This window comes from Rhynchophorus ferrugineus, unplaced genomic scaffold (assembly GCF_030347505.1).
Source record: "Rhynchophorus ferrugineus isolate W39M unplaced genomic scaffold, kcgeb_rfMv2 rfM8, whole genome shotgun sequence".
Taxonomy (NCBI): domain Eukaryota; kingdom Metazoa; phylum Arthropoda; class Insecta; order Coleoptera; family Curculionidae; genus Rhynchophorus; species Rhynchophorus ferrugineus.
Genome location: NW_027472587.1, coordinates 22469936 through 22614114, shown reverse-complemented (window position 1 = coordinate 22614114; position 144179 = coordinate 22469936).

Sequence of the window (144179 nt, the reverse complement as noted above, 5' to 3'; positions counted from 1 at the left end):
TCTCGGAAACTATAAGAGATAATGCAATTTGGCAATCGGCAACGTAATTAGCATGCCGAATATTACTTGGAATGTGAATTGGAGCGAAATCGCTAATTCATAAGACCATTTTACATTTTCGACCCCAGTTAGAAACAGACTCTAAGGTGTAAAATTTCGATTGCCCATATCTCGGAAAAAATAAGAGATAATGCAATTTGGCAATCGGCAACGTGATTAGCATGCCGAATATTACTTGGAATGTGAATTGGAGCGAAATCGCTAATTCATAAGACCATTTTACAATTTTGACCCCAGTTAGGAACAGACTCTAAGGTGTAAAATTTCGATTGCCCATATCTCGGAAACTATAAGAGATAATGCAATTTGGCAACCGGCAACGTAATTAGCATGGCGAATATAGCTTGGAATGTTGGAATGTGAATTGGAACGAAATCGCTAATTCATAAGACCATTTTACAATTCTGGCCCAAGTTAGAAGCAGAGCCAATATTGTCAGATGTCGATAGTCCATATCTCGGAAACTATAAGAGATAATGCAATTTGGCAATCGGCAACGTAATTAGCATGCCGAATATTACTTGGAATGAGAATTGGAGCGAAATCGCTAATTCATAAGACCATTTTACAAATCTGGCCCAAGTTAGAAGCAGAGCCAATATTGTAAGATGTCGATAGTCCATATCTCGGAAACTATAAGAGATAATGCAATTTGGCAATGGGCAACGTAATTAGCATGCCGAATATTACTTGGAATGAGAATTGGAGCGAAATCGCTAATTCATAAGACCATTTTACAATTCTGGCCCAAATTAGAAGCAGAGCCAATATTGTAAGATGTCGATAGTCCATATCTCGGAAACTATAAGAGATAATGCAATTTGGCAATCGGCAACGTAATTAGCATGCCGAATATTACTTGGAATGTGAATTGGAGCGAAATCGCTAATTCATAAGACCATTTTACAATTTCGACCCCAGTTAGAAACAGACTCTAAGGTGTAAAATTTCGATTGCCCATATCTCGGAAAAAATAAGAGATAATGCAATTTGGCAATCGGCAACGTAATTAGCATGCCGAATATTACTTGGAATGTGAATTGGAGCGAAATCGCTAATTCATAAGACCATTTTACAATTTTGACCCCAGTTAGAAACAGACTCTAAGGTGTAAAATTTCGATTGCCCATCTCTCGGAAACTATAAGAGATAATGCAATTTGGCAACCGGCAGCGTAATTAGCATGCCGAATATTACTTGGAATGAGAATTGGAGCGAAATCGCTAATTCATAAGACCATTTTACAATTCTGGCCCAAGTTAGAAGCAGAGCCAATATTGTAAGATGTCGATAGTCCATATCTCGGAAACTATAAGAGATAATGCAATTTGGCAATCGGCAACGTAATTAGCATGCCGAATATTACTTGGAATGAGAATTGGAGCGAAATCGCTAATTCATAAGACCATTTTACAATTCTGGCCCAAGTTAGAAGCAGAGCCAATATTGTAAGATGTCGATAGTCCATATCTCGGAAACTATAAGAGATAATGCAATTTGGCAATCGGCAACGTAATTAGCATGCCGAATATTACTTGGAATGTGAATTGGAGCGAAATCGCTAATTCATAAGACCATTTTACAATTCTGGCCCAAGTTAGAAGCAGAGCCAATATTGTAAGATGTCGATAGTCCATATCTCGGAAACTATAAGAGATAATGCAATTTGGCAATCGGTAACGTAATTAGCATGCCGAATATTACTTGGAATGTGAATTGGAGCGAAATCGCTAATTCATAAGACCATTTTACAATTTCGACCCCAGTTAGAAACAGACTCTAAGGTGTAAAATTTCGATTGCCCATATCTCGGAAAAAATAAGAGATAATGCAATTTGGCAATCGGCAACGTGATTAGCATGCCGAATATTACTTGGAATGTGAATTGGAGCGAAATCGCTAATTCATAAGACCATTTTACAATTTCGACCCCAGTTAGAAACAGACTCTAAGGTGTAAAATTTCGATTGCCCATATCTCGGAAAAAATAAGAGATAATGCAATTTGGCAATCGGCAACGTGATTAGCATGCCGAATATTACTTGGAATGTGAAATGGAGCGAAATCGCTAATTCATAAGACCATTTTACAATTCTGGCCCAAGTTAGAAGCAGAGCCAATATTGTCAGATGTCGATAGTCCATATCTCGGAAACTATAAGAGATAATGCAATTTGGCAATCGGCAACGTAATTAGCATGCCGAATATTGCTTGGAATGTGAATTGGAGCGAAATCGCTAATTCATAAGACCATTTTACAATTCTGGCCCAAGTTAGAAGCAGAGCCAATATTGTCAGATGTCGATAGTCCATATCTCGGAAACTATAAGAGATAATGCAATTTGGCAATCGGCAACGTAATTAGCATGCCGAATATTGCTTGGAATGTGAATTGGAGCGAAATCGCTAATTCACATAAGACCATTTTACAATTCTGGCCCAAGTTAGAAGCAGAGCCAATATTGTCAGATGTCGATAGTCCATATCTCGGAAACTATAAGAGATGATGCAATTTGGCAATCGGCAACGTAATTAGCATGCCGAATATTGCTCGGAATGTGAATTGGAGCGAAATCGCTAATTCATAAGACCATTTTACAATTCTGGCCCAAGTTAGAAGCAGAGCCAATATTGTAAGATGTCGATAGTCCATATCTCGGAAGCTATAAGAGATAATGCAATTTGGCAATCGGCAACGTAATTAGCATGCTGAATATTACTTGGAATGTGAATTGGAGCGAAATCGCTAATTCATAAGACCATTTTACAATTCTGGCCCAAATTAGAAGCGGAGACAATATTGTAAGATGTCGATAGTCCATATCTCGGAAACTATAAGAGATAATGCAATTCGGCAATCGGCATCGTAATTAGCATGCCGAATATTACTTGGAATGTGAATTGGAGCGAAATCGCTAATTCATAAGACCATTTTACAATTCTGGCCCAAGTTAGAAGCAGAGCCAATATTGTCAGATGTCGATAGTCCATATCTCGGAAACTATAAGAGATAATGCAATTTGGCAATCGGCAACGTAATTAGCATGCCGAATATTGCTTGGAATGTGAATTGGAGCGAAATCGCTAATTCATAAGACCATTTTACAATTCTGGCCCAAATTAGAAGCGGAGACAATATTGTAAGATGTCGATAGTCCATATCTCGGAAACTATAAGAGATAATGCAATTTGGCAATCGGCAACGTAATTAGCATGCCGAATATTACTTGGAATGTGAATTGGAGCGAAATCGCTAATTCATAAGACCATTTTACAATTTTGACCCCAGTTAGAAACAGACTCTATGGTGTAAAATTTCGATTGCCCATATCTCGGAAACTATAAGAGATAATGCAATTTGGCAACCGGCAACGTAATTAGCATGGCGAATATAGCTTGGAATGTTGGAATGTGAATTGGAACGAAATCGCTAATTCATAAGACCATTTTACAATTCTGGCCCAAGTTAGAAGCAGAGCCAATATTGTCAGATGTCGATAGTCCATATCTCGGAAACTATAAGAGATAATGCAATTTGGCAATCGGCAACGTAATTAGCATGCCGAATATTACTTGGAATGAGAATTGGAGCGAAATCGCTAATTCATAAGACCATTTTACAATTCTGGCCCAAGTTAGAAGCAGAGCCAATATTGTAAGATGTCGATAGTCCATATCTCGGAAACTATAAGAGATAATGCAATTTGGCAATCGGCAACGTAATTAGCATGCCGAATATTACTTGGAATGAGAATTGGAGCGAAATCGCTAATTCATAAGACCATTTTACAATTCTGGCCCAAGTTAGAAGCAGAGCCAATATTGTAAGATGTCGATAGTCCATATCTCGGAAACTATAAGAGATAATGCAATTTGGCAATCGGCAACGTAATTAGCATGCCGAATATTACTTGGAATGTGAATTGGAGCGAAATCGCTAATTCATAAGACCATTTTACAATTTCGACCCCAGTTAGAAACAGACTCTAAGGTGTAAAATTTCGATTGCCCATATCTCGGAAAAAATAAGAGATAATGCAATTTGGCAATCGGCAACGTGATTAGCATGCCGAATATTACTTGGAATGTGAATTGGAGCGAAATCGCTAATTCATAAGACCATTTTACAATTCTGGCACAAGTTAGAAGCAGAGCCAATAATGTAAGATGTCGATAGTCCATATCTCGGAAACTATAAGAGATAACGCAGTTTGGCAATCGGCAACGTAATTAGCATGCCGAATATTACTTGGAATGTGAATTGGAGCGAAATCGCTAATTCATAAGACCATTTTACAATTTTGACCCCAGTTAGAAACAGACTCTAAGGTGTAAAATTTCGATTGCCCATATCTCGGAAACTATAAGAGATAATGCAATTTGGCAATCGGCAACGTAATTAGCATGGCGAATGTAGCTTGGAATGTGAATTGAAACGAAATCGCTAATTCATAAGACCATTTTACAATTCTGGCCCAAGTTAGAAGCAGAGCCAATATTGTCAGATGTCGATAGTCCATATCTCGGAAACTATAAGAGATAATGCAATTTGGCAATCGGCAACGTAATTAGCATGCCGAATATTACTTGTAATGAGAATTGGAGCGAAATCGCTAATTCATAAGACCATTTTACAATTCTGGCCCAAGTTAGAAGCAGAGCCAATATTGTAAGATGTCGATAGTCCATATCTCGGAAACTATAAGAGATAATGCAATTTGGCAATCGGCAACGTAATTAGCATGCCGAATATTACTTGGAATGTGAATTGGAGCGAAATCGCTAATTCATAAGACCATTTTACATTTTCGACCCCAGTTAGAAACAGACTCTAAGGTGTAAAATTTCGATTGCCCATATCTCGGAAAAAATAAGAGATAATGCAATTTGGCAATCGGCAACGTGATTAGCATGCCGAATATTACTTGGAATGTGAATTGGAGCGAAATCGCTAATTCATAAGACCATTTTACAATTTTGACCCCAGTTAGGAACAGACTCTAAGGTGTAAAATTTCGATTGCCCATATCTCGGAAACTATAAGAGATAATGCAATTTGGCAACCGGCAACGTAATTAGCATGGCGAATATAGCTTGGAATGTTGGAATGTGAATTGGAACGAAATCGCTAATTCATAAGACCATTTTACAATTCTGGCCCAAGTTAGAAGCAGAGCCAATATTGTCAGATGTCGATAGTCCATATCTCGGAAACTATAAGAGATAATGCAATTTGGCAATCGGCAACGTAATTAGCATGCCGAATATTACTTGGAATGAGAATTGGAGCGAAATCGCTAATTCATAAGACCATTTTACAAATCTGGCCCAAGTTAGAAGCAGAGCCAATATTGTAAGATGTCGATAGTCCATATCTCGGAAACTATAAGAGATAATGCAATTTGGCAATGGGCAACGTAATTAGCATGCCGAATATTACTTGGAATGAGAATTGGAGCGAAATCGCTAATTCATAAGACCATTTTACAATTCTGGCCCAAATTAGAAGCAGAGCCAATATTGTAAGATGTCGATAGTCCATATCTCGGAAACTATAAGAGATAATGCAATTTGGCAATCGGCAACGTAATTAGCATGCCGAATATTACTTGGAATGTGAATTGGAGCGAAATCGCTAATTCATAAGACAATTTTACAATTTCGACCCCAGTTAGAAACAGACTCTAAGGTGTAAAATTTCGATTGCCCATATCTCGGAAAAAATAAGAGATAATGCAATTTGGCAATCGGCAACGTAATTAGCATGCCGAATATTACTTGGAATGTGAATTGGAGCGAAATCGCTAATTCATAAGACCATTTTACAATTTTGACCCCAGTTAGAAACAGACTCTAAGGTGTAAAATTTCGATTGCCCATCTCTCGGAAACTATAAGAGATAATGCAATTTGGCAACCGGCAGCGTAATTAGCATGCCGAATATTACTTGGAATGAGAATTGGAGCGAAATCGCTAATTCATAAGACCATTTTACAATTCTGGCCCAAGTTAGAAGCAGAGCCAATATTGTAAGATGTCGATAGTCCATATCTCGGAAACTATAAGAGATAATGCAATTTGGCAATCGGCAACGTAATTAGCATGCCGAATATTACTTGGAATGAGAATTGGAGCGAAATCGCTAATTCATAAGACCATTTTACAATTCTGGCCCAAGTTAGAAGCAGAGCCAATATTGTAAGATGTCGATAGTCCATATCTCGGAAACTATAAGAGATAATGCAATTTGGCAATCGGCAACGTAATTAGCATGCCGAATATTACTTGGAATGTGAATTGGAGCGAAATCGCTAATTCATAAGACCATTTTACAATTCTGGCCCAAGTTAGAAGCAGAGCCAATATTGTAAGATGTCGATAGTCCATATCTCGGAAACTATAAGAGATAATGCAATTTGGCAATCGGTAACGTAATTAGCATGCCGAATATTACTTGGAATGTGAATTGGAGCGAAATCGCTAATTCATAAGACCATTTTACAATTTCGACCCCAGTTAGAAACAGACTCTAAGGTGTAAAATTTCGATTGCCCATATCTCGGAAAAAATAAGAGATAATGCAATTTGGCAATCGGCAACGTGATTAGCATGCCGAATATTACTTGGAATGTGAATTGGAGCGAAATCGCTAATTCATAAGACCATTTTACAATTTCGACCCCAGTTAGAAACAGACTCTAAGGTGTAAAATTTCGATTGCCCATATCTCGGAAAAAATAAGAGATAATGCAATTTGGCAATCGGCAACGTGATTAGCATGCCGAATATTACTTGGAATGTGAATTGGAGCGAAATCGCTAATTCATAAGACCATTTTACAATTCTGGCCCAAGTTAGAAGCAGAGCCAATATTGTCAGATGTCGATAGTCCATATCTCGGAAACTATAAGAGATAATGCAATTTGGCAATCGGCAACGTAATTAGCATGCCGAATATTGCTTGGAATGTGAATTGGAGCGAAATCGCTAATTCATAAGACCATTTTACAATTCTGGCCCAAGTTAGAAGCAGAGCCAATATTGTCAGATGTCGATAGTCCATATCTCGGAAACTATAAGAGATAATGCAATTTGGCAATCGGCAACGTAATTAGCATGCCGAATATTGCTTGGAATGTGAATTGGAGCGAAATCGCTAATTCATAAGACCATTTTACAATTCTGGCCCAAGTTAGAAGCAGAGCCAATATTGTCAGATGTCGATAGTCCATATCTCGGAAACTATAAGAGATGATGCAATTTGGCAATCGGCAACGTAATTAGCATGCCGAATATTGCTCGGAATGTGAATTGGAGCGAAATCGCTAATTCATAAGACCATTTTACAATTCTGGCCCAAGTTAGAAGCAGAGCCAATATTGTAAGATGTCGATAGTCCATATCTCGGAAGCTATAAGAGATAATGCAATTTGGCAATCGGCAACGTAATTAGCATGCCGAATATTACTTGGAATGTGAATTGGAGCGAAATCGCTAATTCATAAGACCATTTTACAATTCTGGCCCAAATTAGAAGCGGAGACAATATTGTAAGATGTCGATAGTCCATATCTCGGAAACTATAAGAGATAATGCAATTCGGCAATCGGCATCGTAATTAGCATGCCGAATATTACTTGGAATGTGAATTGGAGCGAAATCGCTAATTCATAAGACCATTTTACAATTCTGGCCCAAGTTAGAAGCAGAGCCAATATTGTCAGATGTCGATAGTCCATATCTCGGAAACTATAAGAGATAATGCAATTTGGCAATCGGCAACGTAATTAGCATGCCGAATATTGCTTGGAATGTGAATTGGAGCGAAATCGCTAATTCATAAGACCATTTTACAATTCTGGCCCAAATTAGAAGCGGAGACAATATTGTAAGATGTCGATAGTCCATATCTCGGAAACTATAAGAGATAATGCAATTTGGCAATCGGCAACGTAATTAGCATGCCGAATATTACTTGGAATGTGAATTGGAGCGAAATCGCTAATTCATAAGACCATTTTACAATTTTGACCCCAGTTAGAAACAGACTCTATGGTGTAAAATTTCGATTGCCCATATCTCGGAAACTATAAGAGATAATGCAATTTGGCAACCGGCAACGTAATTAGCATGGCGAATATAGCTTGGAATGTTGGAATGTGAATTGGAACGAAATCGCTAATTCATAAGACCATTTTACAATTCTGGCCCAAGTTAGAAGCAGAGCCAATATTGTCAGATGTCGATAGTCCATATCTCGGAAACTATAAGAGATAATGCAATTTGGCAATCGGCAAGGTAATTAGCATGCCGAATATTACTTGGAATGAGAATTGGAGCGAAATCGCTAATTCATAAGACCATTTTACAATTCTGGCCCAAGTTAGAAGCAGAGCCAATATTGTAAGATGTCGATAGTCCATATCTCGGAAACTATAAGAGATAATGCAATTTGGCAATCGGCAACGTAATTAGCATGCCGAATATTACTTGGAATGAGAATTGGAGCGAAATCGCTAATTCATAAGACCATTTTACAATTCTGGCCCAAGTTAGAAGCAGAGCCAATATTGTAAGATGTCGATAGTCCATATCTCGGAAACTATAAGAGATAATGCAATTTGGCAATCGGCAACGTAATTAGCATGCCGAATATTACTTGGAATGTGAATTGGAGCGAAATCGCTAATTCATAAGACCATTTTACAATTTCGACCCCAGTTAGAAACAGACTCTAAGGTGTAAAATTTCGATTGCCCATATCTCGGAAAAAATAAGAGATAATGCAATTTGGCAATCGGCAACGTGATTAGCATGCCGAATATTACTTGGAATGTGAATTGGAGCGAAATCGCTAATTCATAAGACCATTTTACAATTCTGGCACAAGTTAGAAGCAGAGCCAATAATGTAAGATGTCGATAGTCCATATCTCGGAAACTATAAGAGATAACGCAGTTTGGCAATCGGCAACGTAATTAGCATGCCGAATATTACTTGGAATGTGAATTGGAGCGAAATCGCTAATTCATAAGACCATTTTACAATTCTGGCCCAAGTTAGAAGCAGAGCCAATATTGTAAGATGTCGATAGTCCATATCTCGGAAACTATAAGAGATAATGCAATTTGGCAATGGGCAACGTAATTAGCATGCCGAATATTACTTGGAATGAGAATTGGAGCGAAATCGCTAATTCATAAGACCATTTTACAATTCTGGCCCAAATTAGAAGCAGAGCCAATATTGTAAGATGTCGATAGTCCATATCTCGGAAACTATAAGAGATAATGCAATTTGGCAATCGGCAACGTAATTAGCATGCCGAATATTACTTGGAATGTGAATTGGAGCGAAATCGCTAATTCATAAGACAATTTTACAATTTCGACCCCAGTTAGAAACAGACTCTAAGGTGTAAAATTTCGATTGCCCATATCTCGGAAAAAATAAGAGATAATGCAATTTGGCAATCGGCAACGTAATTAGCATGCCGAATATTACTTGGAATGTGAATTGGAGCGAAATCGCTAATTCATAAGACCATTTTATAATTTTGACCCCAGTTAGAAACAGACTCTAAGGTGTAAAATTTCGATTGCCCATCTCTCGGAAACTATAAGAGATAATGCAATTTGGCAACCGGCAGCGTAATTAGCATGCCGAATATTACTTGGAATGAGAATTGGAGCGAAATCGCTAATTCATAAGACCATTTTACAATTCTGGCCCAAGTTAGAAGCAGAGCCAATATTGTAAGATGTCGATAGTCCATATCTCGGAAACTATAAGAGATAATGCAATTTGGCAATCGGCAACGTAATTAGCATGCCGAATATTACTTGGAATGTGAATTGGAGCGAAATCGCTAATTCATAAGACCATTTTACAATTCTGGCCCAAGTTAGAAGCAGAGCCAATATTGTAAGATGTCGATAGTCCATATCTCGGAAACTATAAGAGATAATGCAATTTGGCAATCGGTAACGTAATTAGCATGCCGAATATTACTTGGAATGTGAATTGGAGCGAAATCGCTAATTCATAAGGCCATTTTACAATTTCGACCCCAGTTAGAAACAGACTCTAAGGTGTAAAATTTCGATTGCCCATATCTCGGAAAAAATAAGAGATAATGCAATTTGGCAATCGGCAACGTGATTAGCATGCCGAATATTACTTGGAATGTGAATTGGAGCGAAATCGCTAATTCATAAGACCATTTTACAATTTCGACCCCAGTTAGAAACAGACTCTAAGGTGTAAAATTTCGATTGCCCATATCTCGGAAAAAATAAGAGATAATGCAATTTGGCAATCGGCAACGTGATTAGCATGCCGAATATTACTTGGAATGTGAATTGGAGCGAAATCGCTAATTCATAAGACCATTTTACAATTCTGGCCCAAGTTAGAAGCAGAGCCAATATTGTCAGATGTCGATAGTCCATATCTCGGAAACTATAAGAGATAATGCAATTTGGCAATCGGCAACGTAATTAGCATGCCGAATATTGCTTGGAATGTGAATTGGAGCGAAATCGCTAATTCATAAGACCATTTTACAATTCTGGCCCAAGTTAGAAGCAGAGCCAATATTGTCAGATGTCGATAGTCCATATCTCGGAAACTATAAGAGATAATGCAATTTGGCAATCGGCAACGTAATTAGCATGCCGAATATTGCTGGGAATGTGAATTGGAGCGAAATCGCTAATTCATAAGACCATTTTACAATTCTGGCCCAAGTTAGAAGCAGAGCCAATATTGTCAGATGTCGATAGTCCATATCTCGGAAACTATAAGAGATGATGCAATTTGGCAATCGGCAACGTAATTAGCATGCCGAATATTGCTCGGAATGTGAATTGGAGCGAAATCGCTAATTCATAAGACCATTTTACAATTCTGGCCCAAGTTAGAAGCAGAGCCAATATTGTAAGATGTCGATAGTCCATATCTCGGAAGCTATAAGAGATAATGCAATTTGGCAATCGGCAACGTAATTAGCATGCCGAATATTACTTGGAATGTGAATTGGAGCGAAATCGCTAATTCATAAGACCATTTTACAATTCTGGCCCAAATTAGAAGCGGAGACAATATTGTAAGATGTCGATAGTCCATATCTCGGAAACTATAAGAGATAATGCAATTCGGCAATCGGCATCGTAATTAGCATGCCGAATATTACTTGGAATGTGAATTGGAGCGAAATCGCTAATTCATAAGACCATTTTACAATTCTGGCCCAAGTTAGAAGCAGAGCCAATATTGTCAGATGTCGATAGTCCATATCTCGGAAACTATAAGAGATAATGCAATTTGGCAATCGGCAACGTAATTAGCATGCCGAATATTGCTTGGAATGTGAATTGGAGCGAAATCGCTAATTCATAAGACCATTTTACAATTCTGGCCCAAATTAGAAGCGGAGACAATATTGTAAGATGTCGATAGTCCATATCTCGGAAACTATAAGAGATAATGCAATTTGGCAATCGGCAACGTAATTAGCATGCCGAATATTACTTGGAATGTGAATTGGAGCGAAATCGCTAATTCATAAGACCATTTTACAATTTTGACCCCAGTTAGAAACAGACTCTATGGTGTAAAATTTCGATTGCCCATATCTCGGAAACTATAAGAGATAATGCAATTTGGCAACCGGCAACGTAATTAGCATGGCGAATATAGCTTGGAATGTTGGAATGTGAATTGGAACGAAATCGCTAATTCATAAGACCAATTTACAATTCTGGCCCAAGTTAGAAGCAGAGCCAATATTGTCAGATGTCGATAGTCCATATCTCGGAAACTATAAGAAATAATGCAATTTGGCAATCGGCAAGGTAATTAGCATGCCGAATATTACTTGGAATGAGAATTGGAGCGAAATCGCTAATTCATAAGACCATTTTACAATTCTGGCCCAAGTTAGAAGCAGAGCCAATATTGTAAGATGTCGATAGTCCATATCTCGGAAACTATAAGAGATAATGCAATTTGGCAATCGGCAACGTAATTAGCATGCCGAATATTACTTGGAATGAGAATTGGAGCGAAATCGCTAATTCATAAGACCATTTTACAATTCTGGCCCAAGTTAGAAGCAGAGCCAATATTGTAAGATGTCGATAGTCCATATCTCGGAAACTATAAGAGATAACGCAGTTTGGCAATCGGCAACGTAATTAGCATGCCGAATATTACTTGGAATGTGAATTGGAGCGAAATCGCTAATTCATAAGACCATTTTACAATTTTGACCCCAGTTAGAAACAGACTCTAAGGTGTAAAATTTCGATTGCCCATATCTCGGAAACTATAAGAGATAATGCAATTTGGCAATCGGCAACGTAATTAGCATGGCGAATATAGCTTGGAATGTGAATTGGAACGAAATCGCTAATTCATAAGACCATTTTACAATTCTGGCCCAAGTTAGAAGCAGAGCCAATATTGTCAGATGTCGATAGTCCATATCTCGGAAACTATAAGAGATAATGCAATTTGGCAATCGGCAACGTAATTAGCATGCCGAATATTGCTTGGTATGTGAATTGGAGCGAAATCGCTAATTCATAAGACCATTTTACAATTCTGGCCCAAGTTAGAAGCAGAGCCAATATTGTCAGATGTCGATAGTCCGTATCTCGGAAACTATAAGAGATAATGCAATTCGGCAATCGGCAACGTAATTAGCATGGCGAATATAGCTTGGAATGTTGGAATGTGAATTGGAACGAAATCGCTAATTCATAAGACCATTTTACAATTCTGGCCCAAGTTAGAAGCAGAGCCAATATTGTCAGATGTCGATAGTCCATATCTCGGAAACTATAAGAGATAATGCAATTTGGCAATCGGCAACGTAATTAGCATGGCGAATATAGCTTGGAATGTTGGAATGTGAATTGGAACGAAATCGCTAATTCATAAGACCATTTTACAATTCTGGCCCAAGTTAGAAGCAGAGCCAATATTGTCAGATGTCGATAGTCCATATCTCGGAAACTATAAGAGATAATGCAATTTGGCAATCGGCAACGTAATTAGCATGGCGAATATAGCTTGGAATGTTGGAATGTGAATTGGAACGAAATCGCTAATTCATAAGACCATTTTACAATTCTGGCCCAAGTTAGAAGCAGAGCCAATATTGTCAGATGTCGATAGTCCATATCTCGGAAACTATAAGAGATAATGCAATTTGGCAATCGGCAACGTAATTAGCATGGCGAATATAGCTTGGAATGTTGGAATGTGAATTGGAACGAAATCGCTAATTCATAAGACCATTTTACAATTCTGGCCCAAGTTAGAAGCAGAGCCAATATTGTCAGATGTCGATAGTCCATATCTCGGAAACTATAAGAGATAATGCAATTTGGCAATCGGCAACGTAATTAGCATGCCGAATATTGCTTGGTATGTGAATTGGAGCGAAATCGCTAATTCATAAGACCATTTTACAATTCTGGCCCAAGTTAGAAGCAGAGCCAATATTGTCAGATGTCGATAGTCCGTATCTCGGAAACTATAAGAGATAATGCAATTCGGCAATCGGCAACGTAATTAGCATGGCGAATATAGCTTGGAATGTTGGAATGTGAATTGGAACGAAATCGCTAATTCATAAGACCATTTTACAATTCTGGCCCAAGTTAGAAGCAGAGCCAATATTGTCAGATGTCGATAGTCCATATCTCGGAAACTATAAGAGATAATGCAATTTGGCAATCGGCAACGTAATTAGCATGGCGAATATAGCTTGGAATGTTGGAATGTGAATTGGAACGAAATCGCTAATTCATAAGACCATTTTACAATTCTGGCCCAAGTTAGAAGCAGAGCCAATATTGTCAGATGTCGATAGTCCATATCTCGGAAACTATAAGAGATAATGCAATTTGGCAATCGGCAACGTAATTAGCATGCCGAATATTGCTTGGTATGTGAATTGGAGCGAAATCGCTAATTCATAAGACCATTTTACAATTCTGGCCCAAGTTAGAAGCAGAGCCAATATTGTCAGATGTCGATAGTCCGTATCTCGGAAACTATAAGAGATAATGCAATTCGGCAATCGGCAACGTAATTAGCATGGCGAATATAGCTTGGAATGTTGGAATGTGAATTGGAACGAAATCGCTAATTCATAAGACCATTTTACAATTCTGGCCCAAGTTAGAAGCAGAGCCAATATTGTCAGATGTCGATAGTCCATATCTCGGAAACTATAAGAGATAATGCAATTTGGCAATCGGCAACGTAATTAGCATGGCGAATATAGCTTGGAATGTTGGAATGTGAATTGGAACGAAATCGCTAATTCATAAGACCATTTTACAATTCTGGCCCAAGTTAGAAGCAGAGCCAATATTGTCAGATGTCGATAGTCCATATCTCGGAAACTATAAGAGATAATGCAATTTGGCAATCGGCAACGTAATTAGCATGGCGAATATAGCTTGGAATGTTGGAATGTGAATTGGAACGAAATCGCTAATTCATAAGACCATTTTACAATTCTGGCCCAAGTTAGAAGCAGAGCCAATATTGTCAGATGTCGATAGTCCATATCTCGGAAACTATAAGAGATAATGCAATTTGGCAATCGGCAACGTAATTAGCATGGCGAATATAGCTTGGAATGTTGGAATGTGAATTGGAACGAAATCGCTAATTCATAAGACCATTTTACAATTCTGGCCCAAGTTAGAAGCAGAGCCAATATTGTCAGATGTCGATAGTCCATATCTCGGAAACTATAAGAGATAATGCAATTTGGCAATCGGCAACGTAATTAGCATGCCGAATATTGCTTGGTATGTGAATTGGAGCGAAATCGCTAATTCATAAGACCATTTTACAATTCTGGCCCAAGTTAGAAGCAGAGCCAATATTGTCAGATGTCGATAGTCCGTATCTCGGAAACTATAAGAGATAATGCAATTCGGCAATCGGCAACGTAATTAGCATGGCGAATATAGCTTGGAATGTTGGAATGTGAATTGGAACGAAATCGCTAATTCATAAGACCATTTTACAATTCTGGCCCAAGTTAGAAGCAGAGCCAATATTGTCAGATGTCGATAGTCCATATCTCGGAAACTATAAGAGATAATGCAATTTGGCAATCGGCAACGTAATTAGCATGGCGAATATAGCTTGGAATGTTGGAATGTGAATTGGAACGAAATCGCTAATTCATAAGACCATTTTACAATTCTGGCCCAAGTTAGAAGCAGAGCCAATATTGTCAGATGTCGATAGTCCATATCTCGGAAACTATAAGAGATAATGCAATTTGGCAATCGGCAACGTGATTAGCATGCCGAATATTACTTGGAATGTGAATTGGAGCGAAATCGCTAATTCATAAGACCATTTTACAATTTTGACCCCAGTTAGAAACAGACTCTAAGGTGTAAAATTTCGATTGCCCATATCTCGGAAACTATAAGAGATAATGCAATTTGGCAACCGGCAACGTAATTAGCATGGCGAATATAGCTTGGAATGTTGGAATGTGAATTGGAACGAAATCGCTAATTCATAAGACCATTTTACAATTCTGGCCCAAGTTAGAAGCAGAGCCAATATTGTCAGATGTCGATAGTCCATATCTCGGAAACTATAAGAGATAATGCAATTTGGCAATCGGCAACGTAATTAGCATGCCGAATATTACTTGGAATGAGAATTGGAGCGAAATCGCTAATTCATAAGACCATTTTACAATTCTGGCCCAAGTTAGAAGCAGAGCCAATATTGTAAGATGTCGATAGTCCATATCTCGGAAACTATAAGAGATAATGCAATTTGGCAATGGGCAACGTAATTTGCATGCCGAATATTACTTGGAATGAGAATTGGAGCGAAATCGCTAATTCATAAGACCATTTTACAATTATGGCCCAAATTAGAAGCAGAGCCAATATTGTAAGATGTCGATAGTCCATATCTCGGAAACTATAAGAGATAATGCAATTTGGCAATCGGCAACGTAATTAGCATGCCGAATATTACTTGGAATGTGAATTGGAGCGAAATCGCTAATTCATAAGACCATTTTACAATTTCGACCCCAGTTAGAAACAGACTCTAAGGTGTAAAATTTCGATTGCCCATCTCTCGGAAACTATAAGAGATAATGCAATTTGGCAACCGGCAATGTAATTAGCATGCCGAATATTACTTGGAATGAGAATTGGAGCGAAATCGCTAATTCATAAGACCATTTTACAATTCTGGCCCAAGTTAGAAGCAGAGCCAATATTGTAAGATGTCGATAGTCCATATCTCGGAAACTATAAGAGATAATGCAATTTGTCAATCGGCAACGTAATTAGCATGCCGAATATTACTTGGAATGAGAATTGGAGCGAAATCGCTAATTCATAAGACCATTTTACAATTCTGGCCCAAGTTAGAAGCAGAGCCAATATTGTAAGATGTCGATAGTCCATATCTCGGAAACTATAAGAGATAATGCAATTTGGCAATCGGCAACGTAATTAGCATGCCGAATATTACTTGGAATGTGAATTGGAGCGAAATCGCTAATTCATAAGACCATTTTACAATTCTGGCCCAAGTTAGAAGCAGAGCCAATATTGTAAGATGTCGATAGTCCATATCTCGGAAACTATAAGAGATAATGCAATTTGGCAATCGGCAACGTAATTAGCATGCCGAATATTACTTGGAATGTGAATTGGAGCGAAATCGCTAATTCATAAGACCATTTTACAATTTCGAACCCAGTTAGAAACAGACTCTAAGGTGTAAAATTTCGATTGCCCATATCTCGGAAAAAATAAGAGATAATGCCATTTGGCAATCGGCAACGTGATTAGCATGCCGAATATTACTTGGAATGTGAATTGGAGCGAAATCGCTAATTCATAAGACCATTTTACAATTTCGACCCCAGTTAGAAACAGACTCTAAGGTGTAAAATTTCGATTGCCCATATCTCGGAAAAAATAAGAGATAATGCAATTTGGCAATCGGCAACGTAATTAGCATGCCGAATATTACTTGGAATGTGAATTGGAGCGAAATCGCTAATTCATAAGACCATTTTACAATTTTGACCCCAGTTAGAAACAGAGCCAATATTGTAAGATGTCGATAGTCCATATCTCGGAAACTATAAGAGATAATGCAATTTGGCAATCGGCAACGTAATTAGCATGCCGAATATTACTTGGAATGAGAATTGGAGCGAAATCGCTAATTCATAAGACCATTTTACAATTCTGGCACAAGTTAGAAGCAGAGCCAATAATGTAAGATGTCGATAGTCCATATCTCGGAAAAAATAAGAGATAATGCAATTTGGCAATCGGCAACGTGATTAGCATGCCGAATATTACTTGGAATGTGAATTGGAGCGAAATCGCTAATTCATTAGACCATTTTACAATTCTGGCCCAAGTTAGAAGCAGAGCCAATATTGTCAGATGTCGATAGTCCATATCTCGGAAACTATAAGAGATAATGCAATTTGGCAATCGGCAACGTAATTAGCATGCCGAATATTGCTTGGAATGTGAATTGGAGCGAAATCGCTAATTCATAAGACCATTTTACAATTCTGGCCCAAGTTAGAAGCAGAGCCAATATTGACAGATGTCGATAGTCCATATCTCGGAAACTATAAGAGATAATGCAATTTGGCAATCGGCAACGTAATTAGCATGCCGAATATTGCTTGGAATGTGAATTGGAGCGAAATCGCTAATTCATAAGACCATTTTACAATTCTGGCCCAAGTTAGAAGCAGAGCCAATATTGTCAGATGTCGATAGTCCATATCTCGGAAACTATAAGAGATAATGCAATTTGGCAATCGGCAACGTAATTAGCATGCCGAATATTGCTTGGAATGTGAATTGGAGCGAAATCGCTAATTCATAAGACCATTTTACAATTCTGGCCCAAGTTAGAAGCAGAGCCAATATTGTAAGATGTCGATAGTCCATATCTCGGAAGCTATAAGAGAAAATGCAATTTGGCAATCGGCAACGTAATTAGCATGCCGAATATTACTTGGAATGTGAATTGGAGCGAAATCGCTAATTCATAAGACCATTTTACAATTCTGGCCCAAATTAGAAGCGGAGACAATATTGTAAGATGTCGATAGTCCATATCTCGGAAACTATAAGAGATAATGCAATTCGGCAATCGGCAACGTAATTAGCATGCCGAATATTACTTGGAATGTGAATTGGAGCGAGATCGCTAATTCATAAGACTATTTTACAATTCTGGCCCAAGTTAGAAGCAGAGCCAATATTGTCAGATGTCGATAGTCCATATCTCGGAAACTATAAGAGATAATGCAATTTGGCAATCGGCAACGTAATTAGCATGCCGAATATTGCTTGGAATGTGAATTGGAGCGAAATCGCTAATTCATAAGACCATTTTACAATTCTGGCCCAAATTAGAAGCGGAGACAATATTGTAAGATGTCGATAGTCCATATCTCAGAAACTATAAGAGATAATGCAATTTGGCAATCGGCAACGTAATTAGCATGCCGAATATTACTTGGAATGTGAATTGGAGCGAAATCGCTAATTCATAAGACCATTTTACAATTTAGACCCTAGTTAGAAACAGACTCTAAGGTGTAAAATTTCGATTGCCCATCTCTCGGAAACTATAAGAGATAATGCAATTTGGCAACCGGCAACGTAATTAGCATGCCGAATATTACTTGGAATGAGAATTGGAGCGAAATCGCTAATTCATAAGACCATTTTACAATTCTGGCCCAAGTTAGAAGCAGAGCCAATATTGTAAGATGTCGATAGTCCATATCTCGGAAACTATAAGAGATAATGCAATTTGGCAATCGGCAACGTAATTAGCATGCCGAATATTACTTGGAATGAGAATTGGAGCGAAATCGCTAATTCATAAGACCATTTTACAATTCTGGCCCAAGTTAGAAGCAGAGCCAATATTGTAAGATGTCGATAGTCCATATCTCGGAAACTATAAGAGATAATGCAATTTGGCAATCGGCAACGTAATTAGCATGCCGAATATTACTTGGAATGTGAATTGGAGCGAAATCGCTAATTCATAAGACCATTTTACAATTCTGGCCCAAGTTAGAAGCAGAGCCAATATTGTAAGATGTCGATAGTCCATATCTCGGAAACTATAAGAGATAATGCAATTTGGCCATCGGCAACGTAATTAGCATGCCGAATATTACTTGGAATGTGAATTGGAGCGAAATCGCTAATTCATAAGACCATTTTACAATTTCGACCCCAGTTAGAAACAGACTCTAAGGTGTAAAATTTCGATTGCCCATATCTCGGAAAAAATAAGAGATAATGCAATTTGGCAATCGGCAACGTGATTAGCATGCCGAATATTACTTGGAATGTGAATTGGAGCGAAATCTCTAATTCATAAAACCATTTTACAATTTCGACCCCAGTTAGAAACAGACTCTAAGGTGTAAAATTTCGATTGCCCATATCTCGGAAAAAATAAGAGATAATGCAATTTGGCAATCGGCAACGTGATTAGCATGCCGAATATTACTTGGAATGTGAATTGGAGCGAAATCGCTAATTCATAAGACCATTTTACAATTCTGGCCCAAGTTAGAAGCAGAGCCAATATTGTCAGATGTCGATAGTCCATATCTCGGAAACTATAAGAGATAATGCAATTTGGCAATCGGCGACGTAATTAGCATGCCGAATATTGCTTGGAATGTGAATTGGAGCGAAATCGCTAATTCATAAGACCATTTTACAATTCTGGCCCAAGTTAGAAGCAGAGCCAATATTGTCAGATGTCGATAGTCCATATCTCGGAAACTATAAGAGATGATGCAATTTGGCAGTCGGCAACGTAATTAGCATGCCGAATATTGCTCGGAATGTGAATTGGAGCGAAATCGCTAATTCATAAGACCATTTTACAATTCTGGCCCAAGTTAGAAGCAGAGCCAATATTGTAAGATGTCGATAGTCCATATCTCGGAAGCTATAAGAGATAATGCAATTTGGCAATCGGCAACGTAATTTGCATGCCGAATATTACTTGGAATGTGAATTGGAGCGAAATCGCTAATTCATAAGACCATTTTACAATTCTGGCCAAAATTAGAAGCGGAGACAATATTGTAAGATGTCGATAGTCCATATCTCGGAAACTATAAGAGATAATGCAATTCGGCAATCGGCAACGTAATTAGCATGCCGAATATTACTTGTAATGTGAATTGGAGCGAAATCGCTAATTCATAAGACCATTTTACAATTCTGGCCCAAATTAGAAGCGGAGACAATATTGTAAGATGTCGATAGTCCATATCTCGGAAACTATAAGAGATAATGCAATTTGGCAATCGGCAACGTAATTAGCATGCCGAATATTACTTGGAATGAGAATTGGAGCGAAATCGCTAATTCATAAGACCATTTTACAATTCTGGCCCAAGTTAGAAGCAGAGCCAATATTGTAAGATGTCGATAGTCCATATCTCGGAAACTATAAGAGATAATGCAATTTGGCAATCGGCAACGTAATTAGCATGCCGAATATTACTTGGAATGTGAATTGGAGCGAAATCGCTAATTCATAAGACCATTTTACAATTTCGACCCCAGTTAGAAACAGACTCTAAGGTGTAAAATTTCGATTGCCCATATCTCGGAAAAAATAAGAGATAATGCAATTTGGCAATCGGCAACGTGATTAGCATGCCGAATATTACTTGGAATGTGAATTGGAGCGAAATCGCTAATTCATAAGACCATTTTACAATTCTGGCACAAGTTAGAAGCAGAGCCAATAATGTAAGATGTCGATAGTCCATATCTCGGAAACTATAAGAGATAACGCAGTTTGGCAATCGGCAACGTAATTAGCATGCCGAATATTACTTGGAATGTGAATTGGAGCGAAATCGCTAATTCATAAGACCATTTTACAATTTTGACCCCAGTTAGAAACAGACTCTAAGGTGTAAAATTTCGATTGTCCATATCTCGGAAACTATAAGAGATAATGCAATTTGGCAACCGGCAACGTAATTAGCATGGCGAATATGGCTTGGAATGTTGGAATGTGAATTGGAACGAAATCGCTAATTCATAAGACCATTTTACAATTCTGGCCCAAGTTAGAAGCAGAACCAATATTGTCAGATGTCGATAGTCCATATCTCGGAAACTATAAGAGATAATGCAATTTGGCAATCGGCAACGTAATTAGCATGCCGAATATTGCTTGGAATGTGAATTGGAGCGAAATCGCTAATTCATAAGACCATTTTACAATTCTGGCCCAAGTTAGAAGCAGAGCCAATATTGTAAGATGTCGATAGTCCATATCTCGGAAGCTATAAGAGATAATGCAATTTGGCAATCGGCAACGTAATTAGCATGCCGAATATTACTTGGAATGTGAATTGGAGCGAAATCGCTAATTCATAAGACCATTTTACAATTCTGGCCCAAATTAGAAGCGGAGACAATATTGTAAGATGTCGATAGCCCATATCCCGGAAACTATAAGAGATAATGCAATTTGGCAATCGGCAACGTAATTAGCATGCCGAATATTACTCGGAATGTGAATTGGAGCGAAATCGCTAATTCATAAGACCATTTTACAATTTTGAACACAGATAGAAACAGACTCTAAGGTGTAAAATTTCGATTGCCCATCTCTCGGAAACTATAAGAGATAATGCAATTTGGCAATCGGCAACGTGATTAACATGCCGAATATTACTTGGAATGCGAATTGGAGCGAAATCGCTAATTCATAAGACCATTTTACAATTTTGACCCCAGTTAGAAACAGACTCTAAGGTGTAAAATTTCGATTGCACATATCTCGGAAACTATAAGAGATAATGCAATTTGGCAACCGGCAACGTAATTAGCATGCCGAATATTGCTTGGAATGTGAATTGGAACGAAATCGCTAATTCATAAGACCATTTTACAATTCTGGCCCAAGTTAGAAGCAGAGCCAATATTGTCAGATGTCGATAGTCCATATCTCGGAAACTATAAGAGATAATGCAATTTGGCAATCGGCAACGTAATTAGCATGCCGAATATTGCTTGGAATGTGAATTGGAGCGAAATCGCTAATTCATAAGACCATTTTACAATTCTGGCCCAAGTTAGAAGCAGAGCCAATATTGTCAGATGTCGATAGTCCATATCTCGGAAACTATAAGAGATGATGCAATTTGGCAATCGGCAACGTAATTAGGATGCCGAATATTGCTCGGAATGTGATTTGGAGCGAAATCGCTAATTCATAAGACCATTTTACAATTCTGGCCCAAGTTAGAAGCAGAGCCAATATTGTAAGATGTCGATAGTCCATATCTCGGAAGCTATAAGAGATAATGCAATTTGGCAATCGGCAACGTAATTAGCATGCCGAATATTACTTGGAATGTGAATTGGAGCGAAATCGCTAATTCATAAGACCATTTTACAATTCTGGCCAAAATTAGAAGCGGAGACAATATTGTAAGATGTCGATAGTCCATATCTCGGAAACTATAAGAGATAATGCAATTCGGCAATCGGCAACGTAATTAGCATGCCGAATATTACTTGGAATGTGAATTGGAGCGAAATCGCTAATTCATAAGACCATTTTACAATTCTGGCCCAAATTAGAAGCGGAGACAATATTGTAAGATGTCGATAGTCCATATCTCGGAAACTATAAGAGATAATGCAATTTGGCAATCGGCAACGTAATTAGCATGCCGAATATTACTTGGAATGAGAATTGGAGCGAAATCGCTAATTCATAAGACCATTTTACAATTCTGGCCCAAGTTAGAAGCAGAGCCAATATTGTAAGATGTCGATAGTCCATATCTCGGAAACTATAAGAGATAATGCAATTTGGCAATCGGCAACGTAATTAGCATGCTGAATATTACTTGGAATGTGAATTGGAGCGAAATCGCTAATTCATAAGACCATTTTACAATTTCGACCCCAGTTAGAAACAGACTCTAAGGTGTAAAATTTCGATTGCCCATATCTCGGAAAAAATAAGAGATAATGCAATTTGGCAATCGGCAACGTGATTAGCATGCCGAATATTACTTGGAATGTGAATTGGAGCGAAATCGCTAATTCATAAGACCATTTTACAATTCTGGCACAAGTTAGAAGCAGAGCCAATAATGTAAGATGTCGATAGTCCATATCTCGGAAACTATAAGAGATAACGCAGTTTGGCAATCGGCAATGTAATTAGCATGCCGAATATTACTTGGAATGTGAATTGGAGCGAAATCGCTAATTCATAAGACCATTTTACAATTTTGACCCCAGTTAGAAACAGACTCTAAGGTGTAAAATTTCGATTGCCCATATCTCGGAAACTATAAGAGATAATGCAATTTGGCAATCGGCAACGTAATTAGCATGGCGAATATAGCTTGGAATGTGAATTGGAACGAAATCGCTAATTCATAAGACCATTTTACAATTCTGGCCCAAGTTAGAAGCAGAGCCAATATTGTCAGATGTCGATAGTCCATATCTCGGAAACTATAAGAGATAATGCAATTTGGCAATCGGCAACGTAATTAGCATGCCGAATATTGCTTGGAATGTGAATTGGAGCGAAATCGCTAATTCATAAGACCATTTTACAATTCTGGCCCAAGTTAGAAGCAGAGCCAATATTGTCAGATGTCGATAGTCCATATCTCGGAAACTATAAGAGATAATGCAATTTGGCAATCGGCAACGTAATTAGCATGCCGAATATTACTTGGAATGTGAATTGGAGCGAAATCGCTAATTCATAAGACCATTTTACAACTCTATCCCAAATTAGAAGCGGAGACAATATTGTAAGATGTCGATAGTCCATATCTCGGAAACTATAAGAGATAATGCAATTCGGCAATCGGCAACGTAATTAGCATGGCGAATTATAGCTTGGAATGTTGGAATGTGAATAGGAACGAAATCGCTAATTCATAAGACCATTTTTACAATTCTGGCCCAAGTTAGAAGCAGAGCCAATATTGTCAGATGTCGATAGTCCATATCTCGGAAACTATAAGAGATAATGCAATTTGGCAATCGGCAACGTAATTAGCATGCCGAATATTACTTGGAATGAGAATTGGAGCGAAATCTCTAATTCATAAGACCATTTTACAATTCTGGCCCAAGTTAGAAGCAGAGCCAATATTGTAAGATGTCGATAGTCCATATCTCGGAAACTATAAGAGATAATGCAATTTGGCAATCGGCAACGTAATTAGCATGCCGAATATTACTTGGAATGAGAATTGGAGCGAAATCGCTAATTCATAAGACCATTTTACAATTTTGACCCCAGTTAGAAACAGACTCTAAGGTGTAAAATTTCGATTGCCCATATCTCGGAAACTATAAGAGATAATGCAATTTGGCAACCGGCAACGTAATTAGCATGGCGAATATAGCTTGGAATGTTGGAATGTGAATTGGAGCGAAATCGCTAATTCATAAGACCATTTTACAATTCTGGCCCAAGTTAGAAGCAGAGCCAATATTGTAAGATGTCGATAGTCCATATCTCGGAAGCTATAAGAGATAATGCAATTTGGCAATCGGCAACGTAATTAGCATGCCGAATATTACTTGGAATGTGAATTGGAGCGAAATCGCTAATTCATAAGACCATTTTTCAATTCTGGCCCAAATTAGAAGCGGAGACAATATTGTAAGATGTCGATAGTCCATATCTCGGAAACTATAAGAGATAATGCAATTTGGCAATCGGCAACGTAATTAGCATGCCGAATATTACTTGGAATGTGAATTGGAGCGAAATCGCTATTCATAAGACCATTTTACAATTTTGACCCCAGATAGAAACAGACTCTAAGGTGTAAAATTTCGATTGCCCATCTCTCGGAAACTATAAGAGATAATGCAATTTGGCAATCGGCAACGTGATTAACATGCCGAATATTACCTGGAATGTGAATTGGAGCGAATCGCTAATTCATAAGACCATTTTACAATTTTGACCCCAGTTAGAAACAGACTCTAAGGTGTAAAATTTCGATTGCACATATCTCGGAAACTATAAGAGATAATGCAATTTGGCAACCGGCAACGTAATTAGCATGCCGAATATTACTTGGAATGTGAATTGGAACGAAATCGCCTAATTCATAAGGCCATTTTACAATTCTGGCCCAAGCTAAAAGCAGAGCCAATATTGTAAAATGTCGATAGTCCATATCTCCGAAACTATAAGAGATAATGCATTTTGGCAATCGGCAACGTAATTAGCATGCCGAATATTACTTGGAATGTGAATTGAAGCGAAATCGTCTAATTCATAAGACCATTTTACAATTCTGGCCCAAGTTAGAAGCAGAGCCAATATTGTAAGATGTCGATAGTCCATATCTCGGAAACTATAAGAGATAATGCAATTTGGCAATCGGCAACGTAATTAGCATGCCGAATATTACTTGGAATGTGAATTGGAGCGAAATCGCTAATTCATAAGACCATTTTACAATTTCGACCCCAGTTAGAAACAGACTCTAAGGTGTAAAATTTCGAATTGCCCATATCTCGGAAAAAATAAGAGATAATGCAATTTGGCAATCGGCAACGTGATTGCCATGCCGAATATTACTTGGAATGAGAATTGGAGCGAAATCGCTAATTCATAAGACCATTTTACAATTCTGGCCCAAGTTAGAAGCAGAGCCAATATTGTAAGATGTCGATAATCCATATCTCGGAAACTATAAGAGATAATGCAATTTTGGCCAATCGGCAACGTAATTAGCATGCGAATATTACTTGGAATGTGAATTGGGAGCGAAATCGCTAATTCATAAGACCATTTTACAATTTCGACCCCCAGTTAGAAACAGACTCTAAGGTGTTAAAATTTCGATTGCCCATATCTCGGAAAAAAATAAGAGATAATGCAATTTGGCAATCGGCAACGTGATTAGCATGCCGAATATTACTTGGAATGTGAATTGGAGCGAAATCGCTAATTCATAAGACCATTTTACAATTCTGGCACAAGTTAGAAGCAGAGCCAATAATGTAAGATGTCGATAGTCCATATCTTGGAAACTATAAGAGATAATGCTATTTTCAATCGGCAACGTGATTAGCATGCCGAATATTACTTGGAATGTGAATTGGAGCGAAATCGCTAATTCATAAGACCATTTTACAATTTTGACCCCAGTTAGAAACAGACTCTAAGGTGTAAAATTTCGATTGCCCATATCTCGGAAACTATAAGAGATAATGCAATTTGGCAACCGGCAACGTAATTAGCATGGCGAATATAGCTTGGAATGTTGGAATGTGAATTGGAACGAAATCGCTAATTCATAAGACCATTTTTACAATTCTGGCCCAAGTTAGAAGCAGAGCCAATATTGTCAGATGTCGATAGTCCATATCTCGGAAACTATAAGAGATAATGCAATTTGGCAATCGGCAACGTAATTAGCATGCCGAATATTACTTGGAATGAGAATTGGAGCGAAATCGCTATTTCATAAGACCATTTTACAATTCTGGCCCAAGTTAGAAGCAGAGGCCAATATTGTAAGATGTCGATAGTCCATATCTCGGAAACTATAAGAGATAATGCAATTTGGCAATCGGCAACGTAATTAGCATGCCGAATATTACTTGGAATGTTGAATTGGAGCGAAATCGCTAATTCATAAGACCATTTTACAATTTCGACCCCACGTTAGAAACAGACTCTAAGGTGTAAAATTTCGATTGCCCATATCTCGGAAAAAATAAGAGATAATGCAATTTGGCAATCGGCAACGTGATTAGCATGCCGAATATTACTTGGAATGTGAATTGGAGCGAAATCGCTAATTCATAAGACCATTTTACAATTTTGACCCCAGTTAGAAACAGACTCTAAGGTGTAAAATTTCGATTGCCCATATCTCGGAAACTATAAGAGATAATGCAATTTGGCAACCGGCAACGTAATTAGCATGGCGAATATAGCTTGGAATGTTGGAATGTGAATTGGAACGAAATCGCTAATTCATAAGACCATTTTACAATTCCTGGCCCAAGTTAGAAGCAGAGCCATATTGTCAGATGTCGATAGTCCATATCTCGGAAACTATAAGAGATAATGCAATTTGGCAATCGGCAACGTAATTAGCATGCCGAATATTACTTGGAATGAGAATTGGAGCGAAATCGCTAATTCATAAGACCATTTTACAATTCTGGCCCAAGTTAGAAGCAGAGCCAATATTGTAAGATGTCGATAGTCCATATCTCGGAAACTATAAGAGATAATGCAATTTGGCAATGGGCAACGTAATTTGCATGCCGAATTATTACTTGGAATGAGAATTGGAGCGAAATCGCTAATTCATAAGACCATTTTACAATTCTGGCCCAAATTAGAAGCAGAGCCAATATTGTAAGATGTCGATAGTCCATATCTCGGAAACTATAAGAGATAATGCAATTTGGCAATCGGCAACGTAATTAGCATGCCGAATATTACTTGGAATGTGAATTGGAGCGAAATCGCTAATTCATAAGACCATTTTACAATTTCGACCCCAGTTAGAAACAGACTCTAAGGTGTAAAATTTCGATTGCCCATCTCTCGGAAACTATAAGAGATAATGCAATTTGGGCAACCGGCAACGTAATTAGCATGCGAATATTACTTGGAACGAGAATTGGAGCGAAATCGCTAATTCATAAGACCATTTTACAATTCTGGCCCAAGTTAGAAGCAGAGCCAATATTGTAAGATGTCGATAGTCCATATCTCGGAAACTATAAGAAGATAATGCAATTTGTCAATCGGCAACGTAATTAGTAAGCCGAATATTACTTGGAATGAGAATTGGAGCGAAATCGCTAATTCATAAGACCATTTTACAATTCTGGCCCAAGTTAGAAGCAGAGCCAATATTGTAAGATGTCGATAGTCCATATCTCGGAAACTATAAGAGATAATGCAATTTGGCAATCGGCAACGTAATTAGCATGCCGAATATTACTTGGAATGTGAATTGGAGCGAAATCGCTAATTCATAAGACCATTTTACAATTCTGGCCCAAGTTAGAAGCAGAGCCAATATTGTAAGATGTCGATAGTCCATATCTCGGAAACTATAAGAGATAATGCAATTTGGCAATCGGCAACGTAATTAGCATGCCGAATATTACTTGGAATGTGAATTGGAGCGAAATCGCTAATTCATAAGACCATTTTACAATTTCGAACCCAGTTAGAAACAGACTCTAAGGTGTAAAATTTCGATTGCCCATATCTCGGAAAAAATAAGAGATAATGCAATTTGGCAATCGGCAACGTGATTAGCATGCCGAATATTACTTGGAATGTGAATTGGAGCGAAATCGCTAATTCATAAGACCATTTTACAATTTCGACCCCAGTTAGAAACAGACTCTAAGGTGTAAAATTTCGATTGCCCATATCTCGGAAAAAATAAGAGATAATGCAATTTGGCAATCGGCAACGTAATTAGCATGCCGAATATTACTTGGAATGTGAATTGGAGCGAAATCGCTAATTCATAAGACCATTTTACAATTTTGACCCCAGTTAGAAACAGACTCTAAGGTGTAAAATTTCGATTGCCCATATCTCGGAAAAAATAAGAGATAATGCAATTTGGCAATCGGCAACGTGATTAGCATGCCGAATATTACTTGGAATGTGAATTGGAGCGAAATCGCTAATTCATAAGACCATTTTACAATTCTGGCCCAAGTTAGAAGCAGAGCCAATATTGTCAGATGTCGATAGTCCATATCTCGGAAACTATAAGAGATAATGCAATTTGGCAATCGGCAACGTAATTAGCATGCCGAATATTGCTTGGAATGTGAATTGGAGCGAAATCGCTAATTCATAAGACCATTTTACAATTCTGGCCCAAGTTAGAAGCAGAGCCAATATTGTCAGATGTCGATAGTCCATATCTCGGAAACTATAAGAGATAATGCAATTTGGCAATCGGCAACGTAATTAGCATGCCGAATATTGCTTGGAATGTGAATTGGAGCGAAATCGCTAATTCATAAGACCATTTTACATTTCTGGCCCAAGTTAGAAGCAGAGCCAATATTGTCAGATGTCGATAGTCCATATCTCGGAAACTATAAGAGATGATGCAATTTGGCAATCGGCAACGTAATTAGCATGCCGAATATTGCTCGGAATGTGAATTGGAGCGAAATCGCTAATTCATAAGACCATTTTACAATTCTGGCCCAAGTTAGAAGCAGAGCCAATATTGTAAGATGTCGATAGTCCATATCTCGGAAGCTATAAGAGATAATGCAATTTGGCAATCGGCAACGTAATTAGCATGCCGAATATTACTTGGAATGTGAATTGGAGCGAAATCGCTAATTCATAAGACCATTTTACAATTCTGGCCCAAATTAGAAGCGGAGACAATATTGTAAGATGTCGATAGTCCATATCTCGGAAACTATAAGAGATAATGCAATTCGGCAATCGGCAACGTAATTAGCATGCCGAATATTACTTGGAATGTGAATTGGAGCGAAATCGCTAATTCATAAGACCATTTTACAATTCTGGCCCAAGTTAGAAGCAGAGCCAATATTGTCAGATGTCGATAGTCCATATCTCGAAAACTATAAGAGATAATGCAATTTGGCAATCGGCAACGTAATTAGCATGCCGAATATTGCTTGGAATGTGAATTGGAGCGAAATCGCTAATTCATAAGACCATTTTACAATTCTGGCCCAAGTTAGAAGCAGAGCCAATATTGTAAGATGTCGATAGTCCATATCTCGGAAGCTATAAGAGATAATGCAATTTGGCAATCGGCAACGTAATTAGCATGCCGAATATTACTTGGAATGTGAATTGGAGCGAAATCGCTAATTCATAAGACCATTTTACAATTCTGGCCCAAATTAGAAGCGGAGACAATATTGTAAGATGTCGATAGTCCATATCTCGGAAACTATAAGAGATAATGCAATTTGGCAATCGGCAACGTAATTAGCATGGCGAATATTACTTGGAATGTGAATTGGAGCGAAATCGCTAATTCATAAGACCATTTTACAATTTTGACCCCAGTTAGAAACAGACTCTATGGTGTAAAATTTCGATTGCCCATATCTCGGAAACTATAAGAGATAATGCAATTTGGCAACCGGCAACGTAATTAGCATGGCGAATATAGCTTGGAATGTTGGAATGTGAATTGGAACGAAATCGCTAATTCATAAGACCATTTTACAATTCTGGCCCAAGTTAGAAGCAGAGCCAATATTGTAAGATGTCGATAGTCCATATCTCGGAAGCTATAAGAGATAATGCAATTTGGCAATCGGCAACGTAATTAGCATGCCGAATATTGCTTGGAATGTGAATTGGAGCGAAATCGCTAATTCATAAGACCATTTTACAATTCTGGCCCAAGTTAGAAGCAGAGCCAATATTGTAAGATGTCGATAGTCCATATCTCGGAAGCTATAAGAGATAATGCAATTTGGCAATCGGCAACGTAATTAGCATGCCGAATATTACTTGGAATGTGAATTGGAGCGAAATCGCTAATTCATAAGACCATTTTACAATTCTGGCCCAAATTAGAAGCGGAGACAATATTGTAAGATGTCGATAGTCCATATCTCGGAAACTATAAGAGATAATGCAATTTGGCAATCGGCAACGTAATTAGCATGCCGAATATTACTCGGAATGTGAATTGGAGCGAAATCGCTAATTCATAAGACCATTTTACAATTTTGACCCCAGATAGAAACAGACTCTAAGGTGTAAAATTTCGATTGCCCATCTCTCGGAAACTATAAGAGATAATGCAATTTGGCAATCGGCAACGTGATTAACATGCCGAATATTACTTGGAATGTGAATTGGAGCGAAATCGCTAATTCATAAGACCATTTTACAATTTTGACCCCAGTTAGAAACAGACTCTAAGGTGTAAAATTTCGATTGCACATATCTCGGAAACTATAAGAGATAATGCAATTTGGCAACCGGCAACGTAATTAGCATGCCGAATATTGCTTGGAATGTGAATTGGAACGAAATCGCTAATTCATAAGACCATTTTACAATTCTGGCCCAAGTTAGAAGCAGAGCCAATATTGTCAGATGTCGATAGTCCATATCTCGGAAACTATAAGAGATAATGCAATTTGGCAATCGGCGACGTAATTAGCATGCCGAATATTGCTTGGAATGTGAATTGGAGCGAAATCGCTAATTCATAAGACCATTTTACAATTCTGGCCCAAGTTAGAAGCAGAGCCAATATTGTCAGATGTCGATAGTCCATATCTCGGAAACTATAAGAGATGATGCAATTTGGCAATCGGCAACGTAATTAGCATTCCGAATATTGCTCGGAATGTGAATTGGAGCGAAATCGCTAATTCATAAGACCATTTTACAATTCTGGCCCAAGTTAGAAGCAGAGCCAATATTGTAAGATGTCGATAGTCCATATCTCGGAAGCTATAAGAGATAATGCAATTTGGCAATCGGCAACGTAATTAGCATGCCGAATATTACTTGGAATGTGAATTGGAGCGAAATCGCTAATTCATAAGACCATTTTACAATTCTGGCCAAAATTAGAAGCGGAGACAATATTGTAAGATGTCGATAGTCCATATCTCGGAAACTATAAGAGATAATGCAATTCGGCAATCGGCAACGTAATTAGCATGCCGAATATTACTTGGAATGTGAATTGGAGCGAAATCGCTAATTCATAAGACCATTTTACAATTCTGGCCCAAATTAGAAGCGGAGACAATATTGTAAGTTGTCGATAGTCCATATCTCGGAAACTATAAGAGATAATGCAATTTGGCAATCGGCAACGTAATTAGCATGCCGAATATTACTTGGAATGAGAATTGGAGCGAAATCGCTAATTCATAAGACCATTTTACAATTCTGGCCCAAGTTAGAAGCAGAGCCAATATTGTAAGATGTCGATAGTCCATATCTCGGAAACTATAAGAGATAATGCAATTTGGCAATCGGCAACGTAATTAGCATGCTGAATATTACTTGGAATGTGAATTGGAGCGAAATCGCTAATTCATAAGACCATTTTACAATTTCGACCCCAGTTAGAAACAGACTCTAAGGTGTAAAATTTCGATTGCCCATATCTCGGAAAAAATAAGAGATAATGCAATTTGGCAATCGGCAACGTGATTAGCATGCCGAATATTACTTGGAATGTGAATTGGAGCGAAATCGCTAATTCATAAGACCATTTTACAATTCTGGCACAAGTTAGAAGCAGAGCCAATAATGTAAGATGTCGATAGTCCATATCTCGGAAACTATAAGAGATAACGCAGTTTGGCAATCGGCAACGTAATTAGCATGCCGAATATTACTTGGAATGTGAATTGGAGCGAAATCGCTAATTCATAAGACCATTTTACAATTTTGACCCCAGTTAGAAACAGACTCTAAGGTGTAAAATTTCGATTGCCCATATCTCGGAAACTATAAGAGATAATGCAATTTGGCAATCGGCAACGTAATTAGCATGGCGAATATAGCTTGGAATGTGAATTGGAACGAAATCGCTAATTCATAAGACCATTTTACAATTCTGGCCCAAGTTAGAAGCAGAGCCAATATTGTCAGATGTCGATAGTCCATATCTCGGAAACTATAAGAGATAATGCAATTTGGCAATCGGCAACGTAATTAGCATGCCGAATATTGCTTGGAATGTGAATTGGAGCGAAATCGCTAATTCATAAGACCATTTTACAATTCTGGCCCAAGTTAGAAGCAGAGCCAATATTGTCAGATGTCGATAGTCCATATCTCGGAAACTATAAGAGATAATGCAATTTGGCAATCGGCAACGTAATTAGCATGCCGAATATTACTTGGAATGTGAATTGGAGCGAAATCGCTAATTCATAAGACCATTTTACAACTCTGGCCCAAATTAGAAGCGGAGACAATATTGTAAGATGTCGATAGTCCATATCTCGGAAACTATAAGAGATAATGCAATTCGGCAATCGGCAACGTAATTAGCATGGCGAATATAGCTTGGAATGTTGGAATGTGAATTGGAACGAAATCGCTAATTCATAAGACCATTTTACAATTCTGACCCAAGTTAGAAGCAGAGCCAATATTGTCAGATGTCGATAGTCCATATCTCGGAAACTATAAGAGATAATGCAATTTGGCAATCGGCAACGTAATTAGCATGCCGAATATTACTTGGAATGAGAATTGGAGCGAAATCTCTAATTCATAAGACCATTTTACAATTCTGGCCCAAGTTAGAAGCAGAGCCAATATTGTAAGATGTCGATAGTCCATATCTCGGAAACTATAAGAGATAATGCAATTTGGCAATCGGCAACGTAATTAGCATGCCGAATATTACTTGGAATGAGAATTGGAGCGAAATCGCTAATTCATAAGACCATTTTACAATTTTGACCCCAGTTAGAAACAGACTCTAAGGTGTAAAATTTCGATTGCCCATATCTCGGAAACTATAAGAGATAATGCAATTTGGCAACTGGCAACGTAATTAGCATGGCGAATATAGCTTGGAATGTTGGAATGTGAATTGGAACGAAATCGCTAATTCATAAGACCATTTTACAATTCTGGCCCAAGTTAGAAGCAGAACCAATATTGTCAGATGTCGATAGTCCATATCTCGGAAACTATAAGAGATAATGCAATTTGGCAATCGGCAACGTAATTAGCATGCCGAATATTGCTTGGAATGTGAATTGGAGCGATATCGCTAATTCATAAGACCATTTTACAATTCTGGCCCAAGTTAGAAGCAGAGCCAATATTGTAAGATGTCGATAGTCCATATCTTGGAAACTATAAGAGATAATGCAATTTGGCAATCGGCAACGTAATTAGCATGCCGAATATTACTTGGAATGTGAATTGGAGCGAAATCGCTAATTCATAAGACCATTTTACAATTTTGACCCCAGTTAGAAACAGAGCCAATAATGTAAGATGTCGATAGTCCATATCTCGGAAACTATAAGAGATAACGCAGTTTGGCAATCGGCAACGTAATTAGCATGCCGAATATTACTTGGAATGTGAATTGGAGCGAAATCGCTAATTCATAAGACCATTTTACAATTTTGACCCCAGTTAGAAACAGACTCTAAGGTGTAAAATTTCGATTGCCCATATCTCGGAAACTATAAGAGATAATGCAATTTGGCAATCGGCAACGTAATTAGCATGGCGAATATAGCTTGGAATGTGAATTGGAACGAAATCGCTAATTCATAAGACCATTTTACAATTCTGGCCCAAGTTAGAAGCAGAGCCAATATTGTCAGATGTCGATAGTCCATATCTCGGAAACTATAAGAGATAATGCAATTTGGCAATCGGCAACGTAATTAGCATGCCGAATATTGCTTGGAATGTGAATTGGAGCGAAATCGCTAATTCATAAGACCATTTTACAATTCTGGCCCAAGTTAGAAGCAGAGCCAATATTGTCAGATGTCGATAGTCCATATCTCGGAAACTATAAGAAATAATGCAATTTGGCAATCGGCAACGTAATTAGTATGCCGAATATTACTTGGAATGTGAATTGGAGCGAAATCGCTAATTCATAAGACCATTTTACAACTCTGGCCCAAATTAGAAGCGGAGACAATATTGTAAGATGTCGATAGTCCATATCTCGGAAACTATAAGAGATAATGCAATTCGGCAATCGGCAACGTAATTAGCATGGCGAATATAGCTTGGAATGTTGGAATGTGAATTGGAACGAAATCGCTAATTCATAAGACCATTTTACAATTCTGGCCCAAGTTAGAAGCAGAGCCAATATTGTCAGATGTCGATAGTCCATATCTCGGAAACTATAAGAGATAATGCAATTTGGCAATCGGCAACGTAATTAGCATGCCGAATATTACTTGGAATGAGAATTGGAGCGAAATCTCTAATTCATAAGACCATTTTACAATTCTGGCCCAAGTTAGAAGCAGAGCCAATATTGTAAGATGTCGATAGTCCATATCTCGGAAACTATAAGAGATAATGCAATTTGGCAATCGGCAACGTAATTAGCATGCCGAATATTACTTGGAATGAGAATTGGAGCGAAATCGCTAATTCATAAGACCATTTTACAATTTTGACCCCAGTTAGAAACAGACTCTAAGGTGTAAAATTTCGATTGCCCATATCTCGGAAACTATAAGAGATAATGCAATTTGGCAACTGGCAACGTAATTAGCATGGCGAATATAGCTTGGAATGTTGGAATGTGAATTGGAACGAAATCGCTAATTCATAAGACCATTTTACAATTCTGGCCCAAGTTAGAAGCAGAACCAATATTGTCAGATGTCGATAGTCCATATCTCGGAAACTATAAGAGATAATGCAATTTGGCAATCGGCAACGTAATTAGCATGCCGAATATTGCTTGGAATGTGAATTGGAGCGAAATCGCTAATTCATAAGACCATTTTACAATTCTGGCCCAAGTTAGAAGCAGAGCCAATATTGTAAGATGTCGATAGTCCATATCTCGGAAGCTATAAGAGATAATGCAATTTGGCAATCGGCAACGTAATTAGCATGCCGAATATTACTTGGAATGTGAATTGGAGCGAAATCGCTAATTCATAAGACCATTTTACAATTCTGGCCCAAATTAGAAGCGGAGACAATATTGTAAGATGTCGATAGTCCATATCTCGGAAACTATAAGAGATAATGCAATTTGGCAATCGGCAACGTAATTAGCATGCCGAATATTACTTGGAATGTGAATTGGAGCGAAATCGCTAATTCATAAGACCATTTTACAATTTTGACCCCAGATAGAAACAGACCCTAAGGTGTAAAATTTCGATTGCCCATCTCTCGGAAACTATAAGAGATAATGCAATTTGGCAATCGGCAACGTGATTAACATGCCGAATATTACTTGGAATGTGAATTGGAGCGAAATCGCTAATTCATAAGACCATTTTACAATTTTGACCCCAGTTAGAAACAGACTCTAAGGTGTAAAATTTCGATTGCACATATCTCGGAAACTATAAGAGATAATGCAATTTGGCAACCGGCAACCTAATTAGCATGCCGAATATTGCTTGGAATGTGAATTGGAACGAAATCGCTAATTCATAAGACCATTTTACAATTCTGGCCCAAGCTAAAAGCAGAGCCAATATTGTAAAATGTCGATCGTCCATATCTCCGAAACTATAAGAGATAATGCATTTTGGCAATCGGCAACGTAATTAGCATGCCGAATATTACTTGGAATGTGAATTGAAGCGAAATCGCTAATTCATAAGACCATTTTACAATTCTGGCCCAAGTTAGAAGCAGAGCCAATATTGTAAGATGTCGATAGTCCATATCTTGGAAACTATAAGAGATAATGCAATTTGGCAATCGGCAACGTAATTAGCATGCCGAATATTACTTGGAATGTGAATTGGAGCGAAATCGCTAATTCATAAGACCATTTTACAATTTCGACCCCAGTTAGAAACAGACTCTAAGGTGTAAAATTTCGATTGCCCATATCTCGGAAAAAATAAGAGATAATGCAATTTGGCAATCGGCAACGTGATTACCATGCCGAATATTACTTGGAATGAGAATTGGAGCGAAATCGCTAATTCATAAGACCATTTTACAATTCTGGCCCAAGTTAGAAGCAGAGCCAATATTGTAAGATGTCGATAATCCATATCTCGGAAACTATAAGAGATAATGCAATTTGGCAATCGGCAACGTAATTAGCATGCCGAATATTACTTGGAATGTGAATTGGAGCGAAATCGCTAATTCATAAGACCATTTTACAATTTCGACCCCAGTTAGAAACAGACTCTAAGGTGTAAAATTTCGATTGCCCATATCTCGGAAAAAATAAGAGATAATGCAATTTGGCAATCGGCAACGTGATTAGCATGCCGAATATTACTTGGAATGTGAATTGGAGCGAAATCGCTAATTCATAAGACCATTTTACAATTCTGGCACAAGTTAGAAGCAGAGCCAATAATGTAAGATGTCGATAGTCCATATCTTGGAAACTATAAGAGATAATGCAATTTGGCAATCGGCAACGTGATTAGCATGCCGAATATTACTTGGAATGTGAATTGGAGCGAAATCGCTAATTCATAAGACCATTTTACAATTTTGACCCCAGTTAGAAACAGACTCTAAGGTGTAAAATTTCGATTGCCCATATCTCGGAAACTATAAGAGATAATGCAATTTGGCAACCGGCAACGTAATTAGCATGGCGAATATAGCTTGGAATGTTGGAATGTGAATTGGAACGAAATCGCTAATTCATAAGACCATTTTACAATTCTGGCCCAAGTTAGAAGCAGAGCCAATATTGTCAGATGTCGATAGTCCATATCTCGGAAACTATAAGAGATAATGCAATTTGGCAATCGGCAACGTAATTAGCATGCCGAATATTACTTGTAATGAGAATTGGAGCGAAATCGCTAATTCATAAGACCATTTTACAATTCTGGCCCAAGTTAGAAGCAGAGCCAATATTGTAAGATGTCGATAGTCCATATCTCGGAAACTATAAGAGATAATGCAATTTGGCAATCGGCAACGTAATTAGCATGCCGAATATTACTTGGAATGTGAATTGGAGCGAAATCGCTAATTCATAAGACCATTTTACATTTTCGACCCCAGTTAGAAACAGACTCTAAGGTGTAAAATTTCGATTGCCCATATCTCGGAAAAAATAAGAGATAATGCAATTTGGCAATCGGCAACGTGATTAGCATGCCGAATATTACTTGGAATGTGAATTGGAGCGAAATCGCTAATTCATAAGACCATTTTACAATTTTGACCCCAGTTAGGAACAGACTCTAAGGTGTAAAATTTCGATTGCCCATATCTCGGAAACTATAAGAGATAATGCAATTTGGCAACCGGCAACGTAATTAGCATGGCGAATATAGCTTGGAATGTTGGAATGTGAATTGGAACGAAATCGCTAATTCATAAGACCATTTTACAATTCTGGCCCAAGTTAGAAGCAGAGCCAATATTGTCAGATGTCGATAGTCCATATCTCGGAAACTATAAGAGATAATGCAATTTGGCAATCGGCAACGTAATTAGCATGCCGAATATTACTTGGAATGAGAATTGGAGCGAAATCGCTAATTCATAAGACCATTTTACAAATCTGGCCCAAGTTAGAAGCAGAGCCAATATTGTAAGATGTCGATAGTCCATATCTCGGAAACTATAAGAGATAATGCAATTTGGCAATGGGCAACGTAATTAGCATGCCGAATATTACTTGGAATGAGAATTGGAGCGAAATCGCTAATTCATAAGACCATTTTACAATTCTGGCCCAAATTAGAAGCAGAGCCAATATTGTAAGATGTCGATAGTCCATATCTCGGAAACTATAAGAGATAATGCAATTTGGCAAACGGCAACGTAATTAGCATGCCGAATATTACTTGGAATGTGAATTGGAGCGAAATCGCTAATTCATAAGACCATTTTACAATTTCGACCCCAGTTAGAAACAGACTCTAAGGTGTAAAATTTCGATTGCCCATATCTCGGAAAAAATAAGAGATAATGCAATTTGGCAATCGGCAACGTAATTAGCATGCCGAATATTGCTTGGAATGTGAATTGGAGCGAAATCGCTAATTCATAAGACCATTTTACAATTTTGACCCCAGTTAGAAACAGACTCTAAGGTGTAAAATTTCGATTGCCCATCTCTCGGAAACTATAAGAGATAATGCAATTTGGCAACCGGCAGCGTAATTAGCATGCCGAATATTACTTGGAATGAGAATTGGAGCGAAATCGCTAATTCATAAGACCATTTTACAATTCTGGCCCAAGTTAGAAGCAGAGCCAATATTGTAAGATGTCGATAGTCCATATCTCGGAAACTATAAGAGATAATGCAATTTGGCAATCGGCAACGTAATTAGCATGCCGAATATTACTTGGAATGAGAATTGGAGCGAAATCGCTAATTCATAAGACCATTTTACAATTCTGGCCCAAGTTAGAAGCAGAGCCAATATTGTAAGATGTCGATAGTCCATATCTCGGAAACTATAAGAGATAATGCAATTTGGCAATCGGCAACGTAATTAGCATGCCGAATATTACTTGGAATGTGAATTGGAGCGAAATCGCTAATTCATAAGACCATTTTACAATTCTGGCCCAAGTTAGAAGCAGAGCCAATATTGTAAGATGTCGATAGTCCATATCTCGGAAACTATAAGAGATAATGCAATTTGGCAATCGGTAACGTAATTAGCATGCCGAATATTACTTGGAATGTGAATTGGAGCGAAATCGCTAATTCATAAGACCATTTTACAATTTCGACCCCAGTTAGAAACAGACTCTAAGGTGTAAAATTTCGATTGCCCATATCTCGGAAAAAATAAGAGATAATGCAATTTGGCAATCGGCAACGTGATTAGCATGCCGAATATTACTTGGAATGTGAATTGGAGCGAAATCGCTAATTCATAAGACCATTTTACAATTTCGACCCCAGTTAGAAACAGACTCTAAGGTGTAAAATTTCGATTGCCCATATCTCGGAAAAAATAAGAGATAATGCAATTTGGCAATCCGCAACGTGATTAGCATGCCGAATATTACTTGGAATGTGAAATGGAGCGAAATCGCTAATTCATAAGACCATTTTACAATTCTGGCCCAAGTTAGAAGCAGAGCCAATATTGTCAGATGTCGATAGTCCATATCTCGGAAACTATAAGAGATAATGCAATTTGGCAATCGGCAACGTAATTAGCATGCCGAATATTGCTTGGAATGTGAATTGGAGCGAAATCGCTAATTCATAAGACCATTTTACAATTCTGGCCCAAGTTAGAAGCAGAGCCAATATTGTCAGATGTCGATAGTCCATATCTCAGAAACTATAAGAGATAATGCAATTTGGCAATCGGCAACGTAATTAGCATGCCGAATATTGCTTGGAATGTGAATTGGAGCGAAATCGCTAATTCATAAGACCATTTTACAATTCTGGCCCAAGTTAGAAGCAGAGCCAATATTGTCAGATGTCGATAGTCCATATCTCGGAAACTATAAGAGATGATGCAATTTGGCAATCGGCAACGTAATTAGCATGCCGAATATTGCTCGGAATGTGAATTGGAGCGAAATCGCTAATTCATAAGACCATTTTACAATTCTGGCCCAAGTTAGAAGCAGAGCCAATATTGTAAGATGTCGATAGTCCATATCTCGGAAGCTATAAGAGATAATGCAATTTGGCAATCGGCAACGTAATTAGCATGCCGAATATTACTTGGAATGTGAATTGGAGCGAAATCGCTAATTCATAAGACCATTTTACAATTCTGGCCCAAATTAGAAGCGGAGACAATATTGTAAGATGTCGATAGTCCATATCTCGGAAACTATAAGAGATAATGCAATTCGGCAATCGGCATCGTAATTAGCATGCCGAATATTACTTGGAATGTGAATTGGAGCGAAATCGCTAATTCATAAGACCATTTTACAATTCTGGCCCAAGTTAGAAGCAGAGCCAATATTGTCAGATGTCGATAGTCCATATCTCGGAAACTATAAGAGATAATGCAATTTGGCAATCGGCAACGTAATTAGCATGCCGAATATTGCTTGGAATGTGAATTGGAGCGAAATCGCTAATTCATAAGACCATTTTACAATTCTGGCCCAAATTAGAAGCGGAGACAATATTGTAAGATGTCGATAGTCCATATCTCGGAAACTATAAGAGATAATGCAATTTGGCAATCGGCAACGTAATTAGCATGCCGAATATTACTTGGAATGTGAATTGGAGCGAAATCGCTAATTCATAAGACCATTTTACAATTTTGACCCCAGTTAGAAACAGACTCTATGGTGTAAAATTTCGATTGCCCATATCTCGGAAACTATAAGAGATAATGCAATTTGGCAACCGGCAACGTAATTAGCATGGCGAATATAGCTTGGAATGTTGGAATGTGAATTGGAACGAAATCGCTAATTCATAAGACCATTTTACAATTCTGGCCCAAGTTAGAAGCAGAGCCAATATTGTCAGATGTCGATAGTCCATATCTCGGAAACTATAAGAGATAATGCAATTTGGCAATCGGCAACGTAATTAGCATGCCGAATATTACTTGGAATGAGAATTGGAGCGAAATCGCTAATTCATAAGACCATTTTACAATTCTGGCCCAAGTTAGAAGCAGAGCCAATATTGTAAGATGTCGATAGTCCATATCTCGGAAACTATAAGAGATAATGCAATTTGGCAATCGGCAACGTAATTAGCATGCCGAATATTACTTGGAATGAGAATTGGAGCGAAATCGCTAATTCATAAGACCATTTTACAATTCTGGCCCAAGTTAGAAGCAGAGCCAATATTGTAAGATGTCGATAGTCCATATCTCGGAAACTATAAGAGATAATGCAATTTGGCAATCGGCAACGTAATTAGCATGCCGAATATTACTTGGAATGTGAATTGGAGCGAAATCGCTAATTCATAAGACCATTTTACAATTTCGACCCCAGTTAGAAACAGACTCTAAGGTGTAAAATTTCGATTGCCCATATCTCGGAAAAAATAAGAGATAATGCAATTTGGCAATCGGCAACGTGATTAGCATGCCGAATATTACTTGGAATGTGAATTGGAGCGAAATCGCTAATTCATAAGACCATTTTACAATTCTGGCACAAGTTAGAAGCAGAGCCAATAATGTAAGATGTCGATAGTCCATATCTCGGAAACTATAAGAGATAACGCAGTTTGGCAATCGGCAACGTAATTAGCATGCCGAATATTACTTGGAATGTGAATTGGAGCGAAATCGCTAATTCATAAGACCATTTTACAATTTTGACCCCAGTTAGAAACAGACTCTAAGGTGTAAAATTTCGATTGCCCATATCTCGGAAACTATAAGAGATAATGCAATTTGGCAATCGGCAACGTAATTAGCATGGCGAATGTAGCTTGGAATGTGAATTGGAACGAAATCGCTAATTCATAAGACCATTTTACAATTCTGGCCCAAGTTAGAAGCAGAGCCAATATTGTCAGATGTCGATAGTCCATATCTCGGAAACTATAAGAGATAATGCAATTTGGCAATCGGCAACGTAATTAGCATGCCGAATATTACTTGTAATGAGAATTGGAGCGAAATCGCTAATTCATAAGACCATTTTACAATTCTGGCCCAAGTTAGAAGCAGAGCCAATATTGTAAGATGTCGATAGTCCATATCTCGGAAACTATAAGAGATAATGCAATTTGGCAATCGGCAACGTAATTAGCATGCCGAATATTACTTGGAATGTGAATTGGAGCGAAATCGCTAATTCATAAGACCATTTTACATTTTCGACCCCAGTTAGAAACAGACTCTAAGGTGTAAAATTTCGATTGCCCATATCTCGGAAAAAATAAGAGATAATGCAATTTGGCAATCGGCAACGTGATTAGCATGCCGAATATTACTTGGAATGTGAATTGGAGCGAAATCGCTAATTCATAAGACCATTTTACAATTTTGACCCCAGTTAGGAACAGACTCTAAGGTGTAAAATTTCGATTGCCCATATCTCGGAAACTATAAGAGATAATGCAATTTGGCAACCGGCAACGTAATTAGCATGGCGAATATAGCTTGGAATGTTGGAATGTGAATTGGAACGAAATCGCTAATTCATAAGACCATTTTACAATTCTGGCCCAAGTTAGAAGCAGAGCCAATATTGTCAGATGTCGATAGTCCATATCTCGGAAACTATAAGAGATAATGCAATTTGGCAATCGGCAACGTAATTAGCATGCCGAATATTACTTGGAATGAGAATTGGAGCGAAATCGCTAATTCATAAGACCATTTTACAAATCTGGCCCAAGTTAGAAGCAGAGCCAATATTGTAAGATGTCGATAGTCCATATCTCGGAAACTATAAGAGATAATGCAATTTGGCAATGGGCAACGTAATTAGCATGCCGAATATTACTTGGAATGAGAATTGGAGCGAAATCGCTAATTCATAAGACCATTTTACAATTCTGGCCCAAATTAGAAGCAGAGCCAATATTGTAAGATGTCGATAGTCCATATCTCGGAAACTATAAGAGATAATGCAATTTGGCAATCGGCAACGTAATTAGCATGCCGAATATTACTTGGAATGTGAATTGGAGCGAAATCGCTAATTCATAAGACAATTTTACAATTTCGACCCCAGTTAGAAACAGACTCTAAGGTGTAAAATTTCGATTGCCCATATCTCGGAAAAAATAAGAGATAATGCAATTTGGCAATCGGCAACGTAATTAGCATGCCGAATATTACTTGGAATGTGAATTGGAGCGAAATCGCTAATTCATAAGACCATTTTACAATTTTGACCCCAGTTAGAAACAGACTCTAAGGTGTAAAATTTCGATTGCCCATCTCTCGGAAACTATAAGAGATAATGCAATTTGGCAACCGGCAGCGTAATTAGCATGCCGAATATTACTTGGAATGAGAATTGGAGCGAAATCGCTAATTCATAAGACCATTTTACAATTCTGGCCCAAGTTAGAAGCAGAGCCAATATTGTAAGATGTCGATAGTCCATATCTCGGAAACTATAAGAGATAATGCAATTTGGCAATCGGCAACGTAATTAGCATGCCGAATATTACTTGGAATGAGAATTGGAGCGAAATCGCTAATTCATAAGACCATTTTACAATTCTGGCCCAAGTTAGAAGCAGAGCCAATATTGTAAGATGTCGATAGTCCATATCTCGGAAACTATAAGAGATAATGCAATTTGGCAATTGGCAACGTAATTAGCATGCCGAATATTACTTGGAATGTGAATTGGAGCGAAATCGCTAATTCATAAGACCATTTTACAATTCTGGCCCAAGTTAGAAGCAGAGCCAATATTGTAAGATGTCGATAGTCCATATCTCGGAAACTATAAGAGATAATGCAATTTGGCAATCGGTAACGTAATTAGCATGCCGAATATTACTTGGAATGTGAATTGGAGCGAAATCGCTAATTCATAAGACCATTTTACAATTTCGACCCCAGTTAGAAACAGACTCTAAGGTGTAAAATTTCGATTGCCCATATCTCGGAAAAAATAAGAGATAATGCAATTTGGCAATCGGCAACGTGATTAGCATGCCGAATATTACTTGGAATGTGAATTGGAGCGAAATCGCTAATTCATAAGACCATTTTACAATTTCGACCCCAGTTAGAAACAGACTCTAAGGTGTAAAATTTCGATTGCCCATATCTCGGAAAAAATAAGAGATAATGCAATTTGGCAATCGGCAACGTGATTAGCATGCCGAATATTACTTGGAATGTGAATTGGAGCGAAATCGCTAATTCATAAGACCATTTTACAATTCTGGCCCAAGTTAGAAGCAGAGCCAATATTGTCAGATGTCGATAGTCCATATCTCGGAAACTATAAGAGATAATGCAATTTGGCAATCGGCAACGTAATTAGCATGCCGAATATTGCTTGGAATGTGAATTGGAGCGAAATCGCTAATTCATAAGACCATTTTACAATTCTGGCCCAAGTTAGAAGCAGAGCCAATATTGTCAGATGTCGATAGTCCATATCTCGGAAACTATAAGAGATAATGCAATTTGGCAATCGGCAACGTAATTAGCATGCCGAATATTGCTTGGAATGTGAATTGGAGCGAAATCGCTAATTCATAAGACCATTTTACAATTCTGGCCCAAGTTAGAAGCAGAGCCAATATTGTCAGATGTCGATAGTCCATATCTCGGAAACTATAAGAGATGATGCAATTTGGCAATCGGCAACGTAATTAGCATGCCGAATATTGCTCGGAATGTGAATTGGAGCGAAATCGCTAATTCATAAGACCATTTTACAATTCTGGCCCAAGTTAGAAGCAGAGCCAATATTGTAAGATGTCGATAGTCCATATCTCGGAAGCTATAAGAGATAATGCAATTTGGCAATCGGCAACGTAATTAGCATGCCGAATATTACTTGGAATGTGAATTGGAGCGAAATCGCTAATTCATAAGACCATTTTACAATTCTGGCCCAAATTAGAAGCGGAGACAATATTGTAAGATGTCGATAGTCCATATCTCGGAAACTATAAGAGATAATGCAATTCGGCAATCGGCATCGTAATTAGCATGCCGAATATTACTTGGAATGTGAATTGGAGCGAAATCGCTAATTCATAAGACCATTTTACAATTCTGGCCCAAGTTAGAAGCAGAGCCAATATTGTCAGATGTCGATAGTCCATATCTCGGAAACTATAAGAGATAATGCAATTTGGCAATCGGCAACGTAATTAGCATGCCGAATATTGCTTGGAATGTGAATTGGAGCGAAATCGCTAATTCATAAGACCATTTTACAATTCTGGCCCAAATTAGAAGCGGAGACAATATTGTAAGATGTCGATAGTCCATATCTCGGAAACTATAAGAGATAATGCAATTTGGCAATCGGCAACGTAATTAGCATGCCGAATATTACTTGGAATGTGAATTGGAGCGAAATCGCTAATTCATAAGACCATTTTACAATTTTGACCCCAGTTAGAAACAGACTCTATGGTGTAAAATTTCGATTGCCCATATCTCGGAAACTATAAGAGATAATGCAATTTGGCAACCGGCAACGTAATTAGCATGGCGAATATAGCTTGGAATGTTGGAATGTGAATTGGAACGAAATCGCTAATTCATAAGACCATTTTACAATTCTGGCCCAAGTTAGAAGCAGAGCCAATATTGTCAGATGTCGATAGTCCATATCTCGGAAACTATAAGAGATAATGCAATTTGGCAATCGGCAAGGTAATTAGCATGCCGAATATTACTTGGAATGAGAATTGGAGCGAAATCGCTAATTCATAAGACCATTTTACAATTCTGGCCCAAGTTAGAAGCAGAGCCAATATTGTAAGATGTCGATAGTCCATATCTCGGAAACTATAAGAGATAATGCAATTTGGCAATCGGCAACGTAATTAGCATGCCGAATATTACTTGGAATGAGAATTGGAGCGAAATCGCTAATTCATAAGACCATTTTACAATTCTGGCCCAAGTTAGAAGCAGAGCCAATATTGTAAGATGTCGATAGTCCATATCTCGGAAACTATAAGAGATAATGCAATTTGGCAATCGGCAACGTAATTAGCATGCCGAATATTACTTGGAATGTGAATTGGAGCGAAATCGCTAATTCATAAGACCATTTTACAATTTCGACCCCAGTTAGAAACAGACTCTAAGGTGTAAAATTTCGATTGCCCATATCTCGGAAAAAATAAGAGATAATGCAATTTGGCAATCGGCAACGTGATTAGCATGCCGAATATTACTTGGAATGTGAATTGGAGCGAAATCGCTAATTCATAAGACCATTTTACAATTCTGGCACAAGTTAGAAGCAGAGCCAATAATGTAAGATGTCGATAGTCCATATCTCGGAAACTATAAGAGATAACGCAGTTTGGCAATCGGCAACGTAATTAGCATGCCGAATATTACTTGGAATGTGAATTGGAGCGAAATCGCTAATTCATAAGACCATTTTACAATTCTGGCCCAAGTTAGAAGCAGAGCCAATATTGTAAGATGTCGATAGTCCATATCTCGGAAACTATAAGAGATAATGCAATTTGGCAATGGGCAACGTAATTAGCATGCCGAATATTACTTGGAATGAGAATTGGAGCGAAATCGCTAATTCATAAGACCATTTTACAATTCTGGCCCAAATTAGAAGCAGAGCCAATATTGTAAGATGTCGATAGTCCATATCTCGGAAACTATAAGAGATAATGCAATTTGGCAATCGGCAACGTAATTAGCATGCCGAATATTACTTGGAATGTGAATTGGAGCGAAATCGCTAATTCATAAGACAATTTTACAATTTCGACCCCAGTTAGAAACAGACTCTAAGGTGTAAAATTTCGATTGCCCATATCTCGGAAAAAATAAGAGATAATGCAATTTGGCAATCGGCAACGTAATTAGCATGCCGAATATTACTTGGAATGTGAATTGGAGCGAAATCGCTAATTCATAAGACCATTTTATAATTTTGACCCCAGTTAGAAACAGACTCTAAGGTGTAAAATTTCGATTGCCCATCTCTCGGAAACTATAAGAGATAATGCAATTTGGCAACCGGCAGCGTAATTAGCATGCCGAATATTACTTGGAATGAGAATTGGAGCGAAATCGCTAATTCATAAGACCATTTTACAATTCTGGCCCAAGTTAGAAGCAGAGCCAATATTGTAAGATGTCGATAGTCCATATCTCGGAAACTATAAGAGATAATGCAATTTGGCAATCGGCAACGTAATTAGCATGCCGAATATTACTTGGAATGTGAATTGGAGCGAAATCGCTAATTCATAAGACCATTTTACAATTCTGGCCCAAGTTAGAAGCAGAGCCAATATTGTAAGATGTCGATAGTCCATATCTCGGAAACTATAAGAGATAATGCAATTTGGCAATCGGTAACGTAATTAGCATGCCGAATATTACTTGGAATGTGAATTGGAGCGAAATCGCTAATTCATAAGGCCATTTTACAATTTCGACCCCAGTTAGAAACAGACTCTAAGGTGTAAAATTTCGATTGCCCATATCTCGGAAAAAATAAGAGATAATGCAATTTGGCAATCGGCAACGTGATTAGCATGCCGAATATTACTTGGAATGTGAATTGGAGCGAAATCGCTAATTCATAAGACCATTTTACAATTTCGACCCCAGTTAGAAACAGACTCTAAGGTGTAAAATTTCGATTGCCCATATCTCGGAAAAAATAAGAGATAATGCAATTTGGCAATCGGCAACGTGATTAGCATGCCGAATATTACTTGGAATGTGAATTGGAGCGAAATCGCTAATTCATAAGACCATTTTACAATTCTGGCCCAAGTTAGAAGCAGAGCCAATATTGTCAGATGTCGATAGTCCATATCTCGGAAACTATAAGAGATGATACAATTTGGCAATCGGCAACGTAATTAGCATGCCGAATATTGCTCGGAATGTGAATTGGAGCGAAATCGCTAATTCATAAGACCATTTTACAATTCTGGCCCAAGTTAGAAGCAGAGCCAATATTGTAAGATGTCGATAGTCCATATCTCGGAAGCTATAAGAGATAATGCAATTTGGCAATCGGCAACGTAATTAGCATGCCGAATATTACTTGGAATGTGAATTGGAGCGAAATCGCTAATTCATAAGACCATTTTACAATTCTGGCCCAAATTAGAAGCGGAGACAATATTGTAAGATGTCGATAGTCCATATCTCGGAAACTATAAGAGATAATGCAATTCGGCAATCGGCATCGTAATTAGCATGCCGAATATTACTTGGAATGTGAATTGGAGCGAAATCGCTAATTCATAAGACCATTTTACAATTCTGGCCCAAGTTAGAAGCAGAGCCAATATTGTCAGATGTCGATAGTCCATATCTCGGAAACTATAAGAGATAATGCAATTTGGCAATCGGCAACGTAATTAGCATGCCGAATATTGCTTGGAATGTGAATTGGAGCGAAATCGCTAATTCATAAGACCATTTTACAATTCTGGCCCAAATTAGAAGCGGAGACAATATTGTAAGATGTCGATAGTCCATATCTCGGAAACTATAAGAGATAATGCAATTTGGCAATCGGCAACGTAATTAGCATGCCGAATATTACTTGGAATGTGAATTGGAGCGAAATCGCTAATTCATAAGACCATTTTACAATTTTGACCCCAGTTAGAAACAGACTCTATGGTGTAAAATTTCGATTGCCCATATCTCGGAAACTATAAGAGATAATGCAATTTGGCAACCGGCAACGTAATTAGCATGGCGAATATAGCTTGGAATGTTGGAATGTGAATTGGAACGAAATCGCTAATTCATAAGACCAATTTACAATTCTGGCCCAAGTTAGAAGCAGAGCCAATATTGTCAGATGTCGATAGTCCATATCTCGGAAACTATAAGAAATAATGCAATTTGGCAATCGGCAAGGTAATTAGCATGCCGAATATTACTTGGAATGAGAATTGGAGCGAAATCGCTAATTCATAAGACCATTTTACAATTCTGGCCCAAGTTAGAAGCAGAGCCAATATTGTAAGATGTCGATAGTCCATATCTCGGAAACTATAAGAGATAATGCAATTTGGCAATCGGCAACGTAATTAGCATGCCGAATATTACTTGGAATGAGAATTGGAGCGAAATCGCTAATTCATAAGACCATTTTACAATTCTGGCCCAAGTTAGAAGCAGAGCCAATATTGTAAGATGTCGATAGTCCATATCTCGGAAACTATAAGAGATAACGCAGTTTGGCAATCGGCAACGTAATTAGCATGCCGAATATTACTTGGAATGTGAATTGGAGCGAAATCGCTAATTCATAAGACCATTTTACAATTTTGACCCCAGTTAGAAACAGACTCTAAGGTGTAAAATTTCGATTGCCCATATCTCGGAAACTATAAGAGATAATGCAATTTGGCAATCGGCAACGTAATTAGCATGGCGAATATAGCTTGGAATGTGAATTGGAACGAAATCGCTAATTCATAAGACCATTTTACAATTCTGGCCCAAGTTAGAAGCAGAGCCAATATTGTCAGATGTCGATAGTCCATATCTCGGAAACTATAAGAGATAATGCAATTTGGCAATCGGCAACGTAATTAGCATGCCGAATATTGCTTGGTATGTGAATTGGAGCGAAATCGCTAATTCATAAGACCATTTTACAATTCTGGCCCAAGTTAGAAGCAGAGCCAATATTGTCAGATGTCGATAGTCCGTATCTCGGAAACTATAAGAGATAATGCAATTCGGCAATCGGCAACGTAATTAGCATGGCGAATATAGCTTGGAATGTTGGAATGTGAATTGGAACGAAATCGCTAATTCATAAGACCATTTTACAATTCTGGCCCAAGTTAGAAGCAGAGCCAATATTGTCAGATGTCGATAGTCCATATCTCGGAAACTATAAGAGATAATGCAATTTGGCAATCGGCAACGTAATTAGCATGGCGAATATAGCTTGGAATGTTGGAATGTGAATTGGAACGAAATCGCTAATTCATAAGACCATTTTACAATTCTGGCCCAAGTTAGAAGCAGAGCCAATATTGTCAGATGTCGATAGTCCATATCTCGGAAACTATAAGAGATAATGCAATTTGGCAATCGGCAACGTAATTAGCATGGCGAATATAGCTTGGAATGTTGGAATGTGAATTGGAACGAAATCGCTAATTCATAAGACCATTTTACAATTCTGGCCCAAGTTAGAAGCAGAGCCAATATTGTCAGATGTCGATAGTCCATATCTCGGAAACTATAAGAGATAATGCAATTTGGCAATCGGCAACGTAATTAGCATGGCGAATATAGCTTGGAATGTTGGAATGTGAATTGGAACGAAATCGCTAATTCATAAGACCATTTTACAATTCTGGCCCAAACTAGAAGCGGAGACAATATTGTAAGATGTCGATAGTCCATATCTCGGAAACTATAAGAGATAATGCAATTCGGCAATCGGCAACGTAATTAGCATGGCGAATATAGCTTGGAATGTTGGAATGTGAATTGGAACGAAATCGCTAATTCATAAGACCATTTTACAATTCTGGCCCAAGTTAGAAGCAGAGCCAATATTGTCAGATGTCGATAGTCCATATCTCGGAAACTATAAGAGATAATGCAATTTGGCAATCGGCAACGTAATTAGCATGCCGAATATTACTTGGAATGAGAATTGGAGCGAAATCTCTAATTCATAAGACCATTTTACAATTCTAGCCCAAGTTAGAAGCAGAGCCAATATTGTAAGATGTCGATAGTCCATATCTCGGAAACTATAAGAGATAATGCAATTTGGCAATCGGCAACGTAATTAGCATGCCGAATATTACTTGGAATGAGAATTGGAGCGAAATCTCTAATTCATAAGACCATTTTACAATTCTGGCCCAAGTTAGAAGCAGAGCCAATATTGTCAGATGTCGATAGTCCATATCTCGGAAACTATAAGAGATAATGCAATTTGGCAATCGGCAACGTAATTAGCATGCCGAATATTACTTGGAATGAGAATTGGAGCGAAATCTCTAATTCATAAGACCATTTTACAATTCTAGCCCAAGTTAGAAGCAGAGCCAATATTGTAAGATGTCGATAGTCCATATCTCGGAAACTATAAGAGATAATGCAATTTGGCAATCGGCAACGTAATTAGCATGCCGAATATTACTTGGTATGTGAATTGGAGCGAAATCGCTAATTCATAAGACCATTTTACAATTCTGGCCCAAGTTAGAAGCAGAGCCAATATTGTCAGATGTCGATAGTCCATATCTCGGAAACTATAAGAGATAATGCAATTTGGCAATCGGCAACGTAATTAGCATGCCGAATATTACTTGGAATGAGAATTGGAGCGAAATCTCTAATTCATAAGACCATTTTACAATTCTAGCCCAAGTTAGAAGCAGAGCCAATATTGTAAGATGTCGATAGTCCATATCTCGGAAACTATAAGAGATAATGCAATTTGGCAATCGGCAACGTAATTAGCATGCCGAATATTACTTGGAGTGAGAATTGGAGCGAAATCGCTAATTCATAAGACCATTTTACAATTTTGACCCCAGTTAGAAACAGACTCTAAGGTGTAAAATTTCGATTGCCCATATCTCGGAAACTATAAGAGATAATGCAATTTGGCAACCGGCAACGTAATTAGCATGGCGAATATAGCTTGGAATGTTGGAATGTGAATTGGAACGAAATCGCTAATTCATAAGACCATTTTACAATTCTGGCCCAAGTTAGAAGCAGAACCAATATTGTCAGATGTCGATAGTCCATATCTCGGAAACTATAAGAGATAATGCAATTTGGCAATCGGCAACGTAATTAGCATGCCGAATATTGCTTGGAATGTGAATTGGAGCGAAATCGCTAATTCATAAGACCATTTTACAATTCTGGCCCAAGTTAGAAGCAGAGCCAATATTGTAAGATGTCGATAGTCCATATCTCGGAAGCTATAAGAGATAATGCAATTTGGCAATCGGCAACGTAATTAGCATGCCGAATATTACTTGGAATGTGAATTGGAGCGAAATCGCTAATTCATAAGACCATTTTACAATTCTGGCCCAAATTAGAAGCGGAGACAATATTGTAAGATGTCGATAGTCCATATCTCGGAAACTATAAGGGATAATGCAATTTGGCAATCGGCAACGTAATTAGCATGCCGAATATTACTTGGAATGTGAATTGGAGCGAAATCGCTAATTCATAAGACCATTTTACAATTTTGACCCCAGATAGAAACAGACTCTAAGGTGTAAAATTTCGATTGCCCATCTCTCGGAAACTATAAGAGATAATGCAATTTGGCAATCGGCAACGTGATTAACATGCCGAATATTACTTGGAATGTGAATTGGAGCGAAATCGCTAATTCATAAGACCATTTTACAATTTTGACCCCAGTTAGAAACAGACTCTAAGGTGTAAACTTTCGATTGCACATATCTCGGAAACTATAAGAGATAATGCAATTTGGCAACCGGCAACGTAATTAGCATGCCGAATATTGCTTGGAATGTGAATTGGAACGAAATCGCTAATTCATAAGACCATTTTACAATTCTGGCCCAAGCTAAAAGCAGAGCCAATATTGTAAAATGTCGATAGTCCATATCTCCGAAACTATAAGAGATAATGCATTTTGGCAATCGGCAACGTAATTAGCATGCCGAATATTACTTGGAATGTGAATTGAAGCGAAATCGCTAATTCATAAGACCATTTTACAATTCTGGCCCAAGTTAGAAGCAGAGCCAATATTGTAAGATGTCGATAGTCCATATCTCGGAAACTATAAGAGATAATGCAATTTGGCAATCGGCAACGTAATTAGCATGCCGAATATTACTTGGAATGTGAATTGGAGCGAAATCGCTAATTCATAAGACCATTTTACAATTTCGACACCAGTTAGAAACAGACTCTAAGGTGTAAAATTTCGATTGCCCATATCTCGGAAAAAATAAGAGATAATGCAATTTGGCAATCGGCAACGTGATTACCATGCCGAATATTACTTGGAATGAGAATTGGAGCGAAATCGCTAATTCATAAGACCATTTTACAATTCTGGCCCAAGTTAGAAGCAGAGCCAATATTGTAAGATGTCGATAATCCATATCTCGGAAACTATAAGAGATAATGCAATTTGGCAATCGGCAACGTAATTAGCATGCCGAATATTACTTGGAATGTGAATTGGAGCGAAATCGCTAATTCATAAGACCATTTTACAATTTCGACCCCAGTTAGAAACAGACTCTAAGGTGTAAAATTTCGATTGCCCATATCTCGGAAACTATAAGAGATAATGCAATTTGGCAACCGGCAACGTAATTAGCATGGCGAATATAGCTTGGAATGTTGGAATGTGAATTGGAACGAAATCGCTAATTCATAAGACCATTTTACAATTCTGGCCCAAGTTAGAAGCAGAGCCAATATTGTCAAATGTCGATAGTCCATATCTCGGAATCTATAAGAGATAATGCAATTTGGCAATCGGCAACGTAATTAGCATGCCGAATATTACTTGGAATGTGAATTGGAGCGAAATCGCTAATTCATAAGACCATTTTACAATTTCGACCCCAGTTAGAAACAGACTCTAAGGTGTAAAATTTCGATTGCCCATATCTCGGAAAAAATAAGAGATAATGCAATTTGGCAATCGGCAACGTGATTAGCATGCCGAATATTACTTGGAATGTGAATTGGAGTGAAATCGCTAATTCATAAGACCATTTTACAATTTTGACCCCAGTTAGGAACAGACTCTAAGGTGTAAAATTTCGATTGCCCATATCTCGGAAACTATAAGAGATAATGCAATTTGGCAACCGGCAACGTAATTAGCATGGCGAATATAGTTTGGAATGTTGGAATGTGAATTGGAACGAAATCGCTAATTCATAAGACCATTTTACAATTCTGGCCCAAGTTAGAAGCAGAGCCAATATTGTCAGATGTCGATAGTCCATATCTCGGAAACTATAAGAGATAATGCAATTTGGCAATCGGCAACGTAATTAGCATGCCGAATATTACTTGGAATGAGAATTGGAGCGAAATCGCTAATTCATAAGACCATTTTACAATTCTGGCCCAAGTTAGAAGCAGAGCCAATATTGTAAGATGTCGATAGTCCATATCTCGGAAACTATAAGAGATAATGCAATTTGGCAATCGGCAACGTAATTAGCATGCCGAATATTACTTGGAATGAGAATTGGAGCGAAATCGCTAATTCATAAGACCATTTTACAATTCTGGCCCAAATTAGAAGCAGAGCCAATATTGTAAGATGTCGATAGTCCATATCTCGGAAACTATAAGAGATAATGCAATTTGGCAATCGGCAACGTAATTAGCATGCCGAATATTACTTGGAATGTGAATTGGAGCGAAATCGCTAATTCATAAGACCATTTTACAATTTCGACCCCAGTTAGAAACATACTCTAAGGTGTAAAATTTCGATTGCCCATATCTCGGAGAAAATAAGAGATAATGCAATTTGGCAATCGGCAACGTGATTAGCATGCCGAATATTACTTGGAATGTGAATTGGAGCGAAATCGCTAATTCATAAGACCATTTTACAATTCTGGCACAAGTTAGAAGCAGAGCCAATAATGTAAGATGTCGATAGTCCATATCTCGGAAACTATAAGAGATAATGCAATTTGGCAATCGGCAACGTAATTAGCATGCCGAATATTGCTTGGAATGTGAATTGGAGCGAAATCGCTAATTCATAAGACCATTTTACAATTCTGGCCCAAGTTAGAAGCAGAGCCAATATTGTCAGATGTCGATAGTCCATATCTCGGAAACTATAAGAGATAATGCAATTTGGCAATCGGCAACGTAATTAGCATGCCGAATATTACTTGGAATGTGAATTGGAGCGAAATCGCTAATTCATAAGACCATTTTACAACTCTGGCCCAAATTAGAAGCGGAGACAATATTGTAAGATGTCGATAGTCCATATCTCGGAAACTATAAGAGATAATGCAATTCGTCAATCGGCAACGTAATTAGCATGGCGAATATAGCTTGGAATGTTGGAATGTGAATTGGAACGAAATCGCTAATTCATAAGACCATTTTACAATTCTGGCCCAAGTTAGAAGCAGAGCCAATATTGTCAGATGTCGATAGTCCGTATCTCGGAAACTATAAGAGATAATGCAATTTAGCAATCGGCAACGTAATTAGCATGCCGAATATTACTTGGAATGAGAATTGGAGCGAAATCTCTAATTCATAAGACCATTTTACAATTCTGGCCCAAGTTAGAAGCACAGCCAATATTGTAAGATGTCGATAGTCCATATCTCGGAAACTATAAGAGATAATGCAATTCGGCAATCGGCAACGTAATTAGCATGCCGAATATTACTTGGAATGAGAATTGGAGCGAAATCGCTAATTCATAAGACCATTTTACAATTTTGACCCCAGTTAGAAACAGACTCTAAGGTGTAAAATTTCGATTGCCATATCTCGGAAACTATAAGAGATAATGCAATTTGGCAACCGGCAACGTAATTAGCATGGCGAATATAGCTTGGAATGTTGGAACGTGAATTGGAACGAAATCGCTAATTCATAAGACCATTTTACAATTCTGGCCCAAGTTAGAAGCAGAACCAATATTGTCAGATGTCGATAGTCCATATCTCGGAAACTATAAGAGATAATGCAATTTGGCAATCGGCAACGTAATTAGCATGCCGAATATTGCTTGGAATGTGAATTGGAGCGAAATCGCTAATTCATAAGACCATTTTACAATTCTGGCCCAAGTTAGAAGCAGAGCCAATATTGTAAGATGTCGATAGTCCATATCTCGGAAGCTATAAGAGATAATGCAATTTGGCAATCGGCAACGTAATTAGCATGCCGAATATTACTTGGAATGTGAATTGGAGCGAAATCGCTAATTCATAAGACCATTTTACAATTCTGGCCCAAATTAGAAGCGGAGACAATATTGTAAGATGTCGATAGTCCATATCTCGGAAACTATAAGAGATAATGCAATTTGGCAATCGGCAACGTAATTAGCATGCCGAATATTACTTGGAATGTGAATTGGAGCGAAATCGCTAATTCATAAGACCATTTTACAATTTTGACCCCAGATAGAAACAGACTCTAAGGTGTAAAATTTCGATTGCCCATCTCTCGGAAACTATAAGAGATAATGCAATTTGGCAACCGGCAACGTAATTAGCATGGCGAATATAGCTTGGAATGTTGGAATGTGAATTGGAACGAAATCGCTAATTCATAAGACCATTTTACAATTCTGGCCCAAGTTAGAAGCAGAGCCAATATTGTCAGATGTCGATAGTCCATATCTCGGAAACTATAAGAGATAATGCAATTTGGCAATCGGCAACGTAATTAGCATGCCGAATATTACTTGGAATGAGAATTGGAGCGAAATCGCTAATTCATAAGACCATTTTACAATTCTGGCCCAAGTTAGAAGCAGAGCCAATATTGTAAGATGTCGATAGTCCATATCTCGGAAACTATAAGAGATAATGCAATTTGGCAATCGGCAACGTAATTAGCAGGCCGAATATTACTTGGAATGAGAATTGGAGCGAAATCGCTAATTCATAAGACCATTTTACAATTCTGGCCCAAATTAGAAGCAGAGCCAATATTGTAAGATGTCGATAGTCCATATCTCGGAAACTATAAGAGATAATGCAATTTGGCAATCGGCAACGTAATTAGCATGCCGAATATTACTTGGAATGTGAATTGGAGCGAAATCGCTAATTCATAAGACCATTTTACAATTTCGACCCCAGTTAGAAACAGACTCTAAGGTGTAAAATTTCGATTGCCCATATCTCGGAAAAAATAAGAGATAATGCAATTTGGCAATCGGCAACGTGATTAGCATGCCGAATATTACTTGGAATGTGAATTGGAGCGAAATCGCTAATTCATAAGACCATTTTACAATTCTGGCACAAGTTAGAAGCAGAGCCAATAATGTAAGATGTCGATAGTCCATATCTCGGAAACTATAAGAGATAACGCAGTTTGGCAATCGGCAACGTAATTAGCATGCCGAATATTACTTGGAATGTGAATTGGAGCGAAATCGCTAATTCATAAGACCATTTTATAATTTTGACCCCAGTTAGAAACAGACTCTAAGGTGTAAAATTTCGATTGCCCATATCTCGGAAACTATAAGAGATAATGCAATTTGGCAATCGGCAACGTAATTAGCATGGCGAATATAGCTTGGAATGTGAATTGGAACGAAATCGCTAATTCATAAGACCATTTTACAATTCTGGCCCAAGTTAGAAGCAGAGCCAATATTGTCAGATGTCGATAGTCCATATCTCGGAAACTATAAGAGATAATGCAATTTGGCAATCGGCAACGTAATTAGCATGCCGAATATTGCTTGGAATGTGAATTGGAGCGAAATCGCTAATTCATAAGACCATTTTACAATTCTGGCCCAAGTTAGAAGCAGAGCCAATATTGTCAGATGTCGATAGTCCATATCTCGGAAACTATAAGAGATAATGCAATTTGGCAATCGGCAACGTAATTAGCATGCCGAATATTACTTGGAATGTGAATTGGAGCGAAATCGCTAATTCATAAGACCATTTTACAACTCTGGCCCAAATTAGAAGCGGAGACAATATTGTAAGATGTCGATAGTCCATATCTCGGAAACTATAAGAGATAATGCAATTCGGCAATCGGCAACGTAATTAGCATGGCGAATATAGCTTGGAATGTTGGAATGTGAATTGGAACGAAATCGCTAATTCATAAGACCATTTTACAATTCTGGCCCAAGTTAGAAGCAGAGCCAATATTGTCAGATGTCGATAGTCCATATCTCGGAAACTATAAGAGATAATGCAATTTGGCAATCGGCAACATAATTAGCATGCCGAATATTACTTGGAATGAGAATTGGAGCGAAATCTCTAATTCATAAGACCATTTTACAATTCTGGCCCAAGTTAGAAGCAGAGCCAATATTGTAAGATGTCGATAGTCCATATCTCGGAAACTATAAGAGATAATGCAATTTGGCAATCGGCAACGTAATTAGCATGCCGAATATTACTTGGAATGAGAATTGGAGCGAAATCGCTAATTCATTAGACCATTTTACAATTTTGACCCCAGTTAGAAACAGACTCTAAGGTGTAAAATTTCGATTGCCCATATCTCGGAAACTATAAGAGATAATGCAATTTGGCAACCGGCAACGTAATTAGCATGGCGAATATAGCTTGGAATGTTGGAATGTGAATTGGAGCGAAATCGCTAATTCATAAGACCATTTTACAATTCTGGCCCAAGTTAGAAGCAGAACCAATATTGTAAGATGTCGATAGTCCATATCTCGGAAGCTATAAGAGATAATGCAATTTGGCAATCGGCAACGTAATTAGCATGCCGAATATTGCTTGGAATGTGAATTGGAGCGAAATCGCTAATTCATAAGACCATTTTACAATTCTGGCCCAAGTTAGAAGCAGAGCCAATATTGTAAGATGTCGATAGTCCATATCTCGGAAGCTATAAGAGATAATGCAATTTGGCAATCGGCAACGTAATTAGCATGCCGAATATTACTTGGAATGTGAATTGGAGCGAAATCGCTAATTCATAATACCATTTTACAATTTTGACCCCAGATAGAAACAGACTCTATGGTGTAAAATTTCGATTGCCCATCTCTCGGAAACTATAAGAGATAATGCAATTTGGCAATCGGCAACGTGATTAACATGCCGAATATTACTTGGAATGTGAATTGGAGCGAAATCGCTAATTCATAAGACCATTTTACAATTTTGACCCCAGTTAGAAACAGACTCTAAGGTGTAAAATTTCGATTGCCCATATCTCGGAAGCTATAAGAGATAATGCAATTTGGCAACCGGCAACGTAATTAGCATGGCGAATATAGCTTGGAATGTTGGAATGTGAATTGGAACGAAATCGCTAATTCATAAGACCATTTTACAATTCTGGCCCAAGTTAGAAGCAGAACCAATATTGTAAGATGTCGATAGTCCATATCTCGGAAGCTATAAGAGATAATGCAATTTGGCAATCGGCAACGTAATTAGCATGCCGAATATTGCTTGGAATGTGAATTGGAGCGAAATCGCTAATTCATAAGACCATTTTACAATTCTGGCCCAAGTTAGAAGCAGAGCCAATATTGTAAGATGTCGATAGTCCATATCTCGGAAGCTATAAGAGATAATGCAATTTGGCAATCGGCAACGTAATTAGCATGCCGAATATTACTTGGAATGTGAATTGGAGCGAAATCGCTAATTCATAATACCATTTTACAATTTTGACCCCAGATAGAAACAGACTCTAAGGTGTAAAATTTCGATTGCCCATCTCTCGGAAACTATAAGAGATAATGCAATTTGGCAATCGGCAACGTAATTAGCATGCCGAATATTGCTTGGAATGTGAATTGGAACGAAATCGCTAATTCATAAGACCATTTTACAATTCTGGCCCAAGCTAAAAGCAGAGCCAATATTGTAAAATGTCGATAGTCCATATCTCCGAAACTATAAGAGATAATGCATTTTGGCAATCGGCAACGTAATTAGCATGCCGAATATTACTTGGAATGTGAATTGAAGCGAAATCGCTAATTCATAAGACCATTTTACAATTCTGGCCCAAGTTAGAAGCAGAGCCAATATTGTAAGATGTCGATAGTCCATATCTCGGAAACTATAAGAGATAATGCAATTTGGCAATCGGCAACGTAATTAGCATGCCGAATATTACTTGGAATTTGAATTGGAGCGAAATCGCTAATTCATAAGACCATTTTACAATTTCGACCCCAGTTAGAAACAGACTCTAAGGTGTAAAATTTCGATTGCCCATATCTCGGAAAAAATAAGAGATAATGCAATTTGGCAATCGGCAACGTGACTACCATGCCGAATATTACTTGGAATGAGAATTGGAGCGAAATCGCTAATTCATAAGACCATTTTACAATTCTGGCCCAAGTTAGAAGCAGAGCCAATATTGTAAGATGTCGATAATCCATATCTCGGAAACTATAAGAGATAATGCAATTTGGCAATCGGCAACGTAATTAGCATGCCGAATATTACTTGGAATGTGAATTGGAGCGAAATCGCTAATTCATAAGACCATTTTACAATTTCGACTCCAGTTAGAAACAGACTCTAAGGTGTAAAATTTCGATTGCCCATATCTCGGAAAAAATAAGAGATAATGCAATTTGGCAATCGGCAACGTGATTAGCATGCCGAATATTACTTGGAATGTGAATTGGAGCGAAATCGCTAATTCATAAGACCATTTTACAATTCTGGCACAAGTTAGAAGCAGAGCCAATAATGTAAGATGTCGATAGTCCATATCTTGGAAACTATAAGAGATAATGCAATTTGGCAATCGGCAACGTGATTAGCATGCCGAATATTACTTGGAATGTGAATTGGAGCGAAATCGCTAATTCATAAGACCATTTTACAATTTTGACCCCAGTTAGAAACAGACTCTAAGGTGTAAAATTTCGATTGCCCATATCTCGGAAACTATAAGAGATAATGCAATTTGGCAACCGGCAACGTAATTAGCATGGCGAATATAGCTTGGAATGTTGGAATGTGAATTGGAACGAAATCGCTAATTCATAAGACCATTTTACAATTCTGGCCCAAGTTAGAAGCAGAGCCAATATTGTCAGATGTCGATAGTCCATATCTCGGAAACTATAAGAGATAATGCAATTTGGCAATCGGCAACGTAATTAGCATGCCGAATATTACTTGGAATGAGAATTGGAGCGAAATCGCTAATTCATAAGACCATTTTACAATTCTGGCCCAAGTTAGAAGCAGAGCCAATATTGTAAGATGTCGATAGTCCATATCTCGGAAACTATAAGAAATAATGCAATTTGGCAATCGGCAACGTAATTAGCATGCCGAATATTACTTGGAATGTGAATTGGAGCGAAATCGCTAATTCATAAGACCATTTTACAATTTCGACCCCAGTTAGAAACAGACTCTAAGGTGTAAAATTTCGATTGCCCATATCTCGGAAAAAATAAGAGATAATGCAATTTGGCAATCGGCAACGTGATTAGCATACCGAATATTACTTGGAATGTGAATTGGAGCGAAATCGCTAATTCATAAGACCATTTTACAATTCTGGCACAAGTTAGAAACAGAGCCAATAATGTAAGATGTCGATAGTCCATATCTCGGAAACTATAAGAGATAACGCAATTTGCCAATCGGCAACGTAATTAGCATGCCGAATATTACTTGGAATGTGAATTGGAGCGAAATCGCTAATTCATAAGACCATTTTACAATTTTGACCCCAGTTAGAAACAGACTCTAAGGTGTAAATTTTCGATTGCCCATATCTCGGAAACTATAAGAGATAATGCAATTTGGCAATCGGCAACGTAATTAGCATGGCGAATATAGCTTGGACTGTGAATTGGAACGAAATCGCTAATTCATAAGACCATTTTACATTTCTGGCCCAAGTTAGAAGCAGAGCCAATATTGTCAGATGTCGATAGTCCATATCTCGGAAACTATAAGAGATAATGCAATTTGGCAATCGTCAACGTAATTAGCATGCCGAATATTACTTGGAATGTGAATTGGAGCGAAATCGCTAATTCATAAGACCATTTTACAATTTCGACCCCAGTTAGAAACAGACTCTAAGGTGTAAAATTTCGATTGCCCATATCTCGGAAACTATAAGAGATAATGCAATTTGGCAACCGGCAACGTAATTAGCATGGCGAATATAGCTTGGAATGTTGGAATGTGAATTGGAACGAAATCGCTAATTCATAAGACCATTTTACAATTCTGGCCCAAGTTAGAAGCAGAGCCAATATTGTCAGATGTCGATAGTCCATATCTCGGAAACTATAAGAGATAATGCAATTTGGCAATCGGCAACGTAATTAGCATGCCGAATATTACTTGGAATGAGAATTGGAGCGAAATCGCTAATTCATAAGACCATTTTACAATTCTGGCCCAAGTTAGAAGCAGAGCCAATATTGTAAGATGTCGATAGTCCATATCTCGGAAACTATAAGAAATAATGCAATTTGGCAATCGGCAACGTAATTAGCATGCCGAATATTACTTGGAATGTGAATTGGGGCGAAATCGCTAATTCATAAGACCATTTTACAATTTCGACCCCAGTTAGAAACAGACTCTAAGGTGTAAAATTTCGATTGCCCATATCTCGGAAAAAATAGGAGATAATGCAATTTGGCAATCGGCAACGTGATTAGCATGCCGAATATTACTTGGAATGTGAATTGGAGCGAAATCGCTAATTCATAAGACAATTTTACAATTCTGGCACAAGTTAGAAGCAGAGCCAATAATGTAAGATGTCGATAGTCCATATCTCGGAAACTATAAGAGATAACGCAATTTGCCAATCGGCAACGTAATTAGCATGCCGAATATTACTTGGAATGTGAATTGGAGCGAAATCGCTAATTCATAAGACCATTTTACAATTTTGACCCCAGTTAGAAACAGACTCTAAGGTGTAAATTTTCGATTGCCCATATCTCGGAAACTATAAGAGATAATGCAATTTGGCAATCGGCAACGTAATTAGCATGGCGAATATAGCTTGGACTGTGAATTGGAACGAAATCGCTAATTCATAAGACCATTTTACAATTCTGGCCCAAGTTAGAAGCAGAGCCAATATTGTCAGATGTCGATAGTCCATATCTCGGAAACTATAAGAGATAATGCAATTTGGCAATCGGCAACGTAATTAGCATGCCGAATATTACTTGGAATGTGAATTGGAGCGAAATCGCTAATTCATAAGACCATTTTACAATTTCGACCCCAGTTAGAAACAGACTCTAAGGTGTAAAATTTCGATTGCCCATATCTCGGAAAAAATAAGAGATAATGCAATTTGGCAATCGGCAACGTGATTAGCATGCTGAATATTACTTGGAATGTGAATTGGAGCGAAATCGCTAATTCATAAGACCATTTTACAATTCTGGCACAAGTTAGAAGCAGAGCCAATATTGTCAGATGTCGATAGTCCATATCTCGGAAGCTATAAGAGATAATGCAATTTGGCAATCGGCAAAGTAATTAGCATGCCGAATATTACTTGGAATGTGAATTGGAGCGAAATCGCTAATTCATAAGACCATTTTACAATTCTGGCCCAAATTAGAAGCGGAGACAATATTGTAAGATGTCGATAGTCCATATCTCGGAAACTATAAGAGATAATGCAATTTGGCAATCGGCAACGTAATTAGCATGGCGAATATAGCTTGGACTGTGAATTGGAACGAAATCGCTAATTCATAAGACCATTTTACAATTCTGGCCCAAGTTAGAAGCAGAGCCAATATTGTCAGATGTCGATAGTCCATATCTCGGAAACTATAAGAGATAATGCAATTTGGCAATCGGCAACGTAATTAGCATGCCGAATATTACTTGGAATGTGAATTGGAGCGAAATCGCTAATTCATAAGACCATTTTACAATTTCGACCCCAGTTAGAAACAGACTCTAAGGTGTAAAATTTCGATTGCCCATATCTCGGAAAAAATAAGAGATAATGCAATTTGGCAATCGGCAACGTGATTAACATGCCGAATATTACTTGGAATGTGAATTGGAGCGAAATCGCTAATTCATAAGACCATTTTACAATTTTGACCCCAGTTAGAAACAGACTCTAAGGTGTAAAATTTCGATTGCCCATATCTCGGAAACTATAAGAGATAATGCAATTTGGCAACCGGCAACGTAATTAGCATGCCGAATATTGCTTGGAATGTGAATTGGAACGAAATCGCTAATTCATAAGACCATTTTACAATTCTGGCCCAAGCTAAAAGCAGAGCCAATATTGTAAAATGTCGATAGTCCATATCTCCGAAACTATAAGAGATAATGCATTTTGGCAATCGGCAACGTAATTAGCATGCCGAATATTACTTGGAATGTGAATTGGAGCGAAATCGCTAATTCATAAGACCATTTTACAATTCTGGCACAAGTTAGAAGCAGAGCCAATAATGTAAGATGTCGATAGTCCATATCTCGGAAACTATAAGAGATAACGCAATTTGGCAATCGGCAACGTAATTAGCATGCCGAATATTACTTGGAATGTGAATTGGAGCGAAATCGCTAATTCATAAGACCATTTTACAATTTTGACCCCAGTTAGAAACAGACTCTAAGGTGTAAAATTTCGATTGCCCATATCTCGGAAACTATAAGAGATAATGCAATTTGGCAACCGGCAACGTAATTAGCATGGCGAATATAGCTTGGAATGTTGGAATGTGAATTGGAACGAAATCGCTAATTCATAAGACCATTTTACAATTCTGGCCCAAGTTAGAAGCAGAGCCAATATTGTCAGATGTCGATAGTCCATATCTCGGAAACTATAAGAGATAATGCAATTTGGCAATCGGCAACTTAATTATCATGCCGAATATTACTTGGAATGAGAATTGGAGCGAAATCGCTAATTCATAAGACCATTTTACAATTCTGGCCCAACTTAGAAGCAGAGCCAATATTGTAAGATGTCGATAGTCCATATCTCGGAAACTATAAGAGATAATGCAATTTGGCAATCGGCAACGTAATTAGCATGCCGAATATTACTTGGAATGTGAATTGGAGCGAAATCGCTAATTCATAAGACCATTTTACAATTTCGACCCCAGTTAGAAACAGACTCTAAGGTGTAAAATTTCGATTGCCCATATCTCGGAAAAAATAAGAGATAATGCAATTTGGCAATCGGCAGCGTGATTAGCATGCCGAATATTACTTGGAATGTGAATTGGAGCGAAATCGCTAATTCATAAGACCATTTTACAATTCTGGCACAAGTTAGAAGCAGAGCCAATAATGTAAGATGTCGATAGTCCATATCTCGGAAACTATAAGAGATAACGCAATTTGGCAATCGGCAACGTAATTAGCATGCCGAATATTACTTGGAATGTGAATTGGAGCGAAATCGCTAATTCATAAGACCATTTTACAATTTTGACCCCAGTTAGAAACAGACTCTAAGGTGTAAAATTTCGATTGCCCATATCTCGGAAACTATAAGAGATAATGCAATTTGGCAATCGGCAACGTAATTAGCATGCCGAATATTGCTTGGAATGTCAATTGGAGCGAAATCGCTAATTCATAAGACCATTTTACAATTCTGGCCCAAGTTAGAAGCAGAGCCAATATTGTCAGATGTCGATAGTCCATATCTCGGAAACTATAAGAGATAATGCAATTTGGCAATCGGCAACGTAATTAGCATGCCGAATATTGCTTGGAATGTGAATTGGAGCGAAATCGCTAATTCATAAGACCATTTTACAATTCTGGCCCAAGTTAGAAGCAGAGCCAATATTGTAAGATGTCGATAGTCCATATCTCGGAAGCTATAAGAGATAATGCAATTTGGCAATCGGCAACGTAATTAGCATGCCGAATATTACTTGGAATGTGAATTGGAGCGAAATCGCTAATTCATAAGACCATTTTACAATTCTGGCCCAAATTAGAACCGGAGACAATATTGTAAGATGTCGATAGTCCATATCTCGGAAACTATAAGAGATAATGCAATTTGGCAATCGGCAACGTAATTAGCATGCCGAATATTACTTGGAATGTGAATTGGAGCGAAATCGCAAATTCATAAGACCATTTTACAATTTTGACCCCAGTTAGAAACAGACTCTAAGGTGTAAAATTTCGATTGCTCATTTCTCGGAAACTATAAGAGATAACGCAATTTGGCAATCGGCAACGTGATTAACATGCCGAATATTACTTGGAATGTGAATTGGAGCGAAATCGCTAATTCATAAGACCATTTTACAATTTTGACCCCAGTTAGAAACAGACTCTAAGGTGTAAAATTTCGATTGCCCATATCTCGGAAACTATAAGAGATAATGCAATTTGGCAACCGGCAACGTAATTAGCATGGCGAATATAGCTTGGAATGTTGGAATGTGAATTGGAACGAAATCGCTAATTCATAAGACCATTTTACAATTCTGGCCCAAGTTAGAAGCAGAGCCAATATTGTCAGATGTCGATAGTCCATATCTCGGAAACTATAAGAGATAATGCAATTTGGCAATCGGCAACTTAATTATCATGCCGAATATTACTTGGAATGAGAATTGGAGCGAAATCGCTAATTCATAAGACCATTTTACAATTCTGGCCCAACTTAGAAGCAGAGCCAATATTGTAAGATGTCGATAGTCCATATCTCGGAAACTATAAGAGATAATGCAATTTGGCAATCGGCAACGTAATTAGCATGCCGAATATTACTTGGAATGTGAATTGGAGCGAAATCGCTAATTCATAAGACCATTTTACAATTTCGACCCCAGTTAGAAACAGACTCTAAGGTGTAAAATTTCGATTGCCCATATCTCGGAAAAAATAAGAGATAATGCAATTTGGCAATCGGCAGCGTGATTAGCATGCCGAATATTACTTGGAATGTGAATTGGAGCGAAATCGCTAATTCATAAGACCATTTTACAATTCTGGCACAAGTTAGAAGCAGAGCCAATAATGTAAGATGTCGATAGTCCATATCTCGGAAACTATAAGAGATAACGCAATTTGGCAATCGGCAACGTAATTAGCATGCCGAATATTACTTGGAATGTGAATTGGAGCGAAATCGCTAATTCATAAGACCATTTTACAATTTTGACCCCAGTTAGAAACAGACTCTAAGGTGTAAAATTTCGATTGCCCATATCTCGGAAACTATAAGAGATAATGCAATTTGGCAATCGGCAACGTAATTAGCATGCCGAATATTGCTTGGAATGTCAATTGGAGCGAAATCGCTAATTCATAAGACCATTTTACAATTCTGGCCCAAGTTAGAAGCAGAGCCAATATTGTCAGATGTCGATAGTCCATATCTCGGAAACTATAAGAGATAATGCAATTTGGCAATCGGCAACGTAATTAGCATGCCGAATATTGCTTGGAATGTGAATTGGAGCGAAATCGCTAATTCATAAGACCATTTTACAATTCTGGCCCAAGTTAGAAGCAGAGCCAATATTGTAAGATGTCGATAGTCCATATCTCGGAAGCTATAAGAGATAATGCAATTTGGCAATCGGCAACGTAATTAGCATGCCGAATATTATTTGGAATGTGAATTGGAGCGAAATCGCTAATTCATAAGACCATTTTACAATTCTGGCCCAAATTAGAACCGGAGACAATATTGTAAGATGTCGATAGTCCATATCTCGGAAACTATAAGAGATAATGCAATTTGGCAATCGGCAACGTAATTAGCATGCCGAATATTACTTGGAATGTGAATTGGAGCGAAATCGCAAATTCATAAGACCATTTTACAATTTTGACCCCAGTTAGAAACAGACTCTAAGGTGTAAAATTTCGATTGCTCATTTCTCGGAAACTATAAGAGATAACGCAATTTGGCAATCGGCAACGTGATTAACATGCCGAATATTACTTGGAATGTGAATTGGAGCGAAATCGCTAATTCATAAGACCATTTTACAATTTTGACCCCAGTTAGAAACAGACTCTAAGGTGTAAAATTTCGATTGCCCATATCTCGGAAACTATAAGAGATAATGCAATTTGGCAACCGGCAACGTAATTAGCATGCCGAATATTGCTTGGAATGTGAATTGGAACGAAATCGCTAATTCATAAGACCATTTTACAATTCTGGCCCAAGCTAAAAGCAGAGCCAATATTGTAAAATGTCGATAGTCCATATCTCCGAAACTATAAGAGATAATGCATTTTGGCAATCGGCAACGTAATTAGCATGCCGAATATTACTTGGAATGTGAATTGAAGCGAAATCGCTAATTCATAAGACCATTTTACAATTCTGGCCCAAGTTAGAAGCAGAGCCAATATTGTAAGATGTCGATAGTCCATATCTCGGAAGCTATAAGAGATAATGCAATTTGGCAATCGGCAACGTAATTAGCATGCCGAATATTACTTGGAATGTGAATTGGAGCGAAATCGCTAATTCATAAGACCATTTTACAATTCTGGCCCAAATTAGAACCGGAGACAATATTGTAAGATGTCGATAGTCCATATCTCGGAAACTATAAGAGATAATGCAATTTGGCAATCGGCAACGTAATTAGCATGCCGAATATTACTTGGAATGTGAATTGGAGCGAAATCGCAAATTCATAAGACCATTTTACAATTTTGACCCCAGTTAGAAACAGACTCTAAGGTGTAAAATTTCGATTGCTCATTTCTCGGAAACTATAAGAGATAACGCAATTTGGCAATCGGCAACGTGATTAACATGCCGAATATTACTTGGAATGTGAATTGGAGCGAAATCGCTAATTCATAAGACCATTTTACAATTTTGACCCCAGTTAGAAACAGACTCTAAGGTGTAAAATTTCGATTGCCCATATCTCGGAAAAAATAAGAGATAATGCAATTTGGCAATCGGCAGCGTGATTAGCATGCCGAATATTACTTGGAATGTGAATTGGAGCGAAATCGCTAATTCATAAGACCATTTTACAATTCTGGCACAAGTTAGAAGCAGAGCCAATAATGTAAGATGTCGATAGTCCATATCTCGGAAACTATAAGAGATAACGCAATTTGGCAATCGGCAACGTAATTAGCATGCCGAATATTACTTGGAATGTGAATTGGAGCGAAATCGCTAATTCATAAGACCATTTTACAATTTTGACCCCAGTTAGAAACAGACTCTAAGGTGTAAAATTTCGATTGCCCATATCTCGGAAACTATAAGAGATAATGCAATTTGGCAATCGGCAACGTAATTAGCATGCCGAATATTGCTTGGAATGTCAATTGGAGCGAAATCGCTAATTCATAAGACCATTTTACAATTCTGGCCCAAGTTAGAAGCAGAGCCAATATTGTCAGATGTCGATAGTCCATATCTCGGAAACTATAAGAGATAATGCAATTTGGCAATCGGCAACGTAATTAGCATGCCGAATATTGCTTGGAATGTGAATTGGAGCGAAATCGCTAATTCATAAGACCATTTTACAATTCTGGCCCAAGTTAGAAGCAGAGCCAATATTGTAAGATGTCGATAGTCCATATCTCGGAAGCTATAAGAGATAATGCAATTTGGCAATCGGCAACGTAATTAGCATGCCGAATATTACTTGGAATGTGAATTGGAGCGAAATCGCTAATTCATAAGACCATTTTACAATTCTGGCCCAAATTAGAACCGGAGACAATATTGTAAGATGTCGATAGTCCATATCTCGGAAACTATAAGAGATAATGCAATTTGGCAATCGGCAACGTAATTAGCATGCCGAATATTACTTGGAATGTGAATTGGAGCGAAATCGCAAATTCATAAGACCATTTTACAATTTTGACCCCAGTTAGAAACAGACTCTAAGGTGTAAAATTTCGATTGCTCATTTCTCGGAAACTATAAGAGATAACGCAATTTGGCAATCGGCAACGTGATTAACATGCCGAATATTACTTGGAATGTGAATTGGAGCGAAATCGCTAATTCATAAGACCATTTTACAATTTTGACCCCAGTTAGAAACAGACTCTAAGGTGTAAAATTTCGATTGCCCATATCTCGGAAACTATAAGAGATAATGCAATTTGGCAACCGGCAACGTAATTAGCATGGCGAATATAGCTTGGAATGTTGGAATGTGAATTGGAACGAAATCGCTAATTCATAAGACCATTTTACAATTCTGGCCCAAGTTAGAAGCAGAGCCAATATTGTCAGATGTCGATAGTCCATATCTCGGAAACTATAAGAGATAATGCAATTTGGCAATCGGCAACTTAATTATCATGCCGAATATTACTTGGAATGAGAATTGGAGCGAAATCGCTAATTCATAAGACCATTTTACAATTCTGGCCCAACTTAGAAGCAGAGCCAATATTGTAAGATGTCGATAGTCCATATCTCGGAAACTATAAGAGATAATGCAATTTGGCAATCGGCAACGTAATTAGCATGCCGAATATTACTTGGAATGTGAATTGGAGCGAAATCGCTAATTCATAAGACCATTTTACAATTTCGACCCCAGTTAGAAACAGACTCTAAGGTGTAAAATTTCGATTGCCCATATCTCGGAAAAAATAAGAGATAATGCAATTTGGCAATCGGCAGCGTGATTAGCATGCCGAATATTACTTGGAATGTGAATTGGAGCGAAATCGCTAATTCATAAGACCATTTTACAATTCTGGCACAAGTTAGAAGCAGAGCCAATAATGTAAGATGTCGATAGTCCATATCTCGGAAACTATAAGAGATAACGCAATTTGGCAATCGGCAACGTAATTAGCATGCCGAATATTACTTGGAATGTGAATTGGAGCGAAATCGCTAATTCATAAGACCATTTTACAATTTTGACCCCAGTTAGAAACAGACTCTAAGGTGTAAAATTTCGATTGCCCATATCTCGGAAACTATAAGAGATAATGCAATTTGGCAATCGGCAACGTAATTAGCATGCCGAATATTGCTTGGAATGTCAATTGGAGCGAAATCGCTAATTCATAAGACCATTTTACAATTCTGGCCCAAGTTAGAAGCAGAGCCAATATTGTCAGATGTCGATAGTCCATATCTCGGAAACTATAAGAGATAATGCAATTTGGCAATCGGCAACGTAATTAGCATGCCGAATATTGCTTGGAATGTGAATTGGAGCGAAATCGCTAATTCATAAGACCATTTTACAATTCTGGCCCAAGTTAGAAGCAGAGCCAATATTGTAAGATGTCGATAGTCCATATCTCGGAAGCTATAAGAGATAATGCAATTTGGCAATCGGCAACGTAATTAGCATGCCGAATATTATTTGGAATGTGAATTGGAGCGAAATCGCTAATTCATAAGACCATTTTACAATTCTGGCCCAAATTAGAACCGGAGACAATATTGTAAGATGTCGATAGTCCATATCTCGGAAACTATAAGAGATAATGCAATTTGGCAATCGGCAACGTAATTAGCATGCCGAATATTACTTGGAATGTGAATTGGAGCGAAATCGCAAATTCATAAGACCATTTTACAATTTTGACCCCAGTTAGAAACAGACTCTAAGGTGTAAAATTTCGATTGCTCATTTCTCGGAAACTATAAGAGATAACGCAATTTGGCAATCGGCAACGTGATTAACATGCCGAATATTACTTGGAATGTGAATTGGAGCGAAATCGCTAATTCATAAGACCATTTTACAATTTTGACCCCAGTTAGAAACAGACTCTAAGGTGTAAAATTTCGATTGCCCATATCTCGGAAACTATAAGAGATAATGCAATTTGGCAACCGGCAACGTAATTAGCATGCCGAATATTGCTTGGAATGTGAATTGGAACGAAATCGCTAATTCATAAGACCATTTTACAATTCTGGCCCAAGCTAAAAGCAGAGCCAATATTGTAAAATGTCGATAGTCCATATCTCCGAAACTATAAGAGATAATGCATTTTGGCAATCGGCAACGTAATTAGCATGCCGAATATTACTTGGAATGTGAATTGAAGCGAAATCGCTAATTCATAAGACCATTTTACAATTCTGGCCCAAGTTAGAAGCAGAGCCAATATTGTAAGATGTCGATAGTCCATATCTCGGAAGCTATAAGAGATAATGCAATTTGGCAATCGGCAACGTAATTAGCATGCCGAATATTACTTGGAATGTGAATTGGAGCGAAATCGCTAATTCATAAGACCATTTTACAATTCTGGCCCAAATTAGAACCGGAGACAATATTGTAAGATGTCGATAGTCCATATCTCGGAAACTATAAGAGATAATGCAATTTGGCAATCGGCAACGTAATTAGCATGCCGAATATTACTTGGAATGTGAATTGGAGCGAAATCGCAAATTCATAAGACCATTTTACAATTTTGACCCCAGTTAGAAACAGACTCTAAGGTGTAAAATTTCGATTGCTCATTTCTCGGAAACTATAAGAGATAACGCAATTTGGCAATCGGCAACGTGATTAACATGCCGAATATTACTTGGAATGTGAATTGGAGCGAAATCGCTAATTCATAAGACCATTTTACAATTTTGACCCCAGTTAGAAACAGACTCTAAGGTGTAAAATTTCGATTGCCCATATCTCGGAAACTATAAGAGATAATGCAATTTGGCAACCGGCAACGTAATTAGCATGGCGAATATAGCTTGGAATGTTGGAATGTGAATTGGAACGAAATCGCTAATTCATAAGACCATTTTACAATTCTGGCCCAAGTTAGAAGCAGAGCCAATATTGTCAGATGTCGATAGTCCATATCTCGGAAACTATAAGAGATAATGCAATTTGGCAATCGGCAACTTAATTATCATGCCGAATATTACTTGGAATGAGAATTGGAGCGAAATCGCTAATTCATAAGACCATTTTACAATTCTGGCCCAACTTAGAAGCAGAGCCAATATTGTAAGATGTCGATAGTCCATATCTCGGAAACTATAAGAGATAATGCAATTTGGCAATCGGCAACGTAATTAGCATGCCGAATATTACTTGGAATGTGAATTGGAGCGAAATCGCTAATTCATAAGACCATTTTACAATTTCGACCCCAGTTAGAAACAGACTCTAAGGTGTAAAATTTCGATTGCCCATATCTCGGAAAAAATAAGAGATAATGCAATTTGGCAATCGGCAGCGTGATTAGCATGCCGAATATTACTTGGAATGTGAATTGGAGCGAAATCGCTAATTCATAAGACCATTTTACAATTCTGGCACAAGTTAGAAGCAGAGCCAATAATGTAAGATGTCGATAGTCCATATCTCGGAAACTATAAGAGATAACGCAATTTGGCAATCGGCAACGTAATTAGCATGCCGAATATTACTTGGAATGTGAATTGGAGCGAAATCGCTAATTCATAAGACCATTTTACAATTTTGACCCCAGTTAGAAACAGACTCTAAGGTGTAAAATTTCGATTGCCCATATCTCGGAAACTATAAGAGATAATGCAATTTGGCAACCGGCAACGTAATTAGCATGCCGAATATTGCTTGGAATGTCAATTGGAGCGAAATCGCTAATTCATAAGACCATTTTACAATTCTGGCCCAAGTTAGAAGCAGAGCCAATATTGTCAGATGTCGATAGTCCATATCTCGGAAACTATAAGAGATAATGCAATTTGGCAATCGGCAACGTAATTAGCATGCCGAATATTGCTTGGAATGTGAATTGGAGCGAAATCGCTAATTCATAAGACCATTTTACAATTCTGGCCCAAGTTAGAAGCAGAGCCAATATTGTAAGATGTCGATAGTCCATATCTCGGAAGCTATAAGAGATAATGCAATTTGGCAATCGGCAACGTAATTAGCATGCCGAATATTACTTGGAATGTGAATTGGAGCGAAATCGCTAATTCATAAGACCATTTTACAATTCTGGCCCAAATTAGAACCGGAGACAATATTGTAAGATGTCGATAGTCCATATCTCGGAAACTATAAGAGATAATGCAATTTGGCAATCGGCAACGTAATTAGCATGCCGAATATTACTTGGAATGTGAATTGGAGCGAAATCGCAAATTCATAAGACCATTTTACAATTTTGACCCCAGTTAGAAACAGACTCTAAGGTGTAAAATTTCGATTGCTCATTTCTCGGAAACTATAAGAGATAACGCAATTTGGCAATCGGCAACGTGATTAACATGCCGAATATTACTTGGAATGTGAATTGGAGCGAAATCGCTAATTCATAAGACCATTTTACAATTTTGACCCCAGTTAGAAACAGACTCTAAGGTGTAAAATTTCGATTGCCCATATCTCGGAAACTATAAGAGATAATGCAATTTGGCAACCGGCAACGTAATTAGCATGCCGAATATTGCTTGGAATGTGAATTGGAACGAAATCGCTAATTCATAAGACCATTTTACAATTCTGGCCCAAGCTAAAAGCAGAGCCAATATTGTAAAATGTCGATAGTCCATATCTCCGAAACTATAAGAGATAATGCATTTTGGCAATCGGCAACGTAATTAGCATGCCGAATATTACTTGGAATGTGAATTGAAGCGAAATCGCTAATTCATAAGACCATTTTACAATTCTGGCCCAAGTTAGAAGCAGAGCCAATATTGTAAGATGTCGATAGTCCATATCTCGGAAACTATAAGAGATAATGCAATTTGGCAATCGGCAACGTAATTAGCATGCCGAATATTACTTGGAATGTGAATTGGAGCGAAATCGCTAATTCATAAGACCATTTTACAATTTCGACCCCAGTTAGAAACAGACTCTAAGGTGTAAAATTTCGATTGCCCATATCTCGGAAAAAATAAGAGATAATGCAATTTGGCAATCGGCAACGTGATTAGCATGCCGAATATTACTTGGAATGTGAATTGGAGCGAAATCGCTAATTCATAAGACCATTTTACAATTCTGGCACAAGTTAGAAGCAGAGCCAATATTGTCAGATGTCGATAGTCCATATCTCGGAAGCTATAAGAGATAATGCAATTTGGCAATCGGCAAAGTAATTAGCATGCCGAATATTACTTGGAATGTGAATTGGAGCGAAATCGCTAATTCATAAGACCATTTTACAATTCTGGCCCAAATTAGAAGCGGAGACAATATTGTAAGATGTCGATAGTCCATATCTCGGAAACTATAAGAGATAATGCAATTTGGCAATCGGCAACGTAATTAGCATGGCGAATATAGCTTGGACTGTGAATTGGAACGAAATCGCTAATTCATAAGACCATTTTACAATTCTGGCCCAAGTTAGAAGCAGAGCCAATATTGTCAGATGTCGATAGTCCATATCTCGGAAACTATAAGAGATAATGCAATTTGGCAATCGGCAACGTAATTAGCATGCCGAATATTACTTGGAATGTGAATTGGAGCGAAATCGCTAATTCATAAGACCATTTTACAATTTCGACCCCAGTTAGAAACAGACTCTAAGGTGTAAAATTTCGATTGCCCATATCTCGGAAACTATAAGAGATAATGCAATTTGGCAACCGGCAACGTAATTAGCATGCCGAATATTGCTTGGAATGTGAATTGGAACGAAATCGCTAATTCATAAGACCATTTTACAATTCTGGCCCAAGCTAAAAGCAGAGCCAATATTGTAAAATGTCGATAGTCCATATCTCCGAAACTATAAGAGATAATGCATTTTGGCAATCGGCAACGTAATTAGCATGCCGAATATTACTTGGAATGTGAATTGAAGCGAAATCGCTAATTCATAAGACCATTTTACAATTCTGGCCCAAGTTAGAAGCAGAGCCAATATTGTAAGATGTCGATAGTCCATATCTCGGAAGCTATAAGAGATAATGCAGTTTGGCAATCGGCAACGTAATTAGCATGCCGAATATTATTTGGAATGTGAATTGGAGCGAAATCGCTAATTCATAAGACCATTTTACAATTTCGACCCCAGTTAGAAACAGACTCTAAGGTGTAAAATTTCGATTGCCCGTATCTCGGAAAAAATAAGAGATAATGCAATTTGGCAATCGGCAACGTGATTAGCATGCCGAATATTACTTGGAATGAGAATTGGAGCGAAATCGCTAATTCATAAGACCATTTTACAATTCTGGCCCAAGTTAGAAGCAGAGCCAATATTGTAAGATGTCGATAGTCCATATCTCGGAAACTATAAGAGATAATGCAATTTGGCAATCGGCAACGTAATTAGCATGCCGAATATTACTTGGAATGTGAATTGGAGCGAAATCGCTAATTCATAAGACCATTTTACAATTTCGACCCCAGTTAGAAACAGACTCTAAGGTGTAAAATTTCGATTGCCCATATCTCGGTAAAAATAAGAGATAATGCAATTTGGCAATCGGCAACGTAATTAGCATGCCGAATATTACTTGGAATGTGAATTGGAGCGAAATCGCTAATTCATAAGACCATTTTACAATTCTGGCACAAGTTAGAAGCAGAGCCAATAATGTAAGATGTCGATAGTCCATATCTCGGAAACTATAAGAGATAACGCAATTTGGCAATCGGCAACGTAATTAGCATGCCGAATATTACTTGGAATGTGAATTGGAGCGAAATCGCTAATTCATAAGACCATTTTACAATTTTGACCCCAGTTAGAAACAGACTCTAAGGTGTAAAATTTCGATTGCCCATATCTCGGAAACTATAAGAGATAATGCAATTTGGCAACCGGCAACGTAATTAGCATGGCGAATATAGCTTGGAATGTTGGAATGTGAATTGGAACGAAATCGCTAATTCATAAGACCATTTTACAATTCTGGCCCAAGTTAGAAGCAGAGCCAATATTGTCAGATGTCGATAGTCCATATCTCGGAAACTATAAGAGATAATGCAATTTGGCAATCGGCAACTTAATTATCATGCCGAATATTACTTGGAATGAGAATTGGAGCGAAATCGCTAATTCATAAGACCAATTTACAATTTCGACCCCAGTTAGAAACAGACTCTAAGGTGTAAAATTTCGATTGCCCATATCTCGGAAAAAATAAGAGATAATGCAATTTGGCAATCGGCAACGTGATTAGCATGCCGAATATTACTTGGAATGTGAATTGGAGCGAAATCGCTAATTCATAAGACCATTTTACAATTCTGGCACAAGTTAGAAGCAGAGCCAATAATGTAAGATGTCGATAGTCCATATCTCGGAAACTATAAGAGATAACGCAATTTGGCAATCGGCAACGTAATTAGCATGCCGAATATTACTTGGAATGTGAATTGGAGCGAAATCGCTAATTCATAAGACCATTTTACAATTTTGACCCCAGTTAGAAACAGACTCTAAGGTGTAAAATTTCGATTGCCCATATCTCGGAAACTATAAGAGATAATGCAATTTGGCAATCGGCAACGTAATTAGCATGCCGAATATTGCTTGGAATGTCAATTGGAGCGAAATCGCTAATTCATAAGACCATTTTACAATTCTGGCCCAAGTTAGAAGCAGAGCCAATATTGTCAGATGTCGATAGTCCATATCTCGGAAACTATAAGAGATAATGCAATTTGGCAATCGGCAACGTAATTAGCATGCCGAATATTGCTTGGAATGTGAATTGGAGCGAAATCGCTAATTCATAAGACCATTTTACAATTCTGGCCCAAGTTAGAAGCAGAGCCAATATTGTAAGATGTCGATAGTCCATATCTCGGAAGCTATAAGAGATAATGCAATTTGGCAATCGGCAACGTAATTAGCATGCCGAATATTACTTGGAATGTGAATTGGAGCGAAATCGCTAATTCATAAGACCATTTTACAATTCTGGCCCAAATTAGAACCGGAGACAATATTGTAAGATGTCGATAGTCCATATCTCGGAAACTATAAGAGATAATGCAATTTGGCAATCGGCAACGTAATTAGCATGCCGAATATTACTTGGAATGTGAATTGGAGCGAAATCGCAAATTCATAAGACCATTTTACAATTTTGACCCCAGTTAGAAACAGACTCTAAGGTGTAAAATTTCGATTGCTCATTTCTCGGAAACTATAAGAGATAACGCAATTTGGCAATCGGCAACGTGATTAACATGCCGAATATTACTTGGAATGTGAATTGGAGCGAAATCGCTAATTCATAAGACCATTTTACAATTTTGACCCCAGTTAGAAACAGACTCTAAGGTGTAAAATTTCGATTGCCCATATCTCGGAAACTATAAGAGATAATGCAATTTGGCAACCGGCAACGTAATTAGCATGCCGAATATTGCTTGGAATGTGAATTGGAACGAAATCGCTAATTCATAAGACCATTTTACAATTCTGGCCCAAGCTAAAAGCAGAGCCAATATTGTAAAATGTCGATAGTCCATATCTCCGAAACTATAAGAGATAATGCATTTTGGCAATCGGCAACGTGATTAGCATGCCGAATATTACTTGGAATGTGAATTGGAGCGAAATCGCTAATTCATAAGACCATTTTACAATTCTGGCACAAGTTAGAAGCAGAGCCAATAATGTAAGATGTCGATAGTCCATATCTCGGAAACTATAAGAGATAACGCAATTTGGCAATCGGCAACGTAATTAGCATGCCGAATATTACTTGGAATGTGAATTGGAGCGAAATCGCTAATTCATAAGACCATTTTACAATTTTGACCCCAGTTAGAAACAGACTCTAAGGTGTAAAATTTCGATTGCCCATATCTCGGAAACTATAAGAGATAATGCAATTTGGCAACCGGCAACGTAATTAGCATGGCGAATATAGCTTGGAATGTTGGAATGTGAATTGGAACGAAATCGCTAATTCATAAGTCCATTTTACAATTTCGGCCCTAGTAGATGCAGAGCCAATATTGTCAGATGTCGATAGTCCATATCTCGGAAACTATAAGAGATAATGCAATTTGGCAATCGGCAACTTAATTATCATGCCGAATATTACTTGGAATGAGAATTGGAGCGAAATCGCTAATTCATAAGACCATTTTACAATTCTGGCCCAACTTAGAAGCAGAGCCAATATTGTAAGATGTCGATAGTCCATATCTCGGAAACTATAAGAGATAATGCAATTTGGCAATCGGCAACGTAATTAGCATGCCGAATATTACTTGGAATGTGAATTGGAGCGAAATCGCTAATTCATAAGACCATTTTACAATTTCGACCCCAGTTAGAAACAGACTCTAAGGTGTAAAATTTCGATTGCCCATATCTCGGAAAAAATAAGAGATAATGCAATTTGGCAATCGGCAACGTGATTAGCATGCCGAATATTACTTGGAATGTGAATTGGAGCGAAATCGCTAATTCATAAGACCATTTTACAATTCTGGCACAAGTTAGAAGCAGAGCCAATAATGTAAGATGTCGATAGTCCATATCTCGGAAACTATAAGAGATAACGCAATTTGGCAATCGGCAACGTAATTAGCATGCCGAATATTACTTGGAATGTGAATTGGAGCGAAATCGCTAATTCATAAGACCATTTTACAATTTTGACCCCAGTTAGAAACAGACTCTAAGGTGTAAAATTTCGATTGCCCATATCTCGGAAAAAATAAGAGATAATGCAATTTGGCAATCGGCAACGTGATTAGCATGCCGAATATTACTTGGAATGTGAATTGGAGCGAAATCGCTAATTCATAAGACCATTTTACAATTCTGGCACAAGTTAGAAGCAGAGCCAATAATGTAAGATGTCGATAGTCCATATCTCGGAAACTATAAGAGATAACGCAATTTGGCAATCGGCAACGTAATTAGCATGCCGAATATTACTTGGAATGTGAATTGGAGCGAAATCGCTAATTCATAAGACCATTTTACAATTTCGACCCCAGTTAGAAACAGACTCTAAGGTGTAAAATTTCGATTGCCCATATCTCGGAAACTATAAGAGATAATGCAATTTGGCAACCGGCAACGTAATTAGCATGGCGAATATAGCTTGGAATGTTGGAATGTGAATTGGAACGAAATCGCTAATTCATAAGTCCATTTTACAATTTCGGCCCTAGTAGATGCAGAGCCAATATTGTCAGATGTCGATAGTCCATATCTCGGAAACTATAAGAGATAATGCAATTTGGCAATCGGCAACTTAATTATCATGCCGAATATTACTTGGAATGAGAATTGGAGCGAAATCGCTAATTCATAAGACCATTTTACAATTCTGGCCCAACTTAGAAGCAGAGCCAATATTGTAAGATGTCGATAGTCCATATCTCGGAAACTATAAGAGATAATGCAATTTGGCAATCGGCAACGTAATTAGCATGCCGAATATTACTTGGAATGTGAATTGGAGCGAAATCGCTAATTCATAAGACCATTTTACAATTTCGGCCCCAGTTAGAAACAGACTCTAAGGTGTAAAATTTCGATTGCCCATATCTCGGAAAAAATAAGAGATAATGCAATTTGGCAATCGGCAACGTGATTAGCATGCCGAATATTACTTGGAATGTGAATTGGAGCGAAATCGCTAATTCATAAGACCATTTTACAATTCTGGCACAAGTTAGAAGCAGAGCCAATAATGTAAGATGTCGATAGTCCATATCTCGGAAACTATAAGAGATAACGCAATTTGGCAATCGGCAACGTAATTAGCATGCCGAATATTACTTGGAATGTGAATTGGAGCGAAATCGCTAATTCATAAGACCATTTTACAATTTTGACCCCAGTTAGAAACAGACTCTAAGGTGTAAAATTTCGATTGCCCATATCTCGGAAACTATAAGAGATAATGCAATTTGGCAACCGGCAACGTAATTAGCATGGCGAATATAACTTGGAATGTTGGAATGTGAATTGGAACGAAATCGCTAATTCATAAGACCATTTTACAATTCTGGCCCAAGTTAGAAGCAGAGCCAATATTGTCAGTTGTCGATAGTCCATATCTCGGAAACTATAAGAGATAATGCAATTTGGCAATCGGCAACGTAATTAGCATGCCGAATATTACTTGGAATGAGAATTGGAGCGAAATCGCTAATTCATAAGACCATTTTACAATTCTGGCCCAAGTTAGAAGCAGAGCCAATATTGTAAGATGTCGATAGTCCATATCTCGGAAACTATAAGAGATAATGCAATTTGGCAATCGGCAACGTAATTAGCATGCCGAATATTACTTGGAATGTGAATTGGAGCGAAATCGCTAATTCATAAGACCATTTTACAATTTCGACCCCAGTTAGAAACAGACTCTAAGGTGTAAAATTTCGATTGCCCATATCTCGGAAACAATAAGAGATAATGCAATTTGGCAATCGGCAACGTGATTAGCATGCCGAATATTACTTGGAATGTGAATTGGAGCGAAATCGCTAATTCATAAGACCATTTTACAATTCTGACACAAGTTAGAAGCAGAGCCAATAATGTAAGATGTCGATAGTCCATATCTCGGAAACTATAAGAGATAACGCAATTTGCCAATCGGCAACGTAATTACCATGCCGAATATTACTTGGAATGTGAATTGGAGCGAAATCGCTAATTCATAAGACCATTTTACAATTTTGACCCCAGTTAGAAACAGACTCTAAGGTGTAAATTTTCGATTGCCCATATCTCGGAAACTATAAGAGATAATGCAATTTGGCAATCGGCAACGTAATTAGCATGGCGAATATAGCTTGGACTGTGAATTGGAACGAAATCGCTAATTCATAAGACCATTTTACAATTCTGGCCCAAGTTAGAAGCAGAGCCAATATTGTCAGATGTCGATAGTCCATATCTCGGAAACTATAAGAGATAATGCAATTTGGCAATCGGCAACGTAATAGGCATACCGAATATTGCTTGGAATGTGAATTGGAGCGAAATCGCTAATTCATAAGACCATTTTACAATTCTGGCCCAAGATAGAAGCAGAGCCAAAATTGTCAGATGTCGATAGTCCATATCTCGGAAACTATAAGAGATAATGCAATTTGGCAATCGGAAACGTATTTAGCATGCCGAATATTACTTGGAATGTGAATTGGAGCGAAATCGCTAATTCATAAGACCATTTTACAATTTCGACCCCAGTTAGAAACAGACTCTAAGGTGTAAAATTTCGATTGCCCATATCTCGGAAAAAATAAGAGATAATGCAATTTGGCAATCGGCAACGTGATTAGCATGCCGAATATTACTTGGAATGTGAATTGGAGCGAAATCGCTAATTCATAAGACCATTTTACAATTCTGGCACAAGTTAGAAGCAGAGCCAATATTGTAAGATGTCGATAGTCCATATCTCGGAAGCTATAAGAGATAATGCAATTTGGCAATCGGCAACGTAATTAGCATGCCGAATATTACTTGGAATGTGAATTGGAGCGAAATCGCTAATTCATAAGACCATTTTACAATTTCGACCCCAGTTAGAAACAGACTCTAAGGTGTAAAATTTCGATTGCCCATATCTCGGAAAAAATAAGAGATAATGCAATTTGGCAATCGGCAACGTGATTAGCATGCCGAATATTACTTGGAATGTGAATTGGAGCGAAATCGCTAATTCATAAGACCATTTTACAATTCTGGCACAAGTTAGAAGCAGAGCCAATATTGTAAAATGTCGATAGTCCATATCTCCGAAACTATAAGAGATAATGCATTTTGGCAATCGGCAACGTAATTAGCATGCCGAATATTACTTGGAATGTGAATTGAAGCGAAATCGCTAATTCATAAGACCATTTTACAATTCTGGCCCAAGTTAGAAGCAGAGCCAATATTGTAAGATGTCGATAGTCCATATCTCGGAAACTATAAGAGATAATGCAATTTGGCAATCGGCAACGTAATTAGCATGCCGAATATTATTTGGAATGTGAATTGGAGCGAAATCGCTAATTCATAAGACCATTTTACAATTTCGACCCCAGTTAGAAACAGACTCTAAGGTGTAAAATTTCGATTGCCCATATCTCGGAAAAAATAAGAGATAATGCAATTTGGCAATCGGCAACGTGATTAGCATGCCGAATATTACTTGGAATGAGAATTGGAGCGAAATCGCTAATTCATAAGACCATTTTACAATTCTGGCCCAAGTTAGAAGCAGAGCCAATATTGTAAGATGTCGATAGTCCATATCTCGGAAACTATAAGAGATAATGCAATTTGGCAATCGGCAACGTAATTAGCATGCCGAATATTACTTGGAATGTGAATTGGAGCGAAATCGCTAATTCATAAGACCATTTTACAATTTCGACCCCAGTTAGAAACAGACTCTAAAGTGTAAAATTTCGATTGCCCATATCTCGGTAAAAATAAGAGATAATGCAATTTGGCAATCGGCAACGTGATTAGCATGCCGAATATTACTTGGAATGTGAATTGGAGCGAAATCGCTGATTCATAAGACCATTTTACAATTCTGGCACAAGTTAGAAGCAGAGCCAATAATGTAAGATGTCGATAGTCCATATCTCGGAAACTATAAGAGATAACGCAATTTGGCAATCGGCAACGTAATTAGCATGCCGAATATTACTCGGAATGTGAATTGGAGCGAAATCGCTAATTCATAAGACCATTTTACAATTTCGACCCCAGTTAGAAACAGACTCTAAGGTGTAAAATTTCGATTGCCCATATCTCGGAAACAATAAGAGATAATGCAATTTGGCAATCGGCAACGTGATTAGCATGCCGAATATTACTTGGAATGTGAATTGGAGCGAAATCGCTAATTCATAAGACCATTTTACAATTTTGACCCCAGTTAGAAACAGACTCTAAGGTGTAAAATTTCGATTGCCCATATCTCGGAAACTATAAGAGATAATGCAATTTGGCAACCGGCAACGTAATTAGCATGGCGAATATAGCTTGGAATGTTGGAATGTGAATTGGAACGAAATCGCTAATTCATAAGACCATTTTACAATTCTGGCCCAAGTTAGAAGCAGAGCCAATATTGTCAGATGTCGATAGTCCATATCTCGGAAACTATAAGAGATAATGCAATTTGGCAATCGGCAACGTAATTAGCATGCCGAATATTACTTGGAATGAGAATTGGAGCGAAATCGCTAATTCATAAGACCATTTTACAATTCTGGCCCAAGTTAGAAGCAGAGCCAATATTGTAAGATGTCGATAGTCCATATCTCGGAAACTATAAGAGATAATGCAATTTGGCAATCGGCAACGTAATTAGCATGCCGAATATTACTTGGAATGAGAATTGGAGCGAAATCGCTAATTCATAAAACCATTTTACAATTCTGGCCCAAGTTAGAAGCAGAGCCAATATTGTAAGAAGTCGATAGTCCATATCTCGGAAACTACAAGAGATAATGCAATTTGGCAATCGGCAACGTAATTAGCATGCCGAATATTACATGGAATGTGAATTGGAGCGAAATCGCTAATTCATAAGACCATTTTACAATTTCGACCCCAGTTAGAAACAGACTCTAAGGTGTAAAATTTCGATTGCCCATATCTCGGAAAAAATAAGAGATAATGCAATTTGGCAATCGTCAACGTGATTAGCATGCCGAATATTACTTGGAATGTGAATTGGAGCGAAATCGCTAATTCATAAGACCATTTTACAATTCTGGCACAAGTTAGAAGCAGAGCCAATAATGTAAGATGTCGATAGTCCATATCTCGGAAACTATAAGAGATAAAGCAATTTGGCAATCGGCAACGTAATTAGCATGCCGAATATTACTTGGAATGTGAATTGGAGCGAAATCGCTAATTCATAAGACCATTTTACAATTTTGACCCCAGTTAGAAACAGACTCTAAGGTGTAAAATTTCGATTGCCCATATCTCGGAAACTATAAGAGATAATGCAATTTGGCAAAAGGCAACGTAATTAGCATGGCGAATATAGCTTGGAATGTTGGAATGTGAATTGGAGCGAAATCGCTAATTCATAAGACCATTTTACAATTTTGACCCCAGTTAGAAACAGACTCTAAGGTGTAAAATTTCGATTGCCCATATCTCGGAAAAAATAAGAGATAATGCAATTTGGCAATCGGCAACGTGATTAGCATGCCGAATATTACTTGGAATGTGAATTGGAGCGAAATCGCTAATTCATAAGACCATTTTACAATTCTGGCACAAGTTAGAAGCAGAGCCAATAATGTAAGATGTCGATAGTCCATATCTCGGAAACTATAAGAGATAACGCAATTTGGCAATCGGCAACGTAATTAGCATGCCGAATATTACTTGGAATGTGAATTGGAGCGAAATCGCTAATTCATAAGACCATTTTACAATTTTGACCCCAGTTAGAAACAGACTCTAAGGTGTAAAATTTCGATTGCCCATATCTCGGAAAAAATAAGAGATAATGCAATTTGGCAATCGGCAACGTGATTAGCATGCCGAATATTACTTGGAATGTGAATTGGAGCGAAATCGCTAATTCATAAGACCATTTTACAATTTTGACCCCAGTTAGAAACAGACTCTAAGGTGTAAATTTTCGATTGCCCATATCTCGGAAACTATAAGAGATAATGCAATTTGGCAATCGGCAACGTAATTAGCATGGCGAATATAGCTTGGACTGTGAATTGGAACGAAATCGCTAATTCATAAGACCATTTTACAATTCTGGCCCAAGTTAGAAGCAGAGCCAATATTGTCAGATGTCGATAGTCCATATCTCGGAAACTATAAGAGATAATGCAATTTGGCAATCGGCAACGTAATTAGCATACCGAATATTGCTTGGAATGTGAATTGGAGCGAAATCGCTAATTCATAAGACCATTTTACAATTCTGGCCCAAGATAGAAGCAGAGCCAAAATTGTCAGATGTCGATAGTCCATATCTCGGAAACTATAAGAGATAATGCAATTTGGCAATCGGAAACGTAATTAGCATGCCGAATATTACTTGGAATGTGAATTGGAGCGAAATCGCTAATTCATAAGACCATTTTACAATTTCGACCCCAGTTAGAAACAGACTCTAAGGTGTAAAATTTCGATTGCCCATATCTCGGAAAAAATAAGAGATAATGCAATTTGGCAATCGGCAACGTGATTAGCATGCCGAATATTACTTGGAATCTGAATTGGAGCGAAATCGCTAATTCATAAGACCATTTTACAATTCTGGCACAAGTTAGAAGCAGAGCCAATATTGTAAGATGTCGATAGTCCATATCTCGGAAGCTATAAGAGATAATGCAATTTGGCAATCGGCAACGTAATTAGCATGCCGAATATTACTTGGAATGTGAATTGGAGCGAAATCGCTAATTCATAAGACCATTTTACAATTCTGGCCCAAATTAGAAGCGGAGACAATATTGTAAGATGTCGATAGTCCATATCTCGGAAACTATAAGAGATAATGCAATTTGGCAATCGGCAACGTAATTAGCATGCCGAATATTGCTTGGAATGTGAATTGGAACGAAATCGCTAATTCATAAGACCATTTTACAATTCTGGCCCAAGCTAAAAGCAGAGCCAATATTGTAAAATGTCGATAGTCCATATCTCCGAAACTATAAGAGATAATGCATTTTGGCAATCGGCAACGTAATTAGCATGCCGAATATTACTTGGAATGTGAATTGAAGCGAAATCGCTAATTCATAAGACCATTTTACAATTCTGGCCCAAGTTAGAAGCAGCGCCAATATTGTCAGATGTCGATAGTCCATATCTCGGAAACTATAAGAGATAATGCAATTTGGCAATCGGCAACGTAATTAGCATGCCGAATATTACTCGGAATGTGAATTGGAGCGAAATCGCTAATTCATAAGACCATTTTACAATTTCGACCCCAGTTAGAAACAGACTCTAAGGTGTAAAATTTCGATTGCCCATATCTCGGAAACAATAAGAGATAATGCAATTTGGCAATCGGCAACGTGATTAGCATGCCGAATATTACTTGGAATGTGAATTGGAGCGAAATCGCTAATTCATAAGACCATTTTACAATTTTGACCCCAGTTAGAAACAGACTCTAAGGTGTAAAATTTCGATTGCCCATATCTCGGAAACTATAAGAGATAATGCAATTTGGCAACCGGCAACGTAATTAGCATGGCGAATATAGCTTGGAATGTTGGAATGTGAATTGGAACGAAATCGCTAATTCATAAGACCATTTTACAATTCTGGCCCAAGTTAGAAGCAGAGCCAATATTGTCAGATGTCGATAGTCCATATCTCGGAAACTATAAGAGATAATGCAATTTGGCAATCGGCAACGTAATTAGCATGCCGAATATTACTTGGAATGAGAATTGGAGCGAAATCGCTAATTCATAAGACCATTTTACAATTCTGGCCCAAGTTAGAAGCAGAGCCAATATTGTAAGATGTCGATAGTCCATATCTCGGAAACTATAAGAGATAATGCAATTTGGCAATCGGCAACGTAATTAGCATGCCGAATATTACTTGGAATGAGAATTGGAGCGAAATCGCTAATTCATAAAACCATTTTACAATTCTGGCCCAAGTTAGAAGCAGAGCCAATATTGTAAGAAGTCGATAGTCCATATCTCGGAAACTATAAGAGATAATGCAATTTGGCAATCGGCAACGTAATTAGCATGCCGAATATTACTTGGAATGTGAATTGGAGCGAAATCGCTAATTCATAAGACCATTTTACAATTTCGACCCCAGTTAGAAACAGACTCTAAGGTGTAAAATTTCGATTGCCCATATCTCGGAAAAAATAAGAGATAATGCAATTTGGCAATCGTCAACGTGATTAGCATGCCGAATATTACTTGGAATGTGAATTGGAGCGAAATCGCTAATTCATAAGACCATTTTACAATTCTGGCACAAGTTAGAAGCAGAGCCAATAATGTAAGATGTCGATAGTCCATATCTCGGAAACTATAAGAGATAACGCAATTTGGCAATCGGCAACGTAATTAGCATGCCGAATATTACTTGGAATGTGAATTGGAGCGAAATCGCTAATTCATAAGACCATTTTACAATTTTGACCCCAGTTAGAAACAGACTCTAAGGTGTAAAATTTCGATTGCCCATATCTCGGAAACTATAAGAGATAATGCAATTTGGCAAAAGGCAACGTAATTAGCATGGCGAATATAGCTTGGAATGTTGGAATGTGAATTGGAGCGAAATCGCTAATTCATAAGACCATTTTACAATTTTGACCCCAGTTAGAAACAGACTCTAAGGTGTAAAATTTCGATTGCCCATATCTCGGAAAAAATAAGAGATAATGCAATTTGGCAATCGGCAACGTGATTAGCATGCCGAATATTACTTGGAATGTGAATTGGAGCGAAATCGCTAATTCATAAGACCATTTTACAATTCTGGCACAAGTTAGAAGCAGAGCCAATAATGTAAGATGTCGATAGTCCATATCTCGGAAACTATAAGAGATAACGCAATTTGGCAATCGGCAACGTAATTAGCATGCCGAATATTACTTGGAATGTGAATTGGAGCGAAATCGCTAATTCATAAGACCTTTTTACAATTTTGACCCCAGTTAGAAACAGACTCTAAGGTGTAAAATTTCGATTGCCCATATCTCGGAAAAAATAAGAGATAATGCAATTTGGCAATCGGCAACGTGATTAGCATGCCGAATATTACTTGGAATGTGAATTGGAGCGAAATCGCTAATTCATAAGACCATTTTACAATTTTGACCCCAGTTAGAAACAGACTCTAAGGTGTAAATTTTCGATTGCCCATATCTCGGAAACTATAAGAGATAATGCAATTTGGCAATCGGCAACGTAATTAGCATGGCGAATATAGCTTGGACTGTGAATTGGAACGAAATCGCTAATTCATAAGACCATTTTACAATTCTGGCCCAAGTTAGAAGCAGAGCCAATATTGTCAGATGTCGATAGTCCATATCTCGGAAACTATAAGAGATAATGCAATTTGGCAATCGGCAACGTAATTAGCATACCGAATATTGCTTGGAATGTGAATTGGAGCGAAATCGCTAATTCATAAGACCATTTTACAATTCTGGCCCAAGATAGAAGCAGAGCCAAAATTGTCAGATGTCGATAGTCCATATCTCGGAAACTATAAGAGATAATGCAATTTGGCAATCGGAAACGTAATTAGCATGCCGAATATTACTTGGAATGTGAATTGGAGCGAAATCGCTAATTCATAAGACCATTTTACAATTTCGACCCCAGTTAGAAACAGACTCTAAGGTGTAAAATTTCGATTGCCCATATCTCGGAAAAAATAAGAGATAATGCAATTTGGCAATCGGCAACGTGATTAGCATGCCGAATATTACTTGGAATGTGAATTGGAGCGAAATCGCTAATTCATAAGACCATTTTACAATTCTGGCACAAGTTAGAAGCAGAGCCAATATTGTAAGATGTCGATAGTCCATATCTCGGAAGCTATAAGAGATAATGCAATTTGGCAATCGGCAACGTAATTAGCATGCCGAATATTACTTGGAATGTGAATTGGAGCGAAATCGCTAATTCATAAGACCATTTTACAATTCTGGCCCAAATTAGAAGCGGAGACAATATTGTAAGATGTCGATAGTCCATATCTCGGAAACTATAAGAGATAATGCAATTTGGCAATCGGCAACGTAATTAGCATGCCGAATATTGCTTGGAATGTGAATTGGAACGAAATCGCTAATTCATAAGACCATTTTACAATTCTGGCCCAAGCTAAAAGCAGAGCCAATATTGTAAAATGTCGATAGTCCATATCTCCGAAACTATAAGAGATAATGCATTTTGGCAATCGGCAACGTAATTAGCATGCCGAATATTACTTGGAATGTGAATTGAAGCGAAATCGCTAATTCATAAGACCATTTTACAATTCTGGCCCAAGTTAGAAGCAGAGCCAATATTGTAAGATGTCGATAGTCCATATCTCGGAAACTATAAGAGATAATGCAATTTGGCAATCGGCAACGTAATTAGCATGCCGAATATTATTTGGAATGTGAATTGGAGCGAAATCGCTAATTCATAAGACCATTTTACAATTTCGACCCCAGTTAGAAACAGACTCTAAGGTGTAAAATTTCGATTGCCCATATCTCGGAAAAAATAAGAGATAATGCAATTTGGCAATCGGCAACGTGATTAGCATGCCGAATATTACTTGGAATGAGAATTGGAGCGAAATCGCTAATTCATAAGACCATTTTACAATTCTGGCCCAAGTTAGAAGCAGAGCCAATATTGTAAGATGTCGATAGTCCATATCTCGGAAACTATAAGAGATAATGCAATTTGGCAATCGGCAACGTAATTAGCATGCCGAATATTACTTGGAATGTGAATTGGAGCGAAATCGCTAATTCATAAGACCATTTTACAATTTCGACCCCAGTTAGAAACAGACTCTAAGTGTAAAATTTCGATTGCCCATATCTCGGTAAAAATAAGAGATAATGCAACTTGGCAATCGGCAACGTGATTAGCATGCCGAATATTACTTGGAATGTGAATTGGAGCGAAATCGCTAATTCATAAGACCATTTTACAATTCTGGCACAAGTTAGAAGCAGAGCCAATAATGTAAGATGTCGATAGTCCATATCTCGGAAACTATAAGAGATAACGCAATTTGGCAATCGGCAACGTAATTAGCATGCCGAATATTACTCGGAATGTGAATTGGAGCGAAATCGCTAATTCATAAGACCATTTTACAATTTCGACCCCAGTTAGAAACAGACTCTAAGGTGTAAAATTTCGATTGCCCATATCTCGGAAACAATAAGAGATAATGCAATTTGGCAATCGGCAACGTGATTAGCATGCCGAATATTACTTGGAATGTGAATTGGAGCGAAATCGCTAATTCATAAGACCATTTTACAATTTTGACCCCAGTTAGAAACAGACTCTAAGGTGTAAAATTTCGATTGCCCATATCTCGGAAACTATAAGAGATAATGCAATTTGGCAACCGGCAACGTAATTAGCATGGCGAATATAGCTTGGAATGTTGGAATGTGAATTGGAACGAAATCGCTAATTCATAAGACCATTTTACAATTCTGGCCCAAGTTAGAAGCAGATCCAATATTGTCAGATGTCGAGAGTCCATATCTCGGAAACTATAAGAGATAATGCAATTTGGCAATCGGCAACGTAATTAGCATGCCGAATATTACTTGGAATGAGAATTGGAGCGAAATCGCTAATTCATAAGACAATTTTACAATTCTGGCCCAAGTTAGAAGCAGAGCCAATATTGTAAGATGTCGATAGTCCATATCTCGGAAACTATAAGAGATAATGCAATTTGGCAATCGGCAACGTAATTAGCATGCCGAATATTACTTGGAATGAGAATTGGAGCGAAATCGCTAATTCATAAAACCATTTTACAATTCTGGCCCAAGTTAGAAGCAGAGCCAATATTGTAAGAAGTCGATAGTCCATATCTCGGAAACTATAAGAGATAATGCAATTTGGCAATCGGCAACGTGATTAGCATGCCGAATATTACTTGGAATGTGAATTGGAGCGAAATCGCTAATTCATAAGACCATTTTACAATTCTGGCCCAAGTTAGAAGCAGAGCCATTATTGTCAGATGTCGATAGTCCATATCTCGGAAACTATAAGAGATAATGCAATTTGGCAATCGGCAACGTAATTATCATGCCGAATATTACTTGGAATGAGAATTGGAGCGAAATCGCTAATTCATAAGACCATTTTACAATTCTGGCCCAAGTTAGAAGCAGAGCCAATATTGTAAGATGTCGATAGTCCATATCTCGGAAACTATAAGAGATAATGCAATTTGGCAATCGGCAACGTAATTAGCATGCCGAATATTACTTGGAATGTGAATTGGAGCGAAATCGCTAATTCATAAGACCATTTTACAATTTCGACCCCAGTTAGAAACAGACTCTAAGGTGTAAAATTTCGATTGCCCATATCTCGGAAAAAATAAGAGATAATGCAATTTGGTAATCGGCAACGTGATTAGCATGCCGAATATTACTTGGAATGTGAATTGGAGCGAAATCGCTAATTCATAAGACCATTTTACAATTCTGGCACAAGTTAGAAGCAGAGCCAATAATGTAAGAAGTCGATAGTCCATATCTCGGAAACTATAAGAGATAACGCAATTTGGCAATCGGCAACGTAATTAGCATGCCGAATATTACTTGGAATGTGAATTGGAGCGAAATCGCTAATTCATAAGGCCATTTTACAATTTTGACCCCAGTTAGAAACAGACTCTAAGGTGTAAAATTTCGATTGCCCATATCTCGGAAACTATAAGAGATAATGCAATTTGGCAATCGGCAACGTAATTAACATGGCGAATATAGCTTGGAATGTGAATTGGAACGAAATCGCTAATTCATAAGACCATTTTACAATTCTGGCCCAAGTTAGAAGCAGAGCCAATATTGTCAGATGTCGATAGTCCATACCTCGGAAACTATAAGAGATAATGCAATTTGGCAATCGGCAACGTAATTAGCATGCCGAATATTACTTGGAATGTGAATTGGAGCGAAATCGCTAATTCATAAGACCATTTTACAATTTCGACCCCAGTTAGAAACAGACTCTAAGGTGTAAAATTTCGATTGCCCATATCTCGGAAAAAATAAGAGATAATGCAATTTGGCAATCGGCAACGTGATTAGCATGCCGAATATTACTTGGAATGAGAATTGGAGCGAAATCGCTAATTCATAAGACCATTTTACAATTCTGGCACAAGTTAGAAGCAGAGCCAATATTGTAAGATGTCGATAGTCCATATCTCGGAAGCTATAAGAGATAATGCAATTTGGCAATCGGCAACGTAATTAGCATGCCGAATATTACTTGGAATGTGAATTGGAGCGAAATCGCTAATTCATAAGACCATTTTACAATTCTGGCCCAAATTAGAAGCGGAGACAATATTGTAAGATGTCGATAGTCCATATCTCGGAAACTATAAGAGATAATGCAATTTGGCAATCGGCAACGTAATTAGCATGCCGAATATTGCTTGGAATGTGAATTGGAACGAAATCGCTAATTCATAAGACCATTTTACAATTCTGGCCCAAGCTAAAAGCAGAGCCAATATTGTAAAATGTCGATAGTCCATATCTCCGAAACTATAAGAGATAATGCATTTTGGCAATCGGCAACGTAATTAGCATGCCGAATATTACTTGGAATGTGAATTGAAGCGAAATCGCTAATTCATAAGACCATTTTGCAATTCTGGCCCAAGTTAGAAGCAGAGCCAATATTGTAAGATGTCGATAGTCCATATCTCGGAAACTATAAGAGATAATGCAATTTGGCAATCGGCAACGTAATTAGCATGCCGAATATTATTTGGAATGTGAATTGGAGCGAAATCGCTAATTCATAAGACCATTTTACAATTTCGACCCCAGTTAGAAACAGACTCTAAGGTGTAAAATTTCGATTGCCCATATCTCGGAAAAAATAAGAGATAATGCAATTTGGCAATCGGCAACGTGATTAGCATGCCGAATATTACTTGGAATGAGAATTGGAGCGAAATCGCTAATTCATAAGACCATTTTACAATTCTGGCCCAAGTTAGAAGCAGAGCCAATATTGTAAGATGTCGATAGTCCATATCTCGGAAACTATAAGAGATAATGCAATTTGGCAATCGGCAACGTAATTAGCATGCCGAATATTACTTGGAATGTGAATTGGAGCGAAATCGCTAATTCATAAGACCATTTTACAATTTCGACCCCAGTTAGAAACAGACTCTAAAGTGTAAAATTTCGATTGCCCATATCTCGGTAAAAATAAGAGATAATGCAATTTGGCAATCGGCAACGTGATTAGCATGCCGAATATTACTTGGAATGTGAATTGGAGCGAAATCGCTGATTCATAAGACCATTTTACAATTCTGGCACAAGTTAGAAGCAGAGCCAATAATGTAAGATGTCGATAGTCCATATCTCGGAAACTATAAGAGATAACGCAATTTGGCAATCGGCAACGTAATTAGCATGCCGAATATTACTCGGAATGTGAATTGGAGCGAAATCGCTAATTCATAAGACCATTTTACAATTTCGACCCCAGTTAGAAACAGACTCTAAGGTGTAAAATTTCGATTGCCCATATCTCGGAAACAATAAGAGATAATGCAATTTGGCAATCGGCAACGTGATTAGCATGCCGAATATTACTTGGAATGTGAATTGTAGCGAAATCGCTAATTCATAAGACCATTTTACAATTTTGACCCCAGTTAGAAACAGACTCTAAGGTGTAAAATTTCGATTGCCCATATCTCGGAAACTATAAGAGATAATGCAATTTGGCAACCGGCAACGTAATTAGCATGGCGAATATAGCTTGGAATGTGAATTGGAACGAAATCGCTAATTCATAAGACCATTTTACAATTCTGGCCCAAGTTAGAAGCAGAGCCAATATTGTCAGTTGTCGATAGTCCATATCTCGGAAACTATAAGAGATAATGCAATTTGGCAATCGGCAACGTAATTAGCATGCCGAATATTACTTGGAATGAGAATTGGAGCGAAATCGCTAATTCATAAGACCATTTTACAATTCTGGCCCAAGTTAGAAGCAGAGCCAATATTGTAAGATGTCGATAGTCTATATCTCGGAAACTATAAGAGATAATGCAATTTGGCAATCGGCAACGTAATTAGCATGCCGAATATTACTTGGAATGAGAATTGGAGCGAAATCGCTAATTCATAAAACCATTTTACAATTCTGGCCCAAGTTAGAAGCAGAGCCAATATTGTAAGAAGTCGATAGTCCATATCTCGGAAACTATAAGAGATAATGCAATTTGGCAATCGGCAACGTAATTAGCATGCCGAATATTACTTGGAATGTGAATTGGAGCGAAATCGCTAATTCATAAGACCATTTTACAATTTCGACCCCAGTTAGAAACAGACTCTAAGGTGTAAAATTTCGATTGCCCATATCTCGGAAAAAATAAGAGATAATGCAATTTGGCAATCGTCAACGTGATTAGCATGCCGAATATTACTTGGAATGTGAATTGGAGCGAAATCGCTAATTCATAAGACCATTTTACAATTCTGGCACAAGTTAGAAGCAGAGCCAATAATGTAAGATGTCGATAGTCCATATCTCGGAAACTATAAGAGATAACGCAATTTGGCAATCGGCAACGTAATTAGCATGCCGAATATTACTTGGAATGTGAATTGGAGCGAAATCGCTAATTCATAAGACCATTTTACAATTTTGACCCCAGTTAGAAACAGACTCTAAGGTGTAAAATTTCGATTGCCCATATCTCGGAAACTATAAGAGATAATGCAATTTGGCAAAAGGCAACGTAATTAGCATGGCGAATATAGCTTGGAATGTTGGAATGTGAATTGGAGCGAAATCGCTAATTCATAAGACCATTTTACAATTTTGACCCCAGTTAGAAACAGACTCTAAGGTGTAAAATTTCGATTGCCCATATCTCGGAAAAAATAAGAGATAATGCAATTTGGCAATCGGCAACGTGATTAGCATGCCGAATATTACTTGGAATGTGAATTGGAGCGAAATCGCTAATTCATAAGACCATTTTACAATTCTGGCACAAGTTAGAAGCAGAGCCAATAATGTAAGATGTCGATAGTCCATATCTCGGAAACTATAAGAGATAACGCAATTTGGCAATCGGCAACGTAATTAGCATGCCGAATATTACTTGGAATGTGAATTGGAGCGAAATCGCTAATTCATAAGACCATTTTACAATTTTGACCCCAGTTAGAAACAGACTCTAAGGTGTAAAATTTCGATTGCCCATATCTCGGAAAAAATAAGAGATAATGCAATTTGGCAATCGGCAACGTGATTAGCATGCCGAATATTACTTGGAATGTGAATTGGAGCGAAATCGCTAATTCATAAGACCATTTTACAATTTTGACCCCAGTTAGAAACAGACTCTAAGGTGTAAATTTTCGATTGCCCATATCTCGGAAACTATAAGAGATAATGCAATTTGGCAATCGGCAACGTAATTAGCATGGCGAATATAGCTTGGACTGTGAATTGGAACGAAATCGCTAATTCATAAGACCATTTTACAATTCTGGCCCAAGTTAGAAGCAGAGCCAATATTGTCAGATGTCGATAGTCCATATCTCGGAAACTATAAGAGATAATGCAATTTGGCAATCGGCAACGTAATTAGCATACCGAATATTGCTTGGAATGTGAATTGGAGCGAAATCGCTAATTCATAAGACCATTTTACAATTCTGGCCCAAGATAGAAGCAGAGCCAAAATTGTCAGATGTCGATAGTCCATATCTCGGAAACTATAAGAGATAATGCAATTTGGCAATCGGAAACGTAATTAGCATGCCGAATATTACTTGGAATGTGAATTGGAGCGAAATCGCTAATTCATAAGACCATTTTACAATTTCGACCCCAGTTAGAAACAGACTCTAAGGTGTAAAATTTCGATTGCCCATATCTCGGAAAAAATAAGAGATAATGCAATTTGGCAATCGGCAACGTGATTAGCATGCCGAATATTACTTGGAATGTGAATTGGAGCGAAATCGCTAATTCATAAGACCATTTTACAATTCTGGCACAAGTTAGAAGCAGAGCCAATATTGTAAGATGTCGATAGTCCATATCTCGGAAGCTATAAGAGATAATGCAATTTGGCAATCGGCAACGTGATTAGCATGCCGAATATTACTTGGAATGTGAATTGGAGCGAAATCGCTAATTCATAAGACCATTTTACAATTCTGGCACAAGTTAGAAGCAGAGCCAATATTGTAAGATGTCGATAGTCCATATCTCGGAAACTATAAGAGATAACGCAATTTGGCAATCGGCAACGTAATTAGCATGCCGAATATTACTTGGAATGTGAATTGGAGCGAAATCGCTAATTCATAAGACCATTTTACAATTTTGACCCCAGTTAGAAACAGACTCTAAGGTGTAAAATTTCGATTGCCCATATCTCGGAAAAAATAAGAGATAATGCAATTTGGCAATCGGCAACGTGATTAGCATGCCGAATATTACTTGGAATGTGAATTGGAGCGAAATCGCTAATTCATAAGACCATTTTACAATTTTGACCCCAGTTAGAAACAGACTCTAAGGTGTAAATTTTCGATTGCCCATATCTCGGAAACTATAAGAGATAATGCAATTTGGCAATCGGCAACGTAATTAGCATGGCGAATATAGCTTGGACTGTGAATTGGAACGAAATCGCTAATTCATAAGACCATTTTACAATTCTGGCCCAAGTTAGAAGCAGAGCCAATATTGTCAGATGTCGATAGTCCATATCTCGGAAACTATAAGAGATAATGCAATTTGGCAATCGGCAACGTAATTAGCATACCGAATATTGCTTGGAATGTGAATTGGAGCGAAATCGCTAATTCATAAGACCATTTTACAATTTTGACCCCAGTTAGAAACAGACTCTAAGGTGTAAATTTTCGATTGCCCATATCTCGGAAACTATAAGAGATAATGCAATTTGGCAATCGGCAACGTAATTAGCATGGCGAATATAGCTTGGACTGTGAATTGGAACGAAATCGCTAATTCATAAGACCATTTTACAATTCTGGCCCAAGTTAGAAGCAGAGCCAATATTGTCAGATGTCGATAGTCCATATCTCGGAAACTATAAGAGATAATGCAATTTGGCAATCGGCAACGTAATTAGCATACCGAATATTGCTTGGAATGTGAATTGGAGCGAAATCGCTAATTCATAAGACCATTTTACAATTCTGGCCCAAGATAGAAGCAGAGCCAAAATTGTCAGATGTCGATAGTCCATATCTCGGAAACTATAAGAGATAATGCAATTTGGCAATCGGAAACGTAATTAGCATGCCGAATATTACTTGGAATGTGAATTGGAGCGAAATCGCTAATTCATAAGACCATTTTACAATTTCGACCCCAGTTAGAAACAGACTCTAAGGTGTAAAATTTCGATTGCCCATATCTCGGAAAAAATAAGAGATAATGCAATTTGGCAATCGGCAACGTGATTAGCATGCCGAATATTACTTGGAATGTGAATTGGAGCGAAATCGCTAATTCATAAGACCATTTTACAATTCTGGCACAAGTTAGAAGCAGAGCCAATATTGTAAGATGTCGATAGTCCATATCTCGGAAGCTATAAGAGATAATGCAATTTGGCAATCGGCAACGTAATTAGCATGGCGAATATAGCTTGGACTGTGAATTGGAACGAAATCGCTAATTCATAAGACCATTTTACAATTCTGGCCCAAGTTAGAAGCAGAGCCAATATTGTCAGATGTCGATAGTCCATATCTCGGAAACTATAAGAGATAACGCAATTTGGCAATCGGCAACGTAATTAGCATGCCGAATATTACTTGGAATGTGAATTGGAGCGAAATCGCTAATTCATAAGACCATTTTACAATTTTGACCCCAGTTAGAAACAGACTCTAAGGTGTAAAATTTCGATTGCCCATATCTCGGAAACTATAAGAGATAATGCAATTTGGCAAAAGGCAACGTAATTAGCATGGCGAATATAGCTTGGAATGTTGGAATGTGAATTGGAGCGAAATCGCTAATTCATAAGACCATTTTACAATTTTGACCCCAGTTAGAAACAGACTCTAAGGTGTAAAATTTCGATTGCCCATATCTCGGAAAAAATAAGAGATAATGCAATTTGGCAATCGGCAACGTGATTAGCATGCCGAATATTACTTGGAATGTGAATTGGAGCGAAATCGCTAATTCATAAGACCATTTTACAATTCTGGCACAAGTTAGAAGCAGAGCCAATAATGTAAGATGTCGATAGTCCATATCTCGGAAACTATAAGAGATAACGCAATTTGGCAATCGGCAACGTAATTAGCATGCCGAATATTACTTGGAATGTGAATTGGAGCGAAATCGCTAATTCATAAGACCATTTTACAATTTTGACCCCAGTTAGAAACAGACTCTAAGGTGTAAAATTTCGATTGCCCATATCTCGGAAAAAATAAGAGATAATGCAATTTGGCAATCGGCAACGTGATTAGCATGCCGAATATTACTTGGAATGTGAATTGGAGCGAAATCGCTAATTCATAAGACCATTTTACAATTTTGACCCCAGTTAGAAACAGACTCTAAGGTGTAAATTTTCGATTGCCCATATCTCGGAAACTATAAGAGATAATGCAATTTGGCAATCGGCAACGTAATTAGCATGGCGAATATAGCTTGGACTGTGAATTGGAACGAAATCGCTAATTCATAAGACCATTTTACAATTCTGGCCCAAGTTAGAAGCAGAGCCAATATTGTCAGATGTCGATAGTCCATATCTCGGAAACTATAAGAGATAATGCAATTTGGCAATCGGCAACGTAATTAGCATACCGAATATTGCTTGGAATGTGAATTGGAGCGAAATCGCTAATTCATAAGACCATTTTACAATTCTGGCCCAAGATAGAAGCAGAGCCAAAATTGTCAGATGTCGATAGTCCATATCTCGGAAACTATAAGAGATAATGCAATTTGGCAATCGGAAACGTAATTAGCATGCCGAATATTACTTGGAATGTGAATTGGAGCGAAATCGCTAATTCATAAGACCATTTTACAATTTCGACCCCAGTTAGAAACAGACTCTAAGGTGTAAAATTTCGATTGCCCATATCTCGGAAAAAATAAGAGATAATGCAATTTGGCAATCGGCAACGTGATTAGCATGCCGAATATTACTTGGAATGTGAATTGGAGCGAAATCGCTAATTCATAAGACCATTTTACAATTCTGGCACAAGTTAGAAGCAGAGCCAATATTGTAAGATGTCGATAGTCCATATCTCGGAAGCTATAAGAGATAATGCAATTTGGCAATCGGCAACGTAATTAGCATGCCGAATATTACTTGGAATGTGAATTGGAGCGAAATCGCTAATTCATAAGACCATTTTACAATTCTGGCCCAAATTAGAAGCGGAGACAATATTGTAAGATGTCGATAGTCCATATCTCGGAAACTATAAGAGATAATGCAATTTGGCAATCGGCAACGTAATTAGCATGGGGAATATTGCTTGGAATGTGAATTGGAACGAAATCGCTAATTCATAAGACCATTTTACAATTCTGGCCCAAGCTAAAAGCAGAGCCAATATTGTAAAATGTCGATAGTCCATATCTCCGAAACTATAAGAGATAATGCATTTTGGCAATCGGCAACGTAATTAGCATGCCGAATATTACTTGGAATGTGAATTGAAGCGAAATCGCTAATTCATAAGACCATTTTACAATTCTGGCCCAAGTTAGAAGCAGAGCCAATATTGTAAGATGTCGATAGTCCATATCTCGGAAACTATAAGAGATAATGCAATTTGGCAATCGGCAACGTAATTAGCATGCCGAATATTATTTGGAATGTGAATTGGAGCGAAATCGCTAATTCATAAGACCATTTTACAATTTCGACCCCAGTTAGAAACAGACTCTAAGGTGTAAAATTTCGATTGCCCATATCTCGGAAAAAATAAGAGATAATGCAATTTGGCAATCGGCAACGTGATTAGCATGCCGAATATTACTTGGAATGAGAATTGGAGCGAAATCGCTAATTCATAAGACCATTTTACAATTCTGGCCCAAGTTAGAAGCAGAGCCAATATTGTAAGATGTCGATAGTCCATATCTCGGAAACTATAAGAGATAATGCAATTTGGCAATCGGCAACGTAATTAGCATGCCGAATATTACTTGGAATGTGAATTGGAGCGAAATCGCTAATTCATAAGACCATTTTACAATTTCGACCCCAGTTAGAAACAGACTCTAAGTGTAAAATTTCGATTGCCCATATCTCGGTAAAAATAAGAGATAATGCAACTTGGCAATCGGCAACGTGATTAGCATGCCGAATATTACTTGGAATGTGAATTGGAGCGAAATCGCTAATTCAAAAGACCATTTTACAATTCTGGCACAAGTTAGAAGCAGAGCCAATAATGTAAGATGTCGATAGTCCATATCTCGGAAACTATAAGAGATAACGCAATTTGGCAATCGGCAACGTAATTAGCATGCCGAATATTACTCGGAATGTGAATTGGAGCGAAATCGCTAATTCATAAGACCATTTTACAATTTCGACCCCAGTTAGAAACAGACTCTAAGGTGTAAAATTTCGATTGCCCATATCTCGGAAACAATAAGAGATAATGCAATTTGGCAATCGGCAACGTGATTAGCATGCCGAATATTACTTGGAATGTGAATTGGAGCGAAATCGCTAATTCATAAGACCATTTTACAATTTTGGCCCCAGTTAGAAACAGACTCTAAGGTGTAAAATTTCGATTGCCCATATCTCGGAAACTATAAGAGATAATGCAATTTGGCAACCGGCAACGTAATTAGCATGGCGAATATAGCTTGGAATGTTGGAATGTGAATTGGAACGAAATCGCTAATTCATAAGACCATTTTACAATTCTGGCCCAAGTTAGAAGCAGATCCAATATTGTCAGATGTCGAGAGTCCATATCTCGGAAACTATAAGAGATAATGCAATTTGGCAATCGGCAACGTAATTAGCATGCCGAATATTACTTGGAATGAGAATTGGAGCGAAATCGCTAATTCATAAGACCATTTTACAATTCTGGCCCAAGTTAGAAGCAGAGCCAATATTGTAAGATGTCGATAGTCCATATCTCGGAAACTATAAGAGATAATGCAATTTGGCAATCGGCAACGTAATTAGCATGCCGAATATTACTTGGAATGAGAATTGGAGCGAAATCGCTAATTCATAAAACCATTTTACAATTCTGGCCCAAGTTAGAAGCAGAGCCAATATTGTAAGAAGTCGATAGTCCATATCTCGGAAACTATAAGAGATAATGCAATTTGGCAATCGGCAACGTGATTAGCATGCCGAATATTACTTGGAATGTGAATTGGAGCGAAATCGCTAATTCATAAGACCATTTTACAATTCTGGCCCAAGTTAGAAGCAGAGCCATTATTGTCAGATGTCGATAGTCCATATCTCGGAAACTATAAGAGATAATGCAATTTGGCAATCGGCAACGTAATTATCATGCCGAATATTACTTGGAATGAGAATTGGAGCGAAATCGCTAATTCATAAGACCATTTTACAATTCTGGCCCAAGTTAGAAGCAGAGCCAATATTGTAAGATGTCGATAGTCCATATCTCGGAAACTATAAGAGATAATGCAATTTGGCAATCGGCAACGTAATTAGCATGCCGAATATTACTTGGAATGTGAATTGGAGCGAAATCGCTAATTCATAAGACCATTTTACAATTTCGACCCCAGTTAGAAACAGACTCTAAGGTGTAAAATTTCGATTGCCCATATCTCGGAAAATTTAAGAGATAATGCAATTTGGTAATCGGCAACGTGATTAGCATGCCGAATATTACTTGGAATGTGAATTGGAGCGAAATCGCTAATTCATAAGACCATTTTACAATTCTGGCACAAGTTAGAAGCAGAGCCAATAATGTAAGAAGTCGATAGTCCATATCTCGGAAACTACAAGAGATAACGCAATTTGGCAATCGGCAACGTAATTAGCATGCCGAATATTACTTGGAATGTGAATTGGAGCGAAATCGCTAATTCATAAGGCCATTTTACAATTTTGACCCCAGTTAGAAACAGACTCTAAGGTGTAAAATTTCGATTGCCCATATCTCGGAAACTATAAGAGATAATGCAATTTGGCAATCGGCAACGTAATTAACATGGCGAATATAGCTTGGAATGTGAATTGGAACGAAATCGCTAATTCATAAGACCATTTTACAATTCTGGCCCAAGTTAGAAGCAGAGCCAATATTGTCAGATGTCGATAGTCCATACCTCGGAAACTATAAGAGATAATGCAATTTGGCAATCGGCAACGTAATTAGCATGCCGAATATTACTTGGAATGTGAATTGGAGCGAAATTGCTAATTCATAAGACCATTTTACAATTTCGACCCCAGTTAGAAACAGACTCTAAGGTGTAAAATTTCGATTGCCCATATCTCGGAAAAAATAAGAGATAATGCAATTTGGCAATCGGCAACGTGATTAGCATGCCGAATATTACTTGGAATGAGAATTGGAGCGAAATCGCTAATTCATAAGACCATTTTACAATTCTGGCCCAAGTTAGAAGCAGAGCCAATATTGTAAGATGTCGATAGTCCATATCTCGGAAACTATAAGAGATAATGCAATTTGGCAATCGGCAACGTAATTAGCATGCCGAATATTACTTGGAATGTGAATTGGAGCGAAATCGCTAATTCATAAGACCATTTTACAATTTCGACCCCAGTTAGAAACAGACTCTAAGGTCTAAAATTTCGATTGCCCATATCTCGGAAAAAATAAGAGATAATGCAATTTGGCAATCGGCAACGTGATTAGCATGCCGAATATTACTTGGAATGTGAATTGGAGCGAAATCGCTAATTCATAAGGCCATTTTACAATTCTGGCACAAGTTAGAAGCAGAGCCAATAATGTAAGATGTCGATAGTCCATATCTCGGAAACTATAAGAGATAACGCAATTTGGCAATCGGCAACGTAATTAGCATGCCGAATATTACTTGGAATGTGAATTGGAGCGAAATCGCTAATTCATAAGACCATTTTACAATTTTGACCCCAGTTAGAAACAGACTCTAAGGTGTAAAATTTCGATTGCCCATATCTCGGAAACTATAAGGGATTATGCAATTTGGCAACCGGCAACGTAATTAGCATGGCGAATATTACTTGGAATGTGAATTACAAGGAAATCGATAATTCATAAGACCATTTTACAATTCTGGCCCATGTTAGAAGCAGAGCCAATATTGTCAGATGTCGATAGTCCATATCTCGGAAACTATAAGAGATAATGCAATTTGGCAATCGGCAACGTAAATAGCATGCCGAATATTACTTGGAATGAGAATTGGAGCGAAATCGCTAATTCATAAGACCATTTACAATTCTGTCCCAAGTTAGAAGCAGAGCCAATATTGTATGATGTCGATAGTCCATATCTCGGAAACTATAAGAGATAATGCAATTTGGCAATCGGCAACGTAATTAGCATGCCGAATATTACTTGGAATGTGAATTGGAGCGAAATCGCTAATTCATAAGACCATTTTACAATTCTGGCCCAAATTAGAAGCGGAGACAATATTGTAAGATGTCGATAGTCCATATCTCGGAAACTATAAGAGATAATGCAATTTGGCCATCGGCAACGTAATTAGCATGCCGAATATTACTTGGAATGTGAATTGGAGCGAAATCGCTAATTCATAAGACCATTTTACAATTTTGACCCCAGTTAGAAACAGACTCTAAGGTGTAAAATTTCGATTGCCCATCTCTCGGAAACTATAAGAGATAATGCAATTTGGCAATCGGCAACGTGATTAACATGCCGAATATTACTTGGAATGTGAATTGGAGCGAAATCGCTAATTCATAAGACCATTTTACAATTTTGACCCCAGTTAGAAACAGACTCTAAGGTGTAAAATTTCGATTGCCCATATCTCGGAAACTATAAGAGATAATGCAATTTGGCAACCGGCAACGTAATTAGCATGCCGAATATTGCTTGGAATGTGAATTGGAACGAAATCGCTAATTCATAAGACCATTTTACAATTCTGGCCCAATCTAAAAGCAGAGCCAATATTGTAAGATGTCGATAGTCCATATCTCGGGAACTATAAGAGATAATGCAATTTGGCAATCGGCAACGTAATTAGCATGCCGAATATTATTTGGAATGTGAATTGGAGCGAAATCGCTAATTCATAAGACCATTTTACAATTTTGACCCCAGTTAGAAACAGACTCTAAGGTGTAAAATTTCGATAGTCCATATCTCCGAAACTATAAGAGATAATGCATTTTGGCAATCGGCAACGTAATTAGCATGCCGAATATTACTTGGAATGTGAATTGAAGCGAAATCGCTAATTCATAAGACCATTTTACAATTCTGGCCCAAGTTAGAAGCAGAGCCAATATTGTAAGATGTCGATAGTCCATATCTCGGGAACTATAAGAGATAATGCAATTTGGCAATCGGCAACGTAATTAGCATGCCGAATATTATTTGGAATGTCAATTGGAGCGAAATCGCTAATTCATAAGACCATTTTACAATTTCGACCCCAGTTAGAAACAGACTCTAAGGTGTAAAATTTCGATTGCCCATATATCGGAAAAAATAAGAGATAATGGAATTTGGCAATCGGCAACGTGATTAGCATGCCGAATATTACTTGGAATGAGAATTGGAGCGAAATCGCTAATTCATAAAACCATTTTACAATTCTGGCCCAAGTTAGAAGCAGAGCCAATATTGTAAGATGTCGATAGTCCATATCTCGGAAACTATAAGAGATAATGCAATTTGACAATCGGCAACGTAATTAGCATGCCGAATATTACTTGGAATGTGAATTGGAGCGAAATCGCTAATTCATAAGACCATTTTACAATTCTGGCTCAAGTTAGAAGCAGAGCCAATATTGCAAGATGTCGATAGTCCATATCTCGGAAACTATAAGAGATAATGTAATTTGGCAATCGGCAACGTAATTAGCATGCCGAATATTACTTGGAATGTGAATTGGAGCGAAATTGCTAATTCATAAGACCATTTTACAATTCTGGCTCAAGTTAGAAGCAGAGCCAATATTGCAAGATGTCGATAGTCCATATCTCGGAAACTATAAGAGATAATGTAATTTGGCAATCGGCAACGTAATTAGCATGCCGAATATTACTTGGAATGTGAATTGGAGCGAAATTGCTAATTCATAAGACCATTTTACAATTTTGACCCAAGTTAGAAGCAGAGCCAATATTGCAAGATGTCGATAGTCCATATCTTGGAAACTATATGAGATAATGCAATTTGGCAATCGGCAACGTAATTAGCATACCGAATATTACTTGGAATGTGAATTACAACGAAATCGCTAATTCATAAGACCATTTTACAATTCTGGCCCAAGTTAGAAGTAGAGCCAATATTGCAAGATGTCGATAGTCCATATCTCGCAAACTATAAGAGATAATGCAATTTGGCCATCGGCAGTGTAATTAGCATGCCGAATATTACTTGGAATGTGAATTACAACGAAATCGCTAATTAATAAGACCATTTTACAATTCTGGCTCAAGTTAGAAGCAGAGCCAATATTGCAAGATGTCGATAGTCCATATCTCGGAAACTATAAGAGATAATGCAATTTGGCCATCGGCAGTGTAATTAGCATGCCTAATATTACTTGGAATGTGAATTACAACGAAATCGCTAATTCATAAGACCATTTTACAATTCTGGCCCAAGTTAGAAGCAGAGCCAATATTGCAAGATGTCGATAGTCCATATCTCGGAAACTATAAGAGATAATGCAATTTGGCCATCGGCAACGTAATTAGCATGCCGAATATTACTTGGAATGTGAATTGGAGCGAAATCGCTAATTCATAAGACCATTTTACAATTTTGACCCAAGTTAGAAACAGAGCCAATATTGTAAAATGTCGATAGTCCATATCTCGGAAACTATATGAGATAATGCAATTTGGCCATCGGCAGTGTAATTAGCATACCGAATATTACTAGGAATGTGAATTACAACGAAATCGCTAATTCATAAAACCATTTTACAATTCTGGCTCAAGTTAGAAGCAGAGTCAATATTGCAAGAAGTCGATAGTCCATATCTCGGTAACTATAAGAGATAATGCAATTTGGCAATCGGCAACGTAATTAGCATGCCGAATATTACTTGGAATGTGAATTACAACGAAATCGCTAATTCATAAGACCATTTTACAATTCTGGCCCAAGTTAGAAGCAGAGCCAATATTGCAAGATGTCGATAGTCCATATCTCGGAAACTATAAGAGATAATGGAATTTGGCAATCGGCAACGTAATTAGCATGCCGAATATTACTTGGAATGTGAATTGGAGCGAAATCGCTAATTCATAAGACCATTTTACAATTTTGACCCAAGTTAGAAGCAGAGCCAATATTGTAAAATGTCGATAGTCCATATCTCGGAAACTATAAGAGATAATGCAATTTGGCCATCGGCAGTGTAATTAGCATGCCGAATGTTACTTGGAATGTGAATTACAACGAAATCGCTAATTCATAAGACCATTTTACAATTCTGGCTCAAGTTAGAACCAGAGCCAATATTGCAAGATGTCGATAGTCCATATCTCGGAAACTATAAGAGATAATGTAATTTGGCAATCGGCAGTGTAATTAGCATGCCGAATATTACTTGGAATGTGAATTGGAGCGAAATCGCTAATTCATAAGACCATTTTACAATTCTGGCCGAAATTAGAAGCGGAGACAATATTGTAAGATGTCGATAGTCCATATCTCGGAAACTATAAGAGATAATGCAATTTGGCAATCGGCAACGTAATTAGCATGCCGAATATTACTTGGAATGTGAATTGGAGCGAAATCGCTAATTCATAAGACCATTTTACAATTTTGACCCCAGTTAGAAACAGACTCTAAGGTGTAAAATTTCGATTGCCCATATCTCGGAAACTATAAGAGATAATGCAATTTGGCAACCGGCAACGTAATTAGCATGCCGAATATTGCTTGGAATGTGAATTGGAACGAAATCGCTAATTCATAAGACCATTTTACAATTCTGGCCCAAGCTAAAAGCAGAGCCAATATTGTAAAATGTCGATAGTCCATATCTCCGAAACTATAAGAGATAATGCATTTTGGCAATCGGCAACGTAATTAGCATGCCGAATATTACTTGGAATGTGAATTGAAGCGAAATCGCTAATTCATAAGACCATTTTACAATTCTGGCCCAAGTTAGAAGCAGAGCCAATATTGTAAGATGTCGATAATCCATATCTCGGGAACTATAAGAGATAATGCAATTTGGCAATCGGCAACGTAATTAGCATGCCGAATATTATTTGGAATGTGAATTGGAGCGAAATCGCTAATTCATAAGACCATTTTACAATTTCGACCCCAGTTAGAAACAGACTCTAAGGTGTAAAATTTCGATTGCCCATATCTCGGAAACTATATGAGATAATGCAGTTTGGCAACCGGCAACGTAATTAGCATGGCGAATATAGCTTGGAATGTGAATTGGAGAGAAATCGCTAATTCATAAGACCATTTTACAATTCTGGCCCAAGTTAGAAGCAGAGCCAATATTGTAAGATGTCGATAGTCCATATCTCGGAAACTATAAGAGATAATGCAATTTGGCAATCGGCAACGTAATTAGCATGCCGAATATTACTTGGAATGTGAATTGGAGCGAAATCGCTAATTCATAAGACCATTTTACAATTCTGGCCCAAATTAGAAGCGGAGACAATATTGTAAGATGTCGATAGTCCATATCTCGGAAACTATAAGAGATAATGCAATTTGGCAATCGGCAACGTAATTAGCATGCCGAATATTGCTTGGAATGTGAATTGGAACGAAATCGCTAATTCATAAGACCATTTTACAATTCTTGCCCAAGCTAAAAGCAGAGCCAATATTGTAAAATGTCGATAGTCCATATCTCCGAAACTATAAGAGATAATGCATTTTGGCAATCGGCAACGTAATTAGCATGCCGAATATTACTTGGAATGTGAATTGGAGCGAAATCGCTAATTCATAAGACCATTTTACAATTCTGGCCCAAGTTAGAAGCAGAGCCAATATTGTAAGATGTCGATAGTCCATATCTCGGAAACTATAAGAGATAATGCAATTTGGCAATCGGCAACGTAATTAGCATGCCGAATATTATTTGGAATGTGAATTGGAGCGAAATCGCTAATTCATAAGACCATTTTACAATTTCGACCCCAGTTAGAAACAGACTCTAAGGTGTAAAATTTCGATTGCCCATATCTCGGAAAAAATAAGAGATAATGCAATTTGGCAATCGGCAACGTGATTAGCATGCCGAATATTACTTGGAATGAGAATTGGAGCGAAATCGCTAATTCATAAGACCATTTTACAATTCTGGCCCAAGTTAGAAGCAGAGCCAATATTGTAAGATGTCGATAGTCCATATCTCCGAAACTATAAGAGATAATGCATTTTGGCAATCGGCAACGTAATTAGCATGCCGAATATTACTTGGAATGTGAATTGAAGCGAAATCGCTAATTCATAAGACCATTTTACAATTCTGGCCCAAGTTAGAAGCAGAGCCAATATTGTAAGATGTCGATAATCCATATCTCGGGAACTATAAGAGATAATGCAATTTGGCAATCGGCAACGTAATTAGCATGCCGAATATTACTTGGAATGTGAATTGGAGCGAAATCGCTAATTCATAAGACCATTTTACAATTTTGACCCCAGTTAGAAACAGACTCTAAGGTGTAAAATTTCGATTGCCCATCTCTCGGAAACTATAAGAGATAATGCAATTTGGCAATCGGCAACGTGATTAACATGCCGAATATTACTTGGAATGTGAATTGGAGCGAAATCGCTAATTCATAAGACCATTTTACAATTTTGACCCCAGTTAGAAACAGACACTAAAGTGTAAAATTTCGATTGCCCATATCTCGGAAACTATAAGAGATAATGCAATTTGGCAACCGGCAACGTAATTAGCATGCCGAATATTGCTTGGAATGTGAATTGGAACGAAATCGCTAATTCATAAGACCATTTTACAATTCTGGCCCAAGCTAAAAGCAGAGCCAATATTGTAAAATGTCGATAGTCCATATCTCCGAAACTATAAGAGATAATGCATTTTGGCAATCGGCAACGTAATTAGCATGCCGAATATTACTTGGAATGTGAATTGAAGCGAAATCGCTAATTCATAAGACCATTTTACAATTCTGGCCCAAGTTAGAAGCAGAGCCAATATTGTAAGATGTCGATAATCCATATCTCGGGAACTATAAGAGATAATGCAATTTGGCAATCGGCAACGTAATTAGCATGCCGAATATTATTTGGAATGTGAATTGGAGCGAAATCGCTAATTCATAAGACCATATTACAATTTCGACCCCAGTTAGAAACAGACTCTAAGGTGTAAAATTTCGATTGCCCATATCTCGGAAACTATAAGAGATAATGCAATTTGGCAACCGGCAACGTAATTAGCATGGCGAATATAGCTTGGAATGTGAATTGGAGAGAAATCGCTAATTCATAAGACCATTTTACAATTCTGGCCCAAGTTAGAAGCAGAGCCAATATTGTAAGATGTCGATAGTCCATATCTCGGAAACTATAAGAGATAATGCAATTTGGCAATCGGCAACGTAATTAGCATGCCGAATATTACTTGGAATGTGAATTGGAGCGAAATCGCTAATTCATAAGACCATTTTACAATTCTGGCCCAAATTAGAAGCGGAGACAATATTGTAAGATGTCGATAGTCCATATCTCGGAAACTATAAGAGATAATGCAATTTGGCAATCGGCAACGTAATTAGCATGCCGAATATTACTTGGAATGTGAATTGGAGCGAAATCGCTAATTCATAAGACCATTTTACAATTTTGACCCCAGTTAGAAACAGACTCTAAGGTGTAAAATTTCGATTGCCCATCTCTCGGAAACTATAAGAGATAATGCAATTTGGCAATCGGCAACGTGATTAACATGCCGAATATTACTTGGAATGTGAATTGGAGCGAAATCGCTAATTCATAAGACCATTTTACAATTTTGACCCCAGTTAGAAACAGACTCTAAAGTGTAAAATTTCGATTGCCCATATCTCGGAAACTATAAGAGATAATGCAATTTGGCAACCGGCAACGTAATTAGCATGCCGAATATTGCTTGGAATGTGAATTGGAACGAAATCGCTAATTCATAAGACCATTTTACAATTCTGGCCCAAGCTAAAAGCAGAGCCAATATTGTAAAATGTCGATAGTCCATATCTCCGAAACTATAAGAGATAATGCATTTTGGCAATCGGCAACGTAATTAGCATGCCGAATATTACTTGGAATGTGAATTGAAGCGAAATCGCTAATTCATAAGACCATTTTACAATTCTGGCCCAAGTTAGAAGCAGAGCCAATATTGTAAGATGTCGATAGTCCATATCTCGGAAACTATAAGAGATAATGCAATTTTTCAATCGGCAACGTAATTAGCATGCCGAATATTACTTGGAATGTGAATTGGAGCGAAATCGCTAATTCATAAGACCATTTTGCAATTTCGACCCCAGTTAGAAACAGACTCTAAGGTGTAAAATTTCGATTGCCCATATCTCGGAAAAAATAAGAGATAATGCAATTTGGCAATCGGCAACGTGATTAGCATGCCGAATATTACTTGGAATGAGAATTGGAGCGAAATCGCTAATTCATAAGACCATTTTACAATTCTGGCCCAAGTTAGAAGCAGAGCCAATATTGTAAGATGTCGATAGTCCATATCTCGGAAACTATAAGAGATAATGCAATTTGGCAATCGGCAACGTAATTAGCATGCCGAATATTACTTGGAATGTGAATTGGAGCGAAATCGCTAATTCATAAGACCATTTTACAATTTCGACCCCAGTTAGAAACAGACTCTAAGGTGTAAAATTTCGATTGCCCATATCTCGGTAAAAATAAGAGATAATGCAATTTGGCAATCGGCAACGTGATTAGCATGCCGAATATTACTTGGAATGTGAATTGGAGCGAAATCGCTAATTCATAAGACCATTTTACAATTCTGGCACAAGTTAGAAGCAGAGCCAATAATGTAAGATGTCGATAGTCCATATCTCGGAAACTATAAGAGATAATGCAATTTGGCAATCGGCAACGTGATTAACATGCCGAATATTACTTGGAATGTGAATTGGAGCGAAATCGCTAATTCATAAGACCATTTTACAATTTTCACCCCAGTTAGAAACAGACTCTAAAGTGTAAAATTTCGATTGCCCATATCTCGGAAACTATAAGAGATAATGCAATTTGGCAACCGGCAATTCATAAGACCATTTTACAATTCTGGCCCAAGTTAGAAGCAGAGCCAATATTGTAAGATGTCGATAGTCCATATCTCGGAAACTATAAGAGATAATGCAATTTGGCAATCGGCAACGTAATTAACATGCCGAATATTATTTGGAATGTGAATTGGAGCGAAATCGCTAATTCATAAGACCATTTTACAATTTCGACCCCAGTTAGAAACAGACTCTAAGGTGTAAAATTTCGATTGCCCATATCTCGGTAACTATAAGAGATAATGCAATTTGGCAACCGGCAACGTGATTAGGAATTGGAGCGAAATCGCTAATTCATAAGACCATTTTACAATTCTGGCACAAGTTAGAAGCAGAGCCAATAATGTAAGATGTCGATAGTCCATATCTCGGAAACTATAAGAGATAACGCAATTTGGCAATCGGCAACGTAATTAGTATACCGAATATTACTTGGAATGTGAATTGGAGCGAAATCGCTAATTCATAAGACCATTTTACAATTTTGACCCAAGTTAGAAGCAGAGCCAATATTGTAAAATGTCGATAGTCCATATCTCGGAAACTATAAGAGATAATCCAATTTGGCCATCGGCAGTGTAATTAGCATGCCGAATATTACTTGGAATGTGAATTACAACGAAATCGCTAATTCATAAGACCATTTTACAATTCTGGCTCAAGTTAGAACCAGAGCCAATATTGCAAGATGTCGATAGTCCATATCTCGGAAACTATAAGAGATAATGTAATTTGGCAATCGGCAGTGTAATTAGCATGCCGAATATTACTTGGAATGTGAATTGGAGCGAAATCGCTAATTCATAAGACCATTTTACAATTCTGGCCGAAATTAGAAGCGGAGACAATATTGTAAGATGTCGATAGTCCATATCTCGGAAACTATAAGAGATAATGCAATTTGGCAATCGGCAACGTAATTAGCATGCCGAATATTACTTGGAATGTGAATTGGAGCGAAATCGCTAATTCATAAGACCATTTTACAATTTTGACCCCAGTTAGAAACAGACTCTAAGGTGTAAAATTTCGATTGCCCATCTCTCGGAAACTATAAGAGATAATGCAATTTGGCAATCGGCAACGTGATTAACATGCCGAATATTACTTGGAATGTGAATTGGAGCGAAATCGCTAATTCATAAGACCATTTTACAATTTTGACCCCAGTTAGAAACGGACTCTAAAGTGTAAAATTTCGATTGCCCATATCTCGGAAACTATAAGAGATAATGCAATTTGGCAACCGGCAACGTAATTAGCATGCCGAATATTGCTTGGAATGTGAATTGGAACGAAATCGCTAATTCATAAGACCATTTTACAATTCTGGCCCAAGCTAAAAGCAGAGCCAATATTGTAAAATGTCGATAGTCCATATCTCCGAAACTATAAGAGATAATGCATTTTGGCAATCGGCAACGTAATTAGCATGCCGAATATTACTTGGAATGTGAATTGAAGCGAAATCGCGAATTCATAAGACCATTTTACAATTCTGGCCCAAGTTAGAAGCAGAGCCAATATTGTAAGATGTCGATAATCCATATCTCGGGAACTATAAGAGATAATGCAATTTGGCAATCGGCAACGTAATTAGCATGCCGAATATTATTTGGAATGTGAATTGGAGCGAAATCGCTAATTCATAAGACCATTTTACAATTTCGACCCCAGTTAGAAACAGGCTCTAAGGTGTAAAATTTCGATTGCCCATATCTCGGAAAAAATAAGAGATAATGCAATTTGGCAATCGGCAACGTGATTAGCATGCCGAATATTACTTGGAGTGAGAATTGGAGCGAAATCGCTAATTCATAAGACCATTTTACAATTCTGGCCCAAGTTAGAAGCAGAGCCAATATTGTAAGATGTCGATAGTCCATATCTCGGAAACTATAAGAGATAATGCAATTTGGCAATCGGCAACGTAATTAGCATGCCGAATATTACTTGGAATGTGAATTGGAGCGAAATCGCTAATTCATAAGACCATTTTACAATTTCGACCCCAGTTAGAAACAGACTCTAAGGTGTAAAATTTCGATTGCCCATATCTCGGTAAAAATAAGAGATAATGCAATTTGGCAATCGGCAACGTGATTAGCATGCCGAATATTACTTGGAATGTGAATTGGAGCGAAATCGCTAATTCATAAGACCATTTTACAATTCTGGCACAAGTTAGAAGCAGAGCCAATAATGTAAGATGTCGATAGTCCATATCTCGGAAACTATAAGAGATAACGCAATTTGGCAATCGGCAACGTAATTAGCATGCCGAATATTACTTGGAATGTGAATTGGAGCGAAATCGCTAATTCATAAGACCATTTTACAATTTTGACCCCAGTTAGAAACAGACTCTAAGGTGTAAAATTTCGATTGCCCATATCTCGGAAACTATAAGAGATAATGCAATTTGGCAACCGGCAACGTAATTAGCATGGCGAATATAGCTTGGAATGTGAATTGGAGAGAAATCGCTAATTCATAAGAACATTTTACAATTCTGGCCCAAATTAGAAGCGGAGACAATATTGTAAGATGTCGATAGTCCATATCTCGGAAACTATAAGAGATAATGCAATTTGGCAATCGGCAACGTAATTAGCATGCCGAATATTACTTGGAATGTGAATTGGAGCGAAATCGCTAATTCATAAGACCATTTTACAATTCTGGCCCAAATTAGAAGCGGAGACAATATTGTAAGATGTCGATAGTCCATATCTCGGAAACTATAAGAGATAATGCAATTTGGCAATCAGCAACGTAATTAGCATACCGAATATTACTTGGAATGTGAATTGGAGCGAAATCGCTAATTCATAAGACCATTTTACAATTTTGACCCAAGTTAGAAGCAGAGCCAATATTGTAAAATGTCGATAGTCCATATCTCGGAAACTATAAGAGATAATCCAATTTGGCCATCGGCAGTGTAATTAGCATGCCGAATATTACTTGGAATGTGAATTACAACGAAATCGCTAATTCATAAGACCATTTTACAATTCTGGCTCAAGTTAGAACCAGAGCCAATATTGCAAGATGTCGATAGTCCATATCTCGGAAACTATAAGAGATAATGTAATTTGGCAATCGGCAGTGTAATTAGCATGCCGAATATTACTTGGAATGTGAATTGGAGCGAAATCGCTAATTCATAAGACCATTTTACAATTCTGGCCGAAATTAGAAGCGGAGACAATATTGTAAGATGTCGATAGTCCATATCTCGGAAACTATAAGAGATAATGCAATTTGGCAATCGGCAACGTAATTAGCATGCCGAATATTACTTGGAATGTGAATTGGAGCGAAATCGCTAATTCATAAGACCATTTTACAATTTTGACCCCAGTTAGAAACAGACTCTAAGGTGTAAAATTTCGATTGCCCATCTCTCGGAAACTATAAGAGATAATGCAATTTGGCAATCGGCAACGTGATTAACATGCCGAATATTACTTGGAATGTGAATTGGAGCGAAATCGCTAATTCATAAGACCATTTTACAATTTTGACCCCAGTTAGAAACGGACTCTAAAGTGTAAAATTTCGATTGCCCATATCTCGGAAACTATAAGAGATAATGCAATTTGGCAACCGGCAACGTAATTAGCATGCCGAATATTGCTTGGAATGTGAATTGGAACGAAATCGCTAATTCATAAGACCATTTTACAATTCTGGCCCAAGCTAAAAGCAGAGCCAATATTGTAAAATGTCGATAGTCCATATCTCCGAAACTATAAGAGATAATGCATTTTGGCAATCGGCAACGTAATTAGCATGCCGAATATTACTTGGAATGTGAATTGAAGCGAAATCGCTAATTCATAAGACCATTTTACAATTCTGGCCCAAGTTAGAAGCAGAGCCAATATTGTAAGATGTCGATAGTCCATATCTCGGAAACTATAAGAGATAATGCAATTTGGCAATCGGCAACGTAATTAGCATGCCGAATATTATTTGGAATGTGAATTGGAGCGAAATCGCTAATTCATAAGACCATTTTGCAATTTCGACCCCAGTTAGAAACAGACTCTAAGGTGTAAAATTTCGATTGCCCATATCTCGGAAAAAATAAGAGATAATGCAATTTGGCAACCGGCAACGTAATTAGCATGGCGAATATAGCTTGGAATGTTGGAATGTGAATTGGAACGAAATCGCTAATTCATAAGACCATTTTACAATTCTGGCCCAAGTTAGAAGCAGAGCCAATATTGTCAGATGTCGATAGTCCATATCTCGGAAACTATAAGAGATAATGCAATTTGGCAATCGGCAACGTAATTAGCATGCCGAATATTACTTGGAATGAAAATTGGAGCGAAATCGCTAATTCATAAGACCATTTTACAATTCTGGCCCAAGTTAGAAGCAGAGCCAATATTGTAAGATGTCGATAGTCCATATCTCGGAAACTATAAGAGATAATGCAATTTGGCAATCGGCAACGTAATTAGCATGCCGAATATTACTTGGAATGTGAATTGGAGCGAAATCGCTAATTCATAAGACCATTTTACAATTTCGACCCCAGTTAGAAACAGACTCTAAGGTGTAAAATTTCGATTGCCCATATCTCGGAAAAAATAAGAGATAATGCAATTTGGCAATCGGCAACGTGATTAGCATGCCGAATATTACTTGGAATGTGAATTGGAGCGAAATCGCTAATTCATAAGACCATTTTACAATTCTGGCATAAGTTAGAAGCAGAGCCAATAATGTAAGATGTCGATAGTCCATATCTCGGAAACTATAAGAGATAATGCAATTTGGCAATCGGCAACGTAATTAGCATGCCGAATATTACTTGGAATGTGAATTGGAGCGAAATCGCTAATTCATAAGACCATTTTAGAATTTTGACCCCAGTTAGAAACAGACTCTAAGGTGTAAAATTTCGATTGCCCATATCTCGGAAAAAATAAGAGATAATGCAATTTGGCGATCGGCAACGTGATTAGCATGCCGAATATTACTTGGAATGTGAATTGGAGCGAAATCGCTAATTCATAAGACCATTTTACAATTCTGGCATAAGTTAGAAGCAGAGCCAATATTGTAAGATGTCGATAGTCCATATCTCGGAAGCTATAAGAGATAATGCAATTTGGCAATCGGCAACGTAATTAGCATGCCGAATATTACTTGGAATGTGAATTGGAGCGAAATCGCTAATTCATAAGACCATTTTACAATTCTGGCCCAAATTAGAAGCGGAGACAATATTGTAAGATGTCGATAGTCCATATCTCGGAAACTATAAGAGATAATGCAATTTGGCAATCGGCAACGTAATTAGCATGCCGAATATTACTTGGAATGTGAATTGGAGCGAAATCGCTAATTCATAAGACCATTTTACAATTTTGACCCCAGTTAGAAACAGACTCTAAGGTGTAAAATTTCGATTGCCGATATCTCGGAAACTATAAGAGGTAATGCAATTTGGCAACCGGCAACGTAATTAGCATGCCGAATATTGCTTGGAATGTGAATTGGAACGAAATCGCTAATTCATAAGACCATTTTACAATTCTGGCCCAAGCTAAAAGCAGAGCCAATATTGTAAAATGTCGATAGTCCATATCTCCGAAATTATAAGAGATAATGCATTTTGGCAATCGGCAACGTAATTAGCATGCCGAATATTACTTGGAATGTGAATTGAAGCGAAATCGCTAATTCATAAGACCATTTTACAATTCTGGCCCAAGTTAGAAGCAGAGCCAATATTGTAAGATGTCGATAGTCCATATCTCGGAAACTATAAGAGATAATGCAATTTGGCAATCGGCAACGTAATTAGCATGCCGAATATTATTTGGAATGTGAATTGGAGCGAAATCGCTAATTCATAAGACCATTTTACAATTTCGACCCCAGTTAGAAACAGACTCTAAGGTGTAAAATTTCGATTGCCCATATCTCGGAAAAAATAAGAGATAATGCAATTTGGCAATCGGCAACGTGATTAGCATGCCGAATATTACTTGGAATGAGAATTGGAGCGAAATCGCTAATTCATAAGACCATTTTACAATTCTGGCCCAAGTTAGAAGCAGAGCCAATATTGTAAGATGTCGATAGTCCATATCTCGGAAACTATAAGAGATAATGCAATTTGGCAATCGGCAACGTAATTAGCATGCCGAATATTACTTGGAATGTGAATTGGAGCGAAATCGCTAATTCATAAGACCATTTTACAATTTCGACCCCTGTTAGAAACAGACTCTAAGGTGTAAAATTTCGATTGCCCATATCTCGGAAAAAATAAGAGATAATGCAATTTGGCAATCGGCAACGTGATTAGCATGCCGAATATTACTTGGAATGTGAATTGGAGCGAAATCGCTAATTCATAAGACCATTTTACAATTCTGGCACAAGTTAGAAGCAGAGCCAATAATGTAAGATGTCGATAGTCCATATCTCGGAAACTATAAGAGATAACGCAATTTGGCAATCGGCAACGTAATTAGCATGCCGAATATTACTTGGAATGTGAATTGGAGCGAAATCGCCAATTCATAAGACCATTTTACAATTTTGACCCCAGTTAGAAACAGACTCTAAGGTGTAAAATTTCGATTGCCCATATCTCGGAAACTATAAGAGATAATGCAATTTGGCAATCGGCAACGTAATTAGCATGGCGAATATAGCTTGGAATGTGAATTGGAACGAAATCGCTAATTCATAAGACCATTTTACAATTCTGGCCCAAGTTAGAAGCAGAGCCAATATTGTCAGATGTCGATAGTCCATATCTCGGAAACTATAAGAGATAATGCAATTTGGCAATCGGCAACGTAATTAGCATGCCGAATATTACTTGGAATGTGAATTGGAGCGAAATCGCTAATTCATAAGACCATTTTACAATTTCGACCCCAGTTAGAAACAGACTCTAAGGTGTAAAATTTCGATTGCCCATATCTCGGAAAAAATAAGAGATAATGCAATTTGGCAATCGGCAACGTGATTAGCATGCCGAATATTACTTGGAATGAGAATTGGAGCGAAATCGCTAATTCATAAGACCATTTTACAATTCTGGCCCAAGTTAGAAGCAGAGCCAATATTGTAAGATGTCGATAGTCCATATCTCGGAAACTATAAGAGATAATGCAATTTGGCAATCGGCAACGTAATTAGCATGCCGAATATTACTTGGAATGTGAATTGGAGCGAAATCGCTAATTCATAAGACCATTTTACAATTTCGACCCCAGTTAGAAACAGACTCTAAGGTGTAAAATTTCGATTGCCCATATCTCGGAAAAAATAAGAGATAATGCAATTTGGCAATCGGCAACGTGATTAGCATGCCGAATATTACTTGGAATGTGAATTGGAGCGAAATCGCTAATTCATAAGACCATTTTACAATTTTGACCCCAGTTAGAAACAGACTCTAAGGTGTAAAATTTCGATTGCCCATATCTCGGAAACTATAAGGGATAATGCAATTTGGCAGCCGGCAACGTAATTAGCATGGCGAATATAGCTTGGAATGTTGGAATGTGAATTGGAACGAAATCGCTAATTCATAAGACCATTTTACAATTCTGGCCCAAGTTAGAAGCAGAGCCAATATTGCAAGATGTCGATAGTCCATATCTCGGAAACTATAAGAGATAATGCAATTTGGCAATCGGCAACGTAATTAGCATGCCGAATATTACTTGGATTGAGAATTGGAGCGAAATCGCTAATTCATAAGACCATTTTACAATTCTGGCCCAAGTTAGAAGCAGAGCCAATATTGTATGATGTCGATAGTCCATATCTCGGAAACTATAAGAGATAATGCAATTTGGCAATCGGCAACGTAATTAGCATGCCGAATATTACTTGGAATGTGAATTGGAGCGAAATCGCTAATTCATAAGACCATTTTACAATTCTGGCCCAAATTAGAAGCGGAGACAATATTGTAAGATGTCGATAGTCCATATCTCGGAAACTATAAGAGATAATGCAATTTGGCAATCGGCAACGTAATTAGCATGCCGAATATTACTTGGAATGTGAATTGGAGCGAAATCGCTAATTCATAAGACCATTTTACAATTTTGACCCCAGTTAGAAACAGACTCTAAAGTGTAAAATTTCGATTGCCCATATCTCGGAAACTATAAGAGATAATGCAATTTGGCAACCGGCAATGTAATTAGCATGCCGAATATTACTTGGAATGTGAATTGGAACGAAATCGCCAATAGATAAGACCATTTTACAATTTTGACCCCAGTTAGAAACAGACTCTAAAGTGTAAAATTTCGATTGCCCATATCTCGGAAACTATAAGAGATAATGCAATTTGGCAACCGGCAACGTAATTAGCATGCCGAATATTGCTTGGAATGTGAATTGGAACGAAATCGCTAATTGATAAGACCATTTTACAATTCTGGCCCAAGCTAAAAGCAGAGCCAATATTGTAAAATGTCGATAGTCCATATCTCCGAAACTATAAGAGATAATGCATTTTAGCAATCGGCAACGTAATTAGCATGCCGAATATTACTTGGAATGTGAATTGATGCGAAATCGCTAATTCATAAGACCATTTTACAATTCTGGCCCAAGTTAGAAGCAGAGCCAATATTGTAAGATGTCGATAGTCCATATCTCGGAAACTATAAGAGATAATGCAATTTGGCAATCGGCAACGTAATTAGCATGCCGAATATTATTTGGAATGTGAATTGGAGCGAAATCGCTAATTCATAAGGCCATTTTACAATTTCGACCCCAGTTAGAAACAGACTCTAAGGTGTAAAATTTCGATTGCCCATATCTCGGTAAAAATAAGAGATAATGCAATTTGGCAATCGGCAACGTGATTAGCATGCCGAATATTACTTGGAATGTGAATTGGAGCGAAATCGCTAATTCATAAGACCATTTTACAATTTTGACCCCAGTTAGAAACAGACTCTAAGGTGTAAAATTTCGATTGCCCATATCTCGGAAACTATAAGAGATAATGCAATTTGGCAACCGGCAACGTAATTAGCATGGCGAATATAGCTTGGAATGTTGGAATGTGAATTGGAACGAAATCGCTAATTCATAAGACCATTTTACAATTCTGGCCCAAGTTAGAAGCATAGCCAATATTGTCAGATGTCGATAGTCCATATCTCGGAAACTATAAGAGATAATGCAATTTGGCAATCGGCAACGTAATTAGCATGCCGAATATTACTTGGAATGAGAATTGGAGCGAAATCGCTAATTCATAAGACCATTTTACAATTCTGGCCCAAGTTAGAAGCAGAGCCAATATTGTAAGATGTCGATAGTCCATATCTCGGAAACTATAAGAGATAATGCAATTTGGCAATCGGCAACGTAATTAGCATGCCGAATATTACTTGGAATGTGAATTGGAGCGAAATCGCTAATTCATAAGACCATTTTACAATTTCGACCACAGTTAGAAACAGACTCTAAGGTGTAAAATTTCGATTGCCCATATCTCGGAAAAAATAAGAGATAATGCAATTTGGCAATCGGCAACGTAATTAGCATGCCGAATATTACTTGGACTGTGAATTGGAACGAAATCGCTAATTCATAAGACCATTTTACAATTCTGGCCCAAGTTAGAAGCAGAGCCAATATTGTCAGATGTCGATAGTCCATATCTCGGAAACTATAAGAGATAACGCAATTTGGCAATCGGCAACGTAATTAGCATGCCGAATATTACTTGGAATGTGAATTGGAGCGAAATCGCTAATTCATAAGGCCATTTTACAATTTTGAACCCAGTTAGAAATAGACTCTAAGGTGTAAAATTTCGATTGCCCATATCTCGGAAACTATAAGAGATAATGCAATTTGGCAATCGGCAACGTAATTAGCATGGCGAATATAGCTTGGAATGTGAATTGGAACGAAATCGCTAATTCATAAGACCATTTTACAATTCTGGCCCAAGTTAGAAGCAGAGCCAATATTGTCAGATGTCGATAGTCCATATCTCGGAAACTATAAGAGATAATGCAATTTGGCAATCGGCAACGTAATTAGCATGCCGAATATTGCTTGGAATGTGAATTGGAGCGAAATCGCTAATTCATAAGACCATTTTACAATTCTGGCCCAAGTTAGAAGCAGAGCCAATATTGTCAGATGTCGATAGTCCATATCTCGGAAACTATAAGAGATAATGCAATTTGGCAATCGGCAACGTAATTAGCATGCCGAATATTACTTGGAATGTGAATTGGAGCGAAATCGCTAATTCATAAGACCATTTTACAATTTCGACCCCAGTTAGAAACAGACTCTAAGGTGTAAAATTTCGATTGCCCATATCTCGGAAAAGATAAGAGATAATGCAATTTGGCAATCGGCAACGTGATTAGCATGCCGAATATTACTTGGAATGTGAATTGGGGCGAAATCGCTAATTCATAAGACCATTTTACAATTCTGGCACAAGTTAGAAGCAGAGCCAATATTGTAAGATGTCGATAGTACATATCTCGGAAGCTATAAGAGATAATGCAATTTGGCAATCGGCAACGTAATTAGCATGCCGAATATTACTTGGAATGTGAATTGGAGCGAAATCGCTAATTCATAAGACCATTTTACAATTCTGGCCCAAATTAGAAGCGGAGACAATATTGTAAGATGTCGATAGTCCATATCTCGGAAACTATAAGAGATAATGCAATTTGGCAATCGGCAACGTAATTAGCATGCCGAATATTACTTGGAATGTGAATTGGAGCGAAATCGCTAATTCATAAGACCATTTTACAATTTTGACCCCAGTTAGAAACAGACTCTAAGGTCTAAAATTTCGATTGCCCATCTCTCGGAAACTATAAGAGATAATGCAATTTGGCAATCGGCAACGTGATTAACATGCCGAATATTACTTGGAATGTGAATTGGAGCGAAATCGCTAATTCATAAGACCATTTTACAATTTTGACCCCAGTTAGAAACAGACTCTAAAGTGTAAAATTTCGATTGCCCATATCTCGGAAACTATAAGAGATAATGCAATTTGGCAACCGGCAACGTAATTAGCATGCCGAATATTGCTTGGAATGTGAATTGGAACGAAATCGCTAATTCATAAGACCATTTTACAATTCTGGCCCAAGCTAAAAGCAGAGCCAATATTGTAAAATGTCGATAGTCCATATCTCCGAAACTATAAGAGATAATGCATTTTGGCAATCGGCAACGTAATTAGCATGCCGAATATTACTTGGAATGTGAATTGGAACGAAATCGCTAATTCATAAGACCATTTTACAATTCTGGCCCAAGCTAAAAGCAGAGCCAATATTGTAAAATGTCGATAGTCCATATCTCCGAAACTATAAGAGATAATGCATTTTGGCAATCGGCAACGTAATTAGCATGCCGAATATTACTTGGAATGTGAATTGAAGCGAAATCGCTAATTCATAAGACCATTTTACAATTCTGGCCCAAGTTAGAAGCAGAGCCAATATTGTAAGATGTCGATAGTCCATATCTCGGAAACTATAAGAGATAATGCAATTTGGCAATCGGCAACGTAATTAGCATGCCGAATATTACTTGGAATGTGAATTGGAGCGAAATCGCTAATTCATAAGACCATTTTGCAATTTCGACCCCAGTTAGAAACAGACTCTAAGGTGTAAAATTTCGATTGCCCATATCTCGGAAAAAATAAGAGATAATGCAATTTGGCAATCGGCAACGTGATTAGCATGCCGAATATTACTTGGAATGAGAATTGGAGCGAAATCGCTAATTCATAAGACCATTTTACAATTCTGGCCCAAGTTAGAAGCAGAGCCAATATTGTAAGATGTCGATAGTCCATATCTCGGAAACTATAAGAGATAATGCAATTTGGCAATCGGCAACGTAATTAGCATGCCGAATATTACTTGGAATGTGAATTGGAGCGAAATCGCTAATTCATAAGACCATTTTACAATTTCGACCCCAGTTAGAAACAGACTCTAAGGTGTAAAATTTCGATTGCCCATATCTCGGTAAAAATAAGAGATAATGCAATTTGGCAATCGGCAACGTGATTAGCATGCCGAATATTACTTGGAATGTGAATTGGAGCGAAATCGCTAATTCATAAGACCATTTTACAATTCTGGCACAAGTTAGAAGCAGAGCCAATAATGTAAGATGTCGATAGTCCATATCTCGGAAACTATAAGAGATAATGCAATTTGGCAATCGGCAACGTGATTAACATGCCGAATATTACTTGGAATGTGAATTGGAGCGAAATCGCTAATTCATAAGACCATTTTACAATTTCGACCCCAGTTAGAAACAGACTCTAAGGTGTAAAATTTCGATTGCCCATATCTCGGAAAAGATAAGAGATAATGCAATTTGGCAATCGGCAACGTGATTAGCATGCCGAATATTACTTGGAATGTGAATTGGGGCGAAATCGCTAATTCATAAGACCATTTTACAATTCTGGCACAAGTTAGAAGCAGAGCCAATATTGTAAGATGTCGATAGTACATATCTCGGAAGCTATAAGAGATAATGCAATTTGGCAATCGGCAACGTAATTAGCATGCCGAATATTACTTGGAATGTGAATTGGAGCGAAATCGCTAATTCATAAGACCATTTTACAATTTCGACCCCAGTTAGAAACAGACTCTAAGGTGTAAAATTTCGATTGCCCATATCTCGGTAAAAATAAGAGATAATGCAATTTGGCAATCGGCAACGTGATTAGCATGCCGAATATTACTTGGAATGTGAATTGGAGCGAAATCGCTAATTCATAAGACCATTTTACAATTCTGGCACAAGTTAGAAGCAGAGCCAATAATGTAAGATGTCGATAGTCCATATCTCGGAAACTATAAGAGATAATGCAATTTGGCAATCGGCAACGTGATTAGCATGCCGAATATTACTTGGAATGTGAATTGAAGCGAAATCGCTAATTCATAAGACCATTTTACAATTTCGACCCCAGTTAGAAACAGACTCTAAGGTGTAAAATTTCGATTGCCCATATCTCGGTAAAAATAAGAGATAATGCAATTTGGCAAACGGCAACGTGATTAGCATGCCGAATATTACTTGGAATGTGAATTGGAGCGAAATCGCTAATTCATAAGACCATTTTACAATTCTGGCACAAGTTAGAAGCAGAGCCAATAATGTAAGATGTCGATAGTCCATATCTCGGAAACTATAAGAGATAACGCAATTTGGCAATCGGCAACGTAATTAGCATACCGAATATTACTTGGAATGTGAATTGGAGCGAAATCGCTAATTCATAAGACCATTTTACAATTTTGACCCAAGTTAGAAGCAGAGCCAATATTGTAAAATGTCGATAGTCCATATCTCGGAAACTATAAGAGATAATCCAATTTGGCCATCGGCAGTGTAATTAGCATGCCGAATATTACTTGGAATGTGAATTACAACGAAATCGCTAATTCATAAGACCATTTTACAATTCTGGCTCAAGTTAGAACCAGAGCCAATATTGCAAGATGTCGATAGTCCATATCTCGGAAACTATAAGAGATAATGTAATTTGGCAATCGGCAGTGTAATTAGCATGCCGAATATTACTTGGAATGTGAATTGGAGCGAAATCGCTAATTCATAAGACCATTTTACAATTCTGGCCGAAATTAGAAGCGGAGACAATATTGTAAGATGTCGATAGTCCATATCTCGGAAACTATAAGAGATAATGCAATTTGGCAATCGGCAACGTAATTAGCATGCCGAATATTACTTGGAATGTGAATTGGAGCGAAATCGCTAATTCATAAGACCATTTTACAATTTTGACCCCAGTTAGAAACAGACTCTAAGGTGTAAAATTTCGATTGCCCATCTCTCGGAAACTATAAGAGATAATGCAATTTGGCAATCGGCAACGTGATTAACATGCCGAATATTACTTGGAATGTGAATTGGAGCGAAATCGCTAATTCATAAGACCATTTTACAATTTTGACCCCAGTTAGAAACGGACTCTAAAGTGTAAAATTTCGATTGCCCATATCTCGGAAACTATAAGAGATAATGCAATTTGGCAACCGGCAACGTAATTAGCATGCCGAATATTGCTTGGAATGTGAATTGGAACGAAATCGCTAATTCATAAGACCATTTTACAATTCTGGCCCAAGCTAAAACAGAGCCAATATTGTAAAATGTCGATAGTCCATATCTCCGAAACTATAAGAGATAATGCATTTTGGCAATTGGCAACGTAATTAGCATGCCGAATATTACTTGGAATGTGAATTGAAGCGAAATCGCTAATTCATAAGACCATTTTACAATTCTGGCCCAAGTTAGAAGCAGAGCCAATATTGTAAGATGTCGATAATCCATATCTCGGGAACTATAAGAGATAATGCAATTTGGCAATCGGCAACGTAATTAGCATGCCGAATATTATTTGGAATGTGAATTGGAGCGAAATCGCTAATTCATAAGACCATTTTACAATTTCGACCCCAGTTAGAAACAGACTCTAAGGTGTAAAATTTCGATTGCCCATATCTCGGAAAAAATAGGAGATAATGCAATTTGGCAATCGGCAACGCGATTAGCATGCCGAATATTACTTGGAATGAGAATTGGAGCGAAATCGCTAATTCATAAGACCATTTTACAATTCTGGCCCAAGTTAGAAGCAGAGCCAATATTGTAAGATGTCGATAGTCCATATCTCGGAAACTATAAGAGATAATGCAATTTGGCAATCGGCAACGTAATTAGCATGCCGAATATTACTTGGAATGTGAATTGGAGCGAAATCGCTAATTCATAAGACCATTTTACAATTTCGACCCCAGTTAGAAACAGACTCTAAGGTGTAAAATTTCGATTGCCCATATCTCGGTAAAAATAAGAGATAATGCAATTTGGCAATCGGCAACGTGATTAGCATGCCGAATATTACTTGGAATGTGAATTGGAGCGAAATCGCTAATTCATAAGACCATTTGACAATTCTGGCACAAGTTAGAAGCAGAGCCAATAATGTAAGATGTCGATAGTCCATATCTCGGAAACTATAAGAGATAACGCAATTTGGCAATCGGCAACGTAATTAGCATGCCGAATATTACTTGGAATGTGAATTGGAGCGAAATCGCTAATTCATAAGACCATTTTACAATTTTGACCCCAGTTAGAAACAGACTCTAAAGTGTAAAATTTCGATTGCCCATATCTCGGAAACTATAAGAGATAATGCAATTTGGCAACCGGCAACGTAATTAGCATGGCGAATATAGCTTGGAATGTGAATTGGAGAGAAATCGCTAATTCATAAGAACATTTTACAATTCTGGCCCAAATTAGAAGCGGAGACAATATTGTAAGATGTCGATAGTCCATATCTCGGAAACTATAAGAGATAATGCAATTTGGCAATCGGTAACGTAATTAGCATGCCGAATATTACTTGGAATGTGAATTGGAGCGAAATCGCTAATTCATAAGACCATTTTACAATTCTGGCCCAAATTAGAAGCGGAGACAATATTGTAAGATGTCGATAGCCCATATCTCGGAAACTATAAGAGATAATGCAATTTGGCAATCGGCAACGTAATTAGCATGCCGAATATTACTTGGAATGTGAATTGGAGCGAAATCGCTAATTCATAAGACCATTTTACAATTTTGACCCCAGTTAGAAACAGACTCTAAGGTGTAAAATTTCGATTGCCCATCTCTCGGAAACTATAAGAGATAATGCAATTTGGCAATCGGCAACGTGATTAACATGCCGAATATTACTTGGAATGTGAATTGGAGCGAAATCGCTAATTCATAAGACCATTTTACAATTCTGGCACAAGTTAGAAGCAGAGCCAATAATGTAAGATGTCGATAGTCCATATCTCGGAAACTATAAGAGATAACGCAATTTGGCAATCGGCAACGTAATTAGCATGCCGAATATTACTTGGAATGTGAATTGGAGCGAAATCGCTAAATCATAAGACCATTTTACAATTTTGACCCCAGTTAGAAATAGACTCTAAGGTGTAAAATTTCGATTGCCCATATCTCGGAAACTATAAGAGATAATGCAATTTGGCAATCGGCAACGTGATTAACATGCCGAATATTACTTGGAATGTGAATTGGAGCGAAATCGCTAATTCATAAGACCATTTTACAATTTTGACCCCAGTTAGAAACGGACTCTAAAGTGTAAAATTTCGATTGCCCATATCTCGGAAACTATAAGAGATAATGCAATTTGGCAACCGGCAACGTAATTAGCATGCCGAATATTGCTTGGAATGTGAATTGGAACGAAATCGCTAATTCATAAGACCATTTTACAATTCTGGCCCAAGCTAAAACAGAGCCAATATTGTAAAATGTCGATAGTCCATATCTCCGAAACTATAAGAGATAATGCATTTTGGCAATCGGCAACGTAATTAGCATGCCGAATATTACTTGGAATGTGAATTGAAGCGAAATCGCTAATTCATAAGACCATTTTACAATTCTGGCCCAAGTTAGAAGCAGAGCCAATATTGTAAGATGTCGATAATCCATATCTCGGGAACTATAAGAGATAATGCAATTTGGCAATCGGCAACGTAATTAGCATGCCGAATATTATTTGGAATGTGAATTGGAGCGAAATCGCTAATTCATAAGACCATTTTACAATTTCGACTCCAGTTAGAAACAGACTCTAAGGTGTAAAATTTCGATTGCCCATATCTCGGAAAAAATAGGAGATAATGCAATTTGGCAATCGGCAACGCGATTAGCATGCCGAATATTACTTGGAATGAGAATTGGAGCGAAATCGCTAATTCATAAGACCATTTTACAATTCTGGCCCAAGTTAGAAGCAGAGCCAATATTGTAAGATGTCGATAGTCCATATCTCGGAAACTATAAGAGATAATGTAATTTGGCAATCGGCAACGTAATTAGCATGCCGAATATTACTTGGAATGTGAATTGGAGCGAAATCGCTAATTCATAAGACCATTTTACAATTTCGACCCCAGTTAGAAACAGACTCTAAGGTGTAAAATTTCGATTGCCCATATCTCGGTAAAAATAAGAGATAATGCAATTTGGCAATCGGCAACGTGATTAGCATGCCGAATATTACTTGGAATGTGAATTGGAGCGAAATCGCTAATTCATAAGACCATTTGACAATTCTGGCACAAGTTAGAAGCAGAGCCAATAATGTAAGATGTCGATAGTCCATATCTCGGAAACTATAAGAGATAACGCAATTTGGCAATCGGCAACGTAATTAGCATGCCGAATATTACTTGGAATGTGAATTGGAGCGAAATCGCTAATTCATAAGACCATTTTACAATTTTGACCCCAGTTAGAAACAGACTCTAAGGTGTAAAATTTCGATTGCCCATATCTCGGAAACTATAAGAGATAATGCAATTTGGCAACCGGCAACGTAATTAGCATGGCGAATATAGCTTGGAATGTGAATTGGAGAGAAATCGCTAATTCATAAGAACATTTTACAATTCTGGCCCAAATTAGAAGCGGAGACAATATTGTAAGATGTCGATAGTCCATATCTCGGAAACTATAAGAGATAATGCAATTTGGCAATCGGTAACGTAATTAGCATGCCGAATATTACTTGGAATGTGAATTGGAGCGAAATCGCTAATTCATAAGACCATTTTACAATTCTGGCCCAAATTAGAAGCGGAGACAATATTGTAAGATGTCGATAGCCCATATCTCGGAAACTATAAGAGATAATGCAATTTGGCAATCGGCAACGTAATTAGCATGCCGAATATTACTTGGAATGTGAATTGGAGCGAAATCGCTAATTCATAAGACCATTTTACAATTTTGACCCCAGTTAGAAACAGACTCTAAGGTGTAAAATTTCGATTGCCCATCTCTCGGAAACTATAAGAGATAATGCAATTTGGCAATCGGCAACGTGATTAACATGCCGAATATTACTTGGAATGTGAATTGGAGCGAAATCGCTAATTCATAAGACCATTTTACAATTCTGGCACAAGTTAGAAGCAGAGCCAATAAAGTAAGATGTCGATAGTCCATATCTCGGAAACTATAAGAGATAACGCAATTTGGCAATCGGCAACGTAATTAGCATGCCGAATATTACTTGGAATGTGAATTGGAGCGAAATCGCTAAATCATAAGACCATTTTACAATTTTGACCCCAGTTAGAAATAGACTCTAAGGTGTAAAATTTCGATTGCCCATATCTCGGAAACTATAAGAGATAATGCAATTTGGCAACCGGCAACGTAATTAGCATGGCGAATATAGCTTGGAATGTTGGAATGTGAATTGGAACGAAATCGCTAATTCATAAGACCATTTTACAATTCTGGCCCAAGTTAGAAGCAGAGCCAATATTGTCAGAGGTCGATAGTCCATATCTCCGAAACTATAAGAGATAATGCAATTTGGCAATCGGCAACGTAATTAGCATGCCGAATATTACTTGGAATGAGAATTGGAGCGAAATCGCTAATTCATAAGACCATTTTACAATTCTGGCCCAAGTTAGAAGCAGAGCCAATATTGTAAGATGTCGATAGTCCATATCTCGGAAACTATAAGAGATAATGCAATTTGGCAATCGGCAACGTAATTAGCATGCCGAATATTACTTGGAATGTGAATTGGAGCGAAATCGCTAATTCATAAGACCATTTTACAATTTCGACCCCAGTTAGAAACAGACTCTAAGGTGTAAAATTTCGATTGCCCATATCTCGTAAAAAATAAGAGATAATGCAATTTGGCAATCGGCAACGTGATTAGCATGCCGAATATTACTTGGAATGTGAATTGGAGCGAAATCGCTAATTCATAAAACCATTTTACAATTCTGGCCCAAATTAGAAGCGGAGACAATATTGTAAGATGTCGATAGTCCATATCTCGGAAACTATAAGAGATAATGCAATTTGGCAATCGGCAAGGTAATTAGCATGCCGAATATTACTTGTAATGTGAATTGGAGCGAAATCGCTAATTCATAAGACCATTTTAGAATTTTGACCCCAGTTAGAAACAGACTCTAAGGTGTAAATTTTCGATTGCCCATATCTCGGAAACTATAAGAGATAATGCAATTTGGCAATCGGCAACGTAATTAGCATGGCGAATATAGCTTGGACTGTGAATTGGAACGAAACCGCTAATTCATAAGACCATTTTACAATTCTGGCCCAAGTTAGAAGCAGAGCCAATATTGTCAGATGTCGATAGTCCATATCTCGGAAACTATAAGAGATAATGCAATTTGGCAATCGGCAACGTAATTAGCATGCCGAATATTGCTTGGAATGTGAATTGGAGCGAAATCGCTAATTCATAAGACCATTTTACAATTCTGGCCCAAGTTAGAAGCAGAGCCAAAATTGTCAGATGTCGATAGTCCATATCTCGGAAACTATAAGAGATAATGCAATTTGGCAATCGGCAACGTAATTAGCATGCCGAATATTACTTGGAATGTGAATTGGAGCGAAATCGCTAATTCATAAGACCATTTTATAATTTCGACCCCAGTTAGAAACAGACTCTAAGGTGTAAAATTTTGATTGCCCATATCTCGGAAAAAATAAGAGATAATGCAATTTGGCAATCGGCAACGTGATTAGCATGCCGAATATTACTTGGAATGTGAATTGGAGCGAAATCGCTAATTCATAAGACCATTTTACAATTCTGGCCCAAGTTAGAAGCAGAGCCAAAATTGTCAGATGTCGATAGTCTATATCTCGGAAACTATAAGAGATAATGCAATTTGGCAATCGGCAACGTAATTAGCATGCCGAATATTACTTGGAATGTGAATTGGAGCGAAATCGCTAATTCATAAGACCATTTTACAATTCTGGCCCAAATTAGAAGCGGAGACAATATTGTAAGATGTCGATAGACCATATCTCGGAAACTATAAGAGATAATGCAATTTGGCAATCGGCAACGTAATTAGCATGCCGAATATTACTTGGAATGTGAATTGGAGCGAAATCGCTAATTCATAAGACCATTTTACAATTTTGACCCCAGTTAGAAACAGACTCTAAGGTGTAAAATTTCGATTGCCCATCTCTCGGAAACTATAAGAGATAATGCAATTTGGCAATCGGCAACGTGATTAACATGCCGAATATTACTTGGAATGTGAATTGGAGCGAAATCGCTAATTCATAAGACCATTTTACAATTTTGACCCCAGTTAGAAACAGACTCTAAGGTGTAAAATTTCGATTGCCGATATCACGGAAACTATAAGAGATAATGCAATTTGGCAATCGGCAACGTAATTAGCATGCCGAATATTACTTGGAATGAGAATTGGAGCGAAATCGCTAATTCATAAGACCATTTTACAATTCTGGCCCAAGTTAGAAGCAGAGCCAATATTGTAAGATGTCGATAGTCCATATCTCGGAAACTATAAGAGATAATGCAATTTGGCAATCGGCAACGTAATTAGCATGCCGAATATTACTTGGAATGTGAATTGGAGCGAAATCGCTAATTCATAAGACCATTTTACAATTTCGACCACAGTTAGAAACAGACTCTAAGGTGTAAAATTTCGATTGCCCATATCTCGGAAAAAATAAGAGATAATGCAATTTGGCAATCGGCAACGTGATTAGCATGCCGAATATTACTTGGAATGTGAATTGGAGCGAAATCGCTAATTCATAAGACCATTTTACAATTCTGGCACAAGTTAGAAGCAGAGCCAATAATGTAAGATGTCGATAGTCCATATCTCGGAAACTATAAGAGATAACGCAATTTGGCAATCGGCAACGTAATTAGCATGCCGAATATTACTTGGAATGTGAATTGGAGCGAAATCGCTAATTCATAAGGCCATTTTACAATTTTGAACCCAGTTAGAAATAGACTCTAAGGTGTAAAATTTCGATTGCCCATATCTCGGAAACTATAAGAGATAATGCAATTTGGCAATCGGCAACGTAATTAGCATGGCGAATATAGCTTGGAATGTGAATTGGAACGAAATCGCTAATTCATAAGACCATTTTACAATTCTGGCCCAAGTTAGAAGCAGAGCCAATATTGTCAGATGTCGATAGTCCATATCTCGGAAACTATAAGAGATAATGCAATTTGGCAATCGGCAACGTAATTAGCATGCCGAATATTGCTTGGAATGTGAATTGGAGCGAAATCGCTAATTCATAAGACCATTTTACAATTCTGGCCCAAGTTAGAAGCAGAGCCAATATTGTCAGATGTCGATAGTCCATATCTCGGAAACTATAAGAGATAATGCAATTTGGCAATCGGCAACGTAATTAGCATGCCGAATATTACTTGGAATGTGAATTGGAGCGAAATCGCTAATTCATAAGACCATTTTACAATTTCGACCCCAGTTAGAAACAGACTCTAAGGTGTAAAATTTCGATTGCCCATATCTCGGAAAAGATAAGAGATAATGCAATTTGGCAATCGGCAACGTGATTAGCATGCCGAATATTACTTGGAATGTGAATTGGGGCGAAATCGCTAATTCATAAGACCATTTTACAATTCTGTCACAAGTTAGAAGCAGAGCCAATATTGTAAGATGTCGATAGTACATATCTCGGAAGCTATAAGAGATAATGCAATTTGGCAATCGGCAACGTAATTAGCATGCCGAATATTACTTGAAATGTGAATTGGAGCGAAATCGCTAATTCATAAGACCATTTTACAATTCTGGCCCAAATTAGAAGCGGAGACAATATTGTAAGATGTCGATAGTCCATATCTCGGAAACTATAAGAGATAATGCAATTTGGCAATCGGCAACGTAATTAGCATGCCGAATATTACTTGGAATGTGAATTGGAGCGAAATCGCTAATTCATAAGACCATTTTACAATTTTGACCCCAGTTAGAAACAGACTCTAAGGTGTAAAATTTCGATTGCCCATCTCTCGGAAACTATAAGAGATAATGCAATTTGGCAATCGGCAACGTGATTAACATGCCGAATATTACTTGGAATGTGAATTGGAGCGAAATCGCTAATTCATAAGACCATTTTACAATTTTGACCCCAGTTAGAAACAGACTCTAAAGTGTAAAATTTCGATTGCCCATATCTCGGAAACTATAAGAGATAATGCAATTTGGCAACCGGCAACGTAATTAGCATGCCGAATATTGCTTGGAATGTGAATTGGAACGAAATCGCTAATTCATAAGACCATTTTACAATTCTGGCCCAAGTTAGAAGCAGAGCCAATATTGTAAAATGTCGATAGTCCATATCTCCGAAACTATAAGAGATAATGCATTTTGGCAATCGGCAACGTAATTAGCATGCCGAATATTACTTGGAATGTGAATTGAAGCGAAATCGCTAATTCATAAGACCATTTTACAATTCTGGCCCAAGTTAGAAGCAGAGCCAATATTGTAAGATGTCGATAGTCCATATCTCGGAAACTATAAGAGATAATGCAATTTGGCAATCGGCAACGTAATTAGCATGCCGAATATTATTTGGAATGTGAATTGGAGCGAAATCGCTAATTCATAAGACCATTTTACAATTTCGACCCCAGTTAGAAACAGACTCTAAGGTGTAAAATTTCGATTGCCCATATCTCGGTAAAAATAAGAGATAATGCAATTAGGCAATCGGCAACGTGATTAGCATGCCGAATATTACTTGGAATGTGAATTGGAGCGAAATCGCTAATTCATAAGACCATTTTACAATTTTGACCCCAGTTAGAAACAGACTCTAAGGTGTAAAATTTCGATTGCCCATATCTCGGAAACTATAAGAGATAATGCAATTTGGCAACCGGCAACGTAATTAGCATGGCGAATATAGCTTGGAATGTTGGAATGTGAATTGGAACGAAATCGCTAATTCATAAGACCATTTTACAATTCTGGCCCAAGTTAGAAGCAGAGCCAATATTGTCAGATGTCGATAGTCCATATCTCGGAAACTATAAGAGATAATGCAATTTGGCAATCGGCAACGTAATTAGCATGCCGAATATTACTTGGAATGAGAATTGGAGCGAAATCGCTAATTCATAAGACCATTTTACAATTCTGGCCCAAGTTAGAAGCAGAGCCAATATTGTAAGATGTCGATAGTCCATATCTCGGAAACTATAAGAGATAATGCAATTTGGCAATCGGCAACGTAATTAGCATGCCGAATATTACTTGGAATGTGAATTGAAGCGAAATCGCTAATTCATAAGACCATTTTACAATTCTGGCCCAAGTTAGAAGCAGAGCCAATATTGTAAGATGTCGATAATCCATATCTCGGGAACTATAAGAGATAATGCAATTTGGCAATCGGCAACGTAATTAGCATGCCGAATATTATTTGGAATGTGAATTGGAGCGAAATCGCTAATTCATAAGACCATTTTACAATTTCGACCCCAGTTAGAAACAGACTCTAAGGTGTAAAATTTCGATTGCCCAAATCTCGGAAACTATAAGAGATAATGCAATTTGGCAACCGGCAACGTAATTAGCATGGCGAATATAGCTTGGAATGTGAATTGGAGAGAAATCGCTAATTCATAAGACCATTTTACAATTCTGGCCCAAGTTAGAAGCAGAGCCAATATTGTAAGATGTCGATAGTCCATATCTCGGAAACTATAAGAGATAATGCAATTTGGCAATCGGCAACGTAATTAGCATGCCGAATATTACTTGGAATGTGAATTGGAGCGAAATCGCTAATTCATAAGACCATTTTACAATTCTGGCCCAAATTAGAAGCGGAGACAATATTGTAAGATGTCGATAGTCCATATCTCGGAAACTATAAGAGATAATGCAATTTGGCAATCGGCAACGTAATTAGCATGCCGAATATTACTTGGAATGTGAATTGGAGCGAAATCGCTAATTCATAAAACCATTTTACAATTTTGACCCCAGTTAGAAACAGACTCTAAGGTGTAAAATTTCGATTGCCCATCTCTCGGAAACTATAAGAGATAATGCAATTTGGCAACCGGCAACGTAATTAGCATGCCGAATATTGCTTGGAATGTGAATTGGAACGAAATCGCTAATTCATAAGACCATTTTACAATTCTGGCCCAAGCTAAAAGCAGAGCCAATATTGTAAAATGTCGATAGTCCATATCTCCGAAACTATAAGAGATAATGCATTTTGGCAATCGGCAACGTAATTAGCATGCCGAATATTACTTGGAATGTGAATTGAAGCGAAATCGCTAATTCATAAGACCATTTTACAATTCTGGCCCAAGTTAGAAGCAGAGCCAATATTGTAAGATGTCGATAGTCCATATCTCGGAAACTATAAGAGATAATGCAATTTGGCAATCGGCAACGTAATTAGCATGCCGAATATTATTTGGAATGTGAATTGGAGCGAAATCGCTAATTCATAAGACCATTTTACAATTTCGACCCCAGTTAGAAACAGACTCTAAGGTGTAAAATTTCGATTGCCCATATCTCGGTAAAAATAAGAGATAATGCAATTTGGCAATCGGCAACGTGATTAGCATGCCGAATATTACTTGGAATGTGAATTGGAGCGAAATCGCTAATTCATAAGACCATTTTACAATTCTGGCCCAAGTTAGAAGCAGAGCCAATATTGTAAGATGTCGATAGTCCATATCTCGGAAATTATAAGAGATAATGCAATTTGGCAATCGGCAACGTAATTAGCATGCCGAATATTACTTGGAATGTGAATTGGAGCGAAATCGCTAATTCATAAGACCATTTTACAATTCTGGCACAAGTTAGAAGCAGAGCCAATAATGTAAGATGTCGATAGTCCATATCTCGGAAACTATAAGAGATAATGCAATTTGGCAATCGGCAACGTGATTAACATGCCGAATATTACTTGGAATGTGAATTGGAGCGAAATCGCTAATTCATAAGACCATTTTACAATTTTGACCCCAGTTAGAAACAGACTCTAAAGTGTAAAATTTCGATTGCCCATATCTCGGAAACTATAAGAGATAATGCAATTTGGCAACCGGCAACGTAATTAGCATGCCGAATATTGCTTGGAATGTGAATTGGAACGAAATCGCTAATTCATAAGACCATTTTACAATTCTGGCCCAAGCTAAAAGCAGAGCCAATATTGTAAAATGTCGATAGTCCATATCTCCGAAACTATAAGAGATAATGCATTTTGGCAATCGGCAACGTAATTAGCATGCCGAATATTACTTGGAATGTGAATTGAAGCGAAATCGCTAATTCATAAGACCATTTTACAATTCTGGCCCAAGTTAGAAGCAGAGCCAATATTGTAAGATGTCGATAGTCCATATCTCGGAAACTATAAGAGATAATGCAATTTGGCAATCGGCAACGTAATTAGCATGCCGAATATTATTTGGAATGTGAATTGGAGCGAAATCGCTAATTCATAAGACCATTTTACAATTTCGACCCCAGTTAGAAACAGACTCTAAGGTGTAAAATTTCGATTGCCCATATCTCGGTAAAAATAAGAGATAATGCAATTTGGCAATCGGCAACGTGATTAGCATGCCGAATATTACTTGGAATGTGAATTGGAGCGAAATCGCTAATTCATAAGACCATTTTACAATTCTGGCACAAGTTAGAAGCAGAGCCAATAATGTAAGATGTCGATAGTCCATATCTCGGAAACTATAAGAGATAACGCAATTTGGCAATCGGCAACGTAATTAGCATACCGAATATTACTTGGAATGTGAATTGGAGCGAAATCGCTAATTCATAAGACCATTTTACAATTTTGACCCAAGTTAGAAGCAGAGCCAATATTGTAAAATGTCGATAGTCCATATCTCGGAAACTATAAGAGATAATCCAATTTGGCCATCGGCAGTGTAATTAGCATGCCGAATATTACTTGGAATGTGAATTACAACGAAATCGCTAATTCATAAGACCATTTTACAATTCTGGCTCAAGTTAGAACCAGAGCCAATATTGCAAGATGTCGATAGTCCATATCTCGGAAACTATAAGAGATAATGTAATTTGGCAATCGGCAGTGTAATTAGCATGCCGAATATTACTTGGAATGTGAATTGGAGCGAAATCGCTAATTCATAAGACCATTTTACAATTCTGGCCGAAATTAGAAGCGGAGACAATATTGTAAGATGTCGATAGTCCATATCTCGGAAACTATAAGAGATAATGCAATTTGGCAATCGGCAACGTAATTAGCATGCCGAATATTACTTGGAATGTGAATTGGAGCGAAATCGCTAATTCATAAGACCATTTTACAATTTTGACCCCAGTTAGAAACAGACTCTAAGGTGTAAAATTTCGATTGCCCATCTCTCGGAAACTATAAGAGATAATGCATTTTGGCAATCGGCAACGTAATTAGCATGCCGAATATTACTTGGAATGTGAATTGAAGCGAAATCGCTAATTCATAAGACCATTTTACAATTCTGGCCCAAGTTAGAAGCAGAGCCAATATTGTAAGATGTCGATAATCCATATCTCGGGAACTATAAGAGATAATGCAATTTGGCAATCGGCAACGTAATTAGCATGCCGAATATTATTTGGAATGTGAATTGGAGCGAAATCGCTAATTCATAAGACCATTTTACAATTTCGACCCCAGTTAGAAACAGACTCTAAGGTGTAAAATTTCGATTGCCCATATCTCGGAAAAAATAAGAGATAATGCAATTTGGCAATCGGCAACGTGATTAGCATGCCGAATATTACTTGGAATGAGAATTGGAGCGAAATCGCTAATTCATAAGACCATTTTACAATTCTGGCCCAAGTTAGAAGCAGAGCCAATATTGTAAGATGTCGATAGTCCATATCTCGGAAACTATAAGAGATAATGCAATTTGGCAATCGGCAACGTAATTAGCATGCCGAATATTACTTGGAATGTGAATTGGAGCGAAATCGCTAATTCATAAGACCATTTTACAATTTCGACCCCAGTTAGAAACAGACTCTAAGGTGTAAAATTTCGATTGCCCATATCTCGGTAAAAATAAGAGATAATGCAATTTGGCAATCGGCAACGTGATTAGCATGCCGAATATTACTTGGAATGTGAATTGGAGCGAAATCGCTAATTCATAAGACCATTTGACAATTCTGGCACAAGTTAGAAGCAGAGCCAATAATGTAAGATGTCGATAGTCCATATCTCGGAAACTATAAGAGATAACGCAATTTGGCAATCGGCAACGTAATTAGCATGCCGAATATTACTTGGAATGTGAATTGGAGCGAAATCGCTAATTCATAAGACCATTTTACAATTTTGACAACAGTTAGAAACAGACTCTAAGGTGTAAAATTTCGATTGCCCATATCTCGGAAACTATAAGAGATAATGCAATTTGGCAACCGGCAACGTAATTAGCATGGCGAATATAGCTTGGAATGTGAATTGGAGAGAAATCGCTAATTCATAAGAACATTTTACAATTCTGGCCCAAATTAGAAGCGGAGACAATATTGTAAGATGTCGATAGTCCATATCTCGGAAACTATAAGAGATAATGCAATTTGGCAATCGGCAACGTAATTAGCATGCCGAATATTACTTGGAATGTGAATTGGAGAGAAATCGCTAATTCATAAGACCATTTTACAATTCTGGCCCAAGTTAGAAGCAGAGCCAATATTGTAAGATGTCGATAGTCCATATCTCGGAAACTATAAGAGATAATGCAATTTGGCAATCGGCAACGTAATTAGCATGCCGAATATTACTTGGAATGTGAATTGGAGCGAAATCGCTAATTCATAAGACCATTTTACAATTCTGGCCCAAATTAGAAGCGGAGACAATATTGTAAGATGTCGATAGTCCATATCTCGGAAACTATAAGAGATAATGCAATTTGGCAATCGGCAACGTAATTAGCATGCCGAATATTACTTGGAATGTGAATTGGAGCGAAATCGCTAATTCATAAAACCATTTTACAATTTTGACCCCAGTTAGAAACAGACTCTAAGGTGTAAAATTTCGATTGCCCATCTCTCGGAAACTATAAGAGATAATGCAATTTGGCAACCGGCAACGTAATTAGCATGCCGAATATTGCTTGGAATGTGAATTGGAACGAAATCGCTAATTCATAAGACCATTTTACAATTCTGGCCCAAGCTAAAAGCAGAGCCAATATTGTAAAATGTCGATAGTCCATATCTCCGAAACTATAAGAGATAATGCATTTTGGCAATCGGCAACGTAATTAGCATGCCGAATATTACTTGGAATGTGAATTGAAGCGAAATCGCTAATTCATAAGACCATTTTACAATTCTGGCCCAAGTTAGAAGCAGAGCCAATATTGTAAGATGTCGATAGTCCATATCTCGGAAACTATAAGAGATAATGCAATTTGGCAATCGGCAACGTAATTAGCATGCCGAATATTATTTGGAATGTGAATTGGAGCGAAATCGCTAATTCATAAGACCATTTTACAATTTCGACCCCAGTTAGAAACAGACTCTAAGGTGTAAAATTTCGATTGCCCATATCTCGGTAAAAATAAGAGATAATGCAATTTGGCAATCGGCAACGTGATTAGCATGCCGAATATTACTTGGAATGTGAATTGGAGCGAAATCGCTAATTCATAAGACCATTTTACAATTCTGGCCCAAGTTAGAAGCAGAGCCAATATTGTAAGATGTCGATAGTCCATATCTCGGAAATTATAAGAGATAATGCAATTTGGCAATCGGCAACGTAATTAGCATGCCGAATATTACTTGGAATGTGAATTGGAGCGAAATCGCTAATTCATAAGACCATTTTACAATTCTGGCACAAGTTAGAAGCAGAGCCAATAATGTAAGATGTCGATAGTCCATATCTCGGAAACTATAAGAGATAATGCAATTTGGCAATCGGCAACGTGATTAACATGCCGAATATTACTTGGAATGTGAATTGGAGCGAAATCGCTAATTCATAAGACCATTTTACAATTTTGACCCCAGTTAGAAACAGACTCTAAAGTGTAAAATTTCGATTGCCCATATCTCGGAAACTATAAGAGATAATGCAATTTGGCAACCGGCAACGTAATTAGCATGCCGAATATTGCTTGGAATGTGAATTGGAACGAAATCGCTAATTCATAAGACCATTTTACAATTCTGGCCCAAGCTAAAAGCAGAGCCAATATTGTAAAATGTCGATAGTCCATATCTCCGAAACTATAAGAGATAATGCATTTTGGCAATCGGCAACGTAATTAGCATGCCGAATATTACTTGGAATGTGAATTGAAGCGAAATCGCTAATTCATAAGACCATTTTACAATTCTGGCCCAAGTTAGAAGCAGAGCCAATATTGTAAGATGTCGATAGTCCATATCTCGGAAACTATAAGAGATAATGCAATTTGGCAATCGGCAACGTAATTAGCATGCCGAATATTATTTGGAATGTGAATTGGAGCGAAATCGCTAATTCATAAGACCATTTTACAATTTCGACCCCAGTTAGAAACAGACTCTAAGGTGTAAAATTTCGATTGCCCATATCTCGGTAAAAATAAGGGATAATGCAATTTGGCAATCGGCAACGTGATTAGCATGCCGAATATTACTTGGAATGTGAATTGGAGCGAAATCGCTAATTCATAAGACCATTTTACAATTCTGGCACAAGTTAGAAGCAGAGCCAATAATGTAAGATGTCGATAGTCCATATCTCGGAAACTATAAGAGATAACGCAATTTGGCAATCGGCAACGTAATTAGCATACCGAATATTACTTGGAATGTGAATTGGAGCGAAATCGCTAATTCATAAGACCATTTTACAATTTTGACCCAAGTTAGAAGCAGAGCCAATATTGTAAAATGTCGATAGTCCATATCTCGGAAACTATAAGAGATAATCCAATTTGGCCATCGGCAGTGTAATTAGCATGCCGAATATTACTTGGAATGTGAATTACAACGAAATCGCTAATTCATAAGACCATTTTACAATTCTGGCTCAAGTTAGAACCAGAGCCAATATTGCAAGATGTCGATAGTCCATATCTCGGAAACTATAAGAGATAATGTAATTTGGCAATCGGCAGTGTAATTAGCATGCCGAATATTACTTGGAATGTGAATTGGAGCGAAATCGCTAATTCATAAGACCATTTTACAATTCTGGCCGAAATTAGAAGCGGAGACAATATTGTAAGATGTCGATAGTCCATATCTCGGAAACTATAAGAGATAATGCAATTTGGCAATCGGCAACGTAATTAGCATGCCGAATATTACTTGGAATGTGAATTGGAGCGAAATCGCTAATTCATAAGACCATTTTACAATTTTGACCCCAGTTAGAAACAGACTCTAAGGTGTAAAATTTCGATTGCCCATCTCTCGGAAACTATAAGAGATAATGCAATTTGGCAACCGGCAACGTAATTAGCATGCCGAATATTGCTTGGAATGTGAATTGGAACGAAATCGCTAATTCATAAGACCATTTTACAATTCTGGCCCAAGCTAAAAGCAGAGCCAATATTGTAAAATGTCGATAGTCCATATCTCCGAAACTATAAGAGATAATGCATTTTGGCAATCGGCAACGTAATTAGCATGCCGAATATTACTTGGAATGTGAATTGAAGCGAAATCGCTAATTCATAAGACCATTTTACAATTCTGGCCCAAGTTAGAAGCAGAGCCAATATTGTAAGATGTCGATAGTCCATATCTCGGAAACTATAAGAGATAATGCAATTTGGCAATCGGCAACGTAATTAGCATGCCGAATATTATTTGGAATGTGAATTGGAGCGAAATCGCTAATTCATAAGACCATTTTACAAATTCGACCCCAGTTAGAAACAGACTCTAAGGTGTAAAATTTCGATTGCCCATATCTCGGTAAAAATAAGAGATAATGCAATTTGGCAATCGGCAACGTGATTAGCATGCCGAATATTACTTGGAATGTGAATTGGAGCGAAATCGCTAATTCATAAGACCATTTTACAATTCTGGCCCAAGTTAGAAGCAGAGCCAATATTGTAAGATGTCGATAGTCCATATCTCGGAAATTATAAGAGATAATGCAATTTGGCAATCGGCAACGTAATTAGCATGCCGAATATTACTTGGAATGTGAATTGGAGCGAAATCGCTAATTCATAAGACCATTTTACAATTCTGGCACAAGTTAGAAGCAGAGCCAATAATGTAAGATGTCGATAGTCCATATCTCGGAAACTATAAGAGATAATGCAATTTGGCAATCGGCAACGTGATTAACATGCCGAATATTACTTGGAATGTGAATTGGAGCGAAATCGCTAATTCATAAGACCATTTTACAATTTTGACCCCAGTTAGAAACAGACTCTAAAGTGTAAAATTTCGATTGCCCATATCTCGGAAACTATAAGAGATAATGCAATTTGGCAACCGGCAACGTAATTAGCATGCCGAATATTGCTTGGAATGTGAATTGGAACGAAATCGCTAATTCATAAGACCATTTTACAATTCTGGCCCAAGCTAAAAGCAGAGCCAATATTGTAAAATGTCGATAGTCCATATCTCCGAAACTATAAGAGATAATGCATTTTGGCAATCGGCAACGTAATTAGCATGCCGAATATTACTTGGAATGTGAATTGAAGCGAAATCGCTAATTCATAAGACCATTTTACAATTCTGGCCCAAGTTAGAAGCAGAGCCAATATTGTAAGATGTCGATAGTCCATATCTCGGAAACTATAAGAGATAATGCAATTTGG